The sequence below is a fragment of the Lactuca virosa genome, chromosome 5 (genome assembly GCF_052849685.1).
Source record: "Lactuca virosa cultivar CGN04683 chromosome 5, Lactuca_virosa_CGN04683_v6, whole genome shotgun sequence".
Lineage (NCBI taxonomy): Eukaryota > Viridiplantae > Streptophyta > Magnoliopsida > Asterales > Asteraceae > Lactuca > Lactuca virosa.
This window is the reverse complement of record NC_136430.1, coordinates 141,568,650-141,712,828: the sequence shown is the minus strand read 5'-3', so window position 1 is coordinate 141,712,828 and position 144,179 is coordinate 141,568,650.

Below are 144,179 nucleotides of genomic sequence, written 5' to 3'. Positions count from 1 at the left end.
CCGAGGTTACGATGTACTTACTACAGGAAACTTCTCTATTCAAAAGGTTGCTTACGTAGAAAGCCTTAAACACAATCTCATCAGTGTAGGCCAACTGTGTAAAGCAGGCCACAGGGTTGAATTTGACAACGAATACTACTACGTAATGACAAGCGATAGAAGCACCTGTTTGATCAAATCCAAGTCCGAAGGGACCATGTATCCTTTGGATGTTTCTCTGATCATTGGAAAACCATAACTATGCTTCCTATCCAAAGCAGTATCTGAAGCCAGTTGGCTATGGCACCGTAAGCTATCCCATCTTAACTTAAGGTATATCAGCAATCTGGTTACCGGAGAACTTGTCCGAGGTCTTCCCATTCTCAAATTCAACAATGACACTCTCTGCTCAGCCTGTGAATGTGGAAAACAATCAAAAGCAAGCCATCCTATGGTGATTGAATCTTCAATTTCTGAACCACTGGAACTCTTACATATTGATCTCTGCGGTCCATCTACCGTAGCCAGTCTCCACCACAAAGTATACATACTGGTTATGGTTGATTACTTCACTCGTTTCACTTGGGTCTTCTTCCTGAGACTCAAATCCGAAACTCCGCAGATGCTGATCAATTTAATCAAAGAAATTGAACTTCAAATCACATTACCAGTACGCCGCATCCGAAGTGATAATGGAACCGAGTTCACTAATCATCTTCTAAACAGTTTCTTGGTTTCAGAAGGCATCAGTCATAATTTCTCAGCTCCCTACACACCGCAGCAGAATGGAGTAGTAGAGCGAAGAAACCGAACTCTGGTAGAAGCAGCCATATCTATGCTCAACTTCGCACACCTTCCTCTCTACTTTTGGGCCGAAGCAGTGGCCACAACATGCTTTGTTCAAAACCGAAGCATTGTCTTTAAGCGTCTCAACAAAACTCCATATGAGGGCCTTAACAATCGCAAGCCAAATGTCAGATTCTTTCGCATCTTTGGGTGTAGATGTTTTGTGATCAACAAAAGGATCATCTAAACAAATTTGCACCAAAGTCGGATGAAGGCATTTTTCTTGGCTACTCAACAAACAGAGTAGCCTATAGGGTTCTCATCAGACGCACAAAACTAATAGTGGAAAGCTTCGACGTCAAATTCGATGACTATTACGTCCGCAACACTGCTCCTTCAGATGAAACCAAACCAATCCTGGAAAGTGATAACCCAGCCTCCTCGGGTCCCCTAAATATAGTTGAAATAAAATATGATGATCTTTTCGACCCCGTAGAGACTGCTCAAGTCTCCGAAGTTCTTGTGTCTCCGGAAGCTCAACAACAGCATGCCGAAGTTTCTGGACCTACGTTATCTGATGATGTGTCACTCAATATATCCACCTCGCCGGTTGAGGGGGAAAGCTCCACTCCGGATCAAGTGACAACCATCGAGGTTCCAGTACCTGAGGAAACAGCTCCAGTCCCTATCCGCAAAATTACTCTTCCATCAAATGTCTCCTCAGATTCAGACGACGAAGATATAGAAAACATTGACACAGAATCCGATCCAAGGGTTATCACTCTTTCAACAATCCAGGGGGAACCTTCTCAGGTTCAAGGGGAACTCCCATCCGCAATCCAGGGGGAACCTCTCTCACTTGCTCAAGAAAACTCTAATCCCACTTTCCCAAACCAAGACAATTCAGCGGGCTGCTCACAAGTCCAGGGGGAACTACTGTCTTCTGCCACAGAGTCTTCAGATATTGAAGACATTTCATCCACCGCAGTTGTTGATCATTTTCAACCGCGTCTACACGTATGGACGAAGGACCGCCCACCAGGACAAATCATCGGCAACCCGTCCGCAAGTATTCAAACTCGATCCTCAAGAGATTTATCTGATCATTGTCACTATGCAGCATTTATGTCTTCGGTCGAGCCCAGAACCATCAAAGAAGCATTAATGGAGGCCGACTGGATAATTGCGATGCAAGAGGAACTGGAAGAGTTTAAAAGAAAAAAAGTATGGCAACTCGTTCCTAAGCCAAAAGGTCACAATGTTGTTGGTACCAGATGGGTGTACAAGAAAAATTGGATGAATCCGGTGCGGTCGTCCGAAACAAAGCGAGACTAGTTGCTAAGGGGTATAGTCAACTTGAAGGTGTTGATTATGATGAAACATACACCCCAGTAGCCAGGATGGAGGCCATACGCAACTTCTTAGCGTATGTTGCTCACAAGAATATCAATGTACATCAAATGGATGTAAAGAGTGTCGTCCTGAATGGTGAATTGAAAGAGGAGGTTTATCTTCAGCAACCTCCGGGCTTTGAATGTCTGGAATTCCCAGATCACTATTACAAGCTTGAAAAAGCAGTTTATGGTCTACAGCAATCACCAAGAGCGTGGTACGAGACTCTCTCCGAATTTCTTGTCTCGTCCGGGTACAAAAGATGAGTGATTGATCCCACTTTAATTAGAAAGGCAAATGGTAATCACCTTATGCTTGTACAAATATATTGATGGGTTTTGAGCATTCTAACACTCCTAAGTGTACATGCAACCCTAAATACCTTGGATCTATGTTTTCTCTATTATACATGCAATTATGAACTTTCCAAAGTATTACCCTATCTAGCATACAATACTTGATACTTGGGTAATCAAATGGATAGAATACATACCTTTGTTTGATGTAGCTTGTCTTCATGAAGCTTGAGTGCCTAGTGCCCCAAGTGTGACACCTCAAATGGTTCACACAACACCAAATGCACATGGAATGACTTGAGAGAAATGGAACACTCCTTGAAATCGTCTAGCCCTCATATTCACACATTAGTGCACGATTTCTTGAGTCATGGGATTCTTTTATATGGTGGCTATTAGGGTTACACCATGTAACTCATAACTTTACCCATTCCTTATGCTCCATGGATTTTAACCTCCATGGAGTATCCATGGGTCACCCCATGGACTTAGTCCAACATAAGGAATCTTGGATCACAAGCCCACATATATAAGAATGAATGATTTACACAATCAACCCATACATTTAATTAGTCTCCTTTTGATCACTTAATTAATTCCAAATTAATTCTTGATCAATACTAATTAAATAACCTTATTAATATATTAGAACTTATAATATATTAACCAACCTTAAGTGCTATTTCTCTCATTATAGTCTATCCAAATGCATGATGCCATGCAACCCAAATGGACCATGCCGGGTCGGGTCAAGTCTTACCAATTATAGTTATGGACTTAGACATTAATCCAATAGTCTCCCACTTGGATAAGTCTAAAACTATTCTTGTGTATGACTTCAAGAACCGACTGGCAATCGTAGCTCTCAAAAGCTTCCGTCGAACTCTGACCTTGCCGATGATCTCTGACCTTTGTCAATGTCTTGTCCATTAGATAAGGGATCATATATTCCTCCATTCTAGATATCATATGGACTGAGACATGGATTATCAATCATTCTCTCTGTCCATTTGTTGTTTCCCAATTTCCGATTCATGATGACTGACTGATTGAACAAATCAAATCAGTCCTGGCTTGGCCAAGCACTCACATGTATCATCTTTAAATCATCGAGGGGCCCACAGATATCGCTTTTATCCCGAAGGTAAAAGGAATGGATAAACTTCGACTCATATGGCTTGTTCTACTACTTGTTCAATCATACACAAAGGCACGTTTTATAACATCGAGTTACCAATGCGTTTTCGTGCAATCAATGTATAACCAACACATAGTAACAACTCATATCTCTAGGTTTAAAGAATATAAGATATTATCGTCTCATGATCACTCGTGATAAAATCCATGAAGTGATTCAAATGAGCGTGGGTTGAATCCAATACTCAGAACTTATGAGCACTCATGACTGTTGTAGCACCACTTTGTCCACCAACTTGGACCTCTACAAACCAACCTATGACAGTCTTGATTCATATCTACTTCCAACATATGACCGACTGTGGATGGTTTGAATAACTTAATCATTCAGGAATAGCGACTTAGTTATTCTGGAAGTCAAAACATGCAAAGTGAAACACAAGAATAAATGAATCAAATATGGTATCAAACCCTATGAATATAAATAAACACTTTTATTTATCACCATATTGATTACTCATTATTCATTGTTTCGGTTTTATCAACTTTATACTTGAATTAAAAACACTAGTTGTCCCATGCTCCAAGCATGTACACTATGTTTTTCTTAAACAATAGCTTTGCCATACACCAAGTATGCACTCTATGTTTGTCTATGATCCTTACTTTGTGAAATAAACCAATTGAACATAATTTCAATGATTCTAATTTCACACTCCCAAATCCTTATCGAAAAATGTGAGAATTTCAAATTCCTATCATTTATCGAAATCTCTTTAGATTTTAAACTTATATGCACTGACCCTCCTGTAATGAATATGTACAAAGTCACAAAGACTTGTCAACAGTCCTTATAAGGTATTCCAATGGAGATCAACTCCATGGAAACTAAGTCTCATATTCAAAGTACATTGCTTTGGACATGCTTCTTGCATTAAGTTTTCTAATCTTACACAGATAACTTCCACCTATGGAGACAACTCCATATTCTCATTTTGACTATCACTTCTAAATAAGAGATGCCTCTTTTCAGAATATGTCAATATGGTCCTTCCAAAATTAGCACTAAACTTCCAACTGTCCCTAAGCAACCAATCTTTGGTAAACCTCAGATTGTCCTCGACAATTGCTTAATCATTTTAGTCATATCCAATTCTAGACCTTTTCCCTTCTTAATGCCTCTGGGCATTTGGAAAAATTTAGAAATGACAAATATTATAGCACATGCAATCGATCCTGTACCCAAAGCAAATGGTACACGATTCATGATGTCTCACATAAAGACATGATTCTAGACCAGTCTTTTGCTACAATATTTTTATTTGCCATGTTTTCAAAATTTGACTATGAAGAGGGATGCCGTAATCATAATCGAATTTTGAGAACGCAATATATAGAATTTCCTTAAGTTGAACCAATCCAACATGAAATTCATATATATATTCTTGACTAAAGATGATTAAGGTCTCAATCTAAGCCTTTAGAACTGAAATGAAGTATATCCTCTCCCTTAATTATAGCAAAACAACTTTTTCAATCCCTGCAGCCTCACGAATTGAAACTTTTGTTTTCTATAATTAACATTGCTAACTTGCAACACTAACAATAATTATCATGCTCCCACTAAAGTCGTGTGCTAGTGAAGAACCTCGGGTTTTATTCTTGATTAGTTCTTGAAATTCTTTTTAGGAACTTTAAGACTCCCACTATCCTCTTGACATATAAGACTATCTTGCCAAATATTCAAGAGATAGTGCGGATTCTTTATCAAGACAAACACTTCACACAATTGGCCTTAGTTGGTCTTTGTTTTATCCAAAACATCACAACTTACCAATTTCAAATGTACAAGAGTATGACACTTTTACTCTTACATTTGACAAGTGTTTTAAACCTTTCTTTAAGATATGTCACTCAAGTTACAATCTTGGAGTATGACTCTAAGAATTGTTTTGGAACGAAGTATGACTCATCTTCCTGATCTAACCATTTCAACAATTCATGACTCCTCTTCTTAGTCATAAGAATGCACTAAGATGACCTTTAGAGGACTAATTGTGATATGATTTCTAAATCATTAAGATGATCACAAACATGATACTAAAGTACTCTCCCATCTTTTTCAGATTTGAGAAACTTTTATCTTTCTGCCTAATTTGATTCTTCTCATTCGTTCTGCCATACATTGAGACTTTTCCAATGTTTCAGAATTATACTTAAACTTGTAAGTATAACCATATTTACTAAACTTTAGTAAATCAAATAGTCTTAACGAGCTTTGTGGTGGACATGACCAGTGCACAAGAATGTGTACTCGATCCCTTTAGTCCTTCACTTGACACACACATCCATGTGAACAAGTAATTAGTCTTGATTTTCCAATGCTTGAAAGTTCTCATTCATCATACTATTCAACTTGCATGATTCCAAGTTTCGGTCAATTGAAACTTGCGCGATGAGGAACTTTCCTGATTTGGTAAATTTAGACACTACCACAAATGAAAGAATCAAATCCATTTTCCAATATTGTTGTCAGTGGAATCATATAAGCAACAATTTTCCACAAATTCCATTGTAAGGATACTTCAAATAAATAAAATTAAACAATTTTCTTTTATTTTAAAACTTTGTGGAAAAACTTATCCTTACAATCCACATGGAAAATTGTTGTTATCTATTCCTTAGCAATATATCATAACTTCTTAAGCAACTGCTCAAAATTCTGATGCGATCAAAATCCACCTTCGCGATCAGAATCAGCATATACTTCCTTTAAGATTTCTCTCTATCTTTGATTCTTAACACATCAACATGTGACCCAGTCACATCATGTAATGAGGATCTCATAATAGAACTTAACAGAGTTAGATAATGGGCTCTACCTGATGTAGAGTCAAACTTATTGACTTTAACATCCTTAGGTAAATTTGGCAGCTTTGCAATCAACGCCCCTTCCTTTGGCAAAATAAACATATGGACCCTTTGGTAATGGGACTATCTCAGACTTACCCTTTCTCTTTACCATTTGGTCAACCGGGTTGACTATGGCCAATCCCTTTCCATTGGGAAGAGAATGCTTTTTCTGGATTTCCAGTGTCACCATTGTCACTGTCCATAAAGTTTTTGGGAAGTTGATCTTCTAATCAAAATTGCTTTACTATCGTTCCAAATCATTGCTGATGCAGCAACACCAAGCAAATAGATATGATCATTAAGGTTCATGTCATAGTCTGTTTCATAGTAGTTCCAAAGGAACTCACTATGTGACTTAGAAAGTGATTGAACATCCAACTTTCTCAAGACTTTGACGCCCAACTCTCCCAGCTTGTCAATATGTGACTTCATCTCTAATATGCGATCACACATAGACCTTGCTTGCCATTAGGGCTTGAGTGACCTTGAACTTGTGGGTTAGGGAGAATAATTGGAGGAGGTGGAGGAAGTAAAGTTCCAAGAGATTTGGGAAGATCATAGATGTCTGAACTAGACATCTTTTGGGAGATATTCAAGATAGTTGATCTAAAGTCCTTAATATAACACCCAATATGAAATAACGCTAGGATCCAACAACCTATTTATAACTGGAAGAGGGATGCCGTAATCCGAGTTATAAAATAGTTGAAGGTAGGTAAATGACGATTTACCAATTTCCACCATGAAAAACGAAATAATGTAATTAGGTTTTTAATTGGATTTGAAACTCCTAGATCTTTTGAGATTCATTGAACTTTTCAATGGCATGTTTCAATCTCGAGTGTGCCCTTCAGGTTTTGTGACTGGGATGCCGAGGATCACAAAACAAGGTGTGAAGTAACCATGCAAATATACTTGGTACCCTTAATATTTACCCCTCAATCGATGTGCCGGTTAACCACACGAGCTCCACCGATACTATGATAAATATTAAGTTACCCTTTGCCTACTTTGTTAAATCCAGGTTAGTGTGCCGGTTAACCACACACGCTCCACTAACGGTTTAAACAAAGTGCAAAGTGTAATTTCATGGATTAGCACCTTATTCACATTTTCCTAAGTAACTAAGATTGGGAATTTATAAGTGTTTATTTACTTAGTATTTACCATTAATACTTTTAATGAAGGGAGAATTATAGTCCTTGTCCTACCCGTTTTAAGCATTCTAACACTCCTAAGTGTACATGCAACCCTAAATACCTTGGATCTATGTTTTCTCTATTATACATGCAATTATGAACTTTCCAAGGTATTACCCTATCTAGCATACAATACTTGATACTTGGGTAATCAAATGGATAGAATACATACCTTTGTTTGATGTAGCTTGTCTCCATGAAGCTTGAGTGCCTAGTGCCCCAAGTGTGACACCTCAAATGGTTCACACAACACCGAATGCACATGGAATGACTTGAGAGAATTGGAACACTCCTTGAAATCGTCTAGCCCTCATATTCACACATTAGTGCACGATTTCTTGAGCCATGGGATTCTTTTATATAGTGGCTATTAGGGTTACACCATGTAACTCATAACTTTACCCATTCCTTATGCTCCATGGATTTTAACCTCCATGGAGTATCCATGGGTCACCCCATGGACTTAGTCCAACATAAGGAATCTTATATCACAAGCCCACATATATAAGAATGAATGATTTACACAATCAACCCATATATTTAATTAGTCTCCTTTTGATCACTTAATTAATTCCAAATTAATTCTTGATCAATACTAATTAAATAACCTTATTAATATATTAGAACTTATAATATATTAACTAACCTTAAGTGTTATTTCTCTCATTATAGTCTATCCAAATGCATGATGCCATGCAACCCAAATGGACCATGCCGGGTCGGGTCAAGTCTTACCAATTATAGTTATGGACTTAGACATTAATCCAACATATATGTGGATGATATCATCCTTGGATCAACTGATCAAGGGATGGTGGATGAATTTGCAAAGCTCATGACCAACAAGTTCCAAATGAGCATGAATAGAGAGATTAATTTCTTTCTAGGACTTCAAGTGAAACAAGTCCCTCAAGGGATATTCATCCATCAAGAGAAATACACCTCTGAACTACTAAAGAAATACTCAATGGACAACTGTTCCTCTGCCAAGGTCCCTATGGCCTTCGGATATACGATTTCTACTGATCCTTTCGGAGAATCAGTAGACCACAAAACTTATAGAGGAATAATTGGCTCTCTGATGTACCTCACCGCCAGCCGACCAGACAGTGTCTTTGCAACAGGTGTATGCGCAAGATACCAAGCCGATCCGAAAGTATCTCACATGACCGCAGCCAAGCAGATTCTCAGATACTTAAAGGGCAGCAAGACTCTAGGCCTCTGGTATCCCGCAGGGAATGACTTCAGCCTACAAGATTTCACCGATGCGGATCATGTTGGATGTACATTGGACAGAAAAAGCACTTCCGGTGGCTGTCAATTTCTTGGTGGAACACTCATCCGCTGGTCATCAGGGAAACAAAACTGTGTCTCACTGTATACCGCAGAAGCTGAATATGTGGCTGCAGCCAGCTGTTGTTCACAAGTTTTGTGGATGAAAACACAACTTATGGACTACGGATACAGGATACTGCGGATATCGATTTACTGTGACTCAGAGAATGCGATAGCAATTTCCCACAATCCAATTCATCACAATAAGACGAATCATATTGAATTACGATATCATTTCATCAAAGACCACATTCTGAAAGGTAACATTGAAATGATTTTTTTTAACACTCATGAAGAGATTGCGGATGTATTCACAAAAAGCACTTGACTCTACAAATCTCAAAAGTTTCTTACAAATGTTAGGAATGATGAATCCGGACCCGCAGTTCTTTTTAAATTGATAGGTACCGCAGACCATCTCTGGTCCCCAATGCGGTCCTAACAAAATATATCTATCATACATGGTTTCAGTATACTTTGTGTACCGCAACCATATATCATATATATATTTCTACGGTCTTTATTGTTTGTTATTTTTGATCTTGTTCAAAGTGTTTATATCAGTTCATTCGACTGGAGTCAGAGAACCCTCCACCGCAATGGAAAAAATCTCTCAGCATTGATGTATCAATCTGAAATGACTGACCAATTCGCAGTCACATTGAATGAATTCTCAACTACTTCATAAATTCCAAAGGACGTTGTGTGCTATTTAATGATCCTTCATTAAATTAGAAAAACATTCTCAAAAACTTTCCTTGTATAGCACAGGACCGTTTCAGTTCTCTTTTTCAAATAATCCTTTGTCAGACCTGTTTTGGGTTTGAAATCAAATAAAACAGTTTCCCAATAAAAGAAATCTTTAAGAAATCTTTTTTCATTAAACTGTGTTATCCACCTTGCCCCAAGGTGTCAAATCTGTTCCAATTCAACCTTTATTCAACGGACTTAAGCCCCTCACCACACGATCCTCAAACGTGTGATAATGAGCCTGACACTTCATTAAATGCTACATTTTTGGAAAATCAAAAACATTTAATCTTTTCTGTTTTCAGTCGTTTTTTTTTGTGGCTGAAATTAACCTTTTCGTTAAAAAATAAAAACTCAAGGGTTTTTATCTTTAACCGCCATATATAGGGTAAAACCAATAAACCTTTGAAATCCGCCCCTATAAAACCTTATTCTCTCATCCAAGAAAGCTTTACGCTTTCTGAACCCTCTTAGACGATCTTCATCTTCTTCACCTTCTTGCACTCAAGTTTTCTGCAAGTTCTACAAAAAATTTTCAAAATGGTGAAGTTTGGCATCTCAAAAAGGCAATCCAAAGCTTCTGGTTTCGTTCAACCCGCTGGTTCTGATGCCGCCACATGGAACCAATCGACATCCATTGCCTCAAGCAACTTTAGGGCAATCTTTGAAGATCATTCCTCCTACACTGAGTCTATTCGACTCATGATCAAGATCATCACCAATCACCCACTGTTTGGACCCTTTGATTCCTTCACTGATGTGGTTCCAATTTCAACACTCTTCAAATGTGCATTCTCGGCGTACCGTCCCCTCAACAATCTGCAAGAAGTTTATCTGAACTTAATGGATGATTCATTGGTCATCTTGACCAAAGACAAGTTTCTGAAGGCAATAAATTTACTGGTTCATCCTTCTACCAGGTTCATATCTCCCAGCGTGACAGACATCATCTCCTCACTCTACCAAATGGGTTACCAGAAGAAGCTAAAGGGGATTGGGGAGATCAAGAAAAACCAACTCGTTGCGGTCTGGTAGTTCGTCTGTCACTATGTGATCCGCAGTCTGTCAGGAAGAACCAGAGACACTGATAACATGGGCCTCAAACTGCTGGAGCTTGTCTGGAGTATCTTCATAGGCCACGACGTCAACTACGGTCAGATCTTATGGGATGACTTCCTTCAGTACATCCCTAAGGAGAATCCAAGGGAAAATCCTACCGAGCTCACTTTTCCAAGGTTTTGGTCCTTATGCATCTCAGAACTTCACCGCGATGCGAAGATCAGCATGGGCAGTGACATCAATTTCTTCGTCACTCGTGGTCTCAATAGGTACCCTCCCTCCAAAGATCAATCTATTTTTGGACCTCTAAGACGTTTACCCATTCATATCTTGACTACTATTGGCCTTGAGACAAAAATAGCCACTGATCACATTGAGGCTACGAAAGGTATTGACCCATACCTTTCTACCCCGCATCTACCTAACCATAATATACTTGCCTCTACCGCACCCCATGATCTTGACCATACCGCAGCTCCATCTTCCACTACTCTCTCTAACCTTCCTTTAGCCCAAAGACTCAAGAAGCTTTCTTCAAGAAAAACCACTCGAGGGAAGTCCAAGAGAACCACTCCATCCAAAGAAGTGGAACCATCCAAGAAACGTAAACTCAGACACGTTGTCTCTTCAGATGAAGACTCTGATCCAGTTCAGACCCCCGCAGTCAATGTTGAAGATGAGTCTGATGATGACTCAGTCCCCATCCTTGTTCTCAAGAAACTCAAAACCAACCAAAGTTCTAGCCAAATGCGTGACTGAACTAATACTGAAGTCTCTCAAAAGACTCCAGTAATCATTGGGGTCCCCGCAGGCCCATTTGCTTCAACCCTTCCTAGCCACTCAGACACAGTAAGTGTGTCTGCTTCATCTAAACGTGGAGACTCTCCCCCAGCTAAATCCCAAGAGGATTTAATTGGTTCTTCTCGCCCTAAGGTCTCCAGGGCTTCCAAACTTCATTTCTTTCTGGAACAGGAGTTGCGTTCCATACTGGACTTCGTACTCCAAACCCTTGATACACCTTCCCAACCGCAAAACAATTCTTCAGTCCTTGCCAGAACTGAGTTGAGGCCAAACTTGACTACTGGTCAAGGAGACCGAGGCAGCTCAGAAAATCCTACTCTGCTTACCTCACATATAGGTGGTTTAGGCACGGTTAGCACAAATGTGCAAGGATCCGTGAACCCGAGGGACACCTCGGTGCGAAATCAAGGTTTTGAAGGTTATGAATATGATGATACCTTTACTCGGGATCGTCCCACTACCGAGTCTGGTATCAAAAAATATGAAGCTTTTCGTAGGGCTTTTCAGTCTCGAAAAGATAGGCAAACACAGCAACGTCAGCAAAAAGAAAATGAAAATCAAATGGTGGCTAAGTACTGGGCAGATGCAATCAACAACGCCAACACCGTAGCCAATATTCTCAAAGTTCAAGAATGGATGATCGCAATGGCTGAGACCATCCGCAAAGCTCAGTCCATTCCAGATGGTGCAGGTTCATCCAGGCCCCCTCCAACAAATATTGTTCATGATTCTCAAGATGACGGAACCGCAATCGAAGTCAGTTTCGGGCCTATATTTGGCCTTGATGACTTTGATATGAATGAAGTCACCCAACCGGAACGATCATATGATGTGATGATGATCTTTGACAAAGAAGAAAATTCAAGCGGATCCCAGCATTCAACTTCAAAGCCTAAGGAAAAGAAGAAGAAGAAGAAAATGGCTGTTTCCAGGAAAGAATTTCTAAGCCTGCAAAACAAGATCGATCAGATCTTAGCCGCAGTAAAATCCAACCAACCGCAACCTGAAGATATGCCTGGACCGCAATCCCTGATTGATAGGATAGAACGTCTGGAAGTAAGAGAACGACTTGCTGCTGAGAGAATCTCTCTGAAGGTTGAAATGGGTATCCGAGCCCTGGATACAAGCCGGAAAGCAGATCATCAACAATTTATCACCACTGCGGAGCGACTCATCACTGAAGTGACCGTAATCAAAACTGAGCTTCAATCCGTCATTGCGGGCATGATTCTCATTCAAAGAAGCTTGTTGAGGAAACTCACAATGCTTATGAGTCCGCTATTTATGGCTTGCAATCAACCATCAACAACCTCAGACGCTCCTTATCCTCAAACTTCCATGGCCAGGAGATTCTCAGATTTACCAAGGAGATCCACAAATTGCTTTTCGACAATGCAATCCCCACCAATCAACAACTCAGTACGGCTATCAAAGCTCAATTCATTGAATTTTGTGCCAAAGTTGATGGTCTTAAGCAATGGCTTGAGGAGGAACTCAGTGTTCCTTCCTCAAGAGGGGGAAGTGAAGACCATGGTTCAGACCACATTTCACCTCAACAATCACATCCGCATCAACATTTACAAACTCCCATCCATTTCAGTCAGCATCCAATCCTTTCAACACTTATCACTCAACACAAGGTTCCTACCCGGCAACCTTCCCCGCAACCATCTCCACAAAAAAAAACTCTTGTGCCGTCTCCTCAGAAAAGTCCAATTCAATCTCCTCATCAGTCTCCAGTTCAAGATGCCCAACATCTTTCTTCCCAGCATCCGGAGACTCCCCCTCATCTTAGAAATTTAGCCCTAGAAATGTCATCTGAAAACTCCTATGACTCTCCCAAAACTAAACAAAAGAAAGCTGACAGGAGAGCAGCTAAATTTGCAGAATTAATTTGGAGGGATCTCAAATTCGACATCACTCTGGATGAATCCCTTATCAATTCCTGGGTTAATCCCATCCGAGGATTACTCAATGATGACTACAAGCCCTATCTCACCTTTGCGGAACCTCCAGCAGACGGTTATTGGGACATCCCCATCTATACCAACGCAAAGTTCTTTACCGTTTTTGAATCTTTTGACCGCAACCTCCTAGATGATCAAAGGTTGTCGCTGGAATTTGAAAGACTTCACAGATTCCATGTCAAGCATGAATCTGCAATCGAGAAAATTTAGTCAAACGACAGACCCACCGCAGTCAAGAACTACAAGCCCAGAAAATTCATGAAAACAGAATTCATCCAATATACCCTCACCACAAGAAATTTAGACTACATCTGAACCCAAGCTGATTTCCCTTGCATGAACCCGGAGGAAATCTTCCTAATTGCAAAGGTATTTTAGAACAAGAGTGAGAAGCATCCAAAGATGAAGACTGCGTATGGAAGGGCATGTATCTTTCTAAAAGAGACTGTGTGTGACTTTCCAAGATTTGACGCGGACATCCACCCAGCACTTGCGTAGAAGTTCAACCTCCCTCCTCTTGAACCAGCTCCGGTCCTGACTGAAGGCTTTCAAGAAAGATCCCTTAGAGCAACTAACTTCCCAGATCTTGGAGTCATTTTCAAACATCTAAATGAAGATACAAAATACTTCATTCCAATGACTGCCATGAACCGCATTACCCGGAAGCAATTAGAGATCACTCAAACTGCAGTCAACAGATTAAAACACACAACTGTTGAAGTAAAGTTTAAAATCTCAAGGAGAATTGTTCGGCTTAAGGAAGTCAGGAAGTTCGGTGGATTCTTTTCAAATTTCTGAAGCTCGACAAATGAAAGGAAAGTTGAAGAGGTCACTTAGGGGGAAATTGTTGAAACATAAAATTGACCCTCTTAAACTTGAAGAGATCTGAAGCTATCAACTAGATCCGCAGTCAAGCTCCACACCGCAATCAAGAACTCCTTCCGTAGTTGAAGTCATCAAGCTTAGCATTAGTTTTATCTGTTTTATGTCTTTACATTCCTTTGTCGAGTGTGCCTTGTATGGCCACCTTAGACAGATTTAACTTTGTAATCTTCGAGACTCTATAAATAGAGTCCTCTTATTCTGAATGAATACACATCTCTCTCAATTTTCTCTATCTTGAATATCGTATTCTATTTACTCTCTCACTCTCCCATCTCAAAATATCTTCATATTCTAATATTAAGATCGTTATCTCTTCGGAGCAAGTCAGCTTGACTTAATCACTAAGCTTGATCTCATTTACTAACCTGAATTGTCTGCAATCCTTGTTAAGAATCAGCTTATAGTGTCTTCTTGAACCCGAAAAGATAAATTTTATTAGATAACTACAATAATTAGTTTTTGATGAAGGTTTATGATGAATTTGTTTGAAATAATTTAGGCCTTCTATGTGTTCGACAAAATGCCTAGGCAGTTATGCCTTACATGTGCGTTAATCAATGACATGGATTAAAGAGAACTTTAATGAACTAGCTACAACTAATTAATTTTTGTAATGTTCTACGTTTTTTTATGCTAAATTCTATTAATTTTTCTTTTGTCTTGTACTATTATGTATTTCATATTATATGTATAATATATCTTCATTAATTCATTTCACTACTCATTCAAGCACTCATTGTTGTTTTCTCTACTCTACTTTCCCTATAATTTACTTCGTAGTTCCTGAAAGATCTATATACTCAAGAATCATTGTATGATGATATTTTCCAATAACATAAGATCGTATATGGTCACACTAATAACAATTTGACATAAATTGAGTATTTAAAGGAATTCGATTCTTGGTATATATTAATATTTCTTTTAATTAATTGGAAAATAATTATTTTTTGAAAATATTATTATCCAATAAAAAGTATTAAACAAAATCATAAGGTATGATTTATAAAGGTCATGTGTATGTCTATAAACTAAAAAGGGCTTGGTTTTATAAAAGTAGAATTGATTTTATATACGTTTAAAGAGTTTTAAACACTCTTTCTTTCCCTTTTTTTCTCTTGAACTGTGGTCATCCCTTAGGTGTGGGATGTTATGTTGGCTAATATGAATAATCCAAGATCAATTTATGCATAAAGATGAAGAACCCTAAATTAATAGAAGGAATACTTACTTGGAGAAGATGATATCTGAATGATGTTGAAGACAACCATCTCCCATATTTCGATTCTTTCACTTCACATAATGGTGTCTAAATGATTGATTCTGATGATTGAATCAGACACACTATGTTGGTCTTTATAGAGAGGAGTGAGAATGCCAAAAGGAAGAAACGTTATATCCTCTTAAAGAAAACACACGTCATCTCAATGTGTGTATTTAGTTATCATTTACACCTTATGAGAAAGTATTAGAACCACACAAAACTATTCCTCAAGTTATGGATAAATGTCATGTCCATCATACTACATAAATTAATCCTAGGGACCTAATATTTCATAAGGCGAATATTATGGTACACGCTATGATTGTACCTCATATTTAATAAACATTACAAGAATAGTCTGAAAGCCATACTAACGGGATATTTTTCCAACATTCCCCCACTTGGTCGAGTGACTATTTGTATACATGTTTTATTATCTTGGCCAAGTTATATTCATCATTCTTCAGATTAACACTAAAAGGAGAAAAGTAAAGCCTAACATGTCGTTTTTAGACACGGGACCCCCACTGATCATGCTTTAGTGCTTCATATGAAACTTACGATTAAAATAAGCCAAATGATGTAATACTTAAGTGGTAATGCCATACATTTGTCTATATAAAACTTAAGTGTGCACAAGTTATTAATACAGACAAATTGCTTATCATTGGGAAATAATAATCAAGTACTTGAATAATTAAAAAAGTTTTAGTAAAGCACCATGCTATTTCTATTTCTACCATTAAACCCATATTGACGACATGTTAACATACTTTGGGTGGTAGACATGTCTTGATTGGATCTGCTATCATATTATAAGTTCCAATGTGCTCGATACAAATATTATTTTCCCCCACTTGATCTTATACGAACAAGTATTTTGTATCGAGATAAAGCCCCGCTCCACTTTAATTATTGCTAGTGAAAAAGCTTATAATGGAAATGTTATAGAAATAAATTTTCTATTAACAGCCTTAATGTGGAATTTACAATCACGAGTCTTAAATTTCTCAACAAAATTGCATGCCTAATTGCATTATATATCACAACACATTTTTCCATCATAGTTGATGTAGTCGTCAAATTTTGATTGAGACTCGTCCATATTATTGGCCAACTGATAGCATAAATGTGTATCCCAATAATGACTACTTATCATTTCATTTTGCAAAGTCGGAGTCTGAAATCATATCACTTATAAGTTATCACTTCTTTTGATCTTATTCTATCTCAATGTATCAAGGCTTCAGTGAGATCTTTCATATCAAGGAGACGTGATAGCAAGTTCTTTGATTCATGCGACATATCAATGTGGTTACTTGCTAAAAGGAAGTCATCCACATATTATACGAGCATGATAAAGTTCCTCCCACTTATCTTGAGGTATATAAATCGCTCTAACTGGTTCTTAATCAAGTCCTTACTATTCATCACTTCGTCGAACGTTGGATACCATTAAAAGAAAGCCTGAATTATCCTATATATTGATTCCCTGAGTTTCACACGTTGGATGTTCTTGACCCCTAAAACCTTTCGATCTGGTCATGTATACATCTTTGTGTAAATCCAATTTAAGAATAATTGTTTGACATCTATTTGATGTAACTCTAAATAAAATGAGCTACAAGGGCCATTACGATCCTAAGGAAGCTATTTTTAGAAATAAGTGAGAACGTTTCTTGGTACACCCCCTTTTGTGAAGAACCTTTAGCGACCAATCGAGCTTTATATTGTTCAATGCTGATCATTGGGGTCCAATTTGGTCTTAAATACCTACTTGCACCCTATGGGTTAAAACCCTTTGAATTACGCAAGTTCCCTAACATTTCTCTTTTATATTGATTCACAACTTTATCATTGAATTTGTGAGTCGCCTTCATAGAATTTATGATTCGCGTTCATCATAGAAAATGTCTTAGAAGTTATTGAGTTTATAAGATTTAGTGTCAGTGAATTAAGTAGGACCATTATTGTGGTATTTCATTTGCCCCTACATTTAAAGAGTCTTTCTTATGAAAAAAAATATATTAACTTGAATGTCCAAATGGATTGCTAAGCATAATCGGCACTTGAAATATAGGTGGCTCTTCATTGGATTCTTGGAGGTCAAATCTTTCAATAAACCACTCCCACTGATTTTGACACTCCCAACAAATTTGAAAAACTTTGTTTATAGAATTCGGGTACTCTGTGACAGAAATCAGTATGAGGAAGCAAGTTACAGTTTTCTTGTTGGGTTTATGAAATTGAGGAGTCTAGAGTTTTGTATATCACACCCTTAAATGAATTAAGCTTAGTTTCATTATTCTCTAAATCTCAAAATAGGTTATGAGATAGAATTTAAAGGAACTTAATTCAAGATGTGAGCCTCCAAACTTAATGCCATGGTCCATAGAAATTGGGTCAAGTAAGTATTTGCAAGATATTTTCCACTATGTCCATTAAGGCTCTCTTCCCCCTCTCGAGAACATGGTTATGTTGAGGAGTAATCGACATAGTGTATTGGTTGATTATGTCATGATTTTTACAAAATTCATAGAAATATCGAGTGGCTTGACCAAAATCCCTATACTTACCATAATAAAGATCACCTATGTCTAATATCATTAATTTTATATTCAAGTCAAGTTAGTTTTCAACTATTTCCTGAAAGGTTTTTAGCATTTTAGGAGATCTAGACTTTTCATGCAATAAGTATGAACAAGAGTCAAATTTTAAATGTATATATATATATGATTTATGACCACTTATGTCCCATGTAGAAGGTTTATAGACGTCAGTATGAAATTACGAACTTCTTGTAAATCCTTCCTTATTCCTTTTTATACATATTGCATTTATTGAAATTTGAGAAGTCAAGTTATGGTAGAACATATTTTACGAGACATATTGATTTATTATGTGATATGTGACCGAAGCGTTAATGTCACAACACATATAAGGTCTCAAGTTCTTAGTTCCTTTCAAAACTTTCATTAACATTACACAATAATAATGATTCCAAGAACTGGTTTTCAAGTTGCAATTTTAGAGGTATCCTTCAAGCAACCATAGTCAACAATCATAGCCAACAATATGGGAATTGAAACTAATAGTTACATCATTGTATCAAAATGTAAAAGTATAGCGGACATTCGCTAACTTAGATACAATAATTTGTTTCAAGTTATGCTTGATACATAATGAGTATCATTAAGACTTAAACAATAACCACTTTCTAAAAGTAATGAAGGTGGACCAAATTTTCTATGCTTAAGTCTTTATCCTTCCCAACTTTAAATGCCCTCTTACTTCAATTCAACTTCTGAATTGTACGGAATCCTGTAATAAAAATGTGCATGTACCATGGAAACCATAATCAATCACCGTGCATTTATAGGAACATCAATATTATGAGACTCATAAATCATATATATATATATATATATATATATATATATATATATATATATATATATATATATATATATATATATTACCTTTCTTTCCTTGTCATTCTTCGAATTTAGCAATCTCATTAAGTATGCCATTTTTATGACAAAATTAGCAAGCAGTTTTTCCATGAGGCATATTCGTTCTACTTGTACTTGTACTCGTCTTTTGAACCTTACTAGAATTACTTATCTAGCTTATTGACCATTACAATTTGAAGTGATATTTAAAGTAATTTGAGGGATAAAAAAATTAAAGCATATCAGTACACCTATCATTAACACCAAAATGTAGGCTTATACACACCTTAACCAATCATCAGCTTCGCTTTGGCTAGACTAACAATTGATTGTTATGGTGTCATAAGTATTATACTACGCTACATAGATATTGCAATCACCTTTGGGCAGAAATACAAAATTTATGTATATTATGCTTAAAATTCATTGTATGAATCATTATCCAGTTAGCCTTTGGGTTCCTTGAACAATAATTCAAACAATTGCTTAATGTGGTGTGGTGTTTAACAAACTTCAATGTCAATCTCAAACAACCTTTCTTTGGTCCAGTCACTTAAGCTTGACATTAAAGTTCCCACTCATCATATATCATTATAAAATTCAAATTTATCAAATTTATAATCCATTGGGAAATTCGATAAACAACTTATAAAGACAGATTTAAAATATATAAGATTAAAGGGCAATACAATTACTTAATCTCGTCATAAAGGAAATCAGACGCAAATGAATAAGATTTCAATCCTCTTGTTTGGATTTAAATGGAATGAAAATAAGTCACACGCCTTTATGAGAATTGGCATCAAAATACAGACTACTAATACTAATTGCCAATTAGTAGCCACTTAAAAGATATAATCATATACGTCTGAGATGAGTTTAGTGGCATCTTACTATAAAAGAGTTTATGTTGTATGAAAATAACATATTCCATTTCAACTAGTAAAAAACCCGTGGCTACGCCGCTTTTGGGGTAATATGGAAAAAATCGGCCAACTTTAAAAAATATGTGCTGAAATTGTAAATCATCATAAATAGGGGAGAAAGTCGACAACCCCTAAAATTAGATGTCAAAAGTGTACAACGAAAAGAAAAGAATGGACATTGGTAGAGAAAATCCAAAAATGTTGTGGCAATAATGTTAAAGTTGTCAAAGTTGGAAAAATATGGTGGCAAAATTTTAAAGGAAGTTTTCTATGTTTTTTATGTCAAAATGTAAAAGTTTTGACTACAAGGACGAAAAGTGTCAAATTCATTAAAGATTTGTGGCAAAAACCTTAAGGCACAAAAACTTAATTAAAAGGCAAAAATGTAAAATTTTTGACTTTAGGGACTAAAAGTGTCAAATTCAGTATACTTTTATGGCAAAAACCTAAAACCTAAAAAGGTACTATTCCTAAGCTCCTTTGGATTTAATATATATATATATATATATATATATATATATATATATATATATATATATATATATATATATATAATGAAAGCCTTTTTTTTATTGCATTACAAAAATTCAGTAGGGAATCATTTCATTACCAATTGAAACATTGTAAGGTTTTTTTAGATGGTAACAGGCGTCCCCTTCCACCGCCAAAAAATACATACCATAAAAAAAAAAAAACTCAAATTTAAAACCCATTAAACAATGAGGTGATTTGCAAACATATAGAGTTTTTTATTGACATGGTTATGGCAATTAATGTGCAAATTAAACTAATATATTTGTTTTAATTACTTTGTGCTTTCTAAAAGACTGACACTTTGAAACCAATGTAGTTATAAACTAATAAGAACGATAAGAAAAATCAGACTTCAAATGCGTAAAAGAATCATGAAGTTTAAGTTCTTGTTATAGGCTCCATAAAAGACAACTAAAATATATTACCGTTCACATACTCCAATAATGGAGATAAGATGAAGTAATCCAGGAACGATTCTCGTAATTTATCATGGAATGACTCTCGTAAGTTATCTACTAATATATTATAATTATTATTTATATGTGGAACCAGTTTAAAATAATTACGTGCTATTAATTTTTTTTTCTTTTATGTGGGCTATCCCGTTGATAATTAGGGTTTATACCTAATCGTCCTTCCTGAAGAAAAAACAAAACAAAACGGGACGACGGCTAATTTTCATTTGTTATTATTGAAGGTCTTATGAATAAACGCAAAATTGATCTTAGGTAATTCATTCGCCAGGTTAATCTTAAAACCATTTTATCGATATGAATCGAATTCTGGAATCGATGTAGCAAAATTATCGGTGAAGCATGGATTATCATTTATTAAACAACTAAATCGAAATTAGGACACAATAGCTTAAATCATACCATGCTATGATAACACATGTTGGCTAATGTTGAAGACGACCATATCCCATATTCCGATTCTTTCACTTCACATAATGGTGCCTAAGTGATTGATTCTGATGATTGAATCATACACACTATGATGGTGTTTATAGAGAGGAGTGAGAATGCCAAAAGGAAGAAACGCTATATCCTCTTAAAGAAAAGGCATGTCCTCTCAATGTGTGTATTTAGTTATCATTTACACCTTATGAGAAAGTATAAGAACCACACAAAATTAGTCCTTCAAGTTATGGATAAATGTCATGTCCATCATACTACATAAATTAATCCTAGGGACCTAATATGTCATAAGGCGAATATTATGGTACACGCTATAATTGTACCTCATATTTAATAAACATTACAAGAATAGTCTGAAGGTCATACTAACAGGATATTTTTCCAACATGTTAGAGATTTCTTGTATTTACTTCCAAGATATGTCATTCCATACCCTTCTATGGTGACCATCTTTTGTCATGAGAAAGGTATGACGTCTTAAACTAGCTAGAGATGATGTATGTATAAAAGAATATAAATTCTTTCTTTTAGGTTGGTTCTTTCTTCTTATTTTCAGCTTTCTCTCTGTTGAAACAAAGTCTTAATATGTTAAGATAAAAGAAGAAAAAATATTAATATTCATAATCACCCTTAAGGAAAAAATAGGTTTTGTTCTTAAACCATTGCTACTATTGCCGCTTTAGCGTTTTTTGGAAAATGATTTTGAATAAAACACAAAAATTCTTATCATAAAATATCTTACATATTTTCTGTAACAACTTAAAAATGTTTATAACTTTTATTTTGTGACTAAAGTTTTTAACATACATTTTTTGTCATAAAAGTTGTCTTAGAAAAACAAAATGTTGTTTTGTATATAAATGTGTATAATTTGTATAAACTAGTCATGGCCCATTTGTGATGATGTTTCTATTGACTTATTAAAATGTTTGTATTATTTATTTATACATATTGTATGTAATAATTAAATAGATGATTTTCATTTTTTAATAAGTAATATATTAGTCTTAGAATGTGTTTTTTTTATAAAAATGTAACAAAAATGAAGATGGTGGCTATTTTAAAGATCAAAAGTTCATGCACTTAATTTTATTAAGGATTCGTAAACTTTATAAAATTATTTTTTATGAACTTGTTACAAGGTTTTAAAGCAAGTGGGAGCATGGAGACATCATACAAAATTTGCTCCCTGATGTCCCATAGTAATATACTTGGCATTTTGTGATTGCTCACAAAATGTCACTAGTTTATAGTTGGTTTGTGCATATATCTTTTATGCTTTATGATGCTTATTTTTATGTTAATATTATGCATGTTTGTAAAATAAGATTTTAAAATGTTAGATGATATTTTAAACATAAAATGATCACAAGGAATTTTGTTTTAGTGAACTTTTTCTTTTAACATAAGATGGTAAAAAGGTTTAAAAATAAAATGAGTAATCTTTTAAAACTAGCCAATGACAAATTTCGCCGACTAAAATTTTATAAGTTTAAAATTGAGATTTTAGAGACTTATCACACTCCACACCTTATATAATAAAATGAAGTTTTATTAAAAGGGTTAAAATGTTCTTTAATGCTCAAACTTCAAACCTTAATACCAGATATTAAATTTAAAATTTGATTGCATCAATTATATAAAATTGGATTTATTAAAAGAAAATTTCTATAAAATATGATTAAATCAAAGGTTTCCATGACTTATTGAATGCATGAAATAATCATGATATAATATGTATTATTTAAACTTAAACGCAAGTCTATGTTGTCCACTTTGGAAATACTCACACGTCACTTGTATAAACTTATGGAATAAATGATACCTAACCACTTGTGTTATTTTTTTGATGGCCGAGGTAGTTTTGGACTTTTCGATGGGATAACGGATACCTAACGACTGGTTGTGTGTCTGTTCTACATGTCTTTCAAACGGGATGATTTGATTGGAAATCTATTGTGAAAAAGATTACCTAACCAATAGAGATATGAGATATAGAGGGGATCAAATATGTCATTTAAGAAAAGTTGTTAGTGATTCTATAACACTTTTCAATGAAGTATATATTAAAATATAATTGATAATCATTATCCACCTAGTTGAATCCAATAAATAGGATAAATGTCACCTAATTATTTATTAGTTTCCCAACATGGATCCTAAACTTTAATAATTAATGTTTTAGAAACTTAAATAGATTAATTATTGAATATTTAAATATTAAAAATACTAAATGAATTTTGTTAAATTTTGTTGATGAAAACGAAATCCAATTTCACTATGATACATTATATTTCACTTGTGTATCTTCAAGAGATAATAACATTAGATAGATATAATTTTAACAAACGACTTTGTACCTTCAGAGCTATTCTCAAGAATGACTATAAGTTATATATTATTAAATGCCTATTCATGAACAACCTGCTCTAAGAAATAGAACCGGACATGATGCATAGTGGAATCATCAATGTGATGTTGAAGATGTATTTGTCATCATACTAGGAACAATTATCCCTGACTTTCAAAAGGACTTGAAAAACTTAGAAGATTGTCAGTTGTTCTGTTAGGTTAAGTAAATATTCCAAGAATACAATAATATTTAGTTTGAGCTTGCTCAAATAATAAAAGAATGCAAGGATGAAAAGACTCACATCGTGTTCTCTAAGAGGCTCATAGTTCATCAAAAGGACAAATGTTTGAACTTAATGTACATGTAATTAATTAATTACTAAATTTGTGTAGGACTCGCATTGAAAGATACAAGAATAAGCGATTGTGTATATGTTGTAAATTGTAGATTTTTTGTTTAAGAAATTAGTTACATCATAATATTTTTTTGGTTTAATATTTCTAAATATGACATTTATAAAACAACTAAAAAAACCATACGAAAGGTACATGAATAAGCGATTGTGTATATGTCGTAAGGTGTAGATTTTTGTTTAATTAATTACAGCATAATATTTTTTGGTTTTAGTATTGATAAATATGACATTTATAAAACAACTAAAAAAACCATATTAGTTACGACAGCATTGCACGAATAAAGATATATATTTTTTTACTTTTAATCATGCACAATGGCGGTGGCTGCGTGGTGGTCTAAACTTTTGGTATTACGTAGAGGCATTGTTCGGATACGCTTAAAGAGATGACCCTCCGATAAAGCTCTGTTGAACAACAAGTAAATAATTAGGGTGTTTTTTTTTTTGAAGAAAATGAAAGTCATGTACGGTGGAATAGTTTCCATACGTAGTATCTTAGTGTTTAAAATTACCCATGTGGTGCAAAATTGAATCCCTGTTAAATTGTCACCTGCATCTTTTGAAAATTTTTAATTCCCATTTGTGTAATATAAATATTGTTAAAAGTCTCAGTTTTTTTAGTACAAAATGATAAAAACATGGTTTTATTTTATTATAATTCATTATGCACAAAGTTCACGACAGTAGTTTATATTTTTGAATATCGAAGTTCATTTTTCTTGTCAAATTCCAGCTATTAAAAATTCATTTTGGGTCAAATTCTGGCTTATATATTCCATTACCCTCATTCACATGCTTTAGTAATTTGATCATATTTTTTTATAATTTATTTTATTTTGGTGATGAAGTAGGCTAATCAAGTGTCACAAGTTCAGTCCAACTATATCCTAATTAAACTCGTTATAGTTTGTTTGGAGATTAAAATCAGCTAAACAAATGATTATATATCTTGGGCTAGATTATAATAAAATTGGAACTATATGCTAATTAAACTCATTATAGTTTCTTTGGAGAATAAAATCGGCTAAAAATATGATTATATATCTTGGGCTGGATTATAATAAAATTGGTGAACTATTGTTGATGTAGTTTGATTTTATTTCTCTATTGCTGAAATATTGTAGTTGTGATAACGAGTTTTGATCGAATACATAGGCACCATACTTTTAGCTTAGTTTTTCAGTTAGTTTTTAGTTAATTTTTTTTCTCTATTATTGATGTAATATGATTATATATCTTAGGCATGCATCAGATTTTACGACCGTGACCATCCCAATGTTATTTTTCATTGTTTTTCACGAAACTTAATCATCCGTTTATCTTTTCTTTGGCCAAAACACCAGCTAACGTTATGAGATGTGATTCTTATTAAAAAAACAACTTTTCATTTAAAATTTCAATAAAAGCAACGTACTTTCAGTTTAGTTTTCAGTTAATTTTATCATTCAGGTACGGATGACTGGCTAAGAGCAAACTAATTTCAATGTGTTCCCTATATAGCAATCTACCTTACATTTTACTCCTAATGACAACTTACTTTGAAATTGGGTTGCTATTATAGCACCATGTATTTCATAAAGTAGGATAGTATTATGGGTATATTTTAAACATATAATAGTACGAAACATAAGTAATAAAAATGGTATTTGTGACAACCGTCAATTTTTGGTCAAGTCAAAGTCAACTAAAGTCAACAAGTCAAACCGGTCAACTCATCTAACCCTTGTATAGTAGGGTTTCCATTATGTTTCTTATTGAACAACTCGCAATCTTAATACAAAGTATCGCTTAGAGTTTTCACGTGTTCGGAAATTCTAAACCCTAATTAGGGCAAGTGATGAAACTATTCGATAAAACATTATTCCTTAACCCTCGGGGGCATATAACAATCATAACGAGACTTAACGAGATGTACAAACCTTGCGTTACAAAGCCAAACACTTAAAAAGGTCGCAATTGAAATCTCTCCCAAATCTCTCCAAATATGTGAAATCTCTCCCAGATCTCTCTCTATATGAGAAATCTCTCCAAGAATGTGAAATCTCTCTTTGTATGAGAAATCTCTCCAAGAATGTGAAATCTCTCCTAAATCTCTCCAAGTATGTGAAATCTCTCCCAAATCTCTCTCTGTATGAGAAATATCTCTAAGAATGTGAAATCTCTCCCAAATATCTTCAGGTATGTGAAAGCTCTCCCAAATCTCTCTCTGTATGAGGAATCTCTCCAAGAATGTGAAATCTCTCCCAAATCTCTCCAAATGTGTGAAATCTCTCCCCAGATCTCTCTCTGTATGAGAAATCTCTCCAAGAATGTGAAATCTCTCCCAGATCTCTCTCTGTATGAGAAATCTCTCCAAGAATGTAAAATCTCTCCCAAATCTCTCTCTGTATGAGAAATCTCTCCAAGAATGTGAAATCTCTCCCAAATCTCTCCAAGTGTGTGAAATCTCTCCCAAATCTCTCTCAAAATCTTCTCAACTTCTTATAATCACTCGGGGCATCCCGACCCTTAATTTAGTCGAAAACCGCTCGAAAACGGAAGTTTACGCGAAAAACAGCCTTAAGGAGCCGAACCCTCTTAAGGAGCAGAACCCTCTTAGGAGCCGAACCTCCCTTAAGGAACCGAAACCTCCTGAGAACCGAAACCACCTCCTGAACCGAACCTGCTAAGGAACCGAACTTAACCTTCGGTCCGACAGGCTACCTTTGGTCCGAGAAGACTACCTTTGGTGCCTTCTGATGAGTCGCCTGCGAGACCTCTCGATTCCCATATACAACCGAACCCTACCTTCGGTTCTATGCTCCTAAGGAGACGAACCTTCGCACATTCGGCCCTGAATTTCGGATTTTAGCAATTTCTACCCGGTTTTCAATATTTTTAGCGTTTTGAGCCCGTTTTTCGTGATTTTAACGCGGGATTTTCACCCAAACTCGTATTTTAACATAATAAACCCTAAATATTCATATTTTAATTATATTTTGGGGAAAATCCTTGCCTAAGAATAAAATCTAGTAGGTAAGATTTATGGGTGGAGTGTTGACTTTGCCTTAGTGTATGACACAAGCAACCACCCCATACCCACTCAATGACCATCCCTTGTCCTTCCACCATACCTGGTCATTTCATTGTCCTTTCCCACCATTTCTCCAGCCACACTCTTGGTCAAAGGCTGGAAACCCTTATCCCTCCTCACATTTCTCTCATTTCTCTCATTCTCCACCAAAGAACAATCTCCATTCTCTCTCACTTCTCTCTCTAAATTTCGAGATTTCAAGGCTGATTTTCAAGTTCTTCATCTACTTTTGGTAAGTACCTTCATCCTACACTTTATTTCCTTACATTTCTTCACTCAAATCATGAGTTCCTTACACAAATATCGTCATATTTGTTATTAGATCTTCGAATCTTCAAGCATCTCCCAAGTGTTCTTGAGTTGAACACTTCTTTTCTTCACCATACATCTTCTGAAACCACTCAAGGTGAGTTCATACCCCTACATTTTCATGTTTTCTTCAAGTTTTAGGGGGGGAATACAAGTTAAAACACCAAAAACTTAGCTAAACTCAAACAACAGCTTTCATCAGAAAAGTTGAGTCTTATTCACGGACTGTTTTGACTATCTTAAACTTAATATCTTTCACAACTGTTTAATATGCAAATAGTTCAGATTCATACCTTTAAAATGACTACTTGCACATCTCCATACGATTTTTCTACGATTTATGGTGATTTTTATAAAACTGCCTATCATTTCAGAAACGAATTCGGACCAGTCTGTGAATATGAACATTTTAACACAAGTTAAAGACTTCTAAAAATCATAATAAAAATTATGAATAAACTAGACACATTTTGTGAACTCTCAGAATTTACGGATTCAGTTTTCGACTTCGTATGATTTTCGATGATTTTTCTAAAAACAGTGTAGAAAGGTTAAAAACTAGTTAACAGCTTACAACTTTCATAACACTTTGTAACATGTTGAGTAAAGTGCATAACAATAAGTTCTAAATATTGAATGTCTTTTCTTGTTAGTATATCATCATAAATTGAAATTTAGTCATTCATGATAAGGTTTCTTCATTCATTTAGAACACACATAATAAACTACAATAAGCATAGTTTATGGATTTTTACTACATGAAAAAGGTTTTACTCTCAAAACAAATGGGTTTTTCATATACTACATGATAAACTATAATAGTAATAATTTAAGGATTTCATATCACTAATTTATTCATAAAAGGTGATTTTACTTCCTCCATGGAAGAGGTTTTAATATCAAACTATGTGTAAACTAGTTAACTTAGGTTGTGAGGCAATTCTCTCCCCGTACGTTCGAGTACGGGATCCTAATTCCTGTAAGTTATAACCAGAGTCTCTTGTAGGGAGAGCGTGATAATTGTGTATACATCTATATTGGGATTGACACCCCACACCTCGCTGCTAGCTACAGCCGGACCGGCAGGTCTGCGGGTGACAAGAGTCATAGTATCTTAACGTCTGAAAAACGTTCTGCAGGTTATTTCTCGTCATAGTATGGTTATAGCGACTCAAATAGGGAGTTAACAATCTTTCAAGTTTACAAGGAAAATTCTACTTTGAAAAGGGGTTTTATCTATTTAAAACTACAAATACGTTATAAGTACAAAACACACACATATTCTCAGTCCTGGGATTTAGGACTACATGACTTTTTGTAAGGAAAATATTGGATTTTCTTTGGAAACACATTACTATTACAAACATTATAAGTACAAAACACACTCATACTCTCGGTCCTAGGATTTAGGACTACATGACTTTTTGTAAGGAAAATATTGGATTTTCTTTGGAAACACATTACTATTACAAACATTATAAGTACAAAACACACTCATACTCTCGGTCCTAGGATTTAGGACTACATGACTTTTATAAGGAAAATATTGGATTTTCTTTGGAAACATATTTTTATTAAAACTACATTTCATCTAGAATTGTTAGACTTCAGCTATAATTGCTAAGTGTATATGCTAGAGTTATATAAGAATCTAGTCACAATCGACTTAGAATTGGTGGGCCCGCCTTACTTCCTGTTCCTTGTTTGGTTGTGGACCTAGGGCAGACCCATTATATTCGACGGTTTATTTAACTTAAATTTTATATAACTTATATACGCTGGGTGATTATAGAAGGAATCTATGGGTCCTTCTAGGGTACATTATCGCATAACATAGGAGCATTCTTTTACACATAACAAAGAAAATATTGGATTTTTCTGGAATCATACTCTATCGCTTTTACAAGAAAATGGCTTTTTCCTCAAACAAAATTCTTATGAACTCACCAACTTAATTGTTGACACTTTTCAAAACTACTTGTATTCTCAGGAAATCAGTGAAACAGGAAACCAACAACATTTTGAGGATGGGACGTTAAATCGTCAAACAGTTCATTTTGTCATCATAATGTAATTGATTTTGAAACATGTAAACATATACTATGGTGTAACCTTTTCAATTATATTTATGATGGTTGTATTTACTTTGAGCACTATTATACTCGTTGTTGTGATACTATACATGAAGTCCTCCACCCCCGAACGTTTTCGCCATCCTTGGTTTGTGGTGTGTCAGTATTCTATATTACATAAATAGTCCCTGTGGCATAATTTATTGCATAAATTATCCATGTGGCATTAAACAGTTACAAAAGTGGTCCGTGTGGTAGGAAAACATGAAATAAATGGTCCTTGTTGGTAATAAAATTGGTATTTAGTAAAAACAACTTTATTAGCAACAAAACTACGTTATTTTATGGGTATATTTTGAAAGTATAAATAATATGACAATATTATGGGTATATTTTGAAAGTATAATATATTTTGAAAGTATAATAGTTAAATATGTTTTTTTTAGTTTGATACATTAATAAGTAGATATGAAAGATTTGAATTTTATCAATCTACATATCCATCATATGTTGTTTTTTTTTTAATTTGTTACATGAATAAATATGTCATATTAATAACTAATCACCGGAATGTTCGATTAACAAAATACAACAATATTGAACACAATAGCATCAAAACAAAGAGAACATAACACATAACACACATAAAGAATAAAAGAAAATGGCAACATACTTGATATTTTTGTAAATTGTTTTATATAAATGTCAAAAATAGTCTCTGTAAACTGCTTTTAATGAAATAAAGAAATGAATATCCGCAGATTGTATTAATTACATGTAAACTCTTTATAGTAGTATATTTTTATCGAGGAAACACATTCTTATTAAATGAACAAATATGTTATATATATATATATATATATATATATATATATATATATATATATATATATATATATATATATATATAGGGAAAAGATTAAATGAGAACACCTAAAAGGTTGAGAACGTGAGAACAAATATATTCATTTGTGATTCCATGTATTATCAAAAAGGTTGAGAACGCGATAACAAAGTATATTCATGTGTGATTCCATTATTCATTTGTGGAGAAATGATAAATTTTTACGCCTTTAATTTCAATTGAAGAGAAAAAGCATATTCATGTTGATTGTGCCTAATAATTTATCATTTTCTCCACAAATGAATACATGGAATCATAAATGAATATATTTGTTCTCGCGTTCTCAACCTTTTAGGTGTTCTCATTTGATCTTTTCCCTATATATATATATATATATATATATATATATATATATATATATATATATATATATATATATATATATATATATATATTCTAGTTCTTTTGTTTACATTATAGCATCTTATTTATAACTATGTGTGCATGTATTTTGTTGTGTACCTGTGTTTATATATATATATATATATATATATATATATATATATATATATATATATATATATATATATATATATATATAAACACAGGTACACAACAAAATACATGCACACATAGTTATAGCATCCTATTGATAACTATGTGTGCATGTATTTTGTTGTGTATCTGTTTATATATATATATATATATATATATATATATATATATATATATATATATATATATATATATATATATAAACAGATACACAACAAAATACATGCACACATAGTTATCAATATATGTATATATATATAAACACAGGTACACAACAAAATACATGCACACATAGTTATAAATAGGATGCTTTAATGTAAACAAAAGAACTAGAAGTGGGATAACGAAACGTTATAATTATTTTTTTATTGTAAATTGCAGATTTAAAGTTGATGAAGTGCTTTGTATGATGGAATCCGCGAAGGAATGGGATGATAATTTAAGACAATGGAATGAAAAAGACTTGTTTAATTATTCCACTAGAAAGGAATGAATCAACCCATTCCTTTTTACAGATTTGATTTTGAGAATGGTGTTCAGTAGTTACCTGATAACAGAAATATTCAAATGTCACAGAAAAATGATGAGTCAAAACGATGGAAGAATGTTAATGTCCGCTACTTTACCGATTCAAGAAATTTAATGGTGAACAAAATAGTGGAATAATTGAGGTATATAAAAAAGGTGGTAATTGGTTCCACGCTCGTATATTTTTATAAGATAACATATGCTGATTTATTGCCTTATATTGATGAAATTCAAATAAATGCATTAACTTTGTGCCGATTTAATGAAATATTACAATTGTTTCTAATTTAAATTCCTAATGTTCAATAAGGGATTTAAGATGTCATGCCGACTATAATAGGCTGACCAATTTAAAGGCATCCATAGTTATTGAGTATTGATATTAATAGTCTCCAATAATATCCAGAATTAATTCTTAAATTTAAGGGGTTGGAATATTAAAATTATATTCAAAGAAAGAATCTATAATTAATTTTTTATACACTAACCTGATGTATTGAACTTCTGTGCATCAAGATGAAGTTTTTCTACAGGTGGAGACTTTGATTGAGATTCTAATCAAAATAAACTTTTTCTTGGGTTAGGGTTTTACAATTTAATTGATTTCATCCAAATTTATTCCAAATTTAATTGATTGAAATGTAATCTTTAATTTTGTAAAATTTAGTTTTAAAACTCCTTCAGTGTTTTCAAAATTACATGAATACAGGGCTATGTTCCTTTTATATTGTATATATATTTGGTATAAGATATATTATTTCAAAAATTAAATGTTGATTTTCAGGGTTAGTATAGATAAAATCCATTTGAATTTTATGGACATAAATAAATTTTTTTTGTATTGCAGGTAATTATGGGTATAATAAGATTAAATATTGAAAACAGAATGTTGATGTTTAGGGGACCACATGGAAAAACGATGTTGTAAAAAGGGGAAACGTGGCCAAATGGCTAATTAAGTGACACGTGATGAATGGATAATATAGTGACATGTGGCAAACGATTCTTTTATTAAGTAGGTTAAATAATAATTATATTTTAACCAAATAGTAGAGAAAATAATTAGTAATGAACTATACATAGTAATATATTACCTCCATTCTAATGAATGTGTAGATTTATTACAAGATACCTTATCAACTTAATAACAACTCAAACTCAAACTCCAACTAAGAAGTAGATAAAACCCTTTATAAGATTTAGTATTTGGAACTTGTGTATGACTAAAGTTTCTAGATCCAAGATTTACAAAATACATATTTGTAGAATTTTCTAAAAGGTTATTTAGTTTATTGTTAATACAAACCAATCAAGAATAAGATCTTTTATTCCTCTAAAAGCTAGGTTGATAGAAATCTAGCTTCTAATGAACAAAGCAAGTTGGAGGCATATGAAACTTAAAGCAGCTCAAAAACCATAGCTTAATGTAGCAAAAAGTTGACAATAGTTTTAATAAGAAATTGTTGAACATTAATAATTGCCATGCAAAAATACAAATTGTTCATATATATGGTAGAAATCATCTACAGCATGAGAAATATGGAATTTCTCATTGATGAGTTTACTTAATATTTTCTAGTATACATATCTACTACTAAAATGCTATATCAGATTTCGAACGTCATATTAATCTTCCTTTCAAAACTATGAATAAAAAGAGAAAGTTATTGTTTTAGAAAGAAAATAAACATGGAGATCTATACACATTTAGCAAGACTTGTTATAAAAGGATTTACGCATACTATTGTCATTAGCTATGGTCAAACATTTTCTCTCTGTGATTAGATCAACAAGGATATTATTTAAAACAAGTAAATATTATGATTATGAGATATGGAAGATATATTTCAACATAACCACTGTCCATAATAGACATCTACTTGAAGATGTCTATATAACTTAGCCTAGAGGTTTTGTTAATCCAGGACATCCTAATAAAATGTGTAAGAATAAAGATATATTTCTAGATACAAAGTAAACATCTTATAGTTGGAATCATCATTTTTAATAATGAAAACACAAAGTATCTTTTTACATCAAAATGAAGATAACATATGTGTTTACTAAGAACTAATGGGACCATACTGATATTCCTAATTTTGTATGAATAATACATACTTAATCATAAGAAATTACATTCCCACTATGCAAGGCACTTTCGCCTTGACTCGAAAAATGTTTCAAAAATGAAAGGCATGGAAAATAAATAATACATTCTTGGATTGTAAAATCATAGAAGATAAGCAAAGATGAATTTTAAACTTTTAAATCGTTAAGCATATGCTGAAAATATATTGAAGTAGATCACGATGCAAGATTCCTTGTGAAGACTCTTGACATCGCCACATGTCACCATTTTTAGATTCATTCAAATAACTTAGCACAAAGGTTTAAGTTTGGTAAAATGATTTGTATTTGATTTTCTTTGACAAATAAGTCCATCATTTATGCTATATCATGTACAAGATAAAGTATATGATTATGATATTCGCATTTCATAAGATACCAAGAAGATACATGGGAATGTCATTAGATGACTATAAGGACATTCTAAAAGTAGTTAAGAAGAATTAGATAATGTTCATCAGTTACTTAGTTTAGAAGAAGAACTTTATATAAAGTGTTAGATAAGCTTGTTGGATTGAAATTCCTAGATCCTTTAAGATTCATGGAACTTTTCAATGGCATGCTTAAATCTCGATTGTGACCTTAAAGTTTGTGACTGGGATGCCGAGTATAACAAACAATGTGTGAATAACCATGCAAATTAGCTTGGTACACTCAATGTTACAAATAACCTAATCAATGTGTCGGTTAACCACACACGCTCCATTGATCTATGATTAACATCAAGCTACCCTTTGCCACACATTGTCAGTCCCAGATTAGCATGCCGGTTAACCACACACGCTCCACTAACGACTTAACAAGGTGCAAAGTGTAATTTCATGGATTACCACCATTTTCACATTTTCCTAAAGTAACTAAGATTGGGAATGTAATAAAAGTTTAGTTAATTTATATTTATCATTATACTTTTAATGAGGGAGAATTAATGTCTTATCCTACCCGTTCGGATAATGACCCTCCACCAGTCAAGGAAGCGGTGGGTGAGAGTGGACACCCATTAAACTGCCATTTTATAGGCAGTGACCTTATACCCCCTTTATAGACATGCTTCGTGAATGAGGCCTACTAACGGTAAGACTGACCTGTCTTATACATATATATATATATATATATATATATATATATATATATATATATATATATATATATATTATTAGACTTATAATATTATAGTAGTATAAGGGTTGAATTTTAACTTTTAGAACTCTAGGGTTGGGAATTAAAGTTTCATTAGTGAGACTTTACAAATTCCAATACTTGAGGGCAAGTTTTGAAACTTGTCAAAACTCTTCATTTCTATAACTTATGAGTTAATGTTGGTTTTATGAAAAGACTCTTGATTTTCCATAACTTGAGGACAAGTTATGGAGTTCATTAAAACATTTATGATAAGACTTTTCATGTTCCATAACTTGAGGACAAGTTATGGAACTCATTAAAGAATATCTAGATCAATTCTAACAAGGAAAATTATCATATAATTTTTTATTAATCATGATCTAAACTAACTCATAAGGCAAAATAGTTTCAAATAAAATGATACAAATAGTTAGCTTGACATATAAATTAACAACTATCATAAGAATTTTGACAACTATCTTTTGATGACTCTTAGAATTCATAATTTATGAGTTTAATGTAATTTTAAAGATGAGACCTTTCATTTTCCATAACTTGAGGACAAGTTATGGAGGTCATTAAAATCATTAAGATCAACATTTTAACTAACAAAAAATATCAAGTAATTTATCTATGATCTAGTTAAACACTTAAGTCAAGATAATTCATATCAACAATTGCAAGAAATTAGCCTAACCATATAAACTAATAAAAATCTGAAATTTTGACAATTATCTTTTAATTGGATAAGCATGATCACTACCATATCAAGAAAACAGATTATATGTTTCAAAAAACAGTTTGTGGTAATGATCCTAATCCAATTCTAGCCAAAAACTCGAAAATTTGTACCCAGAGCCTTCAAATCGACGAGTGCATGAACCTGACTCGTCGAGTAGGTCTTTTACTGAGTGGACTCGTCGAGTCAGCCAGTGGACTCGACGAGTTCATCAGTCAGTGGCCAGAAAATCGATTTTTTCAACTTGGAAAATTAATATGCATCAAGTATAACAGAAAACAATCCTAGGCTCTGATACCACTGTTCGGTTTTGAGCACTATAACACTCCTATGGTGCACATGCAACCCTAAATGCTTTGGATCTATTGTTTCTCTAATTATACATGCATACTTTCAACTTTCCAAAGCATATATCCTAACTAGCATACAAATTGTCAAATGAACAATACAACTAGTTAGATGACTTACCTCTTAAATGACTTGTAGTTCTTGACCTTTGGAAGCCTGAGCACCCCAATTGTGATGCCTCTAATGTCTCACAAACACAAAATACAAGAGGAGGATTGAGAGAATAAGTTACTTAGCACAAAATCAATATCAAGCTCTTAGAGTGATTGGAGTAGTCACTTTTGGCTCTAGGGGATCGGATACACTTGGTTGTGCGCTGGTCAGGTCCACCACAAAGAACGATAAGACTATTCGTTATGGTTTACTAAAGTTAGTAAATATGGTTATGCTTACAAGTTTAAGTGTAATTCTGAATCATTGAAAAAGTTTCAATGTATAGCAGAACGAATAAAAAAGAATCAAAGTCGGTAAAAAGATAAAAGTTTCTCCAATCTGAAAAGATGGGAGAGTACTTGAGTATCGTGTTTTATGATCATCTTAATGATTATGAAAACCATATCACAATTTGATCCACTAAGGATGCCTTAGTGCATTTGTTTGGCTAAGAAGAGGAATCAGGAATTGTTGAAATGGTTAAATCAATTATGATGAATCATACTTCGTTCCAAAATCAAATCTTAGAGTCATACTCCAAAACTGTATATTGAGTGAGATATCAGCAAATGTAGAGTAAAATGTCTTTTACTCTTGTACATTTGAAATTGGTAAGTTGTGATATTTTGGATAAAACAAATACCAACTAAGACCAATTGTGTGAAGTGTTTATCTTGATAAGAAATCACACTAACTCTTGAATATTTGTTTGTTAAGTAATGTTTCTTGACAGAGAGAAAATTATATGTCAAGAGGTTAGTGGGAGTCTTAAAGGTCTTGAAAAGTTTCAAGAACTAATCAAGAGTAAACTTATTGATAATCACTAGCACACGACTTGAGGTTTGTAACCTTTCATGTTGACATATTATTGTTTCTATGGCCATTCCAGTTAAAGTTGACTATGCATGTGAGTTTTATGAGTTCTCAGTTGTTTGCACAACAACCTGGAAGCAATGGCAGGCCCTTGTGCTCCCAGGTGGCAAGAAATTAAGATTGAACAAGTTCAGTCCATATAAGTTTGTATTTGTCACTAACCTTGTCTTAAGATTATGGTTATGACAAATTCACATGGATAGGAACACATACACCATAAAATCTAAGTGTCATAAGGTTTCTCTCCAATTCATGAAATTGATTGTGAGGAAACGCTTTCACTAAGTAGAGTTTAAAGAGTTAGCAATTGTGATATTTGCATTCTCAAATTCGATTATGACTACGGCATCCCTCTTCATTGTTCGAATTGTGAAAATGGCAAAAGGTCTAAACATTTGAGACTTATTGCTGTAAGTTCTAAAATTATTTAGACACACATGTGAGTTATCTAAGGAAAGGTATATGGGTTTGAGAAGCTTAGATAAAGGCTTATCAAAGCATCTCGTGTCAGAAATATGAACTTTTGTAAGAAAGTCAATAAAGTATTGATTTCTAGAAGTCCAGCTGATTTCTGGATTTATGTCACAGCCAGTGGGAGCATAAAGGTTATGCAAGTAACAAAATAAATGTTATGCTATGTAACGCCCGTGTTTCTAGGCTAGGCATTAATATTGACGTTATAGTCTAGGTTAACCTTTGTAACTCATTTTGAAGAAATGAAAAGGAATTCTGTGAATATTATGTGAAAATTATGTGTTTTATGCTTAATTATTAGGGTTTAATTAATTAAGAATAAAAATGAGCGTCGAAAATAAATATTAGATAAAGCCGATATCTATTAAGAAAGTTGTAGAGGTCGTGACAAGGATTACGGATATATAAAGAATACCAAAATCCGAGTTATAACGCAGAAGTTATGACCTGTCGAAGTTTCGCGACAAAACCGGCACGGTGCCGAATGACGTAAAAAGTGAGTTTTTGATAAGCTACTTTTAGCCTTAGTGATCTAAATGAAAGTAGTAGTGTTCGTTAAACCGAGAGTATGTATAAAAAGAACGTCCAAATCTGACTTCGTATGAGAAAGTTATGATTTTTCTAAGTTTCAGCTTAGTAGTAGACAGCTAAAAACTCGAATTTTAGATCGAGTGATTTTTAGCCGATACAACCTAAACGAGAATCGAAGGTCTCATCAATAGTCGTACAACGGTAAAAAGACAGACGAAAACGGACGTCGGATGAAGAAGTTATGAATTTTTAACGGATTTCCTGTCTCGATCTGTTAAAAATAATAATATAAAAATTAAAATCAAAATTAGCCGACGAAGTCTAAACAAAAGTTGTAGAACGTAATTTTACCTACGCGTGCATATAAAGAACGTCAAAAACGGAGTCCGTATGCGAAAGTTATGGATTTTAGAAGTTTTTGCACAAAACTAGAGAAAAAAATGCCAAATCCGAGGAATTTCGCATGGTGGACTTCAGCCACGTCACCTTCGCTGCATGCGCGCCACGTGTCCGAGACTGCTGAGTCACCGAGGCCACCTGGCGAGGCGTGTCGCCTTCCCTCGCATCCGAAGTGCGGTCCAATGGGTGTCCGACGCGTGCCTTCTCATGAGGTGTCCGACCTTCGCATGGTGTGCCACGACCGAACCCTCGGACCATAGACCTCGGTCCAATCAGGAGGCTACACCAGGACCCTCGCACGTGCGAGCCATGTGCTTCCGCTTCGGATCTGCTGACGCGTGGAGACTTCTCAGCCCTTGGATCAGAAGCCTCGCCCCTATAAATAGAAGGGTGCGAGACCTCCCGGGTATATTTTGAAAACTTGTAATTTTTAACCCCTTTCTCAATATTTCTTGCATTCCAACTTCCCCCAAAGCCCCGGTATTATACCAAACACCCGAAATACGCCCCGAAGTGCCCGAGAAGCCCGACAAATTTATCTTTTCGGTTTTAAAGCCCAACCCTCGTAGAGCCCGGTTTCTCAATAAAACTCTCGGTTTTATTAGAAACGATCGTTTTAGGAAACGAAGTGCTGCCCGATTATCAGTAAATCATGTGAGTGTGTAGTCACCTTCATCTTACACCTAGATATGAAGTATTTTTTATAAAATACTTGCTATGTGTAATTATATTAATTGTTTAATTGAGGTGACTGTTGAATAGATGTTTTATACAAGTTTTAAACTGTATATGTATTTTTATCTACAAATATGTTGGGTAAAACATGGGTAGATAGTTGATGTGTGATGAAATAAAATGATGAGAGGCCTCGATGTGATTGTGATCCAGTCATCTAGCGGAGTATGGATGACGACCACAGACTTTTCTAGACAGTCCAGTGGAACGCTGGCAGGCTCGCAACCTATAGGTGTTAATGAGCTTGGGTGTTCATTTGCTGTACTCCATCCCCCTCATGGTTGCCTTTAGGACATGTATGGCCGAGGAGTCCCCTTAACACTACTGTCCATCCCGATGATATTCTTTAGGCTAGGTCCCTTGTGATAGGTGTTTAGAGACGTAAAGTGAGGATAACGGGAATGGGTAATTAGGGTTATTGTTGATTGGTGAACTTAATAAGTTTATTATTATTGTGGGTTGTAAACCCTATATGCTCACCAGGCTCCCAAGCCTGACCCACTCAGCTTTTTATGTTACAGGTAGTGGACCCCGAGCATAGTCGGAGGATGATGAGAGATTTTTGGATTATAGGCCAGTAGTTGTAAATAACTGTTGTAAGGCTTATAATGTCTTGTTTATGCTTTTGATCTGTATCGGAACATGACATCCCGAGGTTTTGATATGAAATGAAATTATATATTTCTTAAAGAAAGGTTTTGATAAACTTTTATCATGTTTTATTTTGGGGACCAATTCCGCAACATCTTTGAAAAGGATTTCTATGACTTTATTTTAAAAATCATAAATTAAATCGGTCTTTTCTGGCCGAGAAATTAGGGGATGTCACAGTTGGTATCAGCGCATTAGTTTAAGCGAACTAAGAAATTGTAGGATTTCTAGACTTAAACTTAGAATGCTAAGTGATGATTGTGAGATGAGTGTCTACCATATTTTAGACACGGGCACTAGTTTATTTTAGGAAAGATGCCTAAAATGCTTTTATGTGCTAAATGCTATATGTTTGCCATATATGCTATTATTTGCTCGGATCTATGGTCTGTTGCCGACCGGATCTAGAAACCTTATGTGTGTAGGATTCTAAGCGTACGATTACGATATTAGAACTAACATGTAAACGTTTCGGAGTGATAAGGAAATTTAAATACCTATCGAGGATAAAGACCTAAATTCGCCTTATTCGGCATATAGATTATAATGGCAAGAACTCGCAGTGGAGTTGCAAATGCAAACGGAAACAAGAATCAACAACCTCAACCCCAAGTAGTTGAGAAAATAGCTGTTGTAGGAGCTGCACCTGAGCCAATGACGATGGCTGGGGTACAAGCAATGATGCAGATGATGTTGGATCGCCAAATGAAGGAGACAAGGCGATTACTACAACAAAATAGGGAAGAAACTACGATACCTGTTGAACAGCCCGAATTGAATGAAGGGCAATCAGTAGGACGGAACTACAGTGGGACTCTTGGTCAAGCCAACCCACCGATAGTTACACAAAACAACCAGGATGGAGGAGTTGATGGACGTGGATGCAAATACAAAGATTTCATGGCATCCAAACCACTGTGTCTATTTGGAAGTCCGACACCGATGGAAGTCATGAATTGGATCTCCGAAATGGAGACAATGTTTGAAAGTTGTGAGTGCAGCAACAAACAGAAGACCGCACTTGCAATTCCTCTATTAAAATCTGGTGTATTGAGCTGGTGGAAGTTACTAGTTGATTCGATGCCCAAGGGAGAAGTTAGCAAGATGTCTTGGGAAGACTTTGTGGTACAACTGAAATTGCAAAACTGCTCTGAGCAGGATCTTCTGGAAATCAATAATGAGTTCCAGAATTTGAAGAAGGGAAAGATGAGCGTTACTGAATACACTGCTAGTTTTACGGAAAAGATGAAGCTTGTTCCTTATCTAGTTCCGACTGAACTATCCAAGGTCAACAAGTTTGCCCTCGGATTACCAGCGGACTTTGGTCCGATGGTCAAGCAAACAACCACTTTGAAAGCCGCCATCTGGGCTGCTAAGAACGTTGAGACTCAGATCAGAGAGAAGGGTCTGGAGAGGGCAGAAGTTGGCGAAAAGAGAAAGTTTGAAGGAACTTCAGGTTCCAACAAGAAAAGCAAATTTTCAAAGTCTAAGAAGTTTGGAGGAGGAGGAGGCGAAGTGAAATGGTGTGAGAAGTGCAAGAAAAAGTATTCTGGGAAATGTAGTGAGGGGGTGACTTGCTACAAATGTGGAAAGACTGGGCATTATGCCAACGAGTGTCCATCCAACAAGAGGGTATGCTTTGGATGTAACGAATAAGGGCACGTTTTGAAAGACTGTCCGAAGAAGAAGGATGCAACAAAGCCCAATTTTCCACCAAAGCCGAAGGTGAGAGCCTTTCAAATGACACTTGAAGCTGCAAAAGAAGAAGCCGATGTCGCTTCAGGTACCTTTCTCGTAAACGAATTGCCTGCCCAAATTTTGTTTGATTCTGGAGCCAATTACTCCTTTATTTTGCATGAATTTGGTAGAAAACTAGCTTTGCCTGTAGATAGACTAGATAATGCTATAATAGTCGAGATTGCTAGTGGCAAGTTTGTACCTGTTAGCCATCGTATGAAAAACATCTTCATTGACTTGAATGGGAATAAGTTCCACGAGGAATTATAACCTATCGAGTTAAATGGTTTCAACATAGTTTTAGGAATAGATTGGCTTAGCGCCAATGATGCCGAAATATTGTGTATGAAGAAGATAGTAAAAGTAAACCCGCCAGGGAAAGAGTCGTTTATGGTGTATGGAGACAAACACAGAGTAAACTCTGGAATCATTTCCCTAATGAATGCTAGAAAGTGTTTGGCCAAGGGATGTACATCATACCTAGCATTCGTGATCGATGCTAAGAAAGAAAAGAAGGAGGTGCAGAATATTCCGGTGGTGTGTGATTATCCGGAAGTCTTTCCCGAAGATCTTCCCGGATTGCCCCCTGATCGACAAGTAGAATTTCGTATCGACTTGTTACCAGGTACGACGACGATAGCAAAAGCACCGTATCGATTAGCACCAACAGAGATGAAAGAACTTATGACACAACTTCAGGAGTTGTTGGACAAATGTTTTATTCGACCTAGTTCATCACCCTGGGGAGCCCCGGTGTTATTTGTAAAGAAGAAAGATGGGAGAATGAGAATGTGCATCGATTACAAAGAGCTGAATAAAACAACAATAAAGAACAAGTACCCGTTGCCGAGGATTGATGACCTGTTCGATCAGTTGCAAGGATCGAGCTATTTCTCGAAGATCGATCTTAGGTCAGGATATCATCAACTAAAGGTGAGAGAGCAGGATATCGAAAAGACTGCGTTCAGAACAAGATATGGACACTATGAATTTTTGGTTATGTCGTTCGGAGTAACCAATGCCCCAGCAGCTTTCATGGATTTGATGAACCGGGTTTGTAAACCATACCTTGATAAATCCGTGATAGTATTCATAGATGATATCTTGATTTATTCGAAAAGCAAACAGGAGCATGACAAGCATCTGCGTTGTGACAACCCGAAATTTCTATTCTATACAACCATTCAATTCAATAGAAGTCAGAACAGTTTCTGCTAACTTTCAAGCTTTTTGGAATAAGTTTGAGTGTTTTAAAGTTAGTACTTCAGGAGATAACAGGAGAGAGGATGCCCTAGGGTTTATTGTGCAACAATAATATCCCAAAACTCCAAGAGTTTGGAGTTTACGGCCTAAACAAAGGTGTTTACGGCCGTAAACCCTAAAAGGGGGTATAAATATGACACTTAGTCATTATTTACCACTTTTCACATTTTGAAGATCCAAAACCCATTTCTCTCTCAAGTATCATCCGACTTTTCTTCAAGATCTTCAACTTTGTAAGTGTTTATATCCCTAAAAAGTTGATATCTTACTTAATCTAGTGATCTTACATGATTCCAGCCGTGAAATCATTCCAAAAGTGTAGATCTTCAAGTTTCACCAAGAACACCAAGAACACACACTAGTGTTCTTGGACTTTTAGCACCTTTTCAAGCTTCTACCTAGTAAGTACTTCTATCCTAGTGTATTATAAGACTTGTTACACTTCAAATCATCAAGAAAACACCCAAGAATCAAAGGATCAAAGGTGTTTACGGTCCAAGAACACCTTGGACCGTAAACGCTAACAAAGGGGACAAAGTGGCCCTAGTCCCTTACCAAGCCTTGGAAACTAGTCTAGACCCCTTCCTTGATGTGTTAGGAACTCAAAACAACAAAAAGACCATAAATCATTTGGGTTTACGGCCGTAAACCCAAAGAGAAGTGGTCCAGGGACCGTAAACTCCATAAAAGAGTGAAATGGTGCCCTAATCACTTCCTAAGGCTTAAAAACACAAAATGGTCAAAGTACCATGAGTTTATGGCCGTAAACTCATGGGTTTACGACCGTAAACTCAAAGGGTGATGGTCACAAAACCATAAACTCCAAAGGAGTTTACCCTTGAACCCTAAACTCAATTACAAGGTCCTACTACCCTTAGATGCAATCCTTAGCAGTTATAAGCACTTAAATCAAGTGTTTTACATGTCTTAGGATGTTTTAACTTGGTTAATTAGTTGTTTAATGACTAATTGGATACATATATGTGTCATTATATGTTAACTAGGATCCTTGTGTGTGTTCAAGTCTTCACTTGACACTTAGGATCCTATACATTCCGTTCATCCAAACCACTCACTACAGGTGAGTTCATACCCCTTAATTAACCTTTTAAATGTTTTAAATGCTTTTATGGGGGGGGGGGGGGAATACAAGTTGAAAAATTATAGTTATTATATCAATCACATGTGATTAATAACTACCAAACAAGTGGATTTCTTACTTTTCAAACTGTGTTACCAAACTGTTTTACTTCAAACTGTTTTACAAACTCTTTTTCATACCAAATGCTTTTATCAAACTCTTTTACATGTTAAATACTATTACTTAAACTCTTTTAAACTTATATTCCGTTAAAAGTGTATCTATATAGATATAGTTATATAAGTAGGATTGAAAGGACTTAGGACTGATAGCTCACCTTACTTCCTGTTCCTTGTTTGGTTGTGGACTTAGGGTATTAGGGTTATTTGTCCGAAGGTCGTTTGAATCCTAGTTATATATTATGTATATGTATATAGATATAAAAGGTTACTTCTTTCCAGTTCAATACCTTTGGGTAGCAAGGGTACACAAACATGTTCATACATACAAACAACATTACTAGTAAACTATAATAGGTATAGTTTAGGAAGTTACAAATCTATCACTAGACCAATGAAACATACAATGAGTCAGTTCATACATGTGTCATAACTTATAGTGATGAGAAGCAAACATAACTTATAGTGATGAGAAACAAACATAACTTATAGTGATGAGAAACAAACATAACTTATAGTGATGAGAAACAAACATAACTTATAGTGATGAGAAACAAACATAACTTATAGTGATGAGAAACAAACAATACCATACAGAGAGAACATACGTACAGGCTAGATAGAGGAAGAACACACAATACAGCTAGCACATACATTACATATACATTATTATAGTTATGTGAGCCACGTAACGGGGCATGGCACCACCTGCCATAACCGTTTTGTATCCAAAATCTCCTTAATTGGGGAGCGTATGAATTTGTGTATATATCTATACTAGATTGACTATCCTACATCTTACTGCTCGCTAGAGTGGGACTTGCAAGTCTACGGGTGCCAAACGTCATTTCTTACGACGTCTTACATCGTCGTTTTTCTATGAGTCGGTAGCAAGGTACAGGCCGATCACATGGTACTTTAAATAACAATTGGTTTAAGGTAGTTAGTACAGCAGTAGTTACTTAATTCAACACTACAGTACTATTTCATTTTCCCATTACATTCACTTTGTGAACTTTCACAAAATGAACAGTAATGTAAAAACTATATTTTTGGTTAATAATAGTCAGATTTGGGAAAATACATACTCTTACAAGAGACACACACACAGACACTAGATGCCTTGGTAGAAGGCTACTTTTAGTAGGAAACATAGGGTTTTTGTCACAACTAGGAATTCTGATACGCTGTAAACACTTAACAAAGAATGACATTGTAGTTAAAACTTGAAAACATGTAATGTGATTAAGCTTCCAATTTGACTATTTTGGACGTAGAACTCTTAAATGGGCCCTAAAAAGAACTAGGTTATATTCAATGGGCCATATTGGGCCATAACAAATCTAAATAGCCCTAATGGGCCATAAAACTCATTCCTTGATTTATTTTGGGCGCTGAGCCATCTCCAAAGACCAATTGGGCCGAAAATCATTTAAATGGGCCATATTATGGACTTAAGCACAAAAAGGCCCAACTTCTTTTCTTCCTTCTACCTCTCTCGGCCCAACCACAAAACATAGGGAGGAAGAGTTGACTTTTTACGTGCCACCTCACAATTATATTATGGTCTTCCATGCAACATCTCATATCTCCAAGAAACCATCCTTTCACTCTCTCTCTTCTCCCCTCTTTTTTCTTCTTCGGCCGAGAACACCAAAGAAAGACACACACACTCTCAAAAATCTCTCTCAAACACATAAGAACTCTCTTCTCTTTTTCATCCAAATTTTCGAGAATTAGAAGTATTCCAAGGAGTTTTTCATTCAAAAATCACTTCTAGTTACAAATCTTGGTAAGTTCTTACTTAAATCCAAAGTTTAACTTCTATACCTCATCAAAAATCATCTTTTAATTCATTCAAATTCATGATCTTGCCTCTTAGAACACATCTAAGCCAAAGATCCTCCAAGAAGCTTGCTAGGCCGAGAATAACATCAAACTTCTTCCATTCTTCTTCAAAACCGAACCCACAAACTAAAGGTGAGTTCATACCCCTCTCTTTTCGGTTTTCATAAGTTTTTTGGGGGAGAATACAACTAAAATGTGTAGATCTATGTGTATGTGTATGCTATGTATGATTTTATGCATGTATGTGTGATTATATGTGTTTATGTGGTAAATATGTAACAAAAAGGGAAGAAATCACGAAATCTATGGCATAAGAAGGGAAACAAACTTGATCTAAGTTATATTACACTAAACAAGTCAAGAATATTACCCTCTAAGATTATGATAAACATATTGAAACATAAAACCCATTTTTGGGCTTAAATTCTCAAATAAACAAAAGTTGGGTTGAAAAATTACTATTCACGATTTTCTCAAGGACTAAAAGAGTCTAAACAGTAAAAATAAGTGTTTTTATGAATATCATACTCTTTTAAAGGTTAGAAATGAAATTTATGGCTTAATGGGCCAAATTTTGGGCTTTTCGGCCCAATGAGTCAAAATTGCGAAAAACCACATTTTCAAGGGGCTGAATGATAAATTTCACAAAACAGGAGGTAAAAAGTGTAAACAAAACTATTTCAAGGGTTAAAATGCTTTTCTTTTCCAAAAAGGATCAAAAATGTAAAGTTTTTGGAATTTGGGCCAAAATTGTAAAAGTTGCAAAAAGTTTGGACTTAAACCGAAAAACACTTTTCTGGAAGGGCTGAAACTGCCAAAGAATAAGCTTTGAGCTAAAAAATACCACTTGAACAAGTCTATGGGTCAAAAGTGTCAAGAAAATAGTTTAAGGGCTTAAAATGTCTTTTGTTTGTATAAAGGACTAAAATTGTTATTTTTATTAAAGAAGGGCTGAAAAGGTCAAAACCAACATTTTGAACCAATTATTTTATTGTTAAGATAATTGAATCAAAAATACTAAAAACTACAACTCATGAAAATAGAAAGATGAATATACGTATAAATCCAAAAATCGTTATAAACAAATCGATCGGTCTCGTGTCGATACAAAAATTACAATCGTACAATCAAACCTTCCAACAATTATACAATACCTAAAACAAGTAAACATTCGAAACTTTGGGCTTAAAAGTTACAATCATGCTTGTTAGGCCTTTGTGATCCATTAACATGATTTTTGGGCCCAAGGGATATTAATAAGAAATGTTATTGGGCCTTCTATGACCCAATTTCATATTTTAGGGACCCTCAATGGCTTTAAGTGCTATTGGGCCTTAGTGGCCCATTAGCATTGCTAGTAAGGTCCAAGTAAATCAAATGCGAAATGGGCCAACGTGTCCTTCGTATACCCAGCAGCCTAAAATAACTCACGAAAGTAGCAGGACTTTGTATTCCTCTTCTCCTTGTTTGTTAGGATTATGTGTAATCAAAGTAAACAAATTCAGGTCGTTAATCAATAGTAATCAATGTTGTTTGGATTAAGTGAGTAATAACGGGCGACACCTCTAAGGGTCGTTCGTAGTCTGTAGTTATAATCAAAGTCTCCTGGAAGGAGAGCGAGAGTTTGTGTATAGATCTATATGGGGGTGACTCCCCCACACCTCAGCTGTTCGCTACAGTTAGACTCGACCAGTCTAGGGTGACAAAATCTTAAGATCAATCCCGGCGCATGATAGGTTGCCAAGACAGATGAACTAGTCATTATTATGCATGGTTATAATGACTCACAAAAATTAATTAATCCAATACCATCCGAGTAATCAAGGAAGAGTAATCAAAATCAGTCGTTGTGGCAGTATAACAATTTGAAAATCGATTATATTTTATGTTATCGGAAAACATCGGGTTTTTCGAGGAAATCAATACCACTCGCTTGTATTTTTCTATAACTATAATACAAAACTCCCTTTTATACACATTTTGAAATCATTCATGCATCAACTTATGGATCTTCACACTTTGGTAAACAATTGTCTTTTCAGAAAATATCGGATTTTCTGGGTTTTAAAAACTACACAAATCATTTTTATCACAACCCTGCTTATGAACTCACCAACATGTCATATGTTGACATTTTTCAAAATAACTTGTATTCTCAGGTAACAGGTAAGCTGCAGGGTAATATCAAGTATGTTAGGAAGCTATGTTTTGAAAACTCTTAAACAACTTATGTTATGGATGTGTAATATTTAAAACAATGTACTGGATGTGAACAATATCAGTTGTAATGTATTGATGCATGGTGATGTTTATGTTATGATTCATTTATATCCATTGTGCTGATATTCAATTTAAGTCACGCGAGCCCTCAGATGTTTCCGCCATCTGGTTCGGGGGTGTGACAGTTTTCTAGGAGAATTCAAACTTTTACAAACTTATACAAACATCTTACAAACATCTTACAAATGCTTTCATACAAATACAGACACTAATATACTTATGATCTCACCAGCTTTAAAGCTGATAAACTCTTTCAAAATAACTTGTATTCTCAGGTCACCAGTAGACAGGTACCGGTGCCAGGTTTTGAGAAGATGGAGCTCGTTCAAGACTCATCTATTATTTTGATACATATTTTTGGTGTCTATTTAACTTGACAGAACACACTTGTATGAAATTATATTATTAATGCAATGGATGATGTTGTTACTTGTTTACTACTTTGCATTGTTGTGATACTGTACATGACGTCCTCCACCCCCGAACGTTTCCACCGTTCCGGTTTTGGGGTGTGACAGATTGGTATCAGAGCATTGTTTATAGTGAATCGAGTGTATCAACCCATAAAAGATATACGAACTATAAACACAGCGGGATTAAATACTCTGATAAAGAGTTTATACTTTTAAATAATAAAATATTTAACCAAGTATACATACATGCATTCATACTAAAATCAGTGTCACTAGGACAGAACAAAAGTATTACGATTGTTGGGCAGCACAAGTAGACTTAGAGACATATGGTCAACCCTGGGAAGATGTAGCCTGATCAACTACATTATCCGAGGAGTGATTAGCATGTGCCTTAGTGTGGTTGTGAGGTTGCAACAAGTCTAAAAAATTACCAACACTACTACAACGAGAACAGTAGAACAAAACATAAACTTAAAATACTATAGGAGTATTTTGTGTTACTATTAATTACTTATCTGAGAACTAAAGGTCTTTATTAGTATGTCAATAGTTGCTGAGTGGATACACTAAGGTTATATGTGTCTAGGATATCATAGACTTAGAATCTGTGATCTTTGCTTTACTTCCCGTTCCTTGTTTGGTTGTGGGCTTAGAGTTAGGGTCACTTATTTGAAGGTCTATCCTGTCTTGGTTACATATAACTGGTATGCATTATGCAAATATTGAAGTAAGTGATAAAGATCATCTTATAATTATCTAATTAGTACGTCTATTTAGTTATTTCTTTATCCCTTTTCTCGCGTAGATATCATGGCTGGATTCCATATCCCCGGAGACCCGTACTACCCCAACCACGGCAATGCAGGATGGCTGGGAGAGGAGCCAGAAGATGATCACCCAATCCCATTGGATGATCACGAAGCTGAAGGCTTTTCTGAGGATTCTGATTCAGAGCCAGAAGTCAACAACCTACACCCAGCTGCTCAGGACCCAAACCTGATTCCTCGTCCAGCATTTCAAGGACCCACACCCATGTGGGCCACAAACTTGAATAGATGGAGTCAGGAACAGGGTCAACCCATTCCCTACAATGGAGACAGAAGCTTCTACAACCTCACCGAGGGAGGTTCAGCTGACAGGGTCCTACCCATCATGGTTCGTAGGATTGCTCGGAACACCGAGCAAGGTCGAGCAACTATCGACCGAGTCGTGGAGATTGACGCCAACTCTGGCGTTAACACAGTCTGCATTCGCCAACTAGAGTCTGCTCATGAAAGGACTCAGGTCCGCAATGCAGTTCTACAGAGGGAACTTGCTGAAACCCAAGCTGAAGTCAGGGAACTTCGAGCTCAGCAAGCAAGATCTGATAGGCGCGTGAGGGACATAGAACGTCTTATGTCGGAGTCAAGAACTCACTCTAGTAGTTCTCGTCGCCGTTAGAGTCTCATCGACTTCTCTTTTGGATATAACCTAGTTAGTGTAAAAACTCTAGTCTAATTTCCTATCTTTGTAAATCTTAGACCTGTTAGGTCTTGATTAGGTAGTTTTCTGTCAAAATTTTCCCATCTTGGTTGATGTAAGACGTACTTCTAGGTCATTTTTCCCGAACTCATTATATCTGTAATTGCAGTATTGTTGACAGATATCTAATCTCATGGAAATTATTATCCAAATGCTATCATCTGTTAGTTCTAGATCTACATTCAATCGTGCTATTCAATTGTGCTGTTGGGCTATGGAGAGTTAGTCCATGAGTCATTCTCATCAATTTTCCTATTAAATTCTTATCAATGTCTTCATCTTTCTAAACTTATAGTTAAAAGATGCCTCCATGTCGATCAACAAGACGCGATCCTCCAATCAGTGCAACACCACCTGCTCCTCAATTCGATACGGCAGCTCTAAATGTTGTTGTAGCTGCGGCTGTGGCTACAGCCATGACACAATATCATTCTTCTGGTTCCACTGGAGGAGGAACCCCTGTCCTATCTACTCATGGTGAAATCCCTTTGCGCTTGAAAGAGTGCTCCTACAAGGACTTCACTAACTGCAAGCCATTGTCCTTCAAAGGGACAGGCGGAGTCATTGCCCTCTCGCAATGGTTCGAGAAGACCGAATCGGTTTTCGAAATCTGCTCCTGTCCAGAAGGGAGCAAGGTTAAGTTTGATGCTTGCACCTTTGAGTCAAAAGCCCTAACATGGTGGAATAGCCATGTCAAGTCACTATCCCTTATAGTGGCAAATTCTATGGGCTGGGAAGCTCTGTGAGAGCTAATGGTTGAAGAGTACTGCCCGAGGGGTGAAATCCAAAAACTGGAGGAAGAACTGTGGAGCCTAACCATGAAGGGCTCCAACATAGTCTCCTACACCGCCAGGTTCTGCGAACTGGTGGCCCTCTGTCCCAACATGGTTCACACAGAGGGAAAGAAGATCGAAAGGTACATATGGGGGCTAGTGCCTCCATTCCAGGGCAATGTTTTGGCTTCAAACCCCACTACATTTGATAGTGACAAGCGATTGGAACAACGGCTCATAGACCATGGGGTTCGTACCCCGGGCGCAACAACGACCCTGGCCATCTCAGAACCCGCCAAAACCGCTGATTCCAAGCGGAAGTTTTGGGGTGACAAAAAGAAGAAGAAGGCTGCCAAAAAGCAAGAGGTCGTGGCAGTTCATGCTGCGATAGCACCTGCCGCTACTGCTCCGGTAAAGCAGTACGCTGGAAGTTTGCCTAAGTGCAACAAATGCAACTTCCACCACGTCGGTGCCTGTCGGGAAATGCAGTGTATGAACTGCAACAGGAAGGGGCACACAGCCCGTTTCTGTAAAGCTCCGGCGAGGCCAATCAACCAAGTCCCCCGGTACAGGAGTGGGCCAAGCTTGCTACGGTTGTGGCGAGGTAGGCCACTACAAAAGAAACTGCCCGAAGGCAGGGAATGCCGATGGAGTGGCAAGATTTCTGGCCATAGGCCATGAGGAAGCGGTTGCCGACCCCACAGTGGTCACTGGTACGTTTCTCCTCGATAACTCTTATGCATGCATTCTGTTTGATAGTGGAGCGGAGAGGAGTTTCGTGAACCAAAACTTTGCTCATTTACTTAAGCAAAAATCACGAGCACTTAAAGAACCGTTCACTGTAGAAATGGCTAATGGAAAGACAGAGAGCACTAGCAGTATATACATAGGGTGTACCCTAACTTTAGATAGCCATTCATTTTCGATCGATCTCATGCCGATCTCAATTAAAAGTTTCGACGTCATTATCGGCATGGATTGGTTGAGTCTTCATCGTGCCGACATCATGTGTTACGAAAAGGTTGTACGCCTTAATCTGCCTTCTGGCGAAACCCTAGTACTTTATGGCGACAAACCCGGCACGAACCTTCGTATCATCTCGAGCATTCAAGCTCAGAAATTCTTGCGAAAGGAATGTCACGCATTCCTTGCTCATGTGGTCGATGTGAGCCAAGAAACAAAAGACATTCAGAACATTCCAGTAGTACGCGACTTTCCCGACATCTTACCTCCGCAACGTCAAGTCGAGTTCAGAATCGACTTAGTTTCAAGGGCTACCCCTGTAGCCAAATCGCCCTATCGTCTAGCACCCGAGAGATGCAAGAACTGTCCTGTCAACTTAACGAACTGTTCAGCAAGGGCTTTATAAGACCAAGCTTCTCACCCTGGGGAACTCCAGTCTTGTTCGTCAAGAAGAAAGACGGATCGTTTCGTATGTGCATCGACTACAGGGAGCTCAACAAACTGACTGACAAAAATCGTTATCCTTTGCCTCGTATTGACGATTTATTTGACCAACTTCAAGGGGCGAACTTCTTTTCAAAAATCGACTTAAGATCCGGATATCACCAACTACGAGTTCTAGGGGAGGATGTTCCGAAGACAGCCTTCTGAACTCGTTATGGGCACTACGAATTCGTAGTTATGCCGTTCGGATTAACAAACGCGCCTGCTGTATTCATGGACTTAATGAATAGGGTGTGTTGTCCTTACTTGGATCAGTTCGTCATCGTCTTCATCGATGACATACTTATCTACTCTCGTAGTAAGGAGGAACATAGTCAACATCTGCGACAGGTCTTAGAAACACTTCGTTCGTAGAAGCTCTATGCGAAGTTCTCGAAATGCGAATTTTTGGATCCGATGATTCGAATTCTTAGGGCACGTGGTTAGCGAAGAGGGAATACACGTGGACCCTTCCAAAATTAAAGCCATTGAGAGCTGGTCAGCACCAAAGACGCCTACAAAAATTCGTCAATTTCTAGGCCTCGCTGGCTACTATCGCAGGTTCATACAGAACTTCTCCCGCATTGCGAAACCTCTTACAACACTGACCCAGAAGGGCGTGGCCTTTGACTGGGAAGAGAAGCAGGAGAGAGCGTTCCAAACGCTCAAGCGAGCCTTGTGCACCGCACCAATACTATCCCTCCCCGAAGGGATAGAAGACTTCGTTGTCTATTGCGATGCGTCGAATCAAGGGCTCGGATGTGTTATGATGCAGCGAGGTAAGGTTATCGCCTATGCCTCGAGACAGCTGAAGACACATGAGGTCAACTACACCACACACGATCTTGAGCTAGGAGCAGTTGTGTTTGCTCTGAAGATCTGGAGACACTACCTGTACGGAACAAAAAGCACTATCTTTACAGACCACAAAAGGCTACAACATATATTCGACCAGAAAGAGCTCAACATGAGACAACGACGGTGGGTCGAGCTACTCAGTGATTACGAATGTGAAATTCGTTATCATCTGGGTAAAGCCAATGTAGTAGCTGACTCCCTAAGTCGGAAAGAATATTCTGGTCGTAAAGTCAAATTATTGACTATGACTATCCATTCGCACTTGTCCACACAAATTAGGGAGGCTCAGCTCGACGCTTTGAAACCTGAAAATGTGGCGGGTGAATCCCTGAGAGGGATGGATAAGAACTTGGAGGTTAAGGGTGGCGGAGCTTATTTTCTCATGGATCGGATCTGGACCCCGAAGCGCTGTGGTTTCAGAGACTTGGTCATGAACGAGGCGCACAACACTCGTTATTCCGTCCACCCGGGTTCAGATAAGATGTATCTGGATCTTAAAAAGTTATACTGGTGGCCTAACATGAAAGCAGAGATTGCTACCTTCGTGAGTAAATGCCTTACTTGCGCCAAGGTCAAGATCGAATACCAGAAACCTCCGGTCTTCTACAACAACCGGAGATACCGGAATGGAAGTGGGAGCGGATCACTATGGATTTCATAACCAAGTTGCCCAAGACAACGGGTAGACTTGATACTATATGGGTCATCGTCGATAGATGGACCAAGTCCGCACACTTCCTGCCTATCAAGGAGTCAGACAAGATGGAGAAGCTTACAAGAACTTACATTAGGGAGATTGTACGACTGCACGGTGTTCCCATATCCATTATCTCGGACAGAGATAGTAGGTTCACTTCGAGGTTCTGGCAGTCGCTACAAAGTTCCTTAGGAACTAGGCTGGACATGAGTACAGCCTACCATCCACAGACCGACGGGCAAAGTGAGAGGACTATCCAAACCTTGGAAGATATGTTGCGAGCCTGTGTGATCGACTTTGGGAAAGCATGGGATACTCATTTACCCTTTGTCGAATTTTCCTACAGCAACAGTTATCACACGAGCATAAAGGCTGCTCCATTCGAGGCCCTCTATGGCCGAAAGTGCATATCCCCTCTGTGCTGGGTTGAGGTGGGTGATACCCAGTTAGCTAAAGGACGAGTTCTTGACAGCACTCTCACAGGTCCGAAAATCATACGGGAAACGACAGAGATGATCGTTCAGATTCATGAACGATTGAAAGCCTCTAGAGACCGATAGAAAAGCTACGCTGATAAACGAAGGAAACCATTGGAATTCCAGGTGGGCGACCGTGTTCTATTGAAGGTCTCACCCTGGAAAGGCCTGATACGCTTTGGAAAGCGTGGAAAGCTACATCCAAGATACATAGGGCCTTTCGAGATTCTCGCTAGAATCGACCCTGTAGCTTACAAGCTTAACTTACCGCGCGAACTCAGTAACGTACATTCTACTTTCCACGTCTCGAACTTGAAAAAGTGTCTGTCCGACGAGACTCTTGTAATTCCACTCGACGAGATCGAGATCAACGAGAGCCTCAACTTCGAGGAAGAACCTGTAGAGATCATGGACCGGGAGGTCAAGCAAACGAAACAAAGCCGTATCCCAATAGTGAAGGTTCGCTGGAACGCCAAGCGAGGACCTGAATTCACTTGGGAGCGAGAGGATCAGATGAAACTGCAATATCCTCGTCTTTTTACTTAGTTATTTGTAACTACTTATTTGCTTAAACTCTAATTTCAGGACGAAATTCCTTCTAACGGGGGGATGATGTGACAACCCGAAATTTCTATTCTATACAACCATTCAATTCAATAGAAGTCAGAACAGTTTCTGCTAACTTTCAAGGTTTTTGGAATAAGTTTGAGTGTTTTTAAGTTAGTACTTCAGGAGATAACAGGAGAGAGGATGCCCTAGGGTTTATTGTGCAACAATAATATCCCAAAACTCCAAGAGTTTGGAGTTTACGGCCTAAACAAAGGTGTTTACGGCCGTAAACCCTAAAAGGGGGTATAAATATGACACTTAGTCATTATTTACCACTTTTCACATTTTGAAGATCCAAAACCCATTTCTCTCTCAAGTATCATCCGACTTTTCTTCAAGATCTTCAACTTTGTAAGTGTTTCTATCCCTAAAAAGTTGATATCTTACTTAATCTAGTGATCTTACATGATTCCGTCCGTGAAATCATTCCAAAAGTGTAGATCTTCAAGTTTCACCAAGAACACCAAGAACACACACTAGTGTTCTTCGACTTTTAGCACCTTTTCAAGCTTCTACCTAGTAAGTACTTCTATCCTAGTGTATTCTAAGACTTGTTACACTTCAAATCATCAAGAAAACACCCAAGAATCAAAGGATCAAAGGTGTTTACGGTCCAAGAACACCTTGGACCGTAAACCCTAAAAAAGGGGCCAAAGTGGCCCTAGTCCCTTACCAAGCCTTGGAAACTAGTCTAGACTCCTTCCTTGATGTGCTAGGAACTCAAAACAACAAAAAGACCATAAATCATTTGGGTTTACGGCCGTAAACCCAAAGAGAAGTGGTCCAGGGACCGTAAACTCCATAAAGGAGTGAAATGGTGCCCTAATCACTTCCTAAGGCTTAAACATGAAGTAGGAATGCTTCTTATGACCTTTAAGGCTTCAAAACACAAAATGGTCAAAGTACCATGAGTTTACGGCCGTAAACTCATGGGTTTATGACCGTAAACTCAAAGGGTGATGGTCACAAAACCGTAAACTCCAAAGGAGTTTACCCTTGAACCCTAAACTCAATTACAAGGTCCTACCACCCTTAGATGCAATCCTTAGCAGTTATAAGCACTTAAATCAAGTGTTTTACATGTCTTAGGATGTCTTAACTTGGTTAATTAGTTGTTTAATGAGTAATTGGATACATATATGTGTAATTATATGTTAACTAGGATCCTTGTGTGTGTTCAAGTCTTCACTTGACACTTAGCATCCTATACATTCCGTTCATCCAAACCGCTCACTACAGGTGAGTTCATACCCCTTAATTAACCTTTTAAATGTTTTAAATGGTTTTATGGGGGGGGGGAATACAAGTTGAACAATTATAGTTATTATATCAATCACATGTGATTAATAACTACCAAACAAGTGGATTTCTTACTTTTCAAACTGTGTTACCAAACTGTTTTACTTCAAACTGTTTTACAAACTCTTTTTCATACCAAATGCTTTTATCAAACTCTTTTACATGTCAAATACTGTTACTTAAACTCTTTTAAACTTATATTCCGTTAAAAGTGTATCTATATAGATATAGTTATATAAGTAGGATTGAAAGGACTTAGGACTGATAGCTCACCTTACTTCCTGTTCCTTGTTTGGTTGTGGACTTAGGGTATTAGGGTTATTTGTCCGAAGGTCGTTTGAATCCTAGTTATATATTATGTATATGTATATAGATATAAAAGGTTACTTCTTTCCAGTTCAATACCTTTGGGTAGCAAGGGTATACAAACATGTTCATACATACAAACAACATTACTAGTAAACTATAATAGGTATAGTTTAGGAAATTACAAATCTATTACTAGACCAATGAAACATACAATGAGTCAGTTCATACATGTGTCATAACTTATAGTGATGAGAAGCAAACATAACTTATAGTGATGAGAAACAAACATAAATTATAGTGATGAGAAACAAACATAACTTATAGTGATGAGAAACAAACATAACTTATAGTGATGAGAAACAAACATAACATAAAGTGATGAGAAACAAACATAACTTATAGTGATGAGAAACAAACAATACCATACAGAGAGAACATACATACAGGCTAGATAGAGGAAGAACACACAATACAGCTAGCACATACATTACATATACATTATTACAGTTATGTGAGCCACGTAACGGGGCATGGCACCACCTGCCATAACCGTTTTGTATCCAGAATCTCCTTAATTGGGGAGCGTATGAATTTGTGTATATATCTATACTAGATTGACTATCCTACATCTTACTACTCGCTAGAGTGGGACTTGCAAGTCTACGGGTGCCAAACGTCATTTCTTACGACGTCTTACATCGTCGTTTTTCTATGAGTCGGTAGCAAGGTACAGGCCGATCACATGGTACTTTAAATAACAATTGGTTTAAGGTAGTTAGTACAGCAGTAGTTACTTAATTCAACACTACAGTACTATTTCATTTTCCCATTACATTCACTTTGTGAACTTTCACAAAATGAACAGTAATGTAAAAACTATATTTTTGGTTAATAATAGTCAGATTTGGGAAAATACATACTCTTACAAGAGACACACACACAGACACTAGATGCCTTGGTAGAAGGCTACTTTTAGTAGGAAACATAGGGTTTTCTAGGAGAATTCAAACTTTTACAAACTTATACAAACATCTTACAAACATCTTACAAATGCTTTCATACAAATACGAACACTAATATACTTATGATCTCACCTGCTTTAAAGCTGATAAACTCTTTCAAAATAACTTGTATTCTCAGGTCACCAGTAGACAGGTACCGGTGCCAGGTTTTGAGAAGATGGAGCTCGTTCAAGACTCATCTTTTATTTTGATACATATTTTTGGTGTCTGTTTAACTTGACAGAACACACTTGTATGAAATTATATTATTAATGCAATGGATGATGTTGTTACTTGTTTACTACTTTGCATTGTTGTGATACTGTACATGACGTCCTCCACCCCCGAACGTTTCCGCCGTTCCGGTTTTGGGGTGTGACATGCGTGAAGTGCTAGAAGTTCTGAAAAAGGAGAAGCTGTATGCAAAGTTCGCCAAATGTGAATTTTGGATTCAAGAAGTCCAATTTTTAGGTCATGTGGTTAACCAAGAACGAATAATGGTTGACCCAGCAAAGATTGAAGCTGTGATGAAGTGGGAACAACCAAAAAGTCCTACGGAGATTCGAAGCTTTTTAGGATTAGCCGGATATTATTGAAGATTTATCCAAGGCTTTTCTTCGATTGCTACTCCATTAACAACTTTGACCCACAAAGGAGCTACTTATACTTGGAATGAGAAGCATAAGGAAGCCTTTGAGAAGTTAAAGAAGAGACTGTGTGAAGAACCGATTCTTTCGTTACCTGAAGGAGTTGATGACTTCGCAGTTTATAGTGATGCCTCTGGAGTTGGGTTAGGTTGTGTTCTGACCCAAAGGGATAAAGTGATAGCGTATGCATCGAGGCAATTAAAAGAGCATGAAAAGAACTACCCCACTCGTGATCTGGAGTTGGCAGCGGTACTATTCGCCTTAAAGATATGGAGGCACTATCTTTATGGTACTAAATGCAAAATTTTCAATGATCATAAGAGTCTTCAAGATCTCTTTAATCAGAAGGAATTGAACATGAGGTAGCGGCGCTGGCTAGAATTACTCAAGGACTACGACTGTGAGATACTTTACCACCCTAGTAAAGCAAATGTTGTTGCTGATGCTCTCAGTCGGAAGGTAAATCTTGAAAAGAAAAGGCCAAGATCGTTGAGAATTGAAGTTGTCTCGACAATTGTGGAAAGTATAAAGAAAGCTCAAGAGGAAGCTTTAGAGAAAAATAACCGAAAGGAAGAACGTTTGGGCAAAACGTTAGTATTCGGTACAAACAACCAAGGGTTGAAGGTATTCCAAGATAGGATTTGGGTACCTAAGGCGGGAGGAGTAAGAGATCTTCTGATGGAAGAAGCTCACAAGACCGTATACTCGATTCATCCCGGCAGTACAAAAATATATAGGGATCTAAAACCCTATTACTGGTGGCCGACGATGAAGCTCGATGTTGCTAAGTATGTGGCCGAGTGTGTAACATGTCCTAGGGTTAAGGCACAACATCAGAAACCGTATGGGAGTTTAGAACCTTTGCCTGTACCCATGGGTAAATGGGAAGACATTGCCATGGATTTTGTGACTAAACTGTCCAGAACAAGGAACGGTCACGACATGATTTGGGTGGTCGTTGATCGCTTCACTAAGAGTGCGCATTTCATAGCAGCCAACGAGAAATGGTCTATGGATAAACTTGCGAATTCTTACGTGAAGGAAATTGTGAGGCTTCACGGTGTTCCGTTAACGATTGTATCCGATCGTGACAGCCGTAAGTTGTGTTGGAGGACAGCTTACCATCCGCAAACCGATGGTCAAAGCGAACGAACAATTCAAACATTGGAGGATATGCTGAGAGCGTGTACCCTAGAATTCCAAGGTAACTGGGATGAACACTTACCTATAGTAGAATTTTCCTATAATAATAGTTTCCACTCGAGCATCAAGATAGCACCTTATCACGTTTTGTATGGAGAAAAGTGTCGAATGCCATCATGTTGGCTGGAGGCTGGGGAAAAGCAGTTTGTGGGACCTGAAATACTCCATTAGACTGCTGAAAAGTTAAAAGTGATTAGAGAAAGGATGTTAGCAGCTCAAGATCGACAAAAGAGCAATGCTGACAAGAAAAGACAACCGATATCATTCGAAGTTGGAGATTCGGTTTTACTTAAAGTCTCACCATGGAAGGGACTTATAAGATTTGGTAAAAGGGGAAAGTTGAGTCCAAGGTTTATTGGACCATTTAAAGGTCTTCAGAGGATTGGGAATCAAGCTTACAAGCTAGAATTACCAGAAGAACTAGATGGTATTCATAACACCTTTCATGTGTGTTATTTGAGAAAGTTCACGGGAGATGTGCCCGACATAATTCCCATTTCTAAATTAAGGTTGGATGAAAACAAGAGGTTAATTGAAGAACCTGAAGCAATCGTTGACCGTAAGACTAAGAAGTTGCGACACAAGATGGTCGATTTAGTGCTTGTGCGTTGGAAACATACGAATGGGCCAAATCCCACCCGGGAAACGGAGAGTGACATGATGAGTCGCTACCCGCATTTGTTTGCTGATGTGTGATTCCGGGGACGGAATCATCTTAAGGGGGAGAGAATTGTAACGCCTGTGTTTCTAGGCTAGGCATTAATATTGACGTTATAGTCTAGGTTAACCTTTGTAACTCATTTTGAAGAAATGAAAAGGAATTATGTGAATATTATATGAAAATTATGTGTTTTATGCTTAATTATTAGGGTTCAATTAATTAAGAATAAAAATGAGTGTCGAAAATAAATATTAGATAAAGTCAATATCTATTAAGAAAGTTGTAGTGGTCGTGACAACGATTACGGATATATAAAGAATACCAAAATCCGAGTTATAACGAAGAAGTTATGACCTGTCGAAGTTTCGCGACAAAACCGGCACGGTGCCGAATGACGTAAAAAGTGAGCTTTTGATAAACTATTTTTTAGCCTTAGTGATCTAAACGAAAGTCGTAGTGTTCGTTAAACCGAGAGTATGTATAAAAAGAACATCTAAATATGACTTCGTATGAGGAAGTTATGATTTTTCTAAGTTTCAGCTTAGTAGTAGACAGCTAAAAACTCGAATTTTAGATCGAGTGATATTTGGCCGATATAACCTAAACGAGAATCGAAGGTATCGTCAATAGTAGTACAACGGTAAAAAGACAGACGAAAACGGACGTCGGATGAAGAAGTTATGAATTTTTAACGGATTTCCTATCCCGGTCTGTTAAAAATAATAATATAAAAATTAAATTCAAAATTAGCCGACGAAGTCTAAACGAAAGTTGTAGAGCGTAATTTTACCTACGCGTGCATCTAAAGAACGTCAAAAATGGAGCCCGTATGCGAAAGTTATGGATTTTAGAAGTTTTTGCACAAAAATCGAGAAAAAATGCCAAATCCGAGGAATTTCGCATGGTGGACTTCGACCACGTCACCTTCGCTACATGCGCGCCACGTGTCCGAGACTGCTGAGTCACCGAGGCCACCTGGTGAGGTGTGTCGCCTTCCCTCGCATCCGAAGTGCGGTCCAATGGGTGTCCGACGCGTGCCTTCTCATGAGGTGTCTGACCTTCGCATGGTGTGCCACGACCGAACCCTCGGACCATAGACCTCGGTCCAATCAGGAGGCTACACCAGGACCCTCGCATGTGCGAGCCATGTGCTTCCGCTTCGGATCTGCTGATGCGTGGAGACTTCTCAGCCCTTGGATCAGAAGCCTCGCCCCTATAAATAGAAGGGTGTGAGACCTCCTGGGTATATTTTGAAAACTTGTCATTTTTAACCCCTTTTTCAATATTTCTTTCATTCCAACTCCCCCCAAAGCCCCGGTATTATACCAAACACCCAATATACGCCCCGAAGTGCCCGGGAAGCCCGATAAATTTATCTTTTCGGTTTTGAAGCCCAACCCTCGTAGAGCCCGGTTTCTCAATAAATTCCCGGTTTTATTAGAAACGATCATTTTAGGAAACGAAGTGCTGCCCGATTATCAGTAAATCATGTGAGTGTGTAGTCACCTTCATCTTACACCTAGATATGAAGTATTTTCCATAAAATACGTGCTATGTGTAATTATATTAATTGTTTAATTGAGGTGACTGTTGAATAGATGTTTTATACAAGTTTTAAACTGTATATGTATTTTTATCTACAAATATGTTGGGTAAAACGTGGGTAGATAGTTGATGTGTGATGAAATAAAATGATGTGAGGCCTCGATGTGATTGTGATCCAGTCATCTAGCGGAGTATGGATGACGACCACAAACTTTTCTAGACAGTCCAGTGGAACGCTGGCAGGCTCGCAACCTGTAGGTGTTAATGAGCTTGGGTGTTCATTTACTGTACTCCATCCCCCTCATGGTTGCCTTTAGGACATGTATGGCTGAGGAGTCCCCTTAGCAGTAGTGTCCATCTCGATGATATTCTTTAGGCTAGGTCCCTTGTGATAGGTGTTTAGGGACGTAAAGTAAGGATAACGGGAATGGGTAATCAGGGTTATTGTTGATTGGTGAACTTAATAAGTTTATTATTATTGTGGGTTGAAAACCCTATATGCTCACTAGGCTCCCAAGCCTGACCTACTCAGCTTTTTATGTTACAGGTAGTGGACCCTAAGCATAGTCGGAGGATGATGAGAGATTTTTGGATTATAGGCTAGTAGTTGTAAATAACTGTTGTAAGGCTTATAATGTCTTGTTTATGCTTTTGATCTGTATCGGAACATGACATCCCGAGGTTTTGATATGAAATGAAATTATATATTTCTTAAAGAAAGGTTTTGATAAACTTTTATCATGTTTTATTTTGGGGACCAATTCTGCAACATATTTTAAAAGGATTTCTCTGACTTTAATTTAAAAAGCATAAATTAAATCGGTCTTTTCTGGCCGAGAAATTAGGGGATGTCACAGTTGGTATCAGAGCATTAGTTTAAGCAAACTAAGAAATTGTAGGATTTCTAGACTTAAACTTAGAATGCTAAGTGATGATTGTGAGATGAGTGTCTACCATATTTTAGACACGAGCACTAGTTTATTTTAGGAAAGATGCCTAAAATGCTCTTATGTGCTAAATGCTATATGTTTGCCATATATGCTATTATTTGCTCGGATCTATGGTCTGTTGCTGACCGAATCTGGAAACCTTATGTGTGTAGGATTTTAAGCGTACGATTACGATATTAGAACTAACATGTATAGGTTTCGGAGTGATAAGGGAATTTAAATACCTATCGAGGATAAAGACCTAAATTCGCCTTATTCGGTATATAGATTATAATGGCAAAAACTCGCAGTGGAGTTGGAAATGACGATGGCTGTTGTAGGAGCTGCTCCTGAACCAATGACGATGGCTGGGGTACAAGCAATGATGCAGATGATGTTGGATCGCCAAATAGAGGAGACAAGGCGATTACTACAACAGAATAGGGAAGAAACTACGATACCTGTTGAACAACCCGAATTGAATGAAGGGCAATCAATAGGAGGGAACTATAGTGGGACTCTTGGTCAAGCCAACCCACCGATAGTTAGACCAAACAACCAGGATGGAGGAGTTGATGGACGTGGATGCAAATACAAAGATTTCATGGCATCCAAACCACCTGTCTATCTGGAAGTCCGACACCGGTGGAAGTCATGAATTGGATCTCCGAAATGGAGACAATGTTTGAAAGTTGTGAGTGCAGCAACAAACACAAGACCGCACTTGGAATTCCTCTGTTAAAATCTGGTGTATTGAGCTGGTGGAAGTTACTAGCTGATTCGATGCCCAAGGGAGAAGCTAGCAAGATGTATTGGGAAGACTTTGTGGTACAACTGAAATTGCAATACTGCTCTGAGCAGGATCTTCTGGAAATCAATAATGAGTTCCAGAATTTGAAGAAGGGAAAGATGAGCGTTACTGAATACGCTGCTAGTTTTACGGAAAAGATGAAGCTTGTTCCTTATCTAGTTCCGACTGAACTCTCCAAGGTCAACAAGTTTTCCCTCAGATTACCAGCGGACTTTGGTCCGATGGTCAAGCAAACAACCACTTTGAAAGCCGCCATCTGGGCTGCTAAGAACGTTGAGACTCAGATCAGAGAGAAGGGTGTAGAGAGGGCAGAAGTTGACGAAAAGAGAAAGTTTGAAGGAACTTCAGGTTCCAACAAGAAAAGCAAATTTTCAAAGTCTAAGAAGTTTGGAGGAGGAGGAGGCGAAGTGAAATGGTGTGAGAAGTGAAAGAAAAAGCACTCTGGGAAATGTAGTGAGGGGGTGACTTGCTACAAATATGGAAAGACTGGGCATTATGCCAACGAGTGTCCATCCAACAAGAGGGTATGCTTTGGATGTAACGAAGAAGAGCACGTTTTGAAAGACTGTCCGAAGAAGAAGGATGCAGCAAAGCCCAATCTTCCACCAAAGCCGAGGCGAGAGCCTTTCAAATGACACTTGAAGCTGCGAAAGAAGATGCCGATGTCGCTTCAGGTACCTTTCTCGTAAATGAATATCCTGCCCAAATTTTGTTTGATTCTGGAGCCAATTACTCCTTTATTTCGCATGAATTTGGTAGAAAACGAGCTTTGCCTGTAGATAGACTAGTTAATGCTATAATAGTCGAGATTGCTAGTGGCAAGTTTGTACCTGTTAGCCATCGTATGAAAAACATCTTCATTGACTTGAATGGGAATAAGTTCCACGAGGAATTATTACCTATCGAGTTAAATGGTTTCGACATAGTTTTAGGAATGGATTGGCTTAGCGCCAATGATGCCGAAATATTGTGTAGGAAGAAGATAGAAAAAGTAAACCCGCCAGGGAAAGAGTCGTTTATGGTGTATGGAGACAAACGCAGAGTAAACTCTGGAATCATTTCCCTAATGAAAGCCAGAAAGTGTTTGGCCAAGGGATGTACATCATACCTAGCGTTCATGATCGACGCTAATAAGGAAAAGAAGGAGGTGCAGAATATTCCGGTGGTGTGTGATTATCCGGAAATCTTTCCCGAAGATCTTCGTGGATTGCCCCCTGATCGACAAGTAGAATTTCGTATCGACTTGTTACCAGGAACGACGGCGATAGCAAAAGCACCGTATCGATTAGCACCAACAGAGATGAAAGAACTTATGACACAACTTCAGGAGTTGTTGGACAAAGGTTTTTATTCGACCTAGTTCATCACCCTGGGGAGCCCCGGTGTTATTTGTAAAGAAGAAAGACGGGAGCATGAGAATGTGCATCGATTACAGAGAGCTGAATAAAGCAACAATAAAGAACATTTACCTGTTGTCGAGGATTGATGACCTGTTCGATCAGTTGCAAGGTTCGAGCTATTTCACGAAGATCGATCTTAGGTCAGGATATCATCAACTAAAGGTGAGAGAGCAGGATATCGAAAAGACTGCGTTCAGAACAAGATATGGACACTATGAATTTTTGGTTATGTCGTTCGGACTATACAATGCCCCAGCAGCTTTCATGGATTTGATGAACAGGGTTTGTAAACCATACCTTGATAAATCCGTGATAGTATTCATAGATGATATCTTGATTTATTCGAAAAGAAAGCAGGAGCATGACAAGCATCTGCATAAAGTGCTAGAAGTCCTGAAAAAGGAGAAGCTGTATGGAAAGTTCTCCAAATGTGAATTTTGGATTCAAGAAGTCCAATTTTTAGGTCATGTGGTTAACCAAGAAGGAATAATGGTTGACCCAGCAAAGATTGAAGCTGTGATGAAGTGGGAACAACCAAAAAGTCCTACGGAGATTCGAAGCTTTTTAGGATTAGCCGGATATTATCGAAGATTTATCCAAGGCTTTTCTTCGATTGCTACTCCATTAACAGCCTTGACCCACAAAGGAGCTACTTATACTTGGAATGAGAAGCATAAGGAAGCCTTTGAGAAGTTAAAGAAGAGATTGTGTGAAGCACCGATTCTTTCGTTACCTGAAGGAGTTGATGACTTCGCAGTTTATAGTGATGCCTCTGGAGTTGGGTTAGGTTGTGTTTTGACCCAAAGGGATAAAGTGATAGCGTATGCATCGAGGAAATTGAAAGAGCATGAAAAGAACTACCCCACTCATGATCTGGAGTTGGCAGCGGTAGTATCCGCCTTAAAGATATGGAGGCACTATCTTTATGGTACTAAATGCAAACTTTTCACTGATCATAAGAGTCTTCAATATCTCTTTAATCAGAAGGAATTGAACATGAGGAAGCGGCGTTGGCTAGAATTACTCAAGGACTACGACTGTGAGATACTTTACCACCCTGGTAAAGCAAATGTTGTTGCTGATGCTCTCAGTCGGAAGGTAAATCTTGAAAAGAAAAGTCCAAGAGCATTGAGAATTGAAGTTGTCTCGACAATTGTGGAAAGTATAAAGAAAGCTCAAGAGAAAGCTTTAGAGAAAAATGACCGAAAGGAAGAACGTTTGGGCAAAACGTTAGTATTCGGTACAAACAACCAAGGGTTGAAGGTATTCCAAGATAGGATTTGGGTACCTAAGACGGGAGGAGTAAGAGATCTTCTGATGGAAGAAGCTCACAAGACCATGTACTCGATTCATCCCGGCAGTACAAAAATGTATAGGGATCTAAAACCCTATTACTGGTGGCCGACGATGAAGCTCGATGTTGCTAAGTATGTGGCCGAGTGTGTAACATGTGCTAGGGTTAAGGCACAACATCAGAAACCGTATAGGAGTTTAGAACCTTTTCCTGTACCCATGGGTAAATTGGAAGACATTACCATGGCTTTTGTGACTAAACTGCCCAGAACAAGGAACGGTCACGACATAATTTGGGTGGTCGTTGATCGCTTCACTAAGAGTGCGTATTTCATAGCAGCCAACGAGAAATGGTCTATAGATAAACTTGCGAATTCTTACGTGAAGGAAATTGTGAGGCTTCACGGTGTTCCGTTAATGATTGTATCCGATCGTGACAACCGTTTTACCTCAAGGTTTTAGAGAAGTCTACAAGAGGAATTCGGTACTAAGTTGTGTTTGAGTACAGCTTACCATCCGCAAACCGATGGTCAAAGCGAACGAACAATTCAAACATTTGAGGATATGCTGAGAGCATGTACCCTAGAATTCCAAGGTAACTGGGATGAACACTTACCTCTAGTATAATTTTTCTATAATAATAGTTTCCACTCGAGCATCAAGATGGCACCTTATCACGCTTTGTATGGAGAAAAGTGTCGAACGCCGTCATGTTGGCTGGAGGTTAGGGAAAAGCAGTTTGTGGGACCTGAAATAGTCCATCAGACTGCTGAAAAGTTAAAAGCGATTAGAGAAAGGATGTTAGCAGCTCAAGATCGACAAAAGAGCTATGCTGACAAGAAAAGACAACCGATATCATTCGAAGTTGGAGATTCGGTTTTACTTAAAGTCTCGCCGTGGAAGGGACTTATAAGATTTGGTAAAAGGGGAAAGTTGAGTCCAAGGTTTATTGGACCATTTAAAGGTCTTCAGAGGATTGGGAATCAAGCTTACAAGCTAGAATTACCAGAAGAACTAGAGGGTATTCATAACACCTTTCATGTGTGTTATTTGAGAAAGTTCACGGGAGATGTGCCCGACATAATTCCCATTTCTAAATTAAGGTTGGATGAAAAAAAGAGGTTAATTGAAGAACCTGAAGCAATCGTTGACCGTAAGACTAAGAAGTTGCGACACAAGATGGTCGATTTAGTGCTTGTGCGTTGGAAACATACGAATGGGCCAAATCCCACCCGGGAAACAGAGAGTGATATGATGAGTCGCTACCCGCATTTGTTTGCTGATGTGTGATTCCGGGGACGGAATCATCCTAAGGGGAAGAGAATTGTAACGCCCGTGTTTCTAGGCTAGGCATTAATATTGACGTTATAGTCCAGGTTAACCTTTGTAACTCATTTTGAAGAAATGAAAAGGAATTATGTGAATATTATGTGAAAATTATGTGTTTTATGCTTAATTATTAGGGTTTAATTAATTAAGAATAAAAATGAGCGTCGAAAATAAATATTAGATAAAGTCGATATCTATTAGGAAAGTTGTAGTGGTCGTGACAAGGATTACGGATATATAAAGAATACCAAAATCCGAGTTATAACGAAGAGGTTATGACCTGTCGAAGTTTCGCGACAAAACCGGCACGATGCCGAATGACGTAAAAAGTGAGATTTTGATAAACTACTTTTTAGCCTTAGTGATCTAAACGAAAGTCTTAGTGTTCGTTAAACCGAGAGTATGTATAAATAGAACCTCCAAATCTGACTTCGAATGAGGAAGTTATGATTTTTCTAAGTTTCAGCTTAGTAGTAGACAGCTAAAAACTCGAATTTTAGATCGAGTGATTTTTAGCCGATACAACCTAAACGAGAATCGAAGGTCTCGTCAATAGTAGTACAACGGTATAAAGATAGACGAAAACGGACGTCGGATGAAGAAGTTATGAATTTTTAACGGATTTCCTGTCCCGGTCTGGTAAAAATAATAATATAAAAATTAAATTCAAAATTAGCCGACGAAGTCTAAACGAAAGTTGTAGAGCGTAATTTTACCTACGCGTGCATATAAAGAACGTCAAAAACGGAGCCCGTATGCGAAAGTTATGGATTTTAGAAGTTTTTGCACAAAAATTGAGAAAAAATGCCAAATCCGAGGAATTTCGCATGGTGGACTTCGGCCACGTTACCTTTGCTGCATGCGCGCCACGTGTCCGAGACTGCTGAGTCACCGAGGCCACCTAGCGAGGCGTGTCGCCTTCCCTCGCATCCGAAGTGCGGTCCAATGGGTGTCCGACGCGTGCCTTCTCATGAGGTGTCCGACCTTCGCATGGTGTGCCACGACCGAACCCTCGGACCATAGACCTCGGTCCAATCAGGAGGCTACACTAGGACCCTCGCACGTGCGAGCCATGTGCTTCCACTTCGGATCTGCTGACGCGTGGAGACTTCTCAGCCCTTGGATCAGAAGCCTCGCCCCTATAAATAGAAGGGTGCGAGACCTCCCGGGTATATTTTGAAAATTGTCGTTTTAACCCCTTTTTCAATATTTCTTTCATTCCAACTTCCCCCAAAGCCCCGGTATTATACCAAACACCCGAAATACTCCCCGAAGTGCCCGAGAAGCCCGAGAAATTTATCTTTTCTGTTTTGAAGCCAAACCCTCGCAGAGCCCGGTTTCTCAATAAAACTCCCGGTTTTATTAGAAACGATCGTTTTAGGAAACGAAGTGCTGCCCGATTATCAGTAAATCATGTGAGTGTGTAGTTACCTTCATCTTACACCTAGATATGAAGTATTTTCTATAAAATACGTGCTATGTGTAATTATATTAATTGTTTAATTGAGGTGACTGTTGAATAGATGTTTTATACAAGTTTTAAACTGTATATGTATTTTTATCTACAAATATGTTAGGTAAAACATGGGTAGATAGTTGATGTGTGATGAAATAAAATAATGAGAGGCCTCGATGTGATTGTGATCCAGTCATCTAGCGGAGTATGGATGATGACCATAGACTTTTCTAGACAGTCCAGTGGAACGCTGGCAGGCTCGCAACCTGTAGGTGTTAATGAGCTTGGGTGTTCATTTGCTGTACTCCATCCCCCTCATGGTTGCCTTTAGGACATGTATGGCTGAGGAGTCCCCTTAGCAGTAGTGTCCATCCCGATGATATTCTTTAGGCTGGGTCCCTTGTGATAGGTGTTTAGGGACGTAAAGTGAGGATAACGGGAATGGGTAATCAGGGTTATTGTTGATTGGGAACTTAAGTTTATTATTATTGTGGGTTGAAAACTCTATATGCTCACCAGGCTCCCAAGTCTGACCCACTCAACTTTTTATGTTACAGGTAGTGGACCCCGAGCATAGTCGGAGGATGATGAGAGATTTCTGGATTATAGGCCAGTAGTTGTAAATAACTGTTGTAAGGCTTATAATGTCTTGTTTATTTTTTTGATCTGTATCGGAACATGACATCCCGAGGTTTTGATATGAAATGGAATTATATATTTCTTAAGGAAAGGTTTTGATAAACTTTTATCATGTTTTATTTTGAGGACCAATTCCGCAACATCTTTTAAAAGGATTTCTCTGACTTTATTTTAAAAAATATAAATTAAATCGGTCTTTTCTGGCCGAGAAATTATGGGATGTCACATGCTAGTGGGATCATAATTATTATGGTAAGTGTTGCAAGTTAGCAATGTTAATTATAGAAAACAAAGTTTTCAGTTCGCAAAGTTGCAGGGTTGAAAAGTTTAATCAAGGATTTATATGTATACCATGTTGAAATGCTTCAACATTAGAAATCCTATATATAGAAATATTATAACAAGAGACTGGTGAAGTATCATGTGTTTATGTAAGACATTATGAATCATATCCCATATGCTTCGGGTATAGGATCGATTGCATATGCTATAATATTCATGTGTTCTAATTTTCCAAATGAATAGGGCATTAAGAGGGAAAAAGGACTAGAACTAGATATGACTAAAGTTATTAAACAACTGCTAAGAACAATCTAAGGTTCGCCAAAGATTGGTTGCTTATGGATAGTTGGAAGTATAGTAATGGATGGACCATATTGACATTATTATCAATGGACAGGATTCTATTAACAATGAGTTGTCATATGGAAAATATGGAAATGTTTCCATAACGGGAGATAGATATCAAGAATCTATGAGAAAGTTAGAAACTTTTATGCAAGAAGGATGTTCAAAGGAATGTGCTTTGAATATGAGACCTCAGATCTATGAAATTGTTTTGTAACAATCTCCAATGAAAAGTTTTGTAATTGACAAAGTCTCTGTGACTTGTGTACATAGTCATTACAAAAGGATCACTGCATATAAATTTAGAATCTAACAAATTACAGTAAGTGGCAAGAACTTGGTATTCTTACACTTACGTTAAGGATTTGGAATTGGGAAATGAGTATCGTTGGAAATGTTTACAACTGATCTATTTCACAAAGTAAGGGCTGTTGGTAAACATAGTGTGCATGCTTGGAGCATGGGATAGCTATTTTTTAAATTCAAGTATTACTTGATAAATCGAAACAATATACAATGAATAATGTGTAATCAATATGGTGATTAAATAAAAGGTGTTTTATTTACACTCAAAAGTTTTGGGGCCATATAGGATTAGTATTATTCTTGTGTTTCACTCTGCATGTTTTGACTTCCCGAATAATAATATTATTCAAACCATCATAGTCGATCATACTTTGGAAGTAGGCAATGAGGCTAGACTGTCATGAGTTGGCTTGTCGATTGTCTAAGGCGTTAGACATAGCAAACGTTTGCTACACCATTCATGAGTGCTCCTGAAATAAGATTTGAGTATTAGATTCAACCCGCACTCACCTGAATTACTTCATGGAATTTATCATGAGTAATTGTGAGACGATAATATCATGTAATCTTCAAACTAAGATATATTAGTTGTTGACTACGAGTTTGCTGTGCATTGATGACACGAGAACGCATCAGTAACTTGATGTTATAAAACGTATCGTTGTGCATGACTTAATGAGTAGTTTGTACAAGCATATAATGTCAAAGTTTATCTGTTCCTTTTATCCTAAGAGGATTAAAAGCGATATCTTGGGCCCCTCGATGATTCAGTTTTGACTATGTGTTGGGCCCGGTCAGAACTAAATTGATGTGTTTAGTTATGTTCAATGTCAGACGAATCGGAAATCGGGAAACAAAATTGCAGGACAGTAAGTATGACTATGTTCCATGTATTTTTCCGCATAGATATCTTGAGAACAGAGGAATATATGATCCCTTATCTGAAGGACGCGTCACTGACTGGGTCAGAGTTCGACAACGACTTTTGAAAGCTTACAATTGCTAATCGGATTTTGAAGTTGCATTGGAAGTTATAGTTATTAGACTTATCCAAGTGGGAGACTGTTGGATTTAGTGTCTAACCCCATAACTATAACTGAGATGTATTGACCCGAGAGTAACATGGTCCTTTTGGGTTGCCTTCATCAATGCAATTTGATAGGATGGACTTTTTAGAGTAAGGTTATTTGTAATTTATTAATATATTATAAGTATAATATATTAATTGAGAAATCATATTATTTAATTAGTATTGATCAAGACTTAATTTGGAATTAATTTTGTGATCAAAAGAGTCTAATTAAATATATGGGGATTGATTATGTAAATCAATGATTCTTATAGTGTGGTCCAATGATCCATGATTATTTAGGATGGGCTAAACCAATGAGATAGTCCATGGATAGTCCATGGAGGTTTAACCCATGGAGCCTAAGTAATATGAAAGGTCATTAGGGTTTGCAAGGTGTAATCCTAGCATTTGCTACACTATAAAAAGGATCCCCTAGAGCCAAAAGTGACTACCACAATCACTTTAAGAGCTTGATATTGATTTTGTGCTAAGTAACTTATTCTCTCAAGCCTACTCTTGCATTTAGTGTTTGTGAACCATTAGAGGCATCACACTTGGGCTGCTCAAGCTTCTATAGGTCAAGAAGTACAAGTCCTTCTAAGAGGTAAGTCATCTAACTAGTTGTATTGTTCATTTGACAATTTGTATGCTAGTTAGGATATATGCTTTGGAAAGTTGAAAATATGCATGTATAATTAGAGAAAACATAGATCCAAAGCATTTAGGGTTGCATGTGCACCATAGGAATGTTATAGTGCTCAAAACCCAACAAAGCTGACTCGAAAATAGATAAAGATAATGATGAATTATAATTGGGTTATGACTTCATTTAGAAAGAAGAATGAGTTTTATCGAAATTTACTCCAAGTAAAACAAAACTACATAATATACTACATAATAAGAATACATTGCTACTTCAGAAGTTGCACCTAATATAATTGGATGAATAAGATCATTTAAAAATTAGGTTGAGTCTCTCCATTCAAGGATCGCCTAGAAATCTTTCGTGAAATCAAAAGTTTACTTAATCAAGCTATGAACTCTAAGTCACATCATAACACCAATCATATTCCCCAAGATATTTAACTATACATTGAACAAACTTAAATGAGGAGATGATCTGATTACCAGAAATCACACGAATTAATTTTAGTCATACATGTAAATGAAGTCCTTACATAAGATAAGCATGAAAGCTTATGCTTGAGCTATAGGAGTTCGTTATTCTAGAAATAGGATTTGATTTGGATTTAGTATCAGGATATTAGAACATTGTGATGACAACCATTACGCTGTTTCAATATGATAAGATATGATCATTACAATAACAATTTTTGTGTTCCATATTAACATCTTTTATCTATGGATAATCTAATTATTCTAAAATTTCCTTATTAGATCATAATTTTAGGAAACTATATGAAGTAAAATTTATATGAATTGGATTGGTTGACTCTCATAAGATGAAAAGTGGGCAAATGGTTGCAACCAAGATTCATAGCTACTTGTTAGAAAACAAGTATTGGAGATAACCCTTTTCAAGATCATATTGGGACTTGAGTGTAGGGATTGATATACTTTAATATGGTTAAATTTTGTTCTTTAACCAGAAAGTTATAAAGGACATTATTAAGTTTGGTATGAATAATGCAAGAAGTTTATGTAGTCAAGATGGGATGTCCTCATCTGATGTGTTGAGAGTTAGCCATCTAACATGTGTTACCTAAATTTGAATACCAGATGAGATTAATTGGGATCCATATCTTATGTTCAACAACATGTATATAAAAAGGATAACTAATAACCTACCTTATACATCAAATGTAGATTTGAGCATTTGGGAATTAGATGTTTGTGAATAATATTTTCGTCGTTTGTTATTAAGAGCAGTGATATGTTTCTAGACGTTCACCAGTGTCTATATCAATCTAGAATGAGTCTTGTGCAAGTAGGAGATTGAAAGATCTAATGCCCAAGAACCATTATAAAATGATATTTGTTAACAACATATGATCCTGTAGGGTCACACTAATAACAAGTTGATGCAAATTAAATATTTATAAGAGTTTGATTTTTGACAAATATTTATATTTCTTGTAATTAATTGGAAAATAATTATTTTATGAAAATAATAATTTTCAAAAATAAGTATTAAATAAAATCATAAGATATGATTTATAAAAGTCATGTTTATTTTTATAATCTAAAAAGGGCTTTGGGTTTATAAAACTAGACTTCATTTTATATAAATTGAAAGTGTTAAACAATCTTTTTATCTCTTTTTTCTCTTGACTTGTGGACATCCCCTAGGTGTAGGATATTGGATATTGCTTGGATTTACTTCCAAAATATGTCATTTCATACGTTCTATGTTGACCATCTTTTGTCATAATAAAGGTATATTTAACTTAATTGATCCAAGAGATGATGTATGTATAAAAGAATAGAAAATATTTCTTTTGGGTTGGTTCTTGTTGTTTATTATTTTGCTCTATATCCTTTTCATAAAAAAGTATTAATGTATTCACACAAATGAAGAAACGAGTTTGATACTTTCATATTCTTATTTAAGACAAAATTGACTTTTGTTCTTAAAGGCTTGAGAGCTTAATTTATAAGAAGGACTAGCATTCAGGTTGTCATACCCCGTGTTTCCGCTTTAGCGGGGTGTGAAAGAGAATGGTACCAGAGCAGCTAGTGATATAACGTAACTGGTTAGCCTAGCATTTGATAAGGGGATAAAATGTATCAAAATACAATTATTGTGATAAAAATGCTCTTACTTTCTAAGTGTACCTAGATGAATGCTTATAGTATGCAATGCCTATACACACTGAAAATCTTGGCTTGCCAAAAGTTTAAGTAAAAAATTGTTTTGAACATAATTCTAGTATAACCGTTTGCAGTCTCACATTAAGTTTCCTTAATTAAGCATATTTGGCCCGGGTAAACCTAATTAAAGTCCAATAATGCGTACTCGACTTATTTATAACAATAGTATGTATAGCATTTTGAAATTTTTTTGCTATAGTTTGGGTTCTCCAAAGGAAAGCTGGTATTCTCTATACTATACAGCTCTGATACCATTCTCTGTTAAACCCCTTACGTCTAGAGTCAATAGCTACCGAGGAATAATCGTTCTCAGCACTAGGGTGAGTTGGTCCTAGAGCGCCTTAAGAACCACTACTGACAATCATAAGTCAACACTAATATCAATTTCACCTCAATACCTCTATATCGTCTACATACTAGAGTTACGACTAGGAAAAGCGTTACGATACCGACAAGGGTGACAAAAGGAGCATCTCCGTAGGAGGCAGAAGAGTCGCCACAAGTAATCACTCCAATGCCATTGGTGAGCATTCCTGATATGACTTAGAAGGAGAGAAGAGGGTTAACCTATTGTTGCCGATACATGAGGCTTCCCCTTTGCTCTACGGATTTAGCTTTCAGTTGTTTCCACCTTGAGCTTAAAAGTTAATCTAGGATATCTCTTTGAATCAAAACCTTTTATTTAGGTAGTTTTTACCCTACCATCTTTACTTCGCATATCTGAATTCAAGCACAAACCACCCACTTATGACAAAAATTTACAAGTCTTAGTTCGAGGCCCCCATATGCAGTAGTTATTATCTCAAGTATACAATCATCTTAGCACTTTTTTTTCAAACTTAATTTAACCAAAGTTGATTTTAACCTTGTCATTTCAAATTCGTTTCAAACTATTTCAATAGCCAGATGTGCTTTTCTTTAGGGACATATAAACCGTTTTTAACCTTGTTACCATTTTGACACATTTTCGAAAAACTTAAAAACACTTTCTTTAATAAAAGTGTTTAAAGTCTATGCTATAAAACTTAAACGTATGACATTGATGTTCAATTTATGTGTAAAAGCTTCATGAGATCTTTCAAACCATGTTTGTATTGACTCTATTTGACCTCTTTCTCAATTAGGAATTATAATTTTCTGAAATGTGTTTTCTTGAAATCTAGCATGATATTTTTACAAATTTCTACTCCAATCATGTTTATAAGACATCACCAATGTCTACATTTCAAAACATACCTCATTTGTTTATTTTATTTAGAATTAGTTTTATAATCTCTAAAGTTTATAAAAATTTTAAAGCATTGCAAAAGTTGGAGTTCACTTTTCAGTTTCCAATAACGCTCTCTCGACACTGTATAATTATTATTCTAAATATATTGAGTCTTTACTTTATCCGTTTTTACCATTGTTGGACTCTAGTCCAAAAAGTTAAAACTATCAGTTTTTTCAATTACCAGTTTTAGTAGTGTTCCTTGTTATTCACAAATGGAGTTTATGTTAATAGATAACTAATGAATTTTTAGCAAACCTTAGAAAACACCGTAAAACTTCCACATGTCTATTTAATAACCAACATACATCAATGATTGAAGTTCGAAATATACCCGAACCTAGTTTTAAATCTACCTATAGATATTGTCCTTAATGTTTTAACAATAGTATTCATTGCTGCTGCTACCTTCCTTTTTCTTTCCCCCACACCTGATTCCTGGCTCTCTATCTGATTTGAGATCCCACACACCCATAGTAATAAAACAATACATGGTCTAACTTGTTTTTGCCTATTTTTTTCCCTTGGTACCATATTCGTACGCATACAAACTAGAAGTCTACCTATTCGTTCTGAGCGATTAAAGCGCACATTCTAACGAGGCATATATTTGACTTGTTCAAACTTGATATGTTCAACTATACCTATTATCATATACATTTTTTTTTATTTCGAAGTCAAACATAAAATATTAGTCCTTATTTTTATTCGTTCTTTCGTTTTAAATTTAGAAATTTGTTCAAAAATGCATTTTTCATTGTATTTTCCTTATAACTAATACACAATATAAATATCCCCACATGTTTATCATCTTTATAAATCCCGAAAATATTTATGAAGAGTTATATTCTTCATATGTTCCTACTTTTCTTTATAAACATAAAAAGTTTTGAATGTTACGATTACATATTCTCTTAAAGAATGGTGCCTTCCGTCACTAAATTAAGAATGAACCATTTTCAATGATCGATATTTTTACACCTTTCTTAAAATAGCATTCTACTTTTGAATTTCCCTTGATCTAACTCTTAAACTTCTTTCATAAATATTATAACTCTTGTAAATTCGTAGTGGTTTGGCTTAAACAATTAGATAATTTTTCAAAAAAGTAATCTAAATATTTCTATATAAGTTCCCTCATTGATGGCTTAAGCCTTTAACCATAATAAATTTATATATTATTTTACTACTTCATTTAGTCACCGCACTTGTATCTTCACTCTCTTGAATTATTAAACATTTTTTATAATAGTGAAACTACTTATCATTTCTAAACACTTCTCACACTAACTAGATAATGAGATTTAATTTGTCATAACTTTCATCGTCTTCATTTAGAAACAATGAATCTCTATGTATCTTCTTCAAATATGGTCTTATTGTATTGAAAGTAACCGTAGTAGTAAATATAGCTTCGGAAATCCTTGATCATTTCGTAATTTATTTTGTAGAAAAAACTTGTATAGTCTTCACATTTGAAATGTACCAAAACTTCGTTTCCTACCCTTAGTATGTATATTTAGGAACATACCCTCGATTGATTCTTTCATTCGTGCTACCTCTTCCCATTTAGGAATATATATTTTCTTGACTTAGTAGCCAACCCAAAAATGAGCGATCTGTCTAAAATCTCTTCATGATTAGGCGGTGAATTTAGACTTAGTGGTGAATAGAACGTGACTAGAGGATCAACACGGACTTAACACTCAATGCAGTTGATGCGTCATGATCCGTGTATGGAGGAATTGATTTCAACAACTTAGAATGCACCGGAATATTCAAGATTAAAATCATGAACATAAGAATAAACGAGCAACTTGCGCAACAAGAAATCAACAGAAGATAGTTTGATAAACAATCTAGGCCCATAGATTGAGTATCGATGAAAACAAATCAAGACATATTGATTTGAATATGAATCAACCTAGAAAATGCGATCTAGAATTGACAAAAGACGAGTAAGAAAATGAAAAGAAGAAAGTTCTTTATTTCGATAATCAGAAAGCAAAAAAATGAATGAAAAAGGTTCAACTAATAGGCTTTATATAGCCTTACAAACATAATAAAGAAAGACAACTATAAAATAAAGGAAACTTCAAAATAAAAGGAAACTTGCAAAGGCTTATTAATTCCAAACATGACCCTATAGAATCTTCTAGTTAATCAATGTAAGAGACCATGCAGAACCCATGCATACATGACTTCTTTCAATTTGCCCTTTTGCATCTAACACTTTCACATCCAACACCTTCTCATGCAATGCCTTAGCATCCAACAACAAAAACTATTTGTTTGCTGTCACCCTCGCATCGAGTCCTCTGAATTTCACAATCGCAAGGAGTGTTCGGGGTTTCACATTCGCATCCACTCTTCAATACTTGCGATGGGTTGCAATTGTCCACATCCATTCGCACCCGTTCGCATCGAACAAGTGAATTTGACTGGGAAAGGTTGGGATTTTCATTCGCATCATTCTGTCCCCCTTTCAAAGGAATTGTCCTCAATTCTGGTATTCTATCATCATCAATATAAACCAAAAGGTCTCCAATGTTGAAAGTGGCATTAAATCCTTAGTCACTTGGAAGTTCAAATTTATATGCATTATTATCAACTCGTCCAACTACTTTGTAAGGACCTTCAACTCTCGACATCAACTTACTCTTTCTTTTACTTGGAAAACGTTCTTTCCTCAAGTATAATCACACTAAGTCTCCATCGGCAAAAATCCGAGGCTTCTTGTTCTTATTCGACTTCTCCTTGTAAGTTGCGTTTACAGCCTCAATGCGTTTACGAATATGCTCATGCAACTTCATCATCGAATTCAACATGGCTTCAGCATCCATATGAACTAATTTTTCTTCTCGAAACAAAATTATACCTACATGAAAATATGGATTAACACCGTAGACAACCTAGAATGGAGAAGACCCAGTTGTAAACGTAGGAGATCGATTATAAGCGAACTCAGCATGTGCAAGCTTAACGTCACAATCTTTTTGAGTCTTACTCACTAACCCTTGCAATAATGTTCCGAAGGTCCTATTCATAACTTCTATTTGTTCATTTGTCTATGGGTGATGAGAAGTACTAAACAATAGTTTCGTACCCACCTTTCTCCATAGAGTATTCTAAAAATAACTCAAAATTTTCGAATCTCGGTCTAAAACAATAGTTTTTGGAATGCCATGAAAATCAACACTCTTCTTAAAGTATAAGTCAACTACTTTGCTAGCATCGTCAGTTTTGTTGCAAGCAACAAAATGAGCCATATTGGAAAAATGATCCACCATTACCATAATTTCATCCTTACCCCTTTGAGTACGAGGCAAAGCAATAACATTAATCTATAATATACACTGTGTCTGGCATATGTGACTTATTTATATATAAAAGATTAATAATTATATTTTTACTAAATAATAGAGAAAATAATTGTTAAGGAAATATACATAGTGATGCATTACTTCTCTTTTAATGAATCTCTAGATTTAGTACAAGATACATCATCAAATTTATTTCTTTCATTAGGAAAAGCATAGAAATCTATGCGCATTTAACAAGACTTATTGGAAGGATTTTTGTGACAACCTGAAATTTTTTGCCTTGTAAAGTCCAATCATTCAATTCAACCGAGTGTCAGACCCGTTCCTGCTATCAGTTAGCATTGTTTAGAGTCTGTTTAAGGGTTCTAAGCTCAGTACATTCAAGCATTGGGTTTAGGGAAGTGTCAGCTAAAGTTCTTCGTGTTGAAATCGAGCCGAACACTCCATCAGAGGGAGTGTACGGCCGTACACCCATGTTGGCCGTACACCACCTCCATAAGTATGATATCCCCTTCCTTTCTAGTCATTTATTCAGTTTCCAAATCAAGAACTCGAGTTTTCTCTCAACTATCATCAAGCTTTCCACCCCGATCTTCAAGAATGTAAGCCTTTCTTACTTTTGATTAGGTTTTATCCATCTTAACCTAGTAACACCCTTTGATTTCATCCATGGAAATCATCTTTTTCGGTAGATCTTCAAGATCTTCATCTTTCACCAAGAACACCAAGAACACACACTTGTTCTTGGTGGCCGTGAACACCCTTTTGAGCCTCCAAATTGTAAGTATCCCTTCCATATGCTTGGTATACGATTAGATACTCTTGTTTAACACCCTCGAATCGACCATAACTCAAGAACAAAAGGAGTGTACGGCCGTACACCCTTGCATGGCCGTACATGGCCTCCAAAGTGAGAATCTAGTTTCTATTCTTGATGAGCAATAGACCTACTAGCTTCCCAATGGTTTAAACACCCTCCTATGCATGTTCTACCATGACTGTACGGCCGTACACTCCATGGCCGTACACCCATGGCCGTACACTCCTCATTGTGATCGTACACACCTCTTTGATGAATCTTATGTGATTCTAACACTTGGTCCAAGTGTTTCCTAGTCCCTAAGAGTGTTTCCTTGCATGTAGTTGCTTCTAAACACTATATTCATGCCAATATATGCCATTATATGTCATTTAGGATTCGTTTGTGTCTCGGGACTTCATTCGTGGAACTTCTCATCCTTACGCGCATATTCGATTGAATCACCCACACAAGGTGAGTTCATACCCCTATAATCAATCTTTTAACTGTTTTAAATGCTTTTAAGGGGGGAATACAAGTTGAACACAATGATAATTGTGTAAATGTTTTGTTATAAACATCTTTTAAAGTATTGCTTATGTATTTATAAGTGATCAAAACATTTCAAAAACTCTTTTAAAGTTATGTTACTTTACAGTTTAAAAAAATCCGTTTTTAAAGTGCAAAAATAAATTAGTAGATAAAATGAGTCTTTTCTTCAAGTCAATAACAGTTCAAAGTAAACATGCTAGTAAACTATAATAGGTATAGTTTAGGGGTTCAGTTTACACTAGAACAGAGAAAACATACTATAAAGAGAAACAGGGAGGTAGATACAATACACGATAACATAGAGAACATACTATAAAGAGAAACAGGGAGGAAGATACAATACACGATAACATAAAGAACATACTAAGATACTATAACAGAAAGAACATACTAAGATACTATAACAAAACAGAACATACTAAGATACTATAATAGAAGAACAAACCAGGATCTAATTATACCAATCATCACTAACTCATTGTTCTAAACAACAGGTGATAATAAATTGGGTATACATGATCACATAACTTTAATGTGAGACTATTTCACGACTTAGCAATTCGTTTGCTGAAGTTGCGTTTTGTAACCAGTATCTCTTGGAGGGAGAGCGTATAGTATGGGTACAACCACATCACATTATGACCATAACAAAACAAACTAAATTTAAGGTAATCAGTAGTTCAGTATGAAAGACAACTGAAAACGTACATCAATACAATCGACAAACAGAACAATCGAGTCATAGTACATTCAGTAGAAAGGGGACTATAATGCTAACTTTATGATTCCTTAGTTTATACATCAGGGATATATATTAATCGGATCCGACAGGTAGTAGGATGTGTGCTTTCCGCTTCATTTGCTGTTCCTTGTTTGGTTGTGGGCTTAGAGCAGATTCACCCAGCCTACTATCTATTCGATCTTAGCTATATATATATTCCGTATACACCAAGTAATCATAAGGAGTATCAGGTTATAGTATACTAATTCAATACACCGTTTTCTAGTACAAAACATACTTTTCAAGTAGAACATTTGGTAGACAAAGCTAGAAACTTACCAGTATAACTTAAAGGACCTTACGTTGTTAATTCTCTAGTACCTTAGTTTATACATCAGGGTTATATATAATTAATACCCGATAGGTAGTTGGATGTGTGCTTTCCGCCTTACTTCATGTTCCTTGTTTTGTTGTGGGCTTAGGGCAGATTCACACAATTAACTATCCGTTCGATATTAGATTATCTATAGCTTGTATAAACTAAGTGATTATAGAAGGAACTATTGTGGTTACTATTTTTACAAAAGGAAACAAGGGTTTAATCCATTTTATTAAAACAGTATAACTCAAATGACCTTTGGTGGTTAATTCTATAATACCTTAGTTTATACATCAGGGTATATAAAATTAATACCCGATAGGTAGTTGGATGTGTGCTTTCCGCCTTACTTCCTATTCCTTGTTTGGTTGTGGGCTTAGGGCAGATTCACACAATTAACTATTCGTTCGATATTAGATTATATATAGCTTGTATAAACTAAGTGATTATAGAAGGAACTATTGTGGTTACTATTTTTACTAAAAGAAATAAGGGTTTTCTTAAAGAATGTTTTCATCAAAATATAAAGGAACTATTACAGTTAACTCCGTGAGTACCAAGTGAATACGCCAGGGTTATATACAACGATGATCCAACAAACAATGGGATGTGTGCCTTCCGCCTTATTCCTTGTTCCTTGTTTGATTGTGGGCTTAGGGCAGATACACACAACCGATTTTTTGTTTACTCTGGGTTTTATATAACTTGTATCCGTTTAGTACTCATAGAAAGGATTGTAGAGTCATTTTTACTTATCTTTCATCAAAGCAGGAAATATAGGATTTTCTGGAGGAGCAGGCAAACTTTTCTAAATGAACTTACAACTTACTTACAACTTACTTACATCACTAAAATCTTATGAACTCACCAGCTTAAATGCTGATCTACGCTTTCAAAATAGCTTGTATTCTCAGGAGACCAGTAGACAGGTACGCGCTCTGGGATTCAGAAGATGGAGCATAATAGCTTCATGTCTCGGTTTGTTATTTACTTTGTAGTCTATGTTATGTGAACCACATACCTTGTAAACAGTTTCTTTCTAATGAAATGGTTTTTTATTACTTTGATTAATTTGATGCATGTCTTGTGATACTAAACATGACGTCCTCCGCCCACGAACGTTTCCGCCGTTTCGGTTTGGGGTTGTGAGAGATTGGTATCAGAGCATTGTTTATTGTGAACTAAGTATATCAACCGATAAAAGATATACAACTATAACTAGAATGGGGCTGAAGTGCTTTGGATAATAATATATGTTAAATATATAACGATACCTTATAAAAGTATACATACGTGCTTATACATATATACATACTAGAACAAGTATCACAAGAAGAACATAACAGAAGTATTTAAAGGTTGAACACCACGGTCAAACCTGGACAATTATGTAAACATAACAAGGATCAATATAGCCTGATCAACTATATTCATTCGAGATGTAACCGACATGTGTTTGGGAGTGATGTGGTGTTGCAACAGTCTTAAAACTTACCTAACTCTATTCAAGGGATTTCTAGATCAGTACATAAAGTTACAATACTATAGGAGTATTTTATGATACTATAACACGACAACAAGTTTAAAACATATCAAGTACATTACATTAAAATACTATAGGAGTATTTTAGGCACTATATAAATAACTTATGTGATAACTTAAAAGACCCTTACGGATAGGTCTATAATCTTGCAATGTATGCTTCCAAGGTTTTATATAATTGAGATTTTATAGACTTAGAATTTGTGATCTACGCTTCACTACTTGTTCCTTGTTTGGTTGTGGTTTTGGAGTAGGATCATTTATTCGAAGGTCTATTTAATCTTAAATTATATACTACTTGTATACATTGTGCAATTATAGGAGGACTCTGTAAGGATCACCCCATAATGTTTCACTGAATCTCATAGATTCCTTAGACACTTACATTCTCGCACGACAAAGCCAGATAGATGTAACCACTTCCTCATAGCAGTCAACAGAAGAGTCAAGGAGGAACAAGAGCAGGTTCATGAGGAGTTTTCAAAGAAGGATCAGCCGAAGTAACCAATGCGTCTTATGCATCACACTAATAAATAATAATCTTGTTTAACTTAATGAGCTAGTGGAGACACTGCTCACATTAGTTGTTAGGATTATTTTCTTTTCGTGCAACTGGTAACAGTTATTCACATCACATATATTCATTCGAGGATAGCCATTCTAATTCATAAAGTTTATTTTGCATAGACTCGTTTATGAATTGTTTCCAGAACCCTATGAAAGTCAGAACCAGATACACTCAGAACTAGGATAACCTTGTCTTTCAGCTTTTGGCTTATAAACCACTGCTATAGACTTATTCCGTCTCATCTTTGTATTCTTTTAGCAAAGATGCCTCCTCGCAGATCAAACAGACACACTACTTCGATAACTCCAACTCAACCGCCACTACCTCCTCCACAATTCGATCCTACTGCTCTTCAAGCAGCAATATCAGCCGCAGTGACAACTGCTCTAGCTCACTTCGGCGAAAGTGGTACCTTCGGATCTGGTAGCGGTACCCACTTATACCAACCCTAGAGTTACTCACAAACACCCAAGGGAGTGTTCATATAAGGACTTCATGAACTGCAAACCTAAATCCTTTAATGGAAATGGTGGAGTCATCGCTCTGATGCGATGGTTCGAGAAAACAGATTCGGTCTTTGCAATCTGTTCGTGCCCAGAAGGGAGAAAAGTGAAGTTTGCTGCCTGCACCTTCTCTGACAGAGCCCTGACATGGTGGAATAGCCATGTTATGTCACTGACCCTAACAGTGGGTAACTCAATAGGTTGGGAGAACCCAAAAGATATGATGCTGGAAGAATACTGCCCGAGGGGCGAAGTTCAAAAGCTGGAACAAGAATTATGGGAGCACACTATGGTCGGCTCAGACATAGTGGCCTACACTGACAGGTTTAGCGACCTGGCAACACTATGGCCTGGGATGGTTACCCCGGAGAACAAGAAGATAGAAAGATACATCTGGGGTTTATCTGCCCCGATTCAAGGAGATGTACTGTCTTTTAACCCAACCACATTCGATAGTGCTAAACGCCTGGCCCAGCGACTCATTGACCATGGAGTGCGCCATGGCATGGTAGTACCCATTCCCGATCCATCGACGGGAGAGGACTATAAACGGAAGTCGGGGAACATGAGGAAGAAGCAGCGAACAGCACAGGAAACCCCACATGAGCAACAAACGATTACTATGTACGCTGCCACAACACCTGCTACTCCGGCACCTGCCAGTTGATATGTTGGAACTCTCCCGAAGTGTGGAAAGTGCAACTATCACCACACCGGAATATGTCGGGAAATGCAGTGCCTGAACTGCCACAGAAAGGGACACACAGTCCGTTTCTGCAGGGCACCGGCTCAACCGATTTCCCAAGTCCCCGGAGTTGAAGAAAACCAAGCCTGCTATGGTTATGGTGAGTATGGACACTATAGGAGGTACTGCTCGATAACAAAGAACTCAGGAGAAGATGGACGGATTCTGATGATCACCGCAGGAGAGTCTACCCCGGAGTCGCCAACGAACAGCGGTACTTTTTCGAAATAAAATAAGAATTACTTTACAAATTAATTTATATTTATATAAGATTAAAACATAGGGAAAACACTTAAAAGTAATTATTGAAACAACTCACAGTATTCAAGAGAACTAAAGGATCCGTTCAGAGAAGCTATGACGGCTTAGTATGTACATCAGGGTTATGCATAGCTAAGATTTCCGCCTTAATTCCTGTTCCTTGTTTGGTTGTGGATTTGAGACAGAGTTACTCATCCGACTGTTTAATTCATCTTAATTATTCATAACTTGTATATTCCAGGCGATCATAGTGGTACCGAGGAGGATCGTAGTATAAAGTATCGAAACTAGTTAACAAAGCACTTTCACAGTATGTACTCGCTCATCGCGGTACGATACGTAGAAGTGTTAACATCAAGGGGAAAACAGAAAGCACTAGAAAGTATACACATAGTACATTGTCGAGCACACTAGGGATACATCATCGTATAACAAATGTTTCTTTCAAATCGGCCAAACTTTTGTTTAGTAAGGAGTCCGTTGATATCATTCATCATGAGTTGGCGTGGTCCTCACCATACTAAGTTTATATGTTTCCATCACCTTGACCGTCAAATTCACGAATCCTTCGTCATTCGTAACGACAGTCCGACCCAAACTTCGGAATCATCTACCTCATATTCTAAACCCCAAAGTACTCGTGCGAAGAGTAATTTGCCCTCCGAAGCCTTGCCTCCATATGTTCAGCAGATCTTCCCGAAATACCACTCGTTCAGCAGATCAAGTTCAAGCACAGAGGCTAAGGACGAATACAGCCCACCTATCACTATTCAGTGTATACGCGAGGGTGGTATATGATTATGATTATGCATATTTAGTATGTGTGCTTCCTCCCTATCTCCTGTTCCTTGTTTGGTTGTGGACCTGGGTCAGAGTCGCACATCCGACCGTCTTACTAATCTTAATTATATACGACTTGTATACACGAGGTAATGATAGATGGACCAGGTATGAATCCTATCATGAACATTAGGGAAAAGTTGCCAGGTCTATGAGTGGGTATTCTGCCAATCAGAGGAGCGCAACCCCAGTAGTACTGCTAAGAAAGCTAATTTCGGGATGAAATTCCATCTAACGGGGGGATGATGTGACAACCCGAAACTTTTTGCCTTGTAAAGTCCAGTTATTCAGCTCAACCGAGTGTCAGACCCGTTCCTGCTATCAGTTAGCATTGTTTAGAGTCTGTTTAAGGGTTCTAAGCTCAGTACATTCAAGCATTGGGTTTAGGGAAGTGTCAGCTAAAGTTCTTCGTGTTGAAATCGAGCCGAACACTCCATCAGAGGGAGTGTAAGGCTGTACACATGAGTGTACGGCCGTACAGATGAGTGTACGGCCGTTACACCCATGTTGGCCGTACACCACCTCCATAAGTATGATGTCCCCTTCATTTCTAGTCATTTATTCAGTTTCCAAGTCAAGAACTCGAGTTTTCTCTCAACTATCATCAAGCTTTTCACCCTGATCTTCAAGAATGTAAGCCTTTCTTCCTTTTGATTAGTTTTTATCCTTCTTAAACTAGTAACACCCTTTGATTTCATCCATGGAAATCATATTTTTGGGTAGATCTTCAAGATCTTCATCTTTCACCATGAACACCAAGAACACACACTTGTTCTTGGTGGCTGTGAACACCGTTTTGAGCCTCCAAATTGTAAGTATCCCTTCCATATGCTTGGTATACGATTAGATACTCTTGTTTAACACCATAGAATCGACCATAACTCAAGAACAAAAGGAGTGTACGACCGTACACCCTTTCATAGACGTACACCCCTCAAAACACCCCAAAAGGGCCTCCAAAGTGAGAATCTAGTTTCTATTCTTGATGAGAAATAGACCTACTAGCTTCCAATGGTTTAAACACCCTCCTATGCATGTTCTACCATGAGTGTACGGCCGTACACTCCACGGCCGTACACCCATGGCCGTACACTCCTCATTGTGGCCGTACACACCTCTTTGATGAATCACATGTGATTCTAACACTTGGTCCAAGTGTTTCCTAGTCCCTAAGAGTGTTTCCTTGCATGTAGTTGCTTCTAAACACTATATTCATGCCAATATATGCCATTATATGTCATTTAGGATTCGTTTGTGTCTCGGGACTTCATTCGTGGAACTTCTCATCCGCACGCGCATATTCGATTGAATCACCCACATAAGGAGAGTTCATACCCTATAATCAATCTTTTAACTGTTTTAAATGCTTTTAAGGGGGGAATACAAGTTGAACACAATGATAATTGTGTAAATGTTTTGTTATAAACATCTTTTAAAGGATTTCTTATGTATTTATAAGTGATCAAAACATTTCAAAAAATCTTTTAAAGTTATGTTACATTACAGTTTACAAAACTCCGTTTTTAAAGTGCAAACATAACTTAGTAGATAAAATAAGTCTTTTCTTCAAGTCAATAACAATTCAAAGTAAACATGATAGTAAACTATAAAAGGTATAGTTTAGGGGTCCAATTTACACTAGATAAGAGAAAACATACTATAAAGAGAAACATGGAGGTAGATACAATACACGATAACATAGAGAACATACTATAAAGAGAAACAGGGAGGAAGATACAATACACGATAACATAAAGAACGTACTAAGATACTATAACAGAAACAACATACTAAGATACTATAACAGAAAGAACATACTTAGATACTATAACAGAAGAACGAACCAGGATCTAATTATACCAATGATCACTAACTCATTGTTCTAAACAAAAGGTGATAATAAATTGGGTATACATGATCATATAACTTTAATGTGAGACTATTTCACGACTTTGAAATTCGTTTGCTGAAGTTGCGTTTTGTAACCAGAATCTCTTGGAGGGAGAGCGTATAGTATGCGTACAACCACATCACATTATGACATTAATAAAACAAACTAAATTTAAGGTAATCAGTACTTCAGTATGAAAGAAAACTGAAAACGTACATCAATACAATGAACAAACAGAACAGTCGAGTCATAGTACATTCAGTAGAAAGGGGCCTGTAATGCTAACTTTATGATTCCTTAGTTTACACATCAGGGATACATATTAATCGGATCTGACAGGTAGTAGGATGTGTGCTTTCCGCTTCATTTCCTGTTCCTTGTTTGGTTGTGGGCTTAGAGCAGATTCACCTAGCCTACTATCTATTTGATCTTAGCTGTATATATTCCGTATACACCAAGTAATCATACGGAGTACCAGGTATGGGCCAGGTTAAAGTATACTAAGTCAGTACACCGTTTTCTAGTACAAAACATACTTTTCAAGTAGAACATTTGGTAGACAAAGCTAGAAACTTACCAGTATAACTTAAAGGACCTTAGGTGGTAAATTCTATAATACCTTAGTTTATAAATCAGGGTTATATATAATTAATACCCGATAGGTAGTTGGATGTGTGCTTTCTGCCTTACTTCCTGTTCCTTGTTTGGTTGTGGGCTTAGGGTAGATTCACACAATTAACTATCCGTTCGATATTAGATTATATATAGCTTGTATAAACTAAGTGATTATAGAATGAACTATTGTGGTTACTATTATTACTAAAGGAAACAAGGGTTTAATCCATTTTATTAAACCAGTATAACTCAAAGGACCTTAGGTGGTTAATTCTATAATACCTTAGTTTATACATCAGGGTTATATATAATTAATACCCGGTAGGTAGTTGGATGTGTGCTTTCCGCCTTACTTCCTGTTCCTTGTTTGGTTGTGGGCTTAGATTTACACAATTAAGTATCCGTTCGATATTAGATTATATATAGCTTGTATAAACTAAGTGATTATAGAAGGAACTATTGTGGTTACTATTTTTACTAAAAGAAATAAGGGTTTTCTTAAAGAATGTTTTCATCAAATATAAAGGAACTATTACAGTTAACTCCGTGAGTACCAAGTGAATACGCCAGAGTTATATACATCGATGATCGAACAAACAATGGGATGTGTGCCTTCCGCCTCATTCCTTGTTCCTTGTTTGGTTGTGGGCTTAGGGCAGATACACACAACCGATTGTTTGTTTACTCTGGGTTTTATATAACTTGTATCCGTTTAGTACTCATAGAAAGGATTGTAGAGTCATTTTTACTTATATTTCATCAAAGCAGGAAATATAGGATTTTCTGGAGGAATAGGCAAACTTTTCTAAAAGAACTTACAACTTACTTACATCACTATAATCTTATGAACTCACCAGCTTAAATGCTGATCTACGCTTTCAAAATAATTTGTATTCTCAAGAGACTAGTAGACAGGTATGCGCTCTGGGATTCAGAAGATGGAGCATAATAGATTCATGTATGGTTTTGTTATTTACTTTCTAGTCTATGTTATGTGAACCACATACCTTGTAAACACTTTCTTTCTAATGAAATGGTTGTTTATTACTTTGATTACTATGATGCATGTCTTGTGATACTAAACATGACGCCTCCGCCCCCGAACGTTTCCGCCATTCCGGTTTGGGGGTGTGACAATTTTCTCATGCTCATGTAATTGACTATGATGAAATCAATTCTAAAGTAGCTATGTTAGATCACTAAGGATATTATTAATGGGTTTTGTTACATAAAATAGAGAGTTTATATTACGAACGACAACAAAAGCCTTAGTAAGATAACTAGTTAATTTTAGACGGTTTTAATGTTGGGTTTTGAGCATTCTAACACTCCTAAGTGTACATGCAACCCTAAATACCTTGGATCTATGTTTTCTCTATTATACATGCAAATATGAACTTTCCAAGGTATTCATCCTAACTAGCATAATAACATTGATTCATACGAATATATGAAGTTAGAATTACATACCTCTTTGATGTAGAATGACTTCATGAAGCTTGAGTGCCTAGTACCCCAAGTGTGACACCTCAAATGGTTCACACAACACCAAATACACTTGGAATAACTTGAGAGAATTGGAACACTACATCAAATCGGCTATCCCTTTCTATCACACACATAGTGGCCGATTTTCTCCAAGAATAAGATCATTATATAGTTAGGGTTACACCATGTAAACCCTAATTGTCATGGCCTTTCATTTCCATGATCCATGGGTACAAATACACCATGGAGCATCCATGGAGCATCTTATGGGTTTTAGCCCAACTTGACAATCCATGGAGCATTAGCCCACTATATAAGTATGGATGATTTACACAATCAACCCATATATTTAATTAGTCTTCTTTTGATCACTTAATTAATACTAGATTAATTCTTGATCAATACTAATTAAATAATCTTATTAATATATTAGAACTTATAATATATTAACCAACCTTAAGTGTTATTTCTCTCATTATAGTCTATCCAAATGCATGATGCCATGCAACCCAAATGGACCATGCCGGGTCGGGTCAAGTCTTACCAATTATAGTTATGGACTTAGACATTAATCCAACATTTAAAACAAAACCATCAAGGATCCTTTTACGTAGGATATAATGATATTAAGACAACCATAGGGTATTTTGGAGTGCAACCTTTAGATCCTTTAAATCCAATTTGGATTAGGGTGTTAATGTATATGGAAGAAGACAAGAAGCTTAATCTTCTCGAAAAGTATCCAATACCAAGAGTAAGGCACAAGATTCCTAACTCCCTTCTTGTATTTTGAGTTTCTTTAGCCTTTAAGTGCCTAAAACAAATAAGCACAAAAGTTGAGACACTAAGGCGAACCAACACTTGCAACGAGCTTCAAAAGAATAGCAAGAGTTAGGGAGAAAGAGACCCACAGTTTCTTCTTCTTTTCAAAGGTAAAGAGTAACCAATCTGAAAGCCTTTACACAAGTATTTATACTTCCATGCAAGAGGTAGAATCCATACTTTCAGTTAATGCCAACAGATGGTTACTTTGAAATATCATATGTGTAAAGGAAGGTTGAGATGAAACCTCCTATCCCTCTATATAATGGTATCTAAAGTGCCGACAATAATGTACTTGACTAATAATATCACATTTTATGACATAATAGCTAGTTAAGGCATTTTGACATATTGAGTTTTTTCTATAAATAATTTTCCCTGATTAAGTACAAGATTCCACTTTATTTATTGATAATTACATTTATGACAAATATTCAATATGTGACAAATTCATTAAGATTTGGACCTATAGGATCATATGTTATCAACAATATCATTTTATAATGATTCTTGAGCATATAATTCCAACGATCTCCCACTTGCATAAGATTCATTATGGATTGACATAGATAGTAGTTGATGTGTAGTAATAGGCCACCACCCCTAACAACACACAAAGGGGTGCCATCAATCAACATCTAATTCCATGAGTTTAAAGCTACAATTTAATATCAAGATTCTCTTTGTTTCTGACATGATGTTGGACATGAGACATGGAACATAATCATTTTCATTTGTTGTCTAACATTAAGTAAGGCACTTTAGATGTCTATCTCTCAACAAATAAAAGGAAAAACTCCCATATTGACTACATATGCTCTCTTATATAGTTCATACTATACTATACGATCGTTTTTATAACTATGTAGTTACGAACAACATTTGTCCCTGTCAAAGCATAGTATTTCCTGTACTTTAGTCCTTAGTTTGTATCTCAGGTTGAAGGACATAAACATATTTACCATCGTTCAAGATCAACTTATGGTAATGATCAATGAAGTCATTGTTGAAGCGGGTCATATCCAAAGTTCAAGATCAACTTATGCTCCCACTAGCTTTGACATGTACTCAGAAATCAGCTGGACTTCTAGAAAAACAATACTTTATTGACTTTCGTACCAAAGTTTAGATTTCTGATACAAGATGCTTTGATAAAACTTTATCAAAATCATACACCTTTGCTTAGATAGCTCACTTCTGTGTCTAAACAATTATGAAGAGGGATGCCGTAATCATAATGTTTAGACCTTTTGTCATTCTCACAATTACTATCTACTTAAAATCTACTTAGTGAAAGAGTTTCCTCACCATCATTTTCATGAATCGGAGAGAAACATTTTTACACTTAGATTTTATGGTGTAAGTGTTCATATCCATGTGAATTTGTCATAACCATAATCACAAGACAAGGTTAGTGGCAAATCCAAACACATATGGACTGAACTTGTCCAATCTTAATTTCTTGCCACCCGACAGCACAAGGGCCTACCATTGCTTCCAGGTTGATATGCAAACAATTGAGAACTCATAGAACTCACAAGCATAGTCAACTTTTAACTGGAATAGACACAGAAATAAGAATATGTCACCACGATAGGTTACAAACCTCAAGTCGTCGGCTAGTGATTAACAAATATCTTGATTAGTTCTTTAACCTATCTTAAGATCTTTTAGACTCCCACTGTCCTTTAGACATATAAGACTCTCTTGCCCAATATTCAAGAGATAGTGCGGATTCTTTTACAAACACTTCACACAATTGGCCTTAGTTGGTCTTTGTTTTATCCAAAACATCACAACTTACCAATTCAAATGTACAACAGTAAGAAAACATTTTACTCTACATTTGAGAAGTGTTTTAAACCTTTCTTAAGATTATGTCACTCAAGGCTCATTCTTGGAGTATGACTCTAAGATTTTATTTTGGAATGAAGTATGATTTATCTTTTGATTTAACCATTTCCACAATTCACGATTCCTCTCCTTAGCCAACAAATGCACTAAGGTGTCCTTAGAGGATCAATTGTGATATGGATCCATAATCACTAAGATAATCATAAAACAAGACACACAAGTACTCTCCCATCTATTCAGATTGGAGAAACTTTTATCTTCCTGCTTTATTTGATTCTTCCTATTCATTTTGCCATATATTGAAACTTTTCCAATGTTTCAGCATTACACTTAAACTTGTAAGCATAATCATATTTACTAAACTTTAGTAAATCATAACAAATAATCTTATCAACCTTTGTGGTGGACCTGACTAGTGCACAACCTAATGTACCCGATCCTTTAGTCCTTCGCTTGACTCAAATGCGAATGTGGAACAGGAATTAGTCTTAATTTACCAAAGATGAAAAATCTCATTTATCACACAATACAACTTGCATGATTCCAAGTTTCTATCCAACTGAAACTTGGGTGATGAGAATTTTTCCTTATTTGATAAATTAAGACACTACCACAAACAAAAGAATCAAATTCATTTTCCAATATTGCTTCTCAATGGAAACATATAAACAACAATTTTTCACAAATGCCTTTGTAAGGATACTTAAAATAAATAAAATCAAAAATTTTCTTTTATTTTTAAAACTTGCGGAAAAACTTATCCTTACAATGCAAATTCATATGAAAACTTTGTTGTTATCTATTCCTAAGCAATATATCATAACTCTTAAGTAACGACTCAAAATTCTGATCACCGAACCATGCGATCAAAATCCATCTTCGTGATCAGAAACAACATATACTTTCTTTAAGCTTCCTCTCTTTTCTTTGATTCTTAAAAACATCAAAATGTAATTAAATTACATTATGTATTAAGAATCTCCAAAAGAGACTTAATAGAGTTAGATAACGGACTTTACCTGAAGTAGAGTCAAACTTTTGACTTTACCATCCTTATGAGGTTTCAGGTAAATTCGGCAGCTTCGCAACCAATACCCCTTTCCTTTGGCAATAGGCACATATGGACTCTTTGGGAATGGTACATGGGACTATCTCAGACTTAGCCTTTCTCTTTACCATTTGGTCAACCGAGTTGACTATGGCCGATCCCTTTCCATTGGGAAGAGAAAGTTTTTCTGGATTTCCAGTGTTACCATTGTCAATGTCCATGAAGTTATGGGAAGTCGATCTTCTAATCAAATTTGCTTTACCAGTGTTCCAAATCGTTGTTGATTCAGCATCACCAACCAAATAGATAAGATCATTAAAGGGTCATGTCGTGATCTGTCATCAGGGAGTGACTGAAGAACCAAGTCAACATCCAGCTACTTCGAGACTTCGACACCCGACTCTCCCGGCTTGTCAATATGTGACTTAATCTCCAAGACCTAAGCACATATAGACTTTGTTTGCCAATAGGGATTGAGTGACTTAGAACTTATCAAGTCTTGAAACTTGTGGGATATGGAGATTTATTGGAGGAGGTGGAGGAAATGAAGTATGATTTCCAGTCCCATTAGTGCTCAATAAAGGGATTAGTCTTTCACCTTGATTGCCTTTTGGGATATCATCTTCATTAGGAAGCTTGTTCCTAAAGATTTGGGAAGACCATAGTTGTCTAAACTAGACATCTATAAGGGAGAAATTCAAGTTAGTTGATTTAAAGTCCTTAATATAACACCCAATTTGAAATATTAAGGCTACGATCCAACAACCTATTTATAACTGGAAGAGGGATGTCGTAATCCGAGTTATAAAATAGTTGAAGGTAGGTAAATGACGATTTACCAATTTCCACCATGAAAAACGAAATATAATTATGTTTTAATTGGATTTGAAACTCCTAGATCTTTTGAGATACATTGAACTTTCAATGGCATGTTTGAATCTCGATTGTGTCCTCTCAAATTTGTGACTGGGATGCCGAGGATCACAAACAAGGTGTGAATAACCATGCAAATTGACTTGGTACACTTAACTTTATCACCTAATCGATGTGCCGGTTAACCACACACGCTCCACCGATCTATAATAAAGTCAAGTTACCCTTTGCCACTCTTACTAGTCCTTATTAGTGTGTCGGTTAACCACACACGCTCCACTAATCGACTTGGTAAGGTACAAAGTGTAATTTCATGGGTTAGCACCTATTTCACATTTTCCTAAGTAACTAAGATTGGGAATTTATAAGTGTTTAGTTACTTAGTATTTTTCATTATACTTTTAATGAAGGGAGAATTATAGTCCTTTCCTACCCGTTCGGCTTATGACCCTCCACCAGTCAAGGAAACGGTGGGTGAGAGTGGACACCCATTAAACTGCCATTTTATAGGCAGTAACATTATACCCCCCTTATAGACCGACTTCGTGAATGAGGCCTACTAATGGTAAGATTGACTTTATCTTATACATATCTATATAATTAAAATTATAATAATAGTATAAGGGTGTATTTTAAACATTTAAAATACTTAGTGGTTTAATCTATTAATTAAACTATACTCTTAATTTAATTAAACTTAAACCATGTCTTTATGGAATTATTAACTCTTTTAATTGAACACTTTAATTAATTTAATGAAGTCCATAAAGTTTGAATTTTAGTTTTTAAAATTCTAAGGGTTCAATTTTGGAATTAAAGTATACATGAAGAGTAACTTTACAAATTCCAAAACTTGAGGGCAAGTTTTCAAACTATTCAAGACTTTTCATTTCATAACTTATGAGTTTTATGTACATTAAAATGAAGACTCTTCATTTTATGTAACTCCTTATCTTTTAATGACATCTTTTAAAGAAGTGACTCTTTAACATCCATAACTTGAGGACAAGTTATGGAGTCATAAAATAATTAAATGAAAAAGACTCTTCATTTTTATGTAACCTATGACACTTTTATGAGTTTTAAGATTCATAAATATGACTTTTCATATAACTTGAAGACAAGTTACAAAAACATATTTTATGAACTAACTCCAGATTAATTTGGATTAAAAACAACTAAAACATAATTTTTCATTAATCTAAACTAACTCATAAATCAAGGAAACATAAAAAACTTTTGGTAATCCATAACTTGAAGACAAGTTATGGAGTCCATACAATTTCATTGAGATCAAGAATTATACTAACAAACAATTTGCACATAATTCCTATGATCTACCAAAACTCATAAGCATGAACATTCATAATCAACAATTTTTCAAGAATCACATAAACATATATAAAACTTGAAACTTTGATTATAGCATTGAAATTGGTTTAACATAATCATTACCACATTAAAAACAGGTTTTATAAGATCAAAACAATCAAAGGTAATGATTCTAGACCAATTCCAACACCAAAACTCGAAGATATGTTGTTTGGGGGTCCAACTCGTCGAGTGCATGAACCAACTCGGCGAGTTGGATGCATTTTGTCTTGGACTCGTCGAGTCCCTTAATGGACTCGTCGAGTCCCCTGTTCAGACAGCACAAAACTTCGTTTTTTAAGCAGTTTACATCAAGTATAAGTGAAAACAAGCCTAGGCTCTGATACCACTGTTGGGTTTTGAGCATTCTAACTCTCCTAAGTGTACATGCAACCCTAAATACCTTGGATCTATGTTTTCTCTATTATACATGCAAATATGAACTTTCCAAGGTATTCATCCTAACTAGCATAATAACATTGATTCATATGAATATATGAAGTTAGAATTACATACCTCTTTGATGTAGAATGACTTCATGAAGCTTGATTGCCTAGTGCCCCAAGTGTGACACCTCAAATGGTTCACACAACAACAAATACACTTGGAATGACTTGCAACAAATACACTTGAGTGCATAGGCTCTGATACCACTGTCGGCTAGCCCTTTCTATCACACACATAGTGGCCAATTTTCTCCAAGAATAAGATCATTATATAGTTAGGGTTACACCATGTAAACCCTAATTGTCATGGCCTTTCATTTCCATGATCCATGGGTACAAATACACCATGGAGCATCCATGAAGCATCTTATGGGTTTTAGCCCAACTTGACAATCCATGGAGCATTAGCCCACTATATAAGTATGGATGATTTACACAATCAACCCATATATTTAATTAGTCTTCTTTTGATCACTTAATTAATACTAGATTAATTATTGATCAATACTAATTAAATAATCTTATTAATATATTAGAACTTATAATATATTAACCAACCATAAGTGTTATTTCTCTCATTATAGTCTATCCAAATGCATGATGCCATGCAACCCAAATGGACCATGCCAGGTCGGGTCAAGACTTACCAATTATAGTTATGGACTTAGACATTAATCCAACATTTAAAACAGAGCCATCAAGGATCCTTTTATGTAGGATAGAATGATATTAAGACAACCATAGGGTATTTTAGAGTGAAACCTTTAGATCCTTTAAATTCAATTTGGATTAGGGTGTTAGTATAGATGGAAAAAGACAAGAAGCTTAATCTTCTCGAAAAGTATCCAATACCAAGAGTAAGGCACAAGATTCCTAATTCCCTTCTTGTATTTTGAGTTTCTTTAGCCTTTAAGTGCCTAAAACAAATAAGCACAAAAGTTGAGACACAAAGGCGAACCAACACTTGCAGCGAGCTTCAAAAGAATAGCAAGAGTTAGGGAGAAAGAGACCCACAGTTTCTTCTTCTTTTCAAAGGTAAAGAGTGACCAATCTGAAAGCCTTTACACAAGTATTTATACTTCCATGCAAGAGGTAGAACCCATACTTTCAGTTAATGCCAACAAATGGTTACTTTGAAATATCATATGTGTAAAGGAAGGTTGACATGAAACGTCCTATCCCTCTATATAATGGTATCTAAAGTGCCGAAAATAATGTACTTGACTAATAATATCACATTTTATGACATAATAGCTAGTTAAGGCATTTTGACATATTGAGTTTTTTCTATAAATAATTTTCCCTGATTAAGTACAAGATTCCACTTTATTTATTGATAATTACATTTATGACAAATATTCAATATGTGAGAAATTCATTAAGATTTGGACCTATAGGATCATATGTTATCAACAACATCATTTTATAATGATTCTTGATCATATAATTCCAACGATCTCCCACTTGCATAAGATTCATTATGGATTGACATAGATAGTAGTTGATGTGTAGTAATAGGCCACCACCCCTAACAACACACAAAGGGGTGCCATCAATCAACATCTAATTCCATGAGTTTAAAGCTACAATTTAATATCAAGATTCTCTTTGTTTCTGACATCATGTTGGACATGAGACATGGAACATAATCATTTTCATTTGTTGTCTAACATTAAGTAAGGCACTTTAGATGTCTATCTCTCAACAAATAAAAGGAAAAACTCCCATATTGACTACATATGCTCTCTTATATAGTTCATACTATACTATACGATCGTTTTTATAACTATGTAGTTACGAACAACATTTGTCTCTGTCAAAGCATAGTATTTCCTGTACTTGAGTCCTTAGTTTGTATCTCAGGTTGAAGGACATAAAGATATTTACCATCGTTTAAGATCAACTTATGGTAACGATCAATGAAGTCATTGTTGAAGCGGGTCATATCCAATAGTTCTTCTCCAACAAGTACATATGAATTTGGATGCAATACTTTGTTATTTCACTACTTGAAATCAACGAATCCGATTCATATTAGTATTTATTTAAAATTCCTCCCATAATTATGATTGGATATGTATAGTTTTGAATAAGTTAAATTTATCAAGGATAAAAACATGCTAACATAGAACACAATAACATTAATACAAAAGAGTTATCTCATATATCAAAAGAGATTACATCTCATTGCTACATAGTTCAGAATATCGAGATATTAGTAAATTGTAGATTTAAATCCAATCACTAGCTAATCAATGTCTGTTTCCTAATGCATGAACTTCAAGATTTTTTTAGAAATAGGCTACGTAAATGGATCTACTAGATTTTTGTCTATATGAACCTCTTCGATGCGTATATTTAATAAGTGCACTTCATGAAGAATGAAATTGAATTTATGTTGAATGTGTCTAGTCTTGTTGGTGACTGTCGGGTCTCTTACGATAGAGATAACATCAATGTTCTCAAAAAATATTTCAATGGTGTTTTATTATTAGGAAAACATCCTGATACCGATGAATTTCTTCACCCTATCAACTTCTTGAGCTACCTTTGATGCAACTATATACTTATATTTTGTTGTAGAAAGTGCAACTAGTTCGCCCTTTGAAATCTTCTTGGAAAGGGCTCATCCATTGAGGTTGAAAACGTACTCGAACTATGATCATGAGTTATCTTGATCAATTATGAAGCTAGCATCAGTGTAACATCTTACAACAATCTCCTCATTAACTCCTCCATAAACTAGGAACATATCTTTAGTTCTTTTTCAGTACATAAGTATGTTCTTTACACTAATCCATTCTTTTTCGCTAGGATTAGTGTGATACCAATTGGCCAGAATCTGCGTATAAGTTGCATCCGTCCTTATATATATCATGGCATACATCCGTCATTGAATTAGGACAATTTGTCTTAGAAAGAATGGTGCCAGACATAATGGGTACAATTTCTCATTTTGAGTTATCTACTAAAAAGCGTTTCATGACTTTGTCAATTTACATACTTATTGGGTTTTTAGGTTATAAATCACATGTACTTGAGGAATTTCACATAAGGACGTACGGACACATGCAACCTACAAGGATCTATGATTTTTTACTATTAATAGAAACATACTTTATGAAACCAAACTAAAATCCTATAATAATCAAAATCATGAGTAGAAAACGACACATTTTCTTAAATCGAATTAATCTAATCAACATCTTGAAGTATCCTTGGAAAACATAGCTTCAATTGTGCGGTAGAATCTAATGCATCATAGCCAAAACCATAGGAAACCGTAGGATCGAATATAAGAGAGATTTGAAAGGAGAAATTTGATTTCTTAAGGTGTGAAGGGTGTAGGTCGTATTTGGCTAGGGAACTCCCATATTTATAAGTAGAAACCCTAAATTTGAATAATAAAATAATAATTTTTTATTCCTATTCAAATTTTGTTTCCATATCTGACTAGGAGGCTTCTAGAAATCCAAACGATTCTCCTTAAAACTATCCCCCTCTTGAATGGTTTTAGATCCTTTCTTTTACTCAACTATTGAACAATTGCAGTCCAGCCCTTATACCTCTAATTAATTTTAATTAACCTAGAAATAATTCCCAATTAATTCTTAGTTAGTTTTTTACTATTCTAATAAATATATTAATCATATAATATATTATCAAATCAATTATTTCTCTTTCATAATCAATCCAATATGTTTCATGGTTATAACGGCAACCCAAAAAGGACTTTCCTCTTATTCCTCAAGATTATACCGATTAACTTGAAACTTTAGACACTTAATACAATGGTCTCCCACTTGGATAAGTGGCTAACCATAGTTATAAGTATAACTCTAAATAATGAGTAAAGTGTGTTTTCCAAAGACACTACTAAACTCTGATCAAATTAGATAGCAACCCTTAGATATGTGATCAACTATCCCTTTGTTCTTCTGACATCGTAAGGACACAAACATGGATTAGAATCAATATCATGGTCCAAGATTCTATTTTGCTGATTTCCCGATTTGTGATGATGTCATAAGACTACTAATTGAACACATCAATTTAGTCCTGATTAGCCCAGTCACTATAATGTTAACATCAAATTACCAAGGGGACTAAAGATATCACTTTTCCTTCATAGATAAATGGAACGAATAAAATTTGACTATATAATCATACATTTTAATCATCTAGTCATACATGGAAATACACTTTATAACATCTAGTTACAGATGTGTTCATGCAAACCAATATACAATAGATTTGTAAGCTATGTCTTATATATCTCCATTTTAAGAATAGAAGATATTATCTTCTTTTAACTACTCGTGATTAAATCCATGAAGTAATCTCTAAGAATAGGTTTAACCAATACTCAAAATCCCTATTTTCTAAGTACTCATGAATATTGTAGTAATCCTTATGCAATGTCTAATGCCAATCGACAATCTACAAGCAATTCATGACAATCTTAAATCAATACCTACACCCAAAGTATGACCAATTATGGCTTTTTGAAGAAATTAATATTCAAGAAGTAAAACACGCAAAGTGAAAGAGAAGAATAAATTAATTGACTAATGGTATCACGCACTTTAAAGATAAATAAATCTATGTTATTTAATCACTATTATATTACAGTTTATTATTGCTACATTGTTTCAAAACTATGTACAAACTCCTATAATGCTCGAAGTGCTTGATCTGACTTAAAGCCTTTATGAGAAGGTCAACAAGATTATCCTCTGATCATACACGATTCACCACGAGTTCGGCTTCTTCAACCTTGTTTTTGACATAATGTTATTTCCTTTCGATGTGCCTTGATCTACCATGATACTTTCGTTCTTTGGTAAACGCAATCGCTCCCACGTTGTTGCAAAATATCACCATGGGCTATTGAATTGATGGAACAACTCCACGATCTCTAACTAAATTCATTAACCGTGTTGCTTCCTTTTCCGTCTTTCTTGTTGCGATGTACTCTGATTCAAAAGTAGAATCATCCACCGTCTTTTTCCTGGAACTTTTCGAAGTCACGGCTCCACCACTCAATAGACAAAACCAACCGGATTGTGAATAACTATTGTTCCGATCTATTTGAAAACGGGCATTACAATAACTGTTTAACTTAAGCTCATCTTGGCCACCAAAAACTAAGATCATATCTTTTGTTTTCTGCAAATACTTAAAAATGCTTTTCACTGGTGTCCAATTAGCCATGCCATAATTTCCCTAAAATCTGGTAACCGGGCTCAAAGCATAACCCACATCAGGTCGAGTACAAGTCATAACACACCTTACCGATCCAATAGTCAAAGCATACGTGACTCGCCTCATAGTATATATTTCCTTGTCACTACTCGTAATCTGAACCTTGCTCAATTTTAGAGTATGATGTATGGGTAAATCACGTTTCTTGAGTTCTGTATATTAAACAATTTTCAATATTTTATCCAAGTAAGTACTTTGGCTAAGCCTATTCAGACGTCGCTGCCTATCTCTATATATCCTTATTCCAAGATTGTAAGTAGCCTCTCCTAGATCCTTCATAGAGAAACATTCCCAAGCCAAAATTTCACTTGTTGCAAAAATGGAGCATTGTTTCCTATAATGAGTACGTCATCAACATACAAAAGTAGAAAGGTCACTACACTGCCACTAGCTTTGACATACACGCAAGACTCATCCTCACTTCTAGAATCCAAACTCTTAGGGCTTTTTATGGATGCAAAGATTCCAGCTATGAGATGCTTGTTTAAGTATATAAATAGACTTTTCAATCTTGCACACCTTATTAGAGAATTTGGCATATTGAAAACCTCCCGGCTGAGCCATGTAAACATCCTCCGTCAGTTTTCCATTAAGGAAAACAATTTTAACATACATTTTCCATACTTCATAGTTTCATAAGAAGTTATGGAAATCATTGCCCTAATTGACTTAATCTTGGAAACAAGTGAAAATCTCTCATTATAGTCAACCTCCTGCGTTTGAGTAAAACCCTTTGCAAGTAACCTTGCCTTGAAGGTCTGTACATTACCATCCATGTCGTTCTTTTTCTTGAAGATCCATTTCCACCCTACTATATTTTGGCCAAGAGTGTGATCAGCCAAAGTCCACACTTGGTTATCATACATTGATTGGATCTCGTTATCCATTGTCTCTTTCCATTTTGCAGCTTCAGGACCTGCCATCACTTCCTTGTAGTCAGCTAGCTTATCAAAATTTACTAGTGTATTATCATTAATAAATGTGTCACCGTTTATTGTTATATGGAAACGATAAAAATTAGGTGGCATACTAACTATACTTGATAAACGAAGAGGTAACAAATTGTCAATGGGCTCAACAGGTTCAACCTCAGTTTGAGAGCAAGTTTCATCATAGGTTGCTTCATTGGATGACTCGTGAATTTCTTCAGGATAAACATACATCCATTTTCCTCTTTGGATGTAAGCTCTCTCTCTCTCTCTCTCTCTCTCTCTTACAAAACACTCCCCTTCGAGCTACAAAGACCATGTTTTTACTAGGTCTGTAGAACACGTATCCAAAGGCTTCTACGAATAACCATTGGAAATACATCTCTCGGTTTTGGGTTCCAGATTATCTTAGGTCCTGCGTCTAACGAAAGCCTCACAATCCCAGACCTTGATATGTGCGAGAGAGGGATGTTTCCCTGTCCACATATCATGAGGTGTTTTGGGATCTTTGTTGGTAGAAATAAGATTGACTATATGGGCTGCTCTCTGTAAAGCATACCCCCAAAATGATATACAGAGTGAAGCTAAACTCATCAAGAAATGAACCATGTAAAGCGAGGTTCGATTACACCTCTTAGCTAAACCATTAACTTGTGGTGTCCTACTAGGTGTAAATTGTGAAACAATTCCACATTCTTTAAGATAGTCGTTGAAATCGATATTAAGAGAGTCTGCACCTGTATCAGGTCAAAGTATCTTTATCTTCTTGCACAATTGATTCTATACATTGAGCTTTAACTCTTTGAACTTTTCAAAACTTTCTAATTTTTGTTTGATTCAATAGATATATTCATCTCTACTATAATCATCAATAAACTTCATGTAGTAGTGATTAGAATCCCTTGTGGAGGACTTGAAAGGACCACATACATCAATATGCCTGATGTCTAACAAATTTTCACCTCTTTCACAAATACTAGTGAAAAAGGATTTTCTCATCTGTCCTAATAAACAAGATTCGCATTCATCGTCAACTTTGAGGTCATTGAATTAGAACACTCCATCCTTTTGGATTTAGGCGATGCGTTTATTATTAACACACCCAAGACCAAATTGCCATAAACGCGCCTTCTCTAAAACATTAAAAGAATCACTGTTAAAAGCATAATTTCCATGTTAATTCACATACAACAGTTTCATACACACAATTACAAGGATAAGATTTAAAAATAAATGTGACAATTTCATAATATGAAATTACACCATCATTATTATGAAAACTATAATGATATCCTTGTCTAAATAATGAATGAAATGCAATTATATTTTTTGTCATATCTAACGAACAAAAGTAAATATTTAAATCAACCTTAACACTATTATAAAAAAAGGTTCATAAACTCCAATCCTGGTAACAACCAACTTTCGCCTGCTTCCCATGATCAGGTTCAACTTCCCGTACTCGACCTATTCCTTTCCCTTATCCCCTACGTATCAGAAAAAAAATGTGGAAACGACATTTCGTATCAAGGATCCAAGAGTTTGAAACATAAGTGTTATTTACTTCAATAGAGTACATACCAAATGAAGAGCCATATTCTTTTCCCTTAGCTTCTCTCACTTCTTGTAGGTACTTATGGAAACTTCTCTTCGAATGTCCCTATTGACCGGAGGAGCATCATATTTGACCTTTCTATTTGACCTACTGGACCCTCCAATATGGGATTTCCCTTTCCACTTAGGTTCGGAATATGACTTTTTCTTCTTGCCCTTTCCTTGTTGAATAGCCATGATTAGGGCAGTTGTAGAACTATTTGAATGAGACTTATTCATTCCAGCTTCAGCGGTTTGTAAAAGATTATGAAGCTCAATCAATATGTTCCTAGTATTGTTCAAATGATAGGTCAAAAAGAAGTGATCATAACTACTGGGCAAGGAGTTGAGCACCATTTCAATAAAAAATCTCCTTTTAAATCTTCACATTGAGCTTCTCCAATCTCTCTACGTATGTATACATTTTCTACACACGAGCACACACAAATTCTCCTTCTTTCAGCTTGCACACTATCAGGGTCTTGAAAAATTCATAATGCTCTTTCATCCCTTTCTTATGGAACATTTGAGCAAGAGCCAAGATCATTTCATAAGGCCAGTAGTCCTCATAGGAGTTTTGAAGATTTGACGTCATGGTTGCAATCATGATGCATGTGACCTTAGTGGCATCGTTAACGTATTGGTTGTATTTAACCAATTCCTCAGGAGTATTACTTTCTTTACCAATTTCTAGAACTGGAGTGTCGAGAACATACTCTTTGTTATCTTATCGCTATACAATCTTCAAATTATGCATCTAGTGCTTGTAGTTGGACTAGTAACATAGTCCTTTAAGAGGATCAGCGAAAGAGTGAAGTTGTGAATGGGTGGAGGAGGAGGAGGAGGAAGATCACCATTTCCAGACATTTAAATAAAAGATAAGATTTTAGTTATTTGATTTGGTTCTTAATAACTTAACCCAAATTAATATTCAAGGCTAGGATCCATGAATTCAATTCGAAATTAAGAAGAGGGATGTCGTAATCTAATTGTGTATTTATTTTAGGTATGTAAAGAACTTTACCATTTTCAATCTATTCAAATTCATATATCTTTTAAGATTCATTAAACTATTCAATGACATACTTAATCTCATATTATGCTCTTTGATTTATGAGTGGGATGCGGAGAATCAGAAAATAAGATGTGAATAACAATGCAACCTCGTGTGACTTCCTCGAGGTCATTTGTGATCTCATATTAACGTGTCAGTTAACCACACACGCTCCATCAACAACCATAAATGTTGAGTATGTTCCATCATTTTATCTTTTTATTCCCACCTTAATATGACGATAACCACGCACAGTCCACTAACGAGTTGAAAAAAATGATGTGCATTTTCATGGATTAACATTCAATTTCACAATTTTCCTAAGGTAACTAGAGTGGAATTTTATAAAAGGTTCTAGTGATATTGGCATATTTATTCATATAATTTATGCATTATGTTAATGTTATTAGCCACATTTATGTTCAATTTAGGACAAAATGTACTTATTATCATCACATTCTGTTTTGTAGCAGCGAAGACATGCTCGAGATTAAAAGAAGATGAAATGCAGAACTGGAAGTTGGATGGATGGCCGAGTCAACCAAATTCAAAATATGTAGACTTTGAAGATCCCACGATGTGGATATTTTCCTACCACATCGTGCGATGTGTTTATAAGCGTCTAGGAAGATGAATTGGGCTTGCCGCATATAGAAATATAATGGATGCCACAGAATGAAACCTATTGGCCACGACGTGGGAGATATTTTATGGAAACAAAAAATAGGTCGGTTCTTTCTTCTACCCTAGCATATGCCTCAACCAACTTATGACCTTTGAAAACCAGAGACGTTCCTAGGAGGCTTTGTAGATCAGAATTTGTTTCAAGCTTGATTAGGAAGAGATCTAAGGAATAATTACTTCTAAACTCTTAGTTTACTTTGTTTTCATTATGTTGTGCAAAGTGTTCTTCGTTTTTACTTGTTTTTCTGTAGTAGTTATGGGCTAAACACCCAAACTTTCATTTAGAGTAAAGGATCTTACTTGCTATGTGTTGATTAATTGGATTTGGATTATTGTTAATTATCTATTCATTATGTTAGCTTGATAAAGAACCTTCCATGTTAATGATATCTTCTTTTCTGTTTATTGTTGAGTTTTATTAGGGTTAGGTCATCTATCTATCTGAGTATACTTTTATCTTATGAGTTTGTGATCAATAAAGCTATAATACTAGTGTTTTGATAAAAAAGCTAGGGTTAAATAGAGAAGTTGGTAAATTAATGTGAAAGATAATATATTATGAAGATTCATGTATTTAATTGATGTTTATAATAATTAATATCAATCATAATTTGAAGTCTTGCATAGTTCGAACTCAATACTCGTTTAGTTGTTTATTTGTCCACTTGATCACTGAATAAATAAATTTACTACACTAAAGGATTAGTCTTTTGAACATAAGTCTAATAAATCTGCAAATGGGTAAGCAACAACACTTTAATCCATTACACTATCCATGAAATCAACCATAAATGTAAGTGGTTTGTATATAAATGGATGTCTCCCAAAATCTTGTCTTAAATTCGAAACCCCCAAATTACTTTCTTTTACTTAGTTCACTTTAGTAGAGATTTAGTTGCAAATCATTGATGCTCCCCTCGTGTTTGATACCCTGCTTTCCTAACTATTCTACTATTCGATTCAGAACATTGGCTATCATATTTAGATGGCATAGATTGTTTGGTTTATAAATTAAAAACTAGTATATAAATTGCATATCAAGTTTTTGGCACCGTTGTTGGGCATCATTTTTTATTTATGGTTAATTTTATCTTGTACTCTCTCTGTCCATATTTATTGTCCACTTTTGACTTTTTAAGTCTTTATTCTTCAACTTTGGCCATAAATGTTTTTATTTGTGTTATATATTACTTGATGAAACTTATAACAATGAAAATACATTTAAAACACAATCCATTCATATATTTTGCATCTATTATTATATATCAAAAACAAAATATTTATGGTCAAAGTTGAAGAATAAAGACTTTGAAAGTCAAAAGTGGACAATAAATATGGGACAAATGTAGTATTTGCTATCGACCCTTTTTTTTGGAATTCATTCCATAAGAAGTTAATTTATGTGTTTAATTAATTTATTGTTTCAGTTTTCTATTTTTACAGCAGTCAAGCCGTGGACTCGACTGTCCACGTCGTGGGCATTGTTCACATAAACACTAATAACTGAACACGTATGGATCTGATATCACTATTGGGGTTTTACGTTATAAATAACAGGTACTTGTGGAATTTAAAATAAACAGTTATGGGAACATGCAACCTAGAAAGATCTACAAATTTTCATTACTAAAAGCAACACACTTTATGAAACAAAATTAACATCCTATGATAATCGAAATCATGAGTAGGAAACAATACGTTTGCTTAAATAAAATTGAGCTAATCAACTTCTTGAAGTATCGTTCGAAAACCTAGCTCCAATTGTGAGGTAGCCTCTAATGTGTCACACCAAAAACCCTAGGACACCCTAGAATGAAATATAGGAGCGATATAAGAGGAAAAATCTATTTTTTGAGGTATGAAAGGTGTCGGTCGATTTTGGCTAGGGGACTCCCCTATTTATACTTGTCATATAAACTAGAAACCCTAAATTTGAATTATAAAATAATACTATTTTATTTATTTTCAAAATTTGTTTCCTTATCTGTCTATGAGGCTTCTAGAAACCCTAAAGAGGCTCTGCAAGATTGTCCCCCTCTTGGATGGTTCTGGATCATCTCTTTTGCTCAACTATTTAACAATTTTTGTCCAACCCTTTTACCTCTAATTAATTTTAATTAACCGAGAATTAATTCCAATTTAATTCTGATTATTTCTTAATTAGTTACTCTATTTCTAATTAATATATTAATCATATAATAAATTAAAAAATCATTTATCCCTTTCTTATAATCAATCCAACCCATTTCATGGTTATAAGTGTCACAACCCAAAACCGGAACGGCGGAAACGTTCTCGGGTGGAGGACGTCATGCGTAGTATCACAATAGTTGTATCATAGTAAGCGAAGTAACACAACCATTACATTATAATAAGAATATTTACATTGTTTGAAAACATGGTTTATACGTAACAATATATAACAAAAGTAAAAGACGTGACTCCAAAATGCTCTGTCTTCTCCAAAAGTTGGCAAGAGTACCTGTCTATTGTTGCCCTCAGAATACAAGCAGTTTTAAAATATCAGCATAAAGCTGGTGAGTTCATAAGCGTTAAGTTCTGGTGAAAGAAATGTTTTTTTGATCCTTTGAAAAGTGTTTCCCAAGAAAACCCTATATTTTCTTATGAAAGATGTTTGGTTATCCATTCGTTATTCGTTTAATAGCCTGTTTATATAAGGTTGAGTTATCCCGGGAAAATCCTATATTTTCCTTAAAAGTTGATAGTTGGTAAACTGTTCAGGAATGAGGTGTACAAGTATCTACCATACTTGTATTGTTAGATGTAGTTTCCGTGAAAAAAAACCATGTTTGCTCTCTGTGAGATGTATTAGCCTTATTACATAAATAAAACTAATAAATAAGTAGTGAACTAGATCCTAAGGGTATTATTAATGCCCTCTAGTAATCAAATCGGTTATTACTTTGAGGTTAGTTCACTTGTTTCATTATTACAAAAGTAAATTTTCACTATCTAGGTTGTGAGTGTCATAACCGTACTTAGACTAGATATGGCACGTAACTGGGCCAGTATCTTTTTATGACTTTGTTACCCCTGAACCTAACGGTCCCACTGTACCTGGCAGCGACGGTGCGTGATAGTCAGTCCCATATAGATCTATATGTTGGGTTTTGAGCATTCTAACACTCCTATGGTGTACATGCAACCCTAAATACCTTGGATCTATGTTTTCTCTATTATACATGCAAATATCAGTTTTCCAAGGTATTTATCCTAACTAGCATATTATGAAGTACAAGTAATATAAAAACTAGTAGAAATACCAACCTCCTTTTGGTGCTTGATTCCATGGAGCTCAAGAGCCTAGTGCCCCAAATGTGACACCACAAATGGTTCACACAACATCAAATGCACTTGGAATAACTTAGAGAGAAATAAACACTTCTTGAAATCGCCTAGCCCTCTTCATGCATACATGGTGGCCGATTTTGCAAGAATAAGATGCTTATATAGTTTGTCACAATTAGGGTAAACCCTAATTGTCATGGCTTTCCATTTACTTGGATCCATGGGTTCAAATACACCATGGAGCATCCATGGAGCATCCTATGGGTTTTGGCCCAACTTGATAATCCATGGAGCATTAGCCCACTATATAAGTATGGATGATTTACACAATCAACCCATATATTTAATTAGCCTTCTTTTGATCACTTAATTAATTCTTAATTAATTCTTGATCAATATTCATTAAATAATCTTATTAATATATTAGAACTTATAATATATTAATAAACCTTAAGTGTTATTTCTCTCATTTTAGTCTATCCAAATGCACGATGCCATGCAACCCAAATGGACCATGCCGGGTCGGGTCAAGTATATACCAATTATAGTTATGGACTTAGACACTAATCCAACAGTCTCCCACTTGGATAATTCTAATAACTATTATTGCAAGTACGCCTTCACAACCTGACCAACAATCGTAGCTCTTAAAAGTTGCTGCCGAATTCTGAACAAATCAATGACGCGTCCATTAGATAAATGATCATATATTCCTCCATTCTAGATATCATATGGACTGAGACATGGATTATAATCATTCTCTCTGTCCATTTGTTGTTTCCCGATTTCCGATTTATGACGACTGACTAATTGAACAAATCAAATCAGTCCAGGCCCGGCCGACCACTTACGTTTTGTCATCACTAAATCATCAAGGGGCCCACGGATATCGCTTTTATCCCGAAGATAAAAGGAATGGATAAACTTCGACTCATATGCTTGTACTGACTACTTGTTGAATCATACACAAAGGCACGCTTTATAACATCGAGTTACCAATGCGTTTACGTGCAATCAATGTATAACCAACTCATAGTCAACAACTCATATCTCTAGGTTTGAAGAATATAAGATATTATCATCTCATGATTCACTCGTGATAAAATCCATGAAGTGATTCAAATGAGCGTGGGTTTAATCCAATACTTAGAACTTATGAGCACTCATGAATGTTGTAGCAACCATTGCTATGTCTAATGCACATTAGACATATCATACAAGCCAAATTCATGACAATCTTGATTCATATCTACTTCCAACATATGACCGACTGTGGATGGTTTGAATAACTTAGTCATTCGGGAAGAATGACCTAGTTATTCTGGAAGTCAAAACATGCAAAGTGGAACACAAAAATAATACTAATCCTGCATGGCCCCAACACTTTGAGTGTAAATAAAAAACCCTTCTATCTAAGCACCATATTGATTACTCATTATTCATGTTTCGATTAATCAACTTAATACTTGAATTGAAACAATAGTCATGCCGTGCTCCAAGCATGCACACTATGTTCGTCCAAACAATAGCTATGCCATACTCCAAGTATGCACACTATGTTTACATGTGGTCCTCTCTTTGTGAAACAGATCGATTGACAATATTTCAATGATGCTCATTTCACAATCCCAAACCGTTTACAATAAATGTAAGAACACCAAATTCTTGTCATTTACCATAATCTTTTAGATTATAAACTTATATGCAATGATCCTCTTGTAATGAATATGCACACAAGTCACAAAGACTTGGCAACAGACATTACAAAACATTCCAATGGAAAACAATTCCATGAAGTCTCAAATTCAAAGTACATTCCTTTGAACATCCTTCTTTGCATTAAGTTCTTTAATCTTACACAAATTCAAAGAATAACTTCCACCTATGGAAACAATTCCACATTCCCATTTTGACCATCACTTTTGAACAAGAGTTGCCTCTTTTCAAAATATGTCAATATGGTCCTTACTTTATACTTCCAATTGTCCATGAGTAACCAACCTTTGGAAAACCTCAAATTGTTCTCGACAATTGCTTAATCATTTTAGTCATATCTAGTTCTAATCCCTTTTCCCCTCTTAATGCCCTAAGCATTAGGAAAATTTAGAAAGGATAACTATTATAGCTCATGAAATCGATCCTATACCCGAAGCATATAGGACACGATTCATGCTATAAATTTTTATTTTCCATATTCTCACAATTCGAACTATGAAGAGGTATGCCGTAATCATAATCGAATTTTGAGAACACAACATATATAGAATTTCCTTATGTTGAACCATTCCAACATAACATTCTTATATATCCTTGACTAAAGTAGATTAAAATCTCAATCTAAGCTTGTAGAATTGGAATGAAGTATAAAATCCTCTCCCTTAATTATAGCAAAACAACTTTTTCAAGGCGAATTGAAACTATTGTTTTCTATAATTAATATTGCTAACCTGCAACACTTAACATAATAATCATGCTCCCACTAGCATAATGATTATTATCTTACTAGCATAACACTTATGCTCCCACTAGCTTTGACATGTACTCAGAAATCAGCTGGACTTTTAGAAATCAATACTTTATTGACTTTCGTACCAAAGTTCAGATTTCTGATACGTAATTGCTTTGATAAGACTTTATCAAAATCATACACCATTCCTTAGATAGCTCACTTGTGTGTCTAAACAATTATGAAGAGGGATGTCGTAATCATAATGTTTAGACCTTTTATCATTCTCACAATTGCTATCTACTTAAAATCTACTTAGTGAAAGAGTTTCCTCACCATCATTTTCATGAATCGGAGAGAAACCTGACACTTAGATTTTATGGTGTAAGTGTTCCTATCCATGTGAATTTGTCATAACCATAATCACAAGACAAGGTTAGTGGCAAATCCAAACACATATGGACTGAACTTGTTCAATCTTAATTTCTTGCCACGCGGCAGCACAAGAGCCTACCATTGCTTCCAGGTTGTTATGCTAACAATTGAGAACTCATAGAACTCACAAGCATAGTAAACCTTTCTGTAATAGACATAGAAATAAGAATATGTCAGCACGATAGGTTACAAACCTCAAGTGGTGACTAGTGATTAACAAAATCCTTGATTAGTTCTTGAAACTATTTCAGGATCTTTTAAACTCCCACTGTCCTCTTGACATATAAGACTCTCTTGCCCAATATTCAAGGATTCTTTTACAAACACTTCACACAATTGGCCTTAGTTGGTCTTTATTTTATCCAAAACATCACAACTTACCAATTTCAAATGTAGAAGAGTAAGAAAACATTTTACTCTACATTTGACAAGTGTTTTAAACCTTTCTTAAGATTATGCCACTCAAGGCTCAATCTTGGAGTATGACTCTAATATTTTATTTTGGAATGAAGTATGATTTATCTTTTGATTTAACCATTTCCACAATTCACGATTCCTCTCCTTAGCCAACAAATGCACTAAGGTGTCCTTAGAGGATCAATTGTGATATGGTTCCATAATCACTAAGATAATCATAAAACAAGATACACAAGTATTCTCCCATCTCTTCAGATTGGAGAAACTTTTATCTTTCTGCCTTATTTGATTCTTCTTATTCATTCTGCCATATATTGAAACTTTTCCAATGTTTCAGAATTACACTTAAACTTGTAAGCATAATCATATTTACTAAACTTTAGTAAATCATAACGAATAATCTTACCAACCTTTGTGGTGGACCTGACTAGTGCACAACCTAATGTACCCGATCCTTTAGTCCTTCGCTTGACTCACATGTGAATGTGAACAAGGAATTAGTCTTAATTTACCAAAGATGAAAAATCTCATTCATCACACAATACAACTTGCATGATTCCAAGTTTCTATCCAACTGAAACTTGGGTGATGAGAATCTTTCCTTATTTGATAAATTATGACACTACCACAAACAAAAGAATCAAATTCATTTTCCAATATTGCTTATCACTGGAAACATATAAACAACATTTTTTCACAAATGCCTTTGTAAGGATACTTAAAATAAATAAAATCAAAACTTTTCTTTTATTTTAAAACTTGCGGAAAAACTTATCCTTACAACGCAAATTCATATGAAAACTTTGTTGTTATCTATTCCTAAGCAATATCTCATAACTCTTATGCAGTGGCTCAAAATTCTAGTCATCGAACCATGTGATCAGAATCAGCACACCTTTTCTTGAAGCTTCCTTTGATTCTTAAAAAACATCAAAATGTAATTACATTACATCATGTATTAAGAATCTCCAAAAGAGACTTAATAGAGTTAGATAACGGACTTTACCTGAAGTAGAGTCAAACTTTTGACTTTACCATCCTTATGAGGTTTCAGGTAAATTCGACAGCTTCGCAACCAATGCCCCTTTCCTTTGGCAATAGGTACATATGGACTCTTTGGGAATGGTACATGAGACTATCTCAGACATAGCCTTTCTCTTTACCATTTGGTCAACCGAGTTGACTATGGCCGATCCCATTCCATTGGGAAGAGAAAGTTTTTCTGGATTTCCAGTGTCACCATTGTCAATGTCAATGAAGTTTTGGGAAGTCGATCTTCTAATCAAATTTGCTTTACCAGTGTTCCAAATCATTGCTGATTTAGCAGCACCAAGCAAATAGATAAGATCATTAAAGGGTCATGTCGTGATCTGTCATCAGCGAGTGACTAAAGAACCAAGTCAACAGCCAGCTACCTCGAGACTTCGACACCCGACTCTCCCGGCTTGTCAATATGTGACTTAATCTCCAAGACCTAAGCACATATAGACTTTGTGAGTGACTTAGAACTTATCAAGTCTTGAAACTTGTAGGATAGGGAGAATTTGAAGGAGGTGGAGGAAATGAAGTATGATTTCTAGTCCCATTAGTGCTCAATAAAGGGATTAGTCTTTCACCTTGATTGCCTTTTGGGATATCATCTTCATTAGGAAGCTTGTTCCTAAAGATTTGGGAAGACCATAGTTGTCTAAACTAGAACTCTATAAGGGATAAATTCAAGTTAGTTGATTTAAAAGTCCTTAACATAACACCCAATACGAAATATTAAGGCTAGGACCCAACAACCTATTTATAATTGGAAGAGGGATGTCGTAATCCAAATTATAAAATAGTTGAAGGTAGGTAAATGACGATTTACCAATTTCCACCATGAAAAATGAAATATAATTAAGTTTTAATTGGATTTGAAACTCCTAGATCTTTTGAGATACATTGAACTTTTAATGGCATGTTTGAATCTTGATTGTGCCCTCTCAAGTTTGTGACTGGGATGCCGAGGATCACAAATAAGGTGTGAATAACCATGCAAATTGACTTGGTACCCTTAACTTTATCACCTAATCGATGTTCCGGTTAGCCACACAGGTCCACCGATCTATAATAAGGTCAAGTTACCCTTTGCCACTCTTACTAGTCCTTATTAGCGTGCCGGTTAACCACACACGCTCCACTAATCGACTTGGTAAGGTACAAAGTGTAATTTCATGGGTTAGCACCTTTTCACATTTTCCTAAGTAACTAAGATTGGGAATTTATAAGTGTTTAGTTACTTAGTATTTTTCATTATACTTTTAATGAAGGGAGAATTATAGTCCTTTCCTACCCCTTCGGCTAACGACCCTCCACCAGTCAAGGAAGCGGTGGGTGAGAGTGGACACCCATTAAACTGCCATTTTATAGGCAGTAACCTTATACCCCCCTTATAGACCGGCTTCGTGAATGAGGCCTACTAATGGTAAGATTGACTTTATCTTATACATATCTATATAATTAAAATTATAATAATAGTATAAGGGTGTATTTTAAACATTTAAAATACTTGGTGGTTTAATCTATTAATTAAACTATACTCTTAATTTAATTAAACTTAAACCATGTCTTTATGGAATTATTAACTCTTTTAATTAAACACTTTAATTAATTTAATGAAGTCCATAAAGTTTGAATTTTAGCTTTTAAAATTCTAAGGGTTCAATTTTGGAATTAAAGTATACATGAAGAGTAACTTTACAAATTCCAAAACTTGAGGGCAAGTTTTCAAACTATTCAAGACTTTTCATTTCATAACTTATGAGTTTTATGTACATTAAAATGAAGACTCTTCATTTTTATGTAACTCCTTATCTTTTAATGACATCTTTTAAAGAAGTGACTCTTTAACATCCATAACTTGAGGACAAGTTATGGAGTCATAATACTATTTAATGAAAAAGACTCTTCACTTTTATGTAACCTATGACACTTTTATGAGTTTTAAGATTCATAAATATGATTTTTCATATAACTTGAAGAGAAGTTACAAAAACATATTTTATGAACTAACTCTAGATTAATTTGGATCAAAAACAACTAAAACACAATATCATTGAGATCAAGATTTATAATAACAAACAATTTGCACATAATTCCTATGATCTACCAAAACTCATAAGCATGAACATTCATAATCAACAATTTTCAAGAATTACATAAACATATATAAACTTGAAACTTCGATTATAGCATTGAAATTGGTTTAACATAATCATTACCACATTAAAAACAGGTTTTATAAGTCCAAAACAGTCAAAGGTAATGATTCTAGACCAATTCCAGCACCAAAACTCGAAGATATGCTATTTGGGGGTCCAACTCGTCGAGTGCATGACCCAACTCGGCGAGTTGGATGCATTTTGTCTTGGACTCGTCGAGTCCCTTAATGGACTCGTCGAGTCCCCTATTCAGACAGCACAAAACTTCGATTTTTAAGCAGTTGGCATCAAGTACCTTGGATCGATTTTTAAACTTCGATTTTTAAGCAGTTGGCATCAAGTACCTAGGCTCTGATACCACTGTTGGGTTTTGAGCATTCTAACACTCCTATGGTGTACATGCAACCCTAAATACCTTGGATCTATATTTTCTCTATTATACATGCAAATATCAATTTTCCAAGGTATTTATCCTAACTAGCATATTATGAAGTACAAGTAATATAAAAACTAGTAGAAATACATACCTCCTTTTGGTGCTTGATTCCATGGAGCTCAAGAGCCTAGTGCCCCAAATGTGACACCTCAAATGGTTCACACAACATCAAATGCACTTGGAATAACTTAGAGAGATATGAACACTTCATGAAATCGCCTAGCCCTCTTAATGCATACATGGTGGCCGATTTTGCAAAAATAAGATGCTTATATAGTTTGTCACAATTAGGGTAAACCCTAATTGTCATGGCTTTCCATTTCCTTGGATCCATGGGTTCAAATACACCATGGAGCATCCATGGAGCATCCTATGGGTTTTGGCCCAACTTGATAATCCATGGACCATTAGCCCACTATATAAGTATGGATGATTTACACAATCAACCCATATATTTAATTAGTCTTCTTTTGATCATTTAATTAATTCTAAATTAATTCTTGATCAATACTAATTAAATAATCTTATTAATATATTAGAAATTATAATATATTAATAAACCTTAAGTGTTATTTCTCTCATTTTAGTCTATCCAAATGCACGATGCCATGCAACCCAAATGGGCCATGCCGGGTCGGGTCAAGTATATACCAATTATAGTTATGGACTTAGACACTAATCCAACACTATACACAATAGTCACGCTCTCCCTCCAAGAGATTCTGGTTACAAGGGTTAGTCCTACAGGTGTACGGCCATAACGGGGAACCACCCTAAAGACTTGAAAATGCTTGTCGGGACCCTATATGATCAAACAAGGGAGGTGTACGGCCAAAAGAGTGTGTGTGCGGCCAGGGAGTGCGGTCAGCATGTGTGTGCGGTTGCACACAGGAGTGTGCGGCCGTACAGGGGGCGTGTGCGGTCGTACATGGGAGTGTGCGGCCGTACATAGGGGTGTGCGGCCGTACACTCTTCATTCATGTCCAAAATGTCGATTTTCGGGTGTTTCAAGGCCAATACCAAGTCCAACTAGCAAATGAAGGCCAAACTCTCACCTTGGAGAGTGTTTAAGGTGTGTACGGCCACCTTATGAAGGTGTGCGGCCGTACACCTTCAAGTGATGAAGAACATGAAGAACATGAAGAATTTTAAGCTTAGATCAAACTGTTTTACTAGTATAACAAGCTGAATGATGGAGTAATTCACGTTTTTGAGGCCCTTAGAGTGTTCTTGGATGAAGTTTCTAGAGAGAGAAAGTAGTGTGTAGCCAAAAATGTAAAAAGAGTGAATGAAGGAGTCTCCTCCTATATATGGAGGTGGGTGTACGGTTGGAGTGTGGGTGTGCGGCCGTACACTCATATGTACGGCCGTACACTCCTCCCAAGAGGGTGTATGGCCCGAATGATGTACTATGACTTGGTATTACTCGACCTAGGACCCAAACTTTGATTGTACGAGGCTTATAACGCTTTATCGAACCCTTAATTGGTGTAAAATGGTGATAAAATCGAGTTTAATATTGATACAAAGGTCAATTGCATAGGATAAAAGTTTCGGGTTGTCACATCATCCCCCGTTAGAGGGAATTTCGTACCGAAATTCGAACATAGAATAGAAATCATGGAATATAAAAGAGATGTGGATACTTCTGTTTCATCTGATCTTCGCGCTCCCAAGTGAATTCAGGTCCCCGCTTGGCATTCCAGCGAACCTTCACTATGGGATGCGACTTTGTTTCGTTCGTTTGATCTCTCTATCCATGATTTCGACTAGTTCTTCCACGAAGTTCAGATTCTTGTTGATCTCAATCTCGTCAAGAGGAATCGTAAGGGTTTCATCGGATACGCATTTCTTACGATTCGAAACGTGGAAGACAGGATGAATGTTGCTAAGTTCTTGCGGTAAACGAAGTTTGTAGGCTACGGGACCGATCCTAGCGAGGATCTCGAAGGGTCCTATGTATCTTGGATTTAGCTTTCCACGCTTTCCAAAGTGTATCATGCCTTTCCAGGGTGAGACTTTTAGCAGGACACGGTCTCCAACCTGGAATTCCAAGGGTTTTCGTCGCTTATCTGCGTAGCTCTTTTGTCGATCTCGTGAGGCCTTAAGTCGTTCTCGGATTTGTATGATCTTTTCGGTGGTTTCGCGGATAATTTCTGGGCTAGTGAGAGTGCTGTCAGGGATTAGCCCCTTGGCTAGCTGCGTGTCGCCTACCTCAGCCCAACACAGAGGGGATCTGCACTTGCGGCCATAGAGAGCTTTGAAAGGCGCAGCCTTGATGCTTGTGTGGTAACTGTTGTTATAGGAAAACTCGACCAAGGGCAAATGAGTATCCCACGACTCACCGAAGTCAATGACACATGCTCTCAACATGTCTTCCGAGGTCTGTATGGTTCTCTCACTCTGCCCATCTGTCTGAGGATGGTAAGTTGTGCTCATATCCAGCTTAATTCCAAGAGCCTTCTGTAGTGACTGCCAGAACCTCAAAGTGAACCTGCTATCTCGATCGGAGATAATGGACATAGGCACACCATGCAGTCTAACTATCTCTTGGATGTAGATTCTCGTGAGTCTCTCCATTTTGAAGTTTTCCTTAATCGGCAGGAAATGGGCGGATTTTGTTAATCGGTCAACTATTACCCAAATGGCGTCGTGCCCATTCGGAGACTTGGGTAATTTGGTGATAAAATCCATAGTAATTCTCTCCCACTTCCACTCAGGTATCTCCGGCTGATGGAGTAGACCTGAGGGCTTCTGATATTCGACCTTCACGTTGGCGCAAGTCAGGCACTTGCCCACGAAGGTAGTGATCTCTGCTTTCATGTTTGGTCACCAATATAGTTTCTTGAGATCGAGGTACATCTTGTCTGAACCTAGGTGAACGGAGTATTTAGTCTTGTGAGCTTCGTTCATTACAACCTCTCTGTAACCACCGAACTTTGGGGTCCAGATCCGGTCCATGAAATAATAGACTCCGTCTCCCTTGATCTCTAGGTTCTTTTCCATTCCTCTAAAGGCTTCACCCGGCATGTTCTCTGGTTTTAAGGCTTCCAACTGAGCCTCCTTGATTTGCGCTGATAAATGGGAATGGATAGTCATGGTCAGTGCTTTCACTCTATGACCTGAGTACTCCTTCCGGCTGAGGGCATCTGCCACCACATTGGCCTTGTCGGGATGATAGCGGATTTCGCACTCGTAATCGCTGAGTAGTTTAACCCATCGCCGTTGTCTCATGTTCAGCTCCTTCTGGTCGAAGATATGCTGCAAACTTTTATGGTCAGTGAAGATAATGCACTTGGTTTCATAGAGATAATGTCTTCATATCTTCAATGCGAAGACCACTGCTCCCAATTCCAGGTCGTACGTTGTGTAGTTGACTTCGTGTGTTTTCAACTGTCTTGAGGCATAAGCAATGACTTTTCCCCGTTGCATGAGCACACAACCTAGGCCCTGATTGGATGCATCACAGGAGACAACGAAGTCCTGTGTCCCTTCGGGCAGGGACAAGATAGGTGGGTTGCATAGGGCCCGCTTCAACGTTTGGAACGCAGTGTCTTGCTTCTCACTCCAACAAAAGGGTACGCCTTTCTAAGTCAGAGTGGTTAAGGTTTGGCAATCTTGGAGAAATTTTGGGTTGCATAGCCAGCGAGACCCAGGAATTGACGGATTTCTGTGGGCATCTTCGATGCTGACCAGTTCTCTATCGCTTTGATTTTGGAGGGGTCCACATGTGTGCCTTCCTTGCTTACCACGTCACCTAGGAAGGTTACTTTTCGAATCCAGAATTCGCATTTGGAGAATTTCGCGTACATCTTCTCCGTCCTTAAGGTTTCCAGCACCGATCTCAAGTGCTGTCGATGATCTTCTTCACTTCTGGAATAGACAAGTATATCATCGATGAACACGATTACGAACTTGTCCAGGAAGGAACGGCACACCCGATTCATCAGGTCCATGAATACCGTCGGTGCGTTGGTTAGACCGAAGGGCATCACTACAAATTCGTAGTGACCAAACCGAGTCCGAAATGCTGTCTTAGGAACATCACTCTCATGGACTCGCAGCTGATGGTACCCTGATCTTAGGTCTATTTTGGAAAAGTAGCTGGCTCCTTGAAGTTGATCGTAGAGGTCGTCGATTCGAGGAAGAGGGTAACGGTTTTTGACTGTGAGTTTGTTCAGCTCTCGATAATCGATGCACATCCGAAAGGATCCATCCTACTTTTTCACAAACAAGATCGGGGCTCCCCAGGGTGAGGAACTTGGCCTGATGAATCCTTTGCTGAGCAGCTCATTGAGCTGATTGGATAACTCCTGCATTTCTGCCGGCGCTAGTCGGTATGGGGATTTAGCTACGGGGGTAGCTCCAGGGACTAAGTCGATGCGAAACTCGACTTGGCGTTCGGGAGGGATTCCCGGGAGATCTTCGGGAAAAACATCGGCAAAGTTGCAGACTTCGGGGATGCTCTCGAGGTCTTTAACTTCCTGCTTCTCGTAATGACGTGGGCTAGGAATGCATAACACTCCTTTCATAGGAGTTTCTGGGCCTTGATGCACGAAATGATACGGAAGTTCGAACTAAGTTTATCGCCGTAAATGACAAGAGTTTCATCATAGGAAAGATTGAGACGAATAGCTTTTTCGTAACAAAGAATATCAGCATGATTGGGGCTCAACCAATCCATGCCGATGATGACATCAAAGCTTTTTATGGAGAATGGCATAAGATCGATAAGAAAAGAATGATCGTTCAAGGTAAGGGTACAGCCTACATATATCATTAGTGCTCTCTTTCTCACTGTTAGCCATCTCGACGGTAAATGTTTCAGTTAGTGGTTGAGGTTTATGTTTGAGAAGATGGTTGAATGCATGACTAACAAAACTCCTCTCTGCACCAGAATCGAAAAGAATGCATGCATAAGAGTTGTCGAGGAGGAACGTACCCGAAACAACTGTGGGATCTGCAACTGCCTCTTCTTGACCCATCGTCAGTACTCTCCCCGTGCCACCTGCTGTTGTTGTCTTGGGGCAGTTTCTCTTATAGTGCCCGACTTCTCCATAACCATAACAGGCTTGCCCGACGCCTGCTCCAGATGCCTGAATGGTTGGTTGGACTGGTATTTTGCAAACTCGAGCTCTGTGCCCCTTTTTGCCACAGCTGGTGCATGACATTTCTCGGCATGGGCCGGGATTATGATGATAGTTACACTTGTCGCACCGAGGAAGGGTGCCAACATATTTACTGGTAGGTGCTTGAGTGGCAGGAGCAGCGGCATGAGTAGTAGCAGCGTGGACTGCTACCGTTTGTTGTTTCTTTGAGGGCTCCTGTGAAGACTGGCCCTTCCGCTGCTTCCAAAACTTTCTTTTCTCACCACTCCCTTTTGCTGGCTCAGGAGCGGCCGTCACATTATCAAGATCAACTCCATGATCTATGAGAGTTTATGCCAGACACTTAGTGCTGTCAAAGGTGTTTGCCTAGCAGCCAAAACATTTCCTTTGGTGGGTTGTGTCAGTCCCCAAATGTATCTCTCTATCTTCTTGCTTTCCGGGGTGACCATTCCCGGGCAAAGAAGTGTTAGGTCTTCAAACCTAGAAGTGTACGCAGCAATGTCGGATTCCTTCATCCTTAGGTTCCAGAGTTCGTGCTCTAGTTTCTGCATCTCGCCTCGTGGGCAGTACTCAGCTAGCATGAGTTCCTTTAAACTTTCCCAACCCATAGCATTTGCCACTGGCAGGGTTAGGAATTTGACTCGACCATTCCACCAGGTCAGTGCCCTGTTGGCGAAAGTGCAAGCGGCGAATTTTACCTTGTTGGCTTCAGAACAGGAACAGATTTCGAAAATGGACTCTATCTTTTCGAACCATTGAGTCAGGGCAATAACACCTCCTTTGCCATCGAAAGATGTGGGTTTCGCATTCATGAAGACCTTGTAAGAGCAGTCCTTCTGGTGTTCTTGACCACCTTCCTGATTTTGGGGATGAGTACCACCTCCCTGCCCGCCAGATCCGCCAGGATTGATCTGTGACATCACGGCAGCCACATCGGCAGTAACAGCTGCCTGGAACATAGCGGGATCAAATTGAGGGGGCGGTGGTGGTGGTGGAGTGTTGTCGTTTCTTCTGATGGGTCTTTTTCGGAGAGGCATCTCGATCTAGAAACAATCAGGAAGAAGAGGATGGTAAGTCCTCAAGATATATGAAACAAAATATATCTCATCTTGATAATAAAGTGTTCTACCAAGCGATAAGCAAAGAAAGGTTACTAATGCAAGTAAGTTACCGCTAAGAAACGAATAGGTAGCAACACTAGGAACGAATTTCTACAATGTATTCGGCTCTGGCTAAAATACTCCTACAGTATTTTAAGTTGCATGCTTTGTTCTTTTGATATCTTGTTGAATGGATACTGGGTAAGTTTTAGGGCTGTTGCAACACCACAGTTACTCCCAAACACATGTTGGTCATGTCTCGAATGAATATAGTTGACCAGGCTATATTGACCCTAGACATGATTACATAACTGCCCAAGTTTAATCGCAGTGTTCAACATCCAAAATACTTTTGTTTTGTTCTACTCATGATATTGTTTCTGGTAGGTAGGTATACTTGTATACTTTTTGTAAAAATACTTATATTTTAAAAGTATACTTTTAGTTCAGAGCACTTCGGCCCCTTAGTGTTTATAGTTGTATACCATGTAAGGTTCGGTATACTTAGTTCACTATAAACAATAGCTCTGATACCAATCTGTCACACCCCAAAACCAGAATGGCGAAAACGTTCTGGGGTGGAGGACATCATGCGTAGTATCACAACAGTTTTATCATAGTAAGCGAAGTAAACACAACCATTACATTATAATAAGAATATTTACATTGTTTGAAAACATGGTTTATACATAACAGTATATAAAAAAAGTAAAAGACGTGACTCCAAAATGCTCCGTCTTCTCCAAAAGTTGGCAAGAGTACCTGTCTATTGTTGCCCGCAGAATACAAGCAGTTTTAAAATATCAGCATAAAGCTGGTGAGTTCATAAGCGTTAAGTTATGGTGAAAGAAATGTTTCTTTGATCCTTTGAAAAGTGTTTCCCAAGAAAATCCTGTATTTTCTTATGAAAGATGTTTGGTTGTCCATTCGTTATTCATTTAATAGCCTATTTATATAAGGTTGAGTTATCCCAGGAAAATCCTATATTTTCCTTAAAAGTTGATAGTTGGTTAACTGTTCAGGAATGAGGTGTACAAGTATCTACCATACTTGTATCGTTAGATGTAGTTTCCTTGAAAAAAAAACCATGTTTGCTCTCTGTGAGATGTATTAGCCTTATTACATAAATAAAAGTAATAAATAAGTAGTGAACTAGATCTTAAGGGTATTATTAATGCCCTCTAGTAATCAAACCGGTTATTACTTTGAGGTTAGTTCACTTGTTTCATTATTACAAAAGTAAATTTTCGCTATCTAGGTTGTGAGTGTCATAACCGTACTTAGACTGGATATGGCACGTAACGGGGCGAATATCTTTTTATGACTTTGTCACCCGTGATCCTAACGGTCCCGCTGTAGCTGGCAGCGAAGGTGCGGGATAGTCAGTCCCATATAGATCTATACACATTAGTCACGCTCTCCCTCCAAGAGATTCTGGTTACAAGGGTTAGTCCTACACTCTCGAATCCGGTGGAGTGTTACCAAGGACGTGTCTCAAAACTTTTCCTAACAAATTTACAATTAATAATACTGAAAATCCTATTTATGTTTTGTATGAATCCTTTGCAAAATATCACATTTTATGACAAGATTCACAAGTTCCTTGCTTTAGTTTTGAAAATTGGTTCTACGAGTTGATTTCTTAATCGTTTGGTAAAACTGTTTTCTGTGTTAAAAGCATACTGAACATATAATTATTTTAAACAAAATAATATACTTGAGCACAAGTTTCCTTGTACTTTTGCTTGTATTCCCCCCTTAAAACATGGAAGACTCGGAAAAAGGCGTAGGGGTATGAACTCACTGTTTGACGTAGGATCTGGGGTATGATCGGTTACGAATGCTAAGTGTCAAACGATGTTTCGTATGCAAGTGGATCCTATTAACATGTGATAACACATATGTGTGTTAGAATTAGGGTGTTTCATGACTAAACATGACGGGAAACCACCCTAAAGACTTGGAAATGCTTTTCGGGACCCTATATGATCAAACAAGGGAGGCGTACGGACAAAAGAGTGTGTGTGCGGCCAGGGAGTGCGGTCAGCATGCGTGTGCAGTTGCACACAGGAGTGTGCGGCCGTACAGGGGGCGTGTGCTGTCGTACATGGGAGTGTGTGGCCGTACATAGGGGTGTGTGGCCGTACACTCTTCATTCATGTCCAAAATGTCGATTTTCGGGTGTTTCAAGGCCAATACCAAGTCCAACTAGCAAATGAAGGCCAAACTCTCACCTTGGAGAGTGTTTAAGGTGTGTACGGCCACCTTATGAAGGTGTGCAGCCGTACACCTTCAAGTGATGAAGAACATGAAGAATTTTAAGCTTAGATCAAAGTGTTTTACCAGTATAACAAGCTGAATGATGGAGTAATTCACGTTTTTGAGGCCCTTAGAGTGTTCTTGGATGAAGTTTCTAGAGAGAGAAAGTAGTGTGTAGCCAAAAATGGAAAAAGAGTGAATGAAGGGGTCTCCTCCTATATATGGAGGTAGGTGTACGGTTTGAGGGTGGGTGTGCGGCCGCACACTCATGTGTACGGCCGTACACTCCTCCCAAGAGGATGTATGGCCCGAATGTTGTACTATGACTTGGTATTACTCGACCTAGGACCCAAACTTTGATTGTACGAGGCTTAGAACACTTTATCGAACCCTTTATTGGTGTAAAATGGTGATAAAATCGAGTTTAATATTGATACAAAGGTCAATTGCACAGGATAAAATTTTCGGGTTGTCACAATAAGGGAATCCCAAAAACAACTTTATTCTTATTCATCAAGATTATTCCAATTTAGTTATCAAATTAAACACTTAATCCAACACTACTTTGACTGAAACCAATGAGTCATTAGGATCTATCTGTATAGATCCTAATACCGAGTGTCGGGTTTTTATTAAAATATTGTTTCAAAAACATAAATACAGCATTGAAAGACTTTAGTTTCGAACAAAATAAAACTAGTTTTATTCCCACCAAAAGATCATTTTGCAAGATATATAAAGTTCAAAAGAACCATAAAAGAAAAGCATTACAACCTTTGAAGACTTTGGTTCCTTTTGGCAATTAGGAAGTTGATAAAGATGGATTTAAGCTCCAAACAAGAAGATATCTAGAAGTATCCACCAAGTAAGAATAGAACCACCAAGAATACTAGTAAACACTCATAATTTGTTGTTCATAAGCCTTAAAAATATATACTAAATATATGTTCAAATGTGAAGAAACAAGTAGACTTTTCTCTAGCACCGAATGCAAGAAAGGAAGAGGGAGGAGAAGGCTTTCATCTTCAAAATATGGCAGCCCTTGGGAGCTCTTTTAGCTCATGTCTTTTCACTCCAAAAAGAAGAAAAAAAAATTAAAGAACAACTAGCAATAAAGCTCATACAGCCCTTTCTTTTATGCATTATCCCTTGTAGACAAAACCTGTAACCATAAAGAAAAAGGTGTAAGCTTTCTTATGAGGATGGGAGATATATTAAAGAATACAAAATTATCCTACCTACATCACCTTGTCATTTTTGGTCAAATAATGAAAAAGATACATAATATGTGCGTTACACTCAAGCCCATGACTAGATATTATATATACATAAATCAAATTCATATAAAAGTTTACCAATTATATAAAGTGATTACTAAGATACAAATGTAACATATAAATAATCATACTTTATGATATATTTCATAAGTTGTTATTTCTAAAATAAATATTATTTCCATAAATAATAAATTCCCAATTAGTACAATATTATTTTCATAAAATAACAATTTTCAAAATAAATACAAGTATTGATATATTTATTTATAATCAAATTATACTAATAAGTAATCAATTTATGGTAACATGCTATAAGGTATGACTCTATAGAACCATATGTTATTAGGAATATAATTCTATAGTGACTGTCACAACTAGGAATTCTGATACGTTGTAGGCACTTAACAAATAATGACATTGTACCTAAAGCTAGAAAACATGTATTGTGTTAAATCAATGACAACAAAATTCCTATGCAAGCATTCAAATAGTCAACAAAGATTGGAAACCCTAGAAATCCCGGTTTAAGTCCATTATGGACTAGGATTTCCTTATTGGGCCTAATGGACCAATAAGCTTTCAATTAGACTATTTTGGGCCTAGGACCCTTAAATGGACCCTAATTGGACCCACTTTATTTTATTTTAACATTTTGGGCCATAATGGGCCTATAATGAAATAAAATACCCTAATGGGCCATAACAAATCTAAATAGCCCTAATGGGCCATAAAACTCATTCCTTGATTTATTTTGGGCCGTGAGCCATCTCCAAAGACCAATTGGGCCGAAAATCATCTAAATGGCCCATACTATGGGCTTATACACAAAAAGGCCCAAATTCTTTTCCTTCTTCCCTCTCTCTTGGCCCAACTACAAAACATAGGGAGAAAGAGTTGACTTTTATATGCCACCTCACAATTATACTTGGGATATCCATGCACTCTTCTCATACTTCCAAGCATCTATCACTTCACTCTCTCTCTTCTCCCCTCTTTTTCTTCTTCGGCCGAGATCACAAAAGAAAAACACACACACCTCACAAATTCTCTCCAAACACTCTCAAAGAACACTCTTGTTTCTCCATCAAAATCTTCGAGATTCTAGGGCATCTCAAGGAGGTTTTTCCACAAAAATCATCATTCTAGGTAAGTTAATGCTTAGATCCATGGTTTAGCTTCTTGAAATTGTTATAAATCTCCTTTTAACTCGTGAAAGTTCATGATCATGCCTCTTAGAACACATCTAAGCCAATGATCTTCCAAGAAGGTTTGCTAGGACCAAATTTTCTTCATTTTTTCCTTCAAAGCCGTGAGCAACTAGAGAAGGTGAGTTCATACCCCTCTATTTTCCGTTTTTACAAGTTTTATGGGGGAGAATACAAGTAAAATGTGTAGATCTATGTGTATGTGTATGTTATGTGTGATTTCATGCATGTATGTGTAATTTTATGTGTTTATGTGGCAAATATGTAACAAAAAGGGAAGAAATCTCGAGATCTATGGCACAAGAAGGAAAACAAACATGATTTAAGATATACTACGCTAAACAATTCAAGAAAATTACCCTCTAAGACTATAATAAACATATTGCAACATAAAATCCATTTTTGGGCTATAATTGTCAAATACACAAAAGTTGGGTTTAAAATTGTCATTTACGAATTTCTTAAGGACCAAAAGAGTCAATACAGTAAAAATAAATGTTTTTTGAATATTATACTGTTTAAAGGACTAGAAATGTAATTTGTAGCTTAATGGGCTAATTTTTGGGCTTTTCGGCCCATAGGCCCAAAATTTGCAAAATTATGATTTTCAAGGGATTGAAATGGTACAATTCTCAAAACAGGGGGAAAAAAGAGTAAACAAAACTATTTCAAGGGTTTAAATGTGTTAAGGGCCTAAAATGTCTTTTCTTTATGTAAGGGACTAAAATTGTCATTTTTATTAAAGAAAGGGTTGAATGGGTCAAATCAATATTTTGAGTCAATTATTTTGGTTTTAAGACATTTGGGTTAAAAAGAATACCACATTACAACTTATGAAAATAGAAGGAAGAATATACATATATTTTCAATTATCGTTATAAACAACCGACAAGTTTCGTGTTGTTGTGATTTTAACAATTTTTCAATCAAACTTCCGACCATTATATTATACCTAAAACACGTAAATATTCAAATAGTTGGACTTGAAACATCTTATTCATGCTTAATGGGCCTTTGTGACCCATTAACGTGACTTTTGGGTTCGACGATAATAACACATGTCTATTGGGCCTCTTGTGACCCAATTACACGTTTAAGGGACCCTCAATGGCTTATATGTGCTATTGGGCCTTGGTGGCCCGTTAGCATTGCTAGTAAGGTCCAAATTTAATCAAATATGAAATGGGCCAATGTGTCCTTCGTATAACCAACAACCTTAAATAACACGCGTAATTAGCAGGACCTTGTGTTCCTCTTCTCCGTGTCTGTTAGGCTTATTTGAAATCAAAGTAAACTAATCCCGGTCGTTAATCAACAGTAATAAATTTTGTTTGGATTAAGTGAGTAATAACGGGCGACACCTCTAAGGGTCGTTCGTAGTCTGTAGTTATAATCAAAGTCTCCTGGAAGGAGAGCGAGAGTTTGTGTATAGATCTATACGGGGGTGACTCCCCCACACCTCAGCTGTTCGCTACAGTTAGACTCGGCCAGTCTAGGGTGACAAAATCTTAAGATCAATCCCGACGTACGTTAGGTTGCCAAGACAGACGAACTAGTCATTATTATGCATGGTTATAACGACTCACATAATTAAATAAATCCAATACCATCCGAGTAATCAAGGAAGAGTAATCAAAATCATTCGTTGCGGCGGTATATCAATTTGAAAACAATTATATTTTATGTTATCGGAAAACATCGGGTTTTTCGAGGAAATCAACACCACTCGCTTGTATTATTCTATAACTATAATACAAAACTTCCCATTTATACACGTTTTGAAATCACTCATGCATCAACTTATGGATCTTCACACTTTGGTAAACAATTGTCTTTTCAGAAAATATCGGATTTTCTAGGTTTTATAAATTACACAAATCATTTTTATCACAACCCTGCTTATGAACTCACCAACATTTCATATGTTGACGTTTTTCAAAATAACTTGTATTCTCACGTAATAGGTAAGCTGCAGGGTAATATCAAGTATGTTAGGAAGCTATGTTCTGAAAACTCTTAAACAATTTATGTTATGGATGTGTAATATTTAAAACAATGTACTGTATGTGAACAATATCAGTTGTAATGTATTGATGCATGGTGATGTTTATGTTATGACTCATTTATATCCATTGTGATGATATTCCATTTAAGTCATGCGAGCCCTCGGACGTTTCCGCCGTCTGGTTCGGGGGTGTGACAGGTTGGTATCAGAGCTCTGTTTATAGTGAACTGGCATATCTAACCACACATTGATATGCAACTATAAACCAAAGAGGGACTAAAACAACTCTGAACAAAACAAATAAAACTCAACGACAAAACATCTTTACTTGTGCAATATAGGAAAAAGAACATAATACCAAATCAAATAAGATAATACTGACATCTTGGTTAAGTCGGGACTGTTCTTAGTTGTATTAAGGGGTGGATGTAGCCTGATCAACTACATTTTCTCCGAAGTACAACTATTACATACCCCGGTAAAAACCTCGATGGACGGTAAACCTAAGAACGTACCCCTTTGTTACCAAGAAAAGAACATCAACTGAATTTGCATAATAATTAAAACATCTTAGGAATAATATTAGTACATTTATATACTCTCGCAGACAGTATGGCCGGCTTCCATCACCCCGGAGATCTGTATTTCCCTAATCAGAGAAATAACGGATAGCTGGAGGAGGAACCTGAAGAAGACCCTGAGGAAGGGTCTGAAGAGGAACCTAAGGCGGAAGTCGAGGGCGGACCTGCCGAGCCAGTGGAGGTACTGGAAGAAGAAGTCGAAGAGGACTTGGAGGAGGAACCTAGCGATGATGATGATTCGGACACAGATTCCGAAGTCATCAACCCCCCTTACCCGACTAGGGTGCCCGCTCACCGGATGGGCCCGACTGGCCCTACACCCCCCTGGGGTATCGATATTTGGAGGTGGAGCAGACAGCAGGGACAGCGACCTCCGTTTGGTATAGCACGCGAGTTCTACGACTTGACGGAGGGAAGAGCAGCTGATCGCGCACTTCCGGTCATGGTGAGATGACTGCGGAACACTGGCGACCTAGCTCAGAGCACCGCTGATCAGACGCACCAGATGCGGACTAGAATCGAGCGTGCGGAACACTAGCGACCTAGCTCCACATGAGGCAGGTGAGATGGGAGACTCCCCTCCGAGACACGGAACGACAGGTGGCTCGCCTTCAGGGAGCGTCCACTTCTTCAGCACAACCCCCTGGCGCATCCCACCATGACTAGGGCTAGTCATATCTATCGTTAGTATTATGCTTATATGATCTATGCTATGTACCATCGACTATATGTTTAAGTGATTACACTACTCATAGAGTCGTTACGCTGCCGAACTTGCACCAGTTATGCATGCATCCTATTTGATACCGGGGCAGAACGAAGCTTTGTGAGTAATAAATTCAAACACTTGTTAAAACAACAACCCCAGAAGCTTAATGAAACCTTTACGGTGAAAATGGCTAATGGGAAAACAGAATCCACTGGGGAAATCTACATCGGATGTACCCTGACCTTGAACCATCACATCTTTCAAATAAACTTAATGCCTGTTTCCATTAGGAGTTTTTATGTGATTATCGGCATGGACTGGTTAAGCCCCCACCATGCTGAAATTATGTGTCACGAGAAGGCCGTTTGCCTTCACCTCTCAAATCACGAAACCCTAATTATATACGGAGACAAAACCAACACGAACCTTCGTCTTATCTCGTGCACTAAGGCACAAAAGTATCTACGAAAGAAGGACTTGACGTTTCTAGCTCATATAGTGGATAAGTCCAAAGAAGAGATCAATATTCGAAACATCCCTATGGGTTGCGATTTCCCGGATGTATTTCCTGAAGACCTTCCGGGGATACCCCCAGAAAGACAAGTCGAGTTTCGAATTGACCTCGTGCCAGGAGCTACACCCATCGCCAAATCACCCTACAGATTGGCTCCTGCGGAGATTCAAGAGTTGTCCAGTCAACTCAGCGAAGTTTTGGACAAAGGATTCATCCGACCCAGTTTCTCACCTTGGGGAGCTCCGGTTCTCTTTGTTAAGAAGAAATACGGTACCTTTAGGATGTGTATTGACTATAGGGAACTTAATAAGCTCACTATCAAAAATCGCTATCCACTTCCGAGAATCGACGATCTATTTGACCAACTCCAAGGAGCAAGTTACTTCTCTAAGATAGACCTGCGATCCAGATACCACCAGCTCAAAGTCCGGGAGGAGGATATCCCCAAAACCGCCTTTCGAACTCGTTATGGACATTATAAATTTGTTGTAATGCCATTCAGTCTAACGAATGCCCCTGCCGCATTCATGGACCTAATGAATCGAATATGCCGACCATTCCTTGACAACTTTGTCATCGTTTTCATCGGGGATATCCTCGTCTATTCTCGAAGCGAAGAAGAACATGGCCGACATCTCCGACAAATCCTGGAAACCATGCAAACCGAAAAGCTATATGTTAAACTCTCTAAGTGCGAGTTTTGGCTCCGTAGTGTGAACTTTTTGTTGGATTAATGTCTAAGTCCATAACTATATTTGGTATGTACTTGACCCGACCCGGCATGGTCCATTTGGGTTGCACTTCACCGACACAATTTATATGGATAGTCTTTTGAGAATAGTATATTTATGATTTATATTAATATATTATAAGTTCTAATATATTAATATTGAATCATATTATTTAATTAGTATTGATCAAGAATTAATTTAGAATTAATTAAGTGATCAAAAAGAACTAATTAAATATGGACTCTTATATATATGGAATGTGCCAAGTTCATTTAGGTTGGGCTAAGCTTTCATGGATGGTCCATGGAGCTTTTAACCCATGGATCCTATGTAAATGAAAGGTCATGGGTATTAGGGTTTACATGGATGTAACCCTAATCCTCCATAATATATAAAGGGTCCTTGGCTCACAAAATTGGACAAGTGTGTGAAAATAAGAGTGGGCCGATTTTAGTGAGCATACATATTCTATCAAGTTCTTCCAAGGTGTTTTGGTGATTTGTGATTCCATTTGAGGCTTCCACACTATTGGGGCTAAGCTCTTAAAGCTTGAAGACATCAAACTACATCAAAAGGTATGTCATCTAACTAGAACTTTGTAGTATAGGTGCTTCATAATATGCTAGTTAGGATGAAACCTTGGAATAGATCCAAGGTTTATAGGGTTGCATGTACACCATAGGAGTGTTAGAATGCTCAAAACCCAACAGTGGTATCAGAGCCATGGGTTGTTTTCTATTATATTGATACAAATGTTTTATTTTCAAGTTGAAAAAAAAAGGAAAAAAAACATGTCGTTTGTCAAATTTTAAAATAATTACTTGTTTTGTGAAAAACGAATTATTTGTAAAATTTGAATCATTTGTTATATGAGTTGAATTAGGTCAAATTTAGTAAAAGATAAAATGATATGATTATTTTATTAGTTTTAAAAGTTTGACCTAAATGTTTTAAGGAGTTACAAAGTTTGTCATAAAATTTTGGAGCTCAAAAGTTTTTTTTTAAAGTTGTGATCTTAAGGGTTTTTGAAACTTCCATAAGTTATGGATATGAAAGTTTTTTTTTAAAAAAAAAAAATTTTGATTCAAAGTTTTTATGGAGTTACAAAATTTCGTGTTAATGTTTTAAAGAATTCCATAACTTGTTCTTATGTTATGGAACATGGAAAGTTTCATCATAAAACACCATTAATTCCATAAGTTATGGAATCCAAAGGTTTTCAAGAATTACAAAACATGCCCTCAAGTTTTGGAATTTGAGAAAAGTTTTTTATGAAAAAAAGAATTGAATTCTAAAACTGTTGGGTTCATAACTTAAACAATTAATTAAATGGTTTTAATTTTGAGTTTAATAATTCGAATTATGATGTTTTGTTGAATAGTTCAAATTAACACTTATGGACTTTATTAATAGTTAATTAAAGCGTTTAATTAAAAGAGTATTATTAATCCATAAATATATGGTTTGAGTTTAATTAAATTAAAAGTCTAGTTTAATTAATAGATTAAACCACCAAGTATTTTAAATGTCTAAAGTACACCCTTATACTATTATAATATTAAATGTTTAATATATTATATGTATAAGAGCAAGTCGTCTTACCATTAGTAGGCCTCATTCACGAAGTCGGTCTATAAGGGGGGTATAAGGTTACTGCCTATAAAATGGCAGTTTAATGGGTGTCCACTCTCACTCACCGCTTCCTTGACCGGTGGAGGGTCGTTAGCCGAACAGGTAGGACAAGGACTATAATTCTCCCTTCATTATAAGTATAATGATAAATACTAAGTAACTAAACACTTATAAATTCCCAATCTTAGTTACTTAGGAAAATGTGAATAAGGTGCTAATCCATGAAATTACACTTTGCACTTTGTTTAAGCTGTTAGTGGAGCGTGTGTGGTTAACCGACACACTAACCTGGACTTAACAAGGTAGGCAAAGGGTAACTTAATGTTTATCATAGTATCGTTGGAGCGTGTGTGGTTAACCGGCACATCGATTGAGGGGTAAATATTAAGGGTACCAAGTATATTTGCATGGTTACTTCACACCTTGTTTTGTGATCCTCGGCATCTCAGTCATAAAACCTGAAGGGCACACTCGAGATTGAAACATGCCATTGAAAAGTTCAATGAATCTCAAAAGAATGTAGGAGTTTCAAAACCAATTAAAACCTAATAATACATTTCGTTTATCTTGGTGGAAATTGGTGAATCGTCATTCACCTACCTTCAAATATTTTATAGCTTGGATTACGGCATCCCTCTTCCAAGTTATAAAATAGTTTGTTGGGTCCTAGCCTTAATATATCATATTGGGTGTTATATTAAGGACTTAAATCAACTTTACGTGAATTTCTCCCATTGTTGATGTCTGGTTTAGACAACAATGATCTTCCCAAACCAAGCTTTCCTAATGAATAGGACTTCCCGAGTTTGGCTCATGGAAGTCATACTTCTCTTCCTCTACCTCCTCCAATTATTCTCCCTAACCCACAAGTTCAAGGTCACTCAAGCCCTAATGGCAAGCAAGGTCTATGTGTGATCACATCTTAGAGATGAAGTCACATATTGATAAGACGGGAGAGTTGGGTGTCAAAGTCTTGAGAAAGTTGGATGTTCAATCACTTTCTAAGTCACATAGTGAGTTCCTTTGGGACTACTATGAAACAGACTATGACATGAAGCTTAATGATCATATCTATTTGCTTGGTGCTGCTGAATCAGCAATGATTTGGAACGATAGTAAAGCAAATTTGATTAGAAGATCAACTTCCCAAAAACTTTATGGACAGTGACAATGGTGACACTGGAAATCCAGAAAAAAACATTCTCTTCCCAATGGAAAGGGATTGGCCATAGTCAACCCGGTTGACCAAATGGTAGAGAGAAAGGCTAAGTCTGGGATAGTCCCATTACCAAAGGGTCCATTTGTTTATTTTGCCAAAGGAAGGGGCGTTGATTGCAAAGCTGCCAAATTTACCTAAGGATGTTAAAGTCAATAAGTTTGACTCTACATCAGGTAGAGCCCATTATCTAACTCTGTTAAGTTCTATTCTGAGATCCTCATTACATGATGTGACTGGGTCACATGTTAATGTTTTAAGAATCAAAGAATAGAGAGAAATCTTAAAGGAAGTATATGCTGATTCTGATCGCGAAGGTGGATTTCGATCGCATCAGAATTTTGAGCAGTTGCTTAAGAAGTTATGATATATTGCTGAGGAATAGAAAACAACAATTTTCCATGTGGATTGTAAGGATATGTTTTTCCGCAAAGTTTTAAAATAAAAGAAAATTGTTTAATTTTATTTATTTGAAGTATCCTTATAATGTCATTTGTGGAAAATTGTTGCTTATATGATTCCACTGACAGCAACATTGGAAAAATGAATTTGATTCTTTCATTTGTGGTAGTGTCTAAATTTACCAAGTAAGGAAAGATTCTCATCACCCAAGTTTCAATTGGACCGAAAGTTGGAATCATGCAATTTGTATAGTATGATGAATGAGAAGTTTTATTTTTGGAAAAATTTAAGACTAGTTCCTTGTTCACATGTATATGTGAGTCAAGTGAAGGATTAAGGGATCAAGTACACATCCTTGTGCACTGATCAGAGTCCACCACAAAAGATCGATAAGACTACTCGTCATGATTTACTAAATTTTAGTAAATATGGTTATACTTAGAAGCTTAAGTATAAGTCTGAGACATTGGAAAAGTTCCAATGTATAGCAGAACGAATAAGAAGAATCAAATTAGGCAGGAGGATAAAAGTTTCTCAAATCTGAAAAGATGGGAGAGTACTTTAGTATCATGTTTAATGGTCATCTTAAAGATTATGAGACCATATCACAATTCATCCTCTAAGTGCATTCTGATAGCTAAGAAGAAAAGTCATGAATTCTTGAAGTGGTCAAATCAAGAAGATGAGTCATACTTCGTTCCAAAACAAATCTTAGAGACATACTCCAAGATTGTAATTTGAGTGACACATCTTAAAGAAGGTTTATAACACTTGTCAAATGTAAGAGTAAAAGTTTTCTACTCTTGTACATTTGAAATTGGTAAGTTGTGATGTTTTGGATAAAACAAAGACCAACTAACGCCAATTGTGTGAAGTGCTTGTCTTGATTAAGAATCCACACTACTTCTTGAATATTTGGCAAGAAAGTCTTATTGGTCAAGAAGACAGTGGGAGTCTAAAAGATCCTGAAATGGTTTCAAGAACTAATCAAGAATAAAACTTGTATTTCATCACTAGCACACAACTAGAGGTTTATAACCTATCGTGTTCACATTTCTGTGCCCATTCCATTTAAGTTGGCTATAACATTTAAGTTCTACATGTTCTCAATTGTTTGCATAACTACTTGGAAGCAATGGCAGGCCCTTGTGCTGCCAGGTGGCAAGAGGTTAAGATTGCACAAGTTCAATCCATATGAGTTAGGATTTGTCACTAACCTAGTCTTGTGATTATGGTTTTGACAAATTCACGTGGATAAGAACACATACACCATAAAATCTAAGGGTCATAAGGTTTCTCTCCGATTCATGAAAATGATGGTGAGGAAACACTTCCACGAAGTAGATTTTAAGTAACATAGCAATTGTAATCTTTGCATTCTCAAAGTCGTTAAGTGGAGCGTGCATGGTTATCCGGCACACTAACATGAACTTATGAGAAATGGCAAAAATCTAAACAATTGAGACTATGATTACGGCATCCCTTTTCATAGTTCTGAAATTGTTTAGAGACACCTGTGAGCTGTCTAAAATAAGGTTTATGATTTTGATAAAGTCTTATCAAAGCAATCTAGTATCAGAAATCTAAACTTTGGTAAGAAAGTCAATAAAGTATTGACTTCTAGAAGTTAGTGGGAGAATGATAATACTTTATTGGGGAATGATAATTATGATAAGTATTGCAAGTTAGCAATGTTAATTATAGAAAACAAAAGTTTCAATTCGTGAGGTTGCAGGGGTTGAAAAAGTTGTTTTGCTATAATTAAGGGAGAGGATATTATACTTCATGTCAATTCTAAAAGGCTTAGAGTGAGATTTTAAGCTTAGATTGAGATTTTAATCATCTTTAGTCAAGAATATATATATATGAATTTCATGTTGGATTGGTTCAACTTAAGGAAATTCTATATATTGCATTCTCAAAATTCGATGATGATTACGACATCCCTGTTCATAGTCAAATCTTGAGAACATGGCAAATAAAAAATATTGTAGCAAAAGACTGGTTTAGAATCATGTCTTTATGTGAGACATCATGAATCGTGTCCTATTTGCTTTGGGTACAGGAACGATTGCATGTGCTATAATATTCATCCTTTCTAAATTTTCCAAATGCCCGGGGGCATTAAGAGGAAAATATCTAGAATTGGATATGACTAAAGTGATTAAGCAATTGTCGAGGACAATCTAAGGCTTTACCAAAGATTGGTTGCTCAAGGACAGTTGGAAGTATAGTGTTAACTTTGGAAGGACCATATTGACCTAATCTGAAAAGAGGCAACTCTTGTTCAGAAGGGGTAGTCAAAATGGGAATATGGAGTTGTCTCCATAGGTGGAAGTTATCTGTGTAAGATTAGAAAAACTTAATGCAAGAAGTATGTTCAAAGCTATGTACTTTAAATATGAGACTTAATTTCCATGAAGTTGATCTTCATTGGAATGCCCTGTAATGATTGTTGACAAGTTTTGTGACTTTGTACACATTCATTACAAGAGGGTCAGTGCATATAAGTTTAAAATCTAAACAAATTTCGATAAATGATAGGAATTTGGAATTATTACATTTTTTCGATAACGATTTGGGAGTGTGAAAAGAGAATCATTGAAATTATGTTCAATCGATCTAGTTCACAAAGTAAGGATCATAGACAAACATAGAGTGCATACTTGGCGTATGGCAAAGCTATTGTTTAAGAAAAACATAATGTACATGCTTGGAGCATGGGACAACTAGTGTTTTTAATTCAAGTATAAAGTTGATAAAACCGAAACAATGAATAATGAGTAATCAGTATGGTGATAAATAAAAGTGTTTATTTATATTCATAGGGTTTGATACCATATTTGATTCATTTATTCTTGTGTTTCACTTTGCATGTTTTGACTTCCAGAATAACTAAGTCGCTCTTCCTGAATGATTAAGTTATTCAAACCATCCACAGTCGGTCATATGTTGGAAGTAGATATGAATCAAGACTGTCATGGGTTGGTTTGTAGAGGTCCAAGTTGGTGGATAAAGTGGTGCTACAACACTCATGAGTGCTCATAAGTTCTGAGTATTGGATTCAACCCGCGCTCATTTGAATCACTTCATGGATTTTATCACGAGTGATCATGAGACGATAATATCTTATATTCTTCAAACCTAGAGATATGAGTTGTTAGTATGAGTTGGTTATACATTGATTGCACGAAAACGCATTTGGTAACTCGATGTTATAAAACGTGCCTTTGTGTATGATTCAACAAGTAGTAGAACAAGCCATATGAGTCGAAGTTTGTCTATTCCTTTTACCTTCGGGATAAAAGCGATATCTATGGGCCCCTCGATGATTTAGCGATGACACATGTAGGTGCTTGGCCAAGCCAGGACTGATTTGATTTGTTCAATCAGTCAGTCATGATAAATCGAAAATCGGGAAACAACAAATGGACAAAGAGAATGATTATAATCCATGTCTCAGTCCATATGATATCTAGAATGGAGGAATATATGATCCCTTATCTAATGGACAAGTCATTGACAAGGTCAGAGTTCGACAGCGGCTTTAAGAGCTACGATTGCCAGTTAGGTTTTCAAGTCATACTCAATAATAGTTTTAGACTTATCCAAGTGGGAGACTGTTGGATTAATGTCTAAGTCCATAACTATATTTGGTATGTACTTGACCCGACCCGGCATGGTCCATTTGGGTTGCACTTCACCGGCACAATTTATATGGATAGTCTTTTGAGAACAGTATATTTATGATTTATATTAATATATTATAAGTTCTAATATATTAATATGGAATCATATTATTTAATTAGTATTGATCAAGAATTAATTTAGAATTAATTAAGTGATCAAAAAGAACTAATTAAATATGGACTCTTATATATATGGAATGGGCCAAGTTCATTTAGGTTGGGCTAAGCTTTCATGCATGGTCCATGGAGCTTTTAACCCATGGATCCTATGTAAATGAAAGGTCATGGGTATTAGGGTTTACATGGATGTAACCCTAATCCTCCATAATATATAAAGGGGTCCTTGGCTCACAAAATTGGACAAGTGTGTGAAAATAAGAGTGGGCCGATTTTAGTGTGCATACATATTCTCTCAAGTTCTTCCAAGGTGTTTTGGTGATTTGTGATTCCATTTGAGGCTTCCACACTATTGGGGCTAAGCTCTTAAAGCTTGAAGACATCAAGTTACATCAAAAGGTATGTCATCTAACTAGAACTTTGTAGTATAGCTGCTTCATAATATGCTAGTTAGGATGAAACCTTGGAATAGTTAATATTTGCATGTATAATAGAGAAAACATAGATCCAAGGTTTATAGGGTTGCATGTACACCATAGGAGTGTTAGAATGCTCGAAACCCAACACTTTTTGGGTCATGTTGTTAGTCAGGAAGGGATACATGTGGATCCCTCTAAGGTCAAAGCCGTTGAAGGATGGGCGATCCCAACAACACCCACCGAAATTCGTCAATTCTTAGGTCTCGCAGGCTACTACAGGAGGTTCATTCAGAACTTCTCCAAAACAGCCAAGCCACTTACCTTGCTTACGCAAAAGGGTGTACCCATTGAATGGACGAATAAGCAAGAAGTTGCATTTCGGACTCTGAAGCAAGCACTCTGCAGTGCACCGGTACTATCACTACCGGAAGGAAGAGAGGACTTTGTAGTTTACTGTGATGCGTCAAATCAAGGTTTAGGCTGTGTACTCATGCGGCGTGGAAAGGTGATAGCTTATGTGTCCCGGCAACTAAAGACGCATGAGGTAAATCATACCACCCATGATCTTGAATTAGGAGCTGTGGTCTTCGCCCTGAAAATTTAGAGGCACTACCTTTATGGTACCAAGTGCACCATTTTCACCGACCATAAGAGTCTCCAGCACATTTTAAATCAAAAGAAGTTAAACATGAGGCAACGAAGATGGGTTGAACTGATGAACGATTACGAGTGTGAAATCATAATTGAGGGGTAAATATTATGATAAGTATTGCAAGTTAGCAATGTTAATTATAGAAAACAAAAGTTTCAATTCGTGAGGTTGCAGGGGTTGAAAAAGTTGTTTTGCTATAATTAAGGGAGAGGATATTATACTTCATGTCAATTCTAAAAGGCTTAGAGTGAGATTTTAAGCTTAGATTGAGATTTTAATCATCTTTAGTCAAGAATATATATATATGAATTTCATGTTGGATTGGTTCAACTTAAGGAAATTCTATATATTGCATTCTCAAAATTCGATGATGATTACGACATCCCTGTTCATAGTCAAATCTTGAGAACATGGCAAATAAAAAATATTGTAGCAAAAGACTGGTTTAGAATCATGTCTTTATGTGAGACATCATGAATCGTGTCCCATTTGCTTTGGGTACAGGAACGATTGCATGTGCTATAATATTCATCCTTTCTAAATTTTCCAAATGCCCGGGGGCATTAAGAGGAAAATATCTAGAATTGGATATGACTAAAGTGATTAAGCAATTGTCGAGGACAATCTAAGGCTTTACCAAAGATTGGTTGCTCAAGGACAGTTGGAAGTATAGTGTTAACTTTGGAAGGACCATATTGACCAAATCTGAAAAGAGGCAACTCTTGTTCAGAAGGGGTAGTCAAAATGGGAATATGGAGTTGTCTCCATAGGTGGAAGTTATCTGTGTAAGATTAGAAAAACTTAATGCAAGAAGTATGTTCAAAGCTATGTACTTTAAATATGAGACTTAATTTCCATGAAGTTGATCTTCATTGGAATGCCCTGTAATGATTGTTGACAAGTTTTGTGACTTTGTACACATTCATTACAAGAGGGTCAGTGCATATAAGTTTAAAATCTAAACAAATTTCGATAAATGATAGGAATTTGGAATTCTTACATTTTTTCGATAACGATTTGGGAGTGTGAAAAGAGAATCATTGAAATTATGTTCAATCGATCTAGTTCACAAAGTAAGGATCATAGACAAACATAGAGTGCATACTTGGCGTATGGCAAAGCTATTGTTTAAGAAAAACATAATGTACATGCTTGGAGCATGGGACAACTAGTGTTTTTAATTCAAGTATAAAGTTGATAAAACCGAAACAATGAATAATGAGTAATCAGTATGGTGATAAATAAAAGTGTTTATTTATATTCATAGGGTTTGATACCATATTTGATTAATTTATTCTTGTGTTTCACTTTGCATGTTTTGACTTCCAGAATAACTAAGTCGCTCTTCCTGAATGATTAAGTTATTCAAACCATCCACAGTCGGTCATATGTTGGAAGTAGATATGAATCAAGACTGTCATGGGTTGGTTTGTAGAGGTCCAAGTTGGTGGATAAAGTGGTGCTACAACACTCATGAGTGCTCATAAGTTCTGAGTATTGGATTCAACCCGCGCTCATTTGAATCACTTCATGGATTTTATCACGAGTGATCATGAGACGATAATATCTTATATTCTTCAAACCTAGAGATATGAGTTGTTAGTATGAGTTGGTTATACATTGATTGCACGAAAACGCATTTGGTAACTCGATGTTATAAAACGTGCCTTTGTGTATGATTCAACAAGTAGTAGAACAAGCCATATGAGTCGAAGTTTGTCTATTCCTTTTACCTTCGGGATAAAAGCGATATCTATGGGCCCCTCGATGATTTAGCGATGACACATGTGGGTGCTTGGCCAAGCCAGGACTGATTTGATTTGTTCAATCAGTCAGTCATGATAAATCGAAAATCGGGAAACAACAAATGGACAGAGAGAATGATTATAATCCATGTCTCAGTCCATATGATATCTAGAATGGAGGAATATATGATCCCTTATCTAATGGACAAGTCATTGACAAGGTCAGAGTTCGACAGCGGCTTTAAGAGCTACGATTGCCAGTTAGGTTTTCAAGTCATACTCAATAATAGTTTTAGACTTATCCAAGTGGGAGACTGTTGGATTAATGTCTAAGTCCATAACTATATTTGGTATGTACTTGACCCGACCCGGCATGGTCCATTTGGGTTGCACTTCACCGACACAATTTATATGGATAGTCTTTTGAGAACAGTATATTTATGATTTATATTAATATATTATAAGTTCTAATATATTAATATGGAATCATATTATTTAATTAGTATTGATCAAGAATTAATTTAGAATTAATTAAGTGATCAAAAAGAACTAATTAAATATGGACTCTTATATATATGGAATGGGCCAAGTTCATTTAGGTTGGGCTAAGCTTTCATGCATGGTCCATGGAGCTTTTAACCCATGGATCCTATGTAAATGAAAGGTCATGGGTATTAGGGTTTACATGGATGTAACCCTAATCCTCCATAATATATAAAGGGGTCCTTGGCTCACAAAATTGGACAAGTGTGTGAAAATAAGAGTGGGCCGATTTTAGTGTGCATACATATTCTCTCAAGTTCTTCCAAGGTGTTTTGGTGATTTGTGATTCCATTTGAGGCTTCCACACTATTGGGGCTAAGCTCTTAAAGCTTGAAGACATCAAGTTACATCAAAAGGTATGTCATCTAACTAGAACTTTGTAGTATAGCTGCTTCATAATATGCTAGTTAGGATGAAACCTTGGAATAGTTAATATTTGCATGTATAATAGAGAAAACATAGATCCAAGGTTTATAGGGTTGCATGTACACCATAGGAGTGTTAGAATGCTCGAAACCCAACACTTTTTGGGTCATGTTGTTAGTCAGGAAGGGATACATGTGGATCCCTCTAAGGTCAAAGCCGTTGAAGGATGGGCGATCCCAACAACACCCACCGAAATTCGTCAATTCTTAGGTCTCGCAGGCTACTACAGGAGGTTCATTCAGAACTTCTCCAAAACAGCCAAGCCACTTACCTTGCTTACGCAAAAGGGCGTACCCATTGAATGGACGAATAAGCAAGAAGTTGCATTTCGGACTCTGAAGCAAGCACTCTGCAGTGCACCGGTACTATCACTACCGGAAGGAACAGAGGACTTTGTAGTTTACTGTGATGCGTCAAATCAAGGTTTAGGCTGTGTACTCATGCAGCGTGGAAAGGTGATAGCTTATGTGTCCCGGCAACTAAAGACACATGAGGTAAATCATACCACCCATGATCTTGAATTAGGAGCTGTGGTCTTCGCCCTGAAAATTTAGAGGCACTACCTTTATGGTACCAAGTGCACCATTTTCACCGACCATAAGAGTCTCCAGCACATTTTAAATCAAAAGAAGTTAAACATGAGGCAACGAAGATGGGTTGAACTGATGAACGATTACGAGTGTGAAATCATAATTGAGGGGTAAATATTATGATAAGTATTGCAAGTTAGCAATGTTAATTATAGAAAACAAAAGTTTCAATTCGTGAGGTTGCAGGGGTTGAAAAAGTTGTTTTGCTATAATTAAGGGAGAGGATATTATACTTCATGTCAATTCTAAAAGGCTTAGAGTGAGATTTTAAGCTTAGATTGAGATTTTAATCATCTTTAGTCAAGAATATATATATATATATATATATATATATATATATATATATATATATATATATATATGAATTTCATGTTGGATTGGTTCAACTTAAGGAAATTCTATATATTGCATTCTCAAAATTCGATTATGATTACGGCATCCCTGTTCATAGTCAAATCTTGAGAACATGGCAAATAAAAAATATTGTAGCAAAAGACTGGTTTAGAATCATGTCTTTATGTGAGACATCATGAATCGTGTCCCATTTGCTTTGGGTACAGGAACGATTGCATGTGTTATAATATTCATCCTTTCTAAATTTTCCAAATGCCCGGGGGCATTAAGAGGAAAATATCTAGAATTGGATATGACTAAAGTGATTAAGCAATTGTCGAGGACAATCTAAGGCTTTACCAAAGATTGGTTGCTCAAGGACAGTTGGAAGTATAGTGTTAACTTTGGAAGGACCATATTGACCTAATCTGAAAAGAGGCAACTCTTGTTCAGAAGGGGTAGTCAAAATGGGAATATGGAGTTGTCTCCATAGGTGGAAGTTATCTGTGTAAGATTAGAAAAACTTAATGCAAGAAGTATGTTCAAAGCTATGTACTTTGAAGATGAGACTTAATTTCCATGAAGTTGATCTTCATTGGAATGCCCTGTAATGATTGTTGACAAGTTTTGTGACTTTGTACACATTCATTACAAGAGGGTCAGTGCATATAAGTTTAAAATCTAAACAAATTTCGATAAATGATAGGAATTTGGAATTCTTACATTTTTTCGATAACGATTTGGGAGTGTGAAAAAAGAATCATTGAAATTATGTTCAATCGATCTAGTTCACAAAGTAAGGATCATAGACAAACATAG